General features: G+C 40.7%; 5 protein-coding genes across 11 annotated transcripts in view; 3 read left to right on the forward strand and 2 right to left on the reverse strand.

Annotated features, from left to right (window-relative positions):
* Window positions 1-3137, reverse strand: part of LOC114566013 (dual specificity protein phosphatase CDC14AB-like) — a 14118-nt gene extending 10981 nt beyond the window's left edge. The window contains exon 1 of the mRNA XM_028594353.1: window positions 3060-3137. The gene's annotated coding sequence lies outside the window, so the exon portion shown is untranslated. The remainder of the gene's footprint in view (window positions 1-3059) is intronic.
* Window positions 3138-21958: 18821 nt separating this feature from the next.
* LOC114564928 (xenotropic and polytropic retrovirus receptor 1 homolog) lies at window positions 21959-66074 on the forward strand. The gene is made up of 16 exons (XM_028592613.1): window positions 21959-22437; window positions 43068-43119; window positions 53938-54039; window positions 54204-54427; window positions 55108-55257; window positions 56984-57067; window positions 57884-57965; window positions 58573-58662; window positions 58966-59063; window positions 59295-59474; window positions 60387-60552; window positions 60652-60843; window positions 61672-61838; window positions 61965-62104; window positions 62742-62963; window positions 63063-66074. The coding sequence occupies exons 1-16, from the start codon at window positions 22369-22371 to the stop codon at window positions 63115-63117; spliced, it is 2073 nt and encodes a 690-aa protein (XP_028448414.1). The 5' UTR covers window positions 21959-22368; the 3' UTR covers window positions 63118-66074.
* Window positions 66075-75175: 9101 nt separating this feature from the next.
* On the forward strand, window positions 75176-83112 carry ttpa (tocopherol (alpha) transfer protein). The gene is made up of 5 exons (XM_028593541.1): window positions 75176-75487; window positions 77814-77967; window positions 80502-80695; window positions 82064-82174; window positions 82324-83112. Exons 1-5 carry the CDS (start codon window positions 75308-75310, stop codon window positions 82552-82554), a joined length of 870 nt encoding a protein of 289 aa, XP_028449342.1. The 5' UTR covers window positions 75176-75307; the 3' UTR covers window positions 82555-83112.
* A 14730-nt stretch (window positions 83113-97842) lies between these two features.
* asph (aspartate beta-hydroxylase) lies at window positions 97843-129642 on the forward strand. Of its 5 annotated transcripts, XM_028593241.1 has the most exons (14): window positions 103013-103826; window positions 103918-103983; window positions 108923-109084; window positions 110393-110437; window positions 111845-111913; window positions 123668-123754; window positions 125026-125106; window positions 125404-125483; window positions 125786-125857; window positions 126650-127360; window positions 127495-127687; window positions 128624-128677; window positions 128853-128885; window positions 129093-129642. In XM_028593241.1, the coding sequence occupies exons 2-14, from the start codon at window positions 103959-103961 to the stop codon at window positions 129098-129100; spliced, it is 1620 nt and encodes a 539-aa protein (XP_028449042.1). In that variant the 5' UTR covers window positions 103013-103826; window positions 103918-103958; the 3' UTR covers window positions 129101-129642. The 5 variants fall into 5 exon arrangements, with proteins under 5 accessions (XP_028449040.1, XP_028449042.1, XP_028449038.1 ...); XM_028593239.1 differs by lacking the exons at window positions 103013-103826; window positions 103918-103983 and adding an exon at window positions 97843-98011; XM_028593237.1 differs by lacking the exons at window positions 103013-103826; window positions 103918-103983 and adding an exon at window positions 106154-106452.
* Window positions 129643-134247: 4605 nt separating this feature from the next.
* LOC114565469 (WD repeat-containing protein 78) overlaps window positions 134248-144179 on the reverse strand; it is a 14384-nt gene continuing 4452 nt past the window's right edge. For 2 of the 3 annotated variants that reach the window (XM_028593533.1, XM_028593534.1), the window contains exons 7-17: window positions 143930-144094; window positions 143664-143849; window positions 142515-142669; window positions 141388-141474; window positions 140333-140487; window positions 140041-140201; window positions 139438-139562; window positions 139146-139244; window positions 137025-137251; window positions 136297-136450; window positions 134248-134492 (exon numbers count right to left, since the gene is read on the reverse strand). In XM_028593533.1, the coding sequence (XP_028449334.1) occupies window positions 134448-134492; window positions 136297-136450; window positions 137025-137251; window positions 139146-139244; window positions 139438-139562; window positions 140041-140201; window positions 140333-140487; window positions 141388-141474; window positions 142515-142669; window positions 143664-143849; window positions 143930-144094 (1559 nt within the window). In that variant the 3' untranslated portion in view covers window positions 134248-134447. The remainder of the gene's footprint in view (window positions 134493-136296; window positions 136451-137024; window positions 137252-139145; window positions 139245-139437; window positions 139563-140040; window positions 140202-140332; window positions 140488-141387; window positions 141475-142514; window positions 142670-143663; window positions 143850-143929; window positions 144095-144179) is intronic. The other variant, XM_028593535.1, reaches the window with a different exon arrangement.

Consider the following 144179-nt stretch of genomic DNA (forward strand, 5'->3'; position numbering starts at 1 on the left):
AATATTTGCTTTTTTAAGGATAGACCCTATCCCAAATTCCCTAATGTCCATATGTGTAAAGAAACGTTTATCAGACGTGGCTCCTTGGTTATGTGTGTTTGATTAAATTTCACAAAATAAAACTTTAGACAGATGCTTTCTAAGAGGATGGAGGAAGGAAGGAAGGGGGGCCTTCAATCCAAGAGTAGGCTTGTGAGATAGCTAGAGCGGCAGCGTTGGAAAAAATCTCATATCTACTTGTGCTTTCTGAAGGGCTCCTAAAAAACCATGTACTGTGGAGAGGCCTATTTTATGTGCTTATTGTTTTGTCATTTATATACTGTAATATGTTATTCCGTTAACAGGTGTCCATTTTGTTATTATTTTATTGTATTGTATTGAATATGATGGTTATTATTTCATCTTGTCTTAATTTTCATGAAAAGTGGTGATTACGAGTGGGGGTTTCATGGAGATGTATGCTTTGTGTTTTATTAAAAGCAAAATAAAAACTGTAAATATATAACATATATTTAAAATAAAATAAAAACTCTGGAGCTATTAATGCCCTCAGACATAATAATCTCTTTTTAACATAGGAAGTTGAGTAATATGTAATATGCACCATGTTGCCTATTCTTTTCATGAATGGCAAATAAATTTTGTTTTTCTGCGTTTTAATGTCACTCCAAGAACAGAGAAAGGGTCGCCAACAAAAGCAATCAGGCTTACACTGAGTTCACCTCTGTAATATTTTGGGGAACGTGGAGTGTCAAACACTATCTCCTGTGTTCATTACATGTAAAAAATAAATAAATAAAAATGGTAGATTGGAATGATTGCAAATCCAGTTTGAATAGTGTCATCCAGTGTTTGTCCTAAATCTCTTTCCATCACGAGGGCACAGCTGTTCGCTGATCTCATCTTGACCTATATCTTACACTATTATCAAAACCACTGGCTGAACATGTAAGGGAATGCACGGGCCGCAGTTACAGCCTGGAATTCAAACGACTAACAAACTGAGTATTTCCTCATCAGTCTCCTTCAATATAATTTACACATATTACTGCACCATACAGGCAGGGGCGATTCCAGGATTTGTTAAGTGGGGTGACACAGGGGGGGACCATTAATTAGTCGTGTGTGTGGGGGGTGGGGATTTTATCAGAATACAGCATAGAAAATCTGCTTAGAAATAGAGGAAATATTGGATTGGATAGAACAACATAATTATGCTAACTAAAACATCACATTCATTATTAGTTTAACTTGTTTTCATTCTAAACCAATAGTATATCCGAATACAATACACATTTTTTAGGCTAATTGGTCATGTGAGGACTGGGGAAATTGGCAGAACATGCAGTCAGTTGACAGCACTCTAGCCCAATGGATTGGTGGGGCACCATAGGAGAGGAAGCAGTCATATTTCAGAGGGGGGTGGTGCGGTGCCATCCTGTCCCTTCTAACCCTGGCCCTGCATACAGGATTTTTTTAACTGAAAAGGCTTTCCTATTAAATGCATTATTTTGGCCAATCATAAAGGAAGGCAAGAAGGGAGGAGGGAAAGGATGACAGGGGTGTGATTAAGTAAATTAAATTAAATTAATTAAGACTTCCAACTTGGCCCACTGTACTTGAATGTGTCAGGAGTGAGGGAGAGTTTTTTAAATCTTTTTGCAAGCAAGGCAATTCTAACCGACTTTTGGATACGGCAGAGACGCTAATTAGCAATGGTCTGTTAAATATCACGTCTAGGACACTAAAGAGACTGACAGCCTGAATCATCATCGAGGAGTTATGATTATCATCATTGCCAGATTAGATTATTGCAACAACCTGCTTTGCAGATGGTCAACCCCTCTGAATAACAAATAACCTCTAAGCTCTTCATCCGGTCATTTCACAACTTGTTGGCAGGATATTTTCAGGATAAAGCCTGACATCACCTTCCACTCTGTGTGTTGTCATAATCCCTTAACTACGGGAAACAACAGCCTTCGAGCTAGCGAGCTACACGCTGAAAATAGCAAGTTTTGGAAAAAATGTGGATCGTGCAACAAGGCAGGCCTGCTTGGTTCTTTCAGGGAATGATTGTAAAGATTTACAAAGAACATGTTTACAGCATTTACTCTCTAACTGGGACTTTTTGGGAGCAATTGGTGGGATTGCTGTGGATGAAGTACACACAGCGATACACTGGTAAGCGCTAATGAGGTTTAACCATGTATCAGCTAATTTATTTAATTTACTTTATTAACTTTAATTTCTTATACTGCACTGTAACTTTTATTCTTATACTGCACTATCAATTTTATTCTTGTCTTTTAATGTTTTTAATTAGTTTATTAATGTTTTTAAATTGTTTTTAATTGTTTTCTTACTGCTCTTTAATGTTTTATGTAAAGCACTTTGAATTGCCCTGTTGCTGAAATGTGCTATACGAATAAAGCTGCCTTGCCTTGCCTTGCCTAATTTAAATAGCTCACGTTACTGTATTGTTTGAACAATTAGCTTCATTTAATTTTGGATGTGGCGTTTTCTTTTGCGGGGTGCAAATTTTCCACCAAACAAGTTCCTTCCCGAGACTATTTAGCAGAGCCACCGTCGCTGCGTCCGGAGCTTAGCCCCGCCAAAGACGATTGTGATTGGTTTAAAGAAATGAAAACAACCCAGAGCGTTTTTTTTTTCTCCTATCCCAGAATGTATGTGTGGTGCAGTCAGACCTTACTCCACAGCGCTGTGGAGATAGGTCTGGCAATGCAAGACTAATTTACATGAACTCAACATCATTCACAGTAATAACAACACTGCTCACACCCTAATGACAGCTTATATGAATTTGCACACGACACAGTGAATACAGACCACACAACCTGATTTGATTTCCAAAATACTTCGTTATCAGAATCTTCTAGAGTGCTTGGATGATACCTGCTGATCCTCTATCAGGCATCTTTAAATAAAGTGATGATTTATCATAAACCTTTCACTGTTTTGGTGCACTGCTGTGTCACCAGACCTGATTAAGAGCACCTGCCAAAAGCAAAAAATATATTTCTGTATCACTGCCTTACCTCTCATATATGAATTCCTCATCCACGCTGAAGTAGTGTGTGTTGGCTGTATTCTTTGGTTTGACACGCAGAGTGGTAAAGTACAGCCGATCTGTTGTGTACAGCACACAGACAGACAGACAGACAGACAGACAGACAGAGTTAGTCCTACAGTGGGGGGCATTCGGCAGCTCATTGCTGTCCGTCATGGCGCACTGACAGTTTAGGAACCTTTAAACGGGTGCATTGAACACCCTGTTGTGTGTGCAAGCACTTTGCCCTTTTGATTACCACGAGTTTACAGACATGTCTCTGCTGATTGGGTACCACCTGCGAGGACACAGCCAATAAACGACAGAAAAACATATGTCAAAGCAGACGCACACCATTTCCCACCGTTCCGAGGAACCAGGTCCGTCAACCAGGAAACCATAGCTAAACGGTGCACACCAGATTGAGATTGAACGCATGTTCCCGGGCGTTTCCTGTGTTTTGCCTAGAGGGGGGTCAAAGGTCACATGTCGCCACTGACAGGCGACCAAAATGACACGCTCCGTGTCGTTGATTAACATGACCTAACACTAACAAAATAATATAACATAGGTATAGCTGATTTTAACATTTGAATGCTGAATATTACATATCATATCATCAACCGAAAGTGGGAATGTTTTAATTCAACTGAGGTGATGAATAGCAACTTGTGAAACCTCCATATTTGAGAGGCTAAAAACAGGATGTCCTGCCGTTTTGGCTGTGAGAAATTACTTTAACGATTAATCGATTATCAAAATAGTTGGCGATGATTTTTCTGTCGAGCTTCCCCCCCCCCCCCCCCCCCCCACCTCCCCTGCTGCTACAACAGTGTGAATTTCCCCATTGGAATCTTGAACCTTGAATCAGTGCAGCTCTATTCATTATAGCTACCCAAATACACTTAACCTCATCCTAACCTCACAGGATTGATGTAGGTATATCATTGATATTTGTGAACAACAAGGTTTACAGTTAATTACATATGACTATTACTTATTATAAAATGCCATCAAATCATGTGTAACTTACCTTTAATGAATTCTGACGCACCAGACTGTTCATATTCCTCTGCCATCTGACTCTGTGATTCCTAATCTCCGTTTTTGGATGACTGTCAAATATAAAAAGTCTTCTCTTCCAGTCTATAATGTGTTTTTTTCTGGGTTATCTGTTGTAAGGTTGCTTGAGATGTGTCCAGAAAATCACAAGTTCTGTAAATATCACAATAGCAGGTCCCTTGTTCAGCTTCAATGAGCCTGTCATTACTTCATCCGCACGTGTAAAAAAGCCTCCAAAGTTGAATAAAACCCCGACCATTCGTCTCCTCCTGCTCGTCAGATGCCTTTTGACTCTGTTTGAACTGAACAGTTTCCCCCGAATGAATTGGTAAGCCCCTCCATGTCTTAATTTCAATGTTTCCGGGAATATTCGAGCAAACGGTCAGAAAAGCTGAGGACACGCACCAAGCTGTCCAGAGTCAGAGTGAGTGCTAATCTCCCTGCTGCTCTGAACATGCTCGGTCACACACACACACACACACACACACACACACACACACACACACACATAAGCATAAGTCATAAGCGTGTTGTGAAAGCCTGGGAAAGGCTGACTCATCCATGGATGAGGCTATATTGTTGTAATTCCTGATTAATTGCAATGCCAATTTACATAAACAGTATTTTATTTCCATATTGTTATTATGTTTATTCCTTCCAATTTGCCTGTTGAAGTCACATCATATTTTAGGATGTTTTACATTTTCAATTTAGATTTAGGCCTACTATACTGTAATAAGACGTGTACTACAGTGTATATAAAGTCACATTATAACAACTTATTTCTAACAGCAAACACTGCAGACTGACTCGCCTGGCCTGAGGAATGTTGTTTGCTCCTGTCACCCAAGGGTGCGGAGCCAAAGCCCAGGTGCCAAATGTCTGAGCTCCCTGATTTCCCGGCTGAGCTGTGAGTGTTACATGGGGCCAGCTAAATGTGTACTTACATCACACAGTTGGACAAGTCTTGGTGGCAATGGTACAGTATGTGTTGAATAAAAGTCACTTGTTTGTAGAATAGCTTATCCTCTTACAACTTCCCTGTAGGGACGTGAAGTAATGTGATGATGTGCTCCACCAGCAGGTTGACATTTTTGCTTTTTAGTGAAATATCTCAACAACTATTACATGGATTACCATGACGTTCGGAAAAGTACCGGTCAGTTCAATTTATTCACAAAAGTTAAAAGACAAGTACAATCATAAGACATAATGCAGATATGTGCAATGGGACACCCTGGTAATAGATGTATAGCTTGTGTAAAGAAGCCCAGACACTAGCAAATAATACATATTATAGATATTATCATACAGTATAAAGAAACATGTATTATACAATATAATTAACAACCTACAAGAACATTACATCTTTTTACATTTATAGTCAGTTTTACTTGTATTGGACTAAACTTCTATGTACTTTTATAATCCTTTTATCTTTTTAGGAGTGACATTGTACGATCTGTCCAGGGACAGCAGATGTAAAATAGCCTTTTGGTTAATTCTGGCACACTGTACATTTTCTTTATGTATTATTAGTGTGCATTGTCCCTGTTAAATAAACCTGAAATAAATAAATAATTACATTTGGTACAGGCATTCATGGTGCACAGAAGATGAATTCTAAAGAGATGAAGATCCCCTGATATTTTCTGTAGCAGCACCATCAGGTTAACGTTCCACTTATTCTATGAATTATAAAAAAAAATAACATTTACAGATTGAATTGGCACAACATTTGGTACAGGCATTCTTGGTCCTCAGAGGATGAATCCTAATGACTTTGGGGATCCCCTGGCTTTTTCTCTCACCATGAGGTTGACATTTGTGTCTTTAAGTGAACTATCTCAACCAGGAGTCTTCAACGTTTTTTAAGCCAAGGACCCCTTACCTGAAAGACAGATGGAGCAGGGTCCTCCTACTACATACAGTATATTGTATAAAATTATGTTGCATACTAAACTGGTACTGCAATAACATGCAGGGCGGCCTGAAGCCTTTATACATACGCTTTTTGCATAGAATACTGACCTATTAAAATAGCTTACTAATTGTTGGCATGATTTTAATAATCATGTTTTAATGTTAAACATACATGTGGCACAGTGAATCCTTAGGATGAACTGTATCTGCGGATGGCTACTTTAGTGACTACCTTAATAGGCCAGTAAGCAGTGGGGATATTATATGTGCTAATAATACATTAGAATTATGTTAAGACATTTTAATTTATGAAAATACTTTGAAAAGAATTGACAACAATTTGACTCTGAGGACCCCCTAGGGGTCCCGGTCCCCCTGTTGAAGATCTCTGATCTAAACTATTTGATGAATTGCAATTAAATTAAGAACAGACATTCATGTTCCCCTCAGGAAATAATGTACCGGTAATCACTTTGGTAATCTCAGACTTGTCATCTAATGCCATCATCAGGTCAAAATTCACTTTGGTGTACTGCTACACATTTTTCAGCATGTTAACACAATAATGATGACGGACTTTGTGAACATTATACCTGCTCAATAACAACAACATGTTAGTATGTGAGAATGTTAGCATTCTGGTGTTAGCATTTAGCTCAAAGCATCACTGTGCATCAGTACAGCCTCACAGAGGTGATATCATGGCTGGTTCTTAGTATTCTTAGATTTGTTCAATTACAACACCTCATTTGGTCGATCACTGTAACATTTAAATGGCAGAACAAAGGGCCAATAGACATTTAGAGAGCTTCTATAGAACAGAAACCCACCCCCATACAGCTTTCCCCCAATTCATACATTTAATTTTAGCTCTTAAGATATAATTTCTCTCTCAGTGTCACCTGTGAGATTCCTATGGTTGATAAGTTGAGCTACACATCAAATTTAGACTGTAAGGCAATACAAGTTAAGATGAGATGTATGTTTCGTAGGTACTTGTAAGTCTCTTTCTCACAAAAATAAAAGTTGCCAGTGTACTGGAAATAATTTTATTGTCATTTCAATTGATACTGACTGTCTAAAAAGTTTATGTAAAACTGGGACTGTCAAATGAGCAAAATGTGAATACAATGTGAGTTCTTGGATGGATAAAGCTATTAGGCTATACCAATGTGGACATGTGCTGCGTGCGTGTATTATGTGTATAGTGTGTGTGTGTGTGTGTGTGTGTGTGTGAGTGTGTGGTATGTTTGTGGGAATGGTTTGTTCGCTATATCACCTGCGCACCTGTGTGTATGTGTGCTAATCAGAGGTTAGAAAGGGAATCACAGGTGAGAAGGGGATTGAGGAATTAGGATCTGGGAAGCCACACAGTTTTTCAACCTCAGCTGTGTGCCAGTGATGTTTTTAGATCTCGTCCGCTCGTCATTAATCTTTCACAGTCAGTCTTTTTGTAGGTGTTTTGAAATGCATTTACAAAATAAAGGATTACCCTTAAGACAATGGCAGACCTCATTATTGGCATCAGCAAGCGTTGGAAATGGTTTCAAATTCCCTCCAGTGGCATTTCTTTTGTGGTCAGATCGCCACTAAAGGCTAATGTAATATTTCCATAACTTGGTCATGTTGTACTAACCTTACACTTTGTCAAACCTTTAACTTGGACACACGTGTGTGGGGGGTGTATTCCTATTCCTGGTCTTAGCTTCATCTGCTCTATTTAGCCAATTAGACATCAGATTAACAGAAGGTAGGGCGCGAGCAGGGTCATAACCGAGGACACCTGCACCATGAACACAAACTGAAGTTCAAGATGAAACAGTGAGCACCTGATGATTCTGATATTATATATATTATTATTATTATTATTATTATTATTATTAATTATTATTATTTTTATTATTATAATCAACACCACCAAAACTGAGAGCCAAACTGCTTTACAGAGAGTGAAACAATATATGGACAATGTAATGTCTCAAAACGTATTTCTTTCACCTGGGTGATATTTAGCCTATCATTTATTTATTTTAAAATGTATATGTGAAATGTAACACTGTTGATAGTCACTCTTCTGTTGGTATTAGCATCACTAGAAGAGACATTGTGATGATATGAAGTTTGGTGCTTCTCATGTTTTGTCATTCAACGAATGAAAGACTGCCCTCTAATGCTAATGTACATAATTACATCTGCTGTAGCTGCTAGATGCTGTTTGCAAATTAGACATGAAGTACAGCACTATAAACATGTTAATTATTTTTTTTCTTAGTATTTCATGGTCTAATAATGTTATCACAAATATTCTCTCCAAGGCAACAGTTCTGGGAGCCCTGAGTGTCTAGGGGCCCATACTTACTGTGTGTCAGTCGTGGTAATTTGATTCATCGCACATTTATCTTGTAGTGGAGCTGTTATGTCGAAAAATACATGGTGTAAATAAATGTGTGCTTTACCAAATAACCTCAAACAGGGGCCCAAAAGGGGGCCCACAGCTCATTCTTGCACTGGGGCCCACTCGCAGGTTAATGTGGACATGGACATGTTTTTAACCTGTGACACAACTTGCTTTTCTGACAAGGGGTGAAGAAAAAGGGTTATTTACACAAAGACAGCAATGAAAAAGTCTATCTGGAGAGTCAACGAAGTTTGGGAACTTCTAAAGGAGCGCGACACTGACACAGACTATCTCCTGCTGTCGGCTACATGTGTGAAGGGGAAACTCGGGATTCTCCTGACGTTGTCCAGAGTTCATATGGGAAAACAGAGAGAGAGAGAGAGAGAGAGAGAGAGAGAGAGAGAGAGAGATAGTAGTTAGTGGTAGTAGTGGTGGTTAAGCAAGCCAGAGAGTGAATGAAAAGAGAGAGCAGCGTTAGCAAGAACAAAGCAATGAATCAGAGGGATACAACTTTATTTTCTGATTGTTTCACAGCAGCTACATTCTAAAGCACAAAAATATCATCAGACGCCGAGGGGCGTGACCAAGGGGGTGGTTGGGAAAGAGAACAGGCCGCACCACCCTGCATGCTGTTATTGGCAGGGGGTGACACACCCACTTGGTGCTCAAAGGCTCTTTGTACACCCCCATAAACGTCCCGACTCAGGAAAATAAGAAGAAAAGACAAAATCCAGGCAGAGAGGAGGGTATCTGCAGATTCAGACACCATGGCACATTTCAAGTGGGTCATAAGTGATGACTGTGAGGGATTATTTTTGTATCAGTCTATACATTGTTTTTATTGTAAGTAAAAATCCTGCATATTATACTTTTAAGAAAAAGTACCAATTTCAATAATGCTAAAATGCTCCGTTACAAGTAAAGTCACGTATTTAAAATCTTAATTACTGTACGTAAAAGTAAAGGAGTATTAAATAAAAAAAGGCCAGTGTATTCTTTCTTATAGCGAGAAGGAATGAGAGAGAAAATGCATGTGGTCGGAATTGCTGCTCCAGTCTTCCATCTGATGGATGTGTTTGGTGACACATCAGAGAAGTGATGGGACATTGAAGTGCCATTGCACTTTCCAATCTGCTCCTCTCCGGCCCTGCTCCCAAAACACAACTTATTTTTTACTTCATTTGGGAAGCAATGACGTAAAACAAGTTCAGCTTGAACAGAAATGTACCCATATACCTGACTCTGTCGGTTGAAATGACAGGATGTGACAGGAAGCACATCATGTTTAAATGATGGCTTTATCTGTGTTGCAAACATCTTGCAAAAATACATTAATTTTTGAAATTTTGGCAAAATTTCACCCGATGAACTAAGAAAAACGAAACGTCGCAAATAAGTGTATTTTTGCAAGAATGAATGGTGCGGGAGTTTGTTTGCAACTTTTGACCCAAAGCACTGTCCTCTCTGATGCACCTGTCTCATGCAATAGATAGTGTGAACTAAGTATTCTTCTGTTCTGGGTTTCTAATTGGGACACAGTCCTGCAGTCGAAGAAACCACTCCATCATTTCCGTGCTGGATTGACTCCCAGTCCTAGCGCAGTTCAATCATTTCATGAAGCATCACAGCTCTCAAAGACTGCTTTCACCCTCAAAAGGTCTGAATAGATCCGTTCCCGAAGCAATTTCTGCTGAAATGTCCTCTTACAGGAAATGTGTTACATTCACAAGATCTGGCAGAACTCCTAAAAGAGTGGAACGACAGCAGCAGAGTGTCCGTGTAGAAAAAAAGAAGTGTGGAAGCAATTAAGGCGTCATCAAATACTGTTGGTGGGGAGGTGCTGCCATGTTACAGTCTGTCAGACAGAAAACTGGGATGGAGTTTTGCCTTTGGTTGTAAATGTGACTTAGTCTACATCCTTGACGTTCCACTTCCACGATTGCTCCGGTGTCGCAGGAAATTCCACCGGATGCATGTATTTCCGTTTCCTTCCACTTTCTTTGTGTTGGAATTTCAACTCCGGTAGATTTATGAGGACTATGGTTAACTGCTCCTCTGATTTCTGCGTGGTAAATTGAGACAGCTAGCTAGACTATCTGTCCAATCTGAGTTTTCTGTCGCAGGACTCTGTGCGGAGCTTAGCGCCGCCCATGACAATTGTGATTGGTTTAAAGAAATGCCAATAAACCAGAGCACGTTTTTCTCCCATCCCGGAATGCTGTGTGGACTAGCCAGACCCTCCTCCGCTCCGCAGTGTATGGATGGTCTGGCAAAGCGAGACCAATGTGACTAGCGGTGAAAATCACAAATCACTTTTCGGATTCAAATCATTTTGTCCAGTTAAGTTGAAAGACTTGTTGTCACTGACTATGTAGTTCGTTCAGTTCTCTTAAAAGCTAAGTGGTTGTATCTCCGTTTGAAGAGTCCATCGTGATTTTTTAATCCTCCGTGTCCTCCTTGGCTACTAGCTATTGCGTGGAGGAGGAGGGATGGGGAATCACGGAAGGCTTGTATCAACATCAGTGTTGTTGTCATTACTTAGAATTCCTCATGCGGGCGACAGAAACTACACACTATAGCTTTAAGTTGTGCACATAATGCAAATGAATTTGAGACATCGCTCAAAAATAAATTTCACATGGTTGTGGTTACCAGGTAACAATGGTTGTCCTCAGGCATGCTGCACAGCAGAGCAGGTAGAAAGTGTGTGTGTGTGTGTGTGTGGGGGGGGCTAAGAGCCCTTCCCTACTTCCTACATCCGTACTTCCGGCGCCCTTGCTCGCACCCATCTTCGAGCTCGGCATTTATTTTAATCTCGACTACACAGCTGTAAAGTTTGGCGACTGCATCTCGCTATCGCCGTGACAAAATATGTGCACAGACAGACAGACAGACAAATAAAAAGACAGACGGATTCCAGATTTACAGTTCCCGTTAGTTGTCTCCAGTATCACATTTTGCCCTGATGACACACACACACACACACACACACAAGGTAAAAACATTATACAATCACCACCGTGGCTGTGAGAAATGTAATATTTTCTTATCATATTCTGTTATATAATAAATACATTTTCTTTCTAACAAGTGATAATTGTGCTGTTTTCAAATCGAACAGCTGAATACTGGGGAACAGAGCAAAGTGACAGAGCCAAATGGCAGCATCCTCCCCGCAGGAGGCCTATCCCGGTCTCAAGGGCAAAGAGGGGGAGGGGTGGTGGTGGTGGTGGCGATGAGAGAGAGAGAGAGAGAGAGAGAGAGAGAGAGAGAGAGAGAGAGAGAGAGAGAGAGAGCATCTGTCTGCATGGTGACGTCAGCACGCCCCAGCCTTCTCCCGTGCGTAATCCTCCGCCCGCTCCTCCGCACTGTCCGGGAGGATGAATCCCAACACTTTGATTTCATTTTGACAAATTCGTCTCGAACATTAAACCAATTAACCAAGATCATTTTTATCACCCTCCAGGGAGTGGGGAAGATAACACTGAAAAGAAACTGCGCCTCATCGACAAGTTTATTTATTTATTTTTAATTTGAAATCATTTTTTTTTTTGTTGGTGTCCCGCATGAAAAGGATCTGGAGAGAAGAGGAGAGACGAGCCGGAGAGGGAGGATGTAAAGGCTTCGGGATGATGGATCCTGCTGGAGGAGATAATGCGACAAGGAGACTATAGCAGCTCCGTGTTCCTCTGCAGAGGTCGACGCTCTTCACATTTAGGCAATTGATTCTTGTTATTTTTAAACGATATATCTCTTAATAAGCGGCTGCCTTTGTGCGTAAAATAATAATAATAATAATAATAATAATAATAATAATAAAGTGCATATTGTGTAGGCTATTCTTATTGTCTGACAGAATGTGGAATGTGGTTGTCAGGCTTTGGTGGATCATATAGGCTAATGCTGCACGGCACGGCCTAGATACTGTAATAATCTGCTCCATATAATGTCGGGAGGGGTAACGTAAAAAAAAAAAAAAAACACTCTTATATAACACTCCTAAAGGGACATTTCGAGTGTCTGCGCTTGTCAAAATTGAGTTTATTGTGACCTTATTGTTAGTTTATGATATATATGTATATATACATATATATTTGATCATCTGTAAAATATTCCAGCAGGGACAATGTGTAGCCTATACTCAGTGGTGTGTTTACATTACTGCGTCTGCGTGCCTCTAGGATGAATATAAATAGATTTTTTTTTTTTTACACTACCTCTAGCCTATGTCATTTTCACTGTTTAATTATACCATAATAAGATTTTAATATCATCATTGTGAATAGATAATACCATTTCAGTTGCATTTTTCATGAGGGAAATTACAGTGTGTCACCATTTGGCACAAGAAAAGACAAGAAAAAAAAAAAAAAAGCCCTTTAATTTTGCACACTTTAGTCGTATTTCTCCCCATGATGACGCCATTCAGATGCTCAGCTTTCCATCTGTTTACGTTCTGATGAGACTCCATCAAAATCTGGTCTTAGCCTCATTTAGATCCCTGCAGCCTGCATTGGCTCCACTCTGTAATGGCTGCCTGCTTCATGTGTCCTTGACTTGTCACGGAAAAAGAGAGATTGAATATTATCTGCGTTTGTGCATTGTTGTTTTTTTTAAACATCTGAATACTGTCTAACAGGACAGGCTGTTGTAAACAGTCGATGGCTGCCATAAAGTATAGAGCGGAAGAAAGCTGATCAGCAGGTATGTGTGTGACCTTTAAATATTGTCAGTAAGGAAGTGTGTTTTGAAATAATTAAATTAAACAACAAAGCATAGACATTTTATTTTCCATTTGTTCACCATTTCTTTTAATATGTGTATGTAATATGTAAATTAAAAGGCATTTCCTTTAAAGATGACAGTGAGGCGGCCGTGACAGTACTCCAGAATTGCAGAAATGCAGACAAGAGACAAATTGACAGTTAATGCTGTACACTATATTTGCAATTCAGTTAAAAGTGTAACTCGGGGCTGTATTCACAGTCTGCAGGAATACAAAACATCTATAGTAGGTTTAACCGCAGCACTTTCTACCTCAAGGTTATTGTCTCTGTCTTCCTCTGAGACTCTGGGCGTCCTCTCTCAGTGTTCACAGTGGACCTTGATTTCAAATCAGTCAATTAAGGCACGCGGTGAATGCCAAGAGAGAAGCCTCGCTGCTCCAGAATGGCTTGAATTTGGTAGGGAATGTATGCTGTATATGCAATATTATCCCTAGTTGTGTGGAAGACTTGGGTGCATGTGTTTGGGAGAAGGGTTTAGGGGTACTCCCTCAAGAAAATGTGATTATTTTTTTTTGAAATAAAAGAAATATGCAATTTCACATAATTTTGGACCATTGTTATTACTATATCTGTGTCTAAAACGTTGGAAAAGCTCGACAAGATATTAAATAAATAACACAAAAAAAGCTTGAAGACTAAACTTGCTAAAGAAGTCCACTGGGGACCAACTACAATCAATTAGATCTGAGAAAAGGCATTTAGTTAGTTTTGATGCTTAGTTTTGATGATTTTACATTTATTCGGCTTGGGTTGTGGCCAAAACGGCTTGGGTGCTGCGCCCAGGCCTTATCATTGTAGGAGGAAATGAAAAATGGTAGGGTGTATGTGAGTGTGTGCTGCATTTAGTTTATGTACAGTAGAATGCCTCTCTCTGGAATGTATATCATACATGCTCGGTAATTGTCTGAATTCATTTATTTTCTGTTACTGGTTATTGTTCGGAAAAGCAGTTTATTTTCCATTTGTAATGCCTTCCACAGGGATGAATGTCATCAAGAGGGAAACTGGCTTTGCATCCTCATACTGACCTCACTGCTGTGTGTGTACAAATAATGATAGTGATTGCAAAATCCACCATTTTTTTCTCCCATTTTTGTTGTGACCTTCTCAAAACCCAATATCTATTAAAGTTCTGAAGTGGTATCTCTTCCCTTTGCCTCAGCGTGCACATTTGATGACAAAACTCAAATGAGCATAATGCACTGTTACACCAAATAAGAAATACACGGGGGTGGAAGATGTATTCAAATAATGTACCTTAAGTAAAAATACAACACAATAAAAATTCTCTGTTATATAAAAGCTCTGCGTTCAAAATATAGACCTTAGTAAAAGTGCGGAAGGACTAGCAACAAAATCTACTCAAAGTAATAAAACAAGTACTTATTGTGTAGAGTAGCCACTGTCATTGTTATATTATCATATTATATATGATATGTAGGCTATTTGGGTTGTGCATTATGTCATTTGTGCAATACGTAGACTATTGGGGTTGTGCAATATGCTAGTTGTGCAATTCATAGGCTATTGGGGTTTTGCAATATGTTAGTTGTGCAATTTGTAGGCTATTGGGGTTGTGCAATATGTTAGTTGTGCAATACTTAGGCTATTTGGGTTGCACATTATGTCAGTGCATTGGGTCATTTGTGTAATACGTAGGCTATTGGGGTTGGGCAATACGTTCGTTGTGCAATATCTCAGTAGGCTGTGCTACAGTTATTGCGGAGAATGCAGCCGACAGGGTTGTTCAATTAAAAATGCCAATGAAAGGAGTAGTTAATGTGCTTACTATATTTGTACCTGTCTAGTGTATATAAAAGCATGTTTTGTGTCATATGAGAGTATGTGTTGAGAGATGCTTATTTTCTGTATTTTGTGTTGTCTTTGTAAAGCTGTCCAAAATAAATTTTCCTTCGGGGACCATAAAGTATATCTTATCTATATCTTATTGGATTATTGATGTATTGATATATAAGCAGTAAATGAATGTTGTAGTTGGTGAAGGTGGGTAATGCATCCTATTTTATAAATTTATGTGTGACACCAGCTTGTTTACATCCAAACAGCCTTGTTAAAAGACTAGCCAGCCTAATCTGACCCGGGTTGGCTGTTAATCCTCTGAATGTGTCCACAGGCCGTGTGGTTTGCGTCAGCCACGGTAATTATTTCATAGACGTTTCAGGTTGCATTACAAAATCCTGTTTAAAGTTGTCTTTTATGCATACCGTATAACGCATACACACACCCACTCAGCTCCATTCACACACTCATGCACACACACTGATTATGTAATCCAACATTGTTTCTCTCTATTGATCTAGTTACATGCTTAAATGTATTTCAGGTCTGTCATATTAGTCCTTCAGAAATAGGCAGAAAACATGTTGAATTACATATTATATAACCAATCAGTGAAGCAACTGCAGCCTTCACGGTATATTTGTGTGAAATGTGACTGCAGTTGCGTACTCAGGGACCCTGTCAGTGGTGGCGGTCTGTTTACAGAAACAAAGTCTAAATCTCTTTCAATATAGCAACAAAGACACATACTGTACGTGGCCTTGTACTCTACCATTAGGCAGGGATAGTCAATAATAATTAACAACAGCACCAGGAATAGGACATTCAAATTGTCTTCTGATGATTAAAGAAATGAATGATAACATTAAAATTAAATAAAAATGTGGTTTTGTGATGGTTAAATTTAGAGCTGTAAACCACTACAGTGTAAGTAGTTATAGGTTTTCATGATATGTAGGCTGACTCATTGTCGTGGATCAAGCAGTCAAGGAACACAGGAACACAGGTTTAAAGGTCCACTGTGTGGGAATTTCTCCCATCTAGCGTTGCGATCATATATCGCAATCAACTCTCTGGCACAACGCAGTTCAAAGTAGGTATTACAGCTACGGTAGCCTTCACGCTTCAAAAAGCCGGTCTCTTGCTCTTTTCAATATCCTTTTTCTTTTTCTGGGCGAAGAAGAAGAAGACTCCTATTCCTGAAATTTGGATTTTGAATACGTGTGGTCCTCCACGTTTCCTTCTTCAAACTCGCCGGGGGCCGGGAAGCTACGATACCCGTTAGCAGCATTAGCAGCAGCTGTGAGTTTATCATCTGACAGGGAAAATGTGAAAGGCGGAGCAGTATGTCCTGTATGTCCCTTACCGGCTAAAGTATTTCAAGATGGCGCATGAATATGGAGCGTCTACCCCAGGTCATGCGAATGCAAATGTAAAATTTCAAGCCAAAAGGAATACTTGGAATTGATGGTGGTGGTAAATATTCATGACAAAGGACAAGTTTGTGAACGGGCAACACCGATTTTCATAGTGAACAACTAAACACGTTACACACTGGACCTTTAAAGTTGAAAAGGTTGGCTTTATTTCCTCCAAAACAAGGATTCACAAGTAAATAAGGCAAAGAGTAATATGGCCCTTAAAAAAGGTCAACAAAACATAACTCTACTGAAAAATAAGGCTAACAAAATCAAAATGTTAACTCAATTAACAGACCTCTCAAATGAGGTGTGAGAGACACTTATATACCAACTGTCCAAACCAATAAACACACGGAGGGGAAGACAACATGAACACTAACTACAACTTGCAGGAAGAAACTATGATTTACCCCCCGCCCCCTACAGATCTTTTGGAAAGGTCCAAGACTGGGGCCTCTGCATAAAATCAGGCTCCACCCTCTGCCCCATCTTTGGTTCACCAGGAAGAGAACTGCAGCCAGGTAACTCAAAGAGAAAGAGAAATTAAAGAATCTAAAATGAAACTAAATTGCATCAGGACAAACAATGTCAACTGTGTGGTAAACCGGTGGATTATCTAGGTGCTAATGAAGTCATTTCAAACCAAACAAACAGTCTTTTATGTACTGTAATGTGACTGCAACTTTAAACAACTGAACATGTGGTGATGTTGGAGTGTGTACCTTAAACCTTCAGTTGTGTGTCTGTGACCACCACACTCATAAACATAATTTGGAGATACTGAAAGTATCAACTTCTCCCTCGTGGGACAATTATATCAATCTATGCCAACTGAGATCGTGATTTGAAATGGTACATATTCAGAGAACAAACTGGACTGGTGGCACTTCAATTCCAAACTTTTTCAGGCTTTTTAGTTCTGTGTGTAAGAACAAATTGGTTCAGTCCTCCAACAACTCAATGGGTAGACATGGGCAGTAACGTCCTAGCACCAGTTCCTCTCAAGGAGATGGAGTACACACATCACCGTGTTCAGCCACTGGGAGGAGAACTAGGGCGACCGACCGAGGAGAGTTGGGCGGATCGGTCTTCTCTGTTAGAGCCACAAAGTATTGGGACTCGGTACCAAGCGCGATCAGATGATGTCATAATTTTGATGGGTTATATCCCTTGTGTTGTCCTCGGGTCAAATTTGACCCCGTTTTTAACATCAGAAATAAGGGTTTCTTTCAAACAAATTGCCCAAAAATAACATTGATGCATGGATATACAGTTCTCATACAGTTGTAAGTGCTCATAAGTTTACATACCCAACATTTGACTAAAAAGAGGAGTACAAAACCATCTTTTGGAAATCTTAATGCCTTAATTAAAAGAATTAGGAAAAATGCAACCTTTTAAGGACACCAATTTTCTTTGTGAATGAATAATGTATCGTAAATAAATAAATGTTCTTCCTTAAAATAAAGGGGGCATAAGTAACTTGAAAGTGGCTTGTGTTAAAAAGCATTTGGCCTAATGTGAAGTTGTGTGACTAATACCTTTTGTCGCGAAGCTGTAGCACTGAATGGACAAAGTCAACAGAGCTGCAAAACGCGCAAATTCACATTTGAGCAATTGTTTTGGTAATTGGTCAGTAGAGACATACACCCTTCCCTTAGAGGGAAACTAAGGGATTTACTTAAAGCTTTGTGTTTTTAATTCTTAAGTCTGTACAGAAGTCAAATCATTATTCATCCATGAGTAACCGTACACATTTTCCCCTTTTCAATTGAACGTACCTTCTACAATGGTTAAATAGTTATATACAACAGTGTAAAAAGTTCTGTGAAAAAACAAATGTCTTCCAATTTTTTTTTTTTAAATGGCTCTGATGTAAATGTACTGTATTTATAAAGTGCTTTTCTAGTCTTAACGACTACTTTACATAGTACAGGAACCATTCATACACTGTGGCCGAGGCTGCCGTACAAGGTGCCACCTGCTCATCAGATAAACATTCACGCACATTTACACTCTGATGGCGCAGCATCGGGGGCAACTCGGGGTTGCCCAAGGACACTTCGACATGGGGCTGCAGGGCCAGGGATTGAACCTTCCGATTGGCTCTACCACTGAGCCACAGCCAACTGATGTTACCACTACTAGTGTTGGGCTGCTTCTACTTCTACTAACCCTTTGAATACTGCTTCTGCTGTAACTAACAGTACTATTAGCACCTTTTTTTGCTTCAACTCTGCTGAAAAAAATTTTTTCAATATAAACAATGAAAGAAATATGACAGCAAAGAGTGGCTTAAAAGACAAGATTTTTGTTTCAAATAAATCTTTATTTGAAATAAACAAAAAAAAAAATGTTGGGCTGCAATGTCTTGTCTCGAACACTAGATGGTGTAGATAGATTTTTATTCATCCCAAAAATGGGAAATTACAGTATTACAGCAGCAAAATATCAGACACACGGCACACATACAGAATATACATGAAATAATAAATAGGATAGAATACAAGAACAAGTATTCAAAAAAATGAAGTGGAGAATGTAAAACATATCTACAAGTTAGGAATAAAAATGATTACTACTTAAATAGTATTAATAAAGATGTAAGTAAACCTATGTTTGTGCAAGTTGCACTTAGTTATCTAATACTTAGTGAAGTGTTAAAAAGTTGTATTGCCTGTGGTACGAATGATTTCTTGTAGCTTCTCTTGTAGAGAAGATGCTCCTCTGTTGGACCTGTGTGTGGGGGGGGGGTATCCAGTTTGTTCAGTGACCTCCTCTCCACCAAAGCTTCAAATGTGTCCTGTTTGCAGCCAATAACAGAGCCAGCCTTTGTTAGTTATTAGTTATTATTCTAACTCACTGTACCTGGGTGTTGGCCAGTCCTTATTGTCTCACCTACAGCTGGTGCAAAATGCTGCAGCGAGACTTCTGACTGGCACAAGGAAAACAGATCGCTGGCCACAACAGACTGGTAGGACATCTCCAACATTTCTGCTGCACACGTTGAAGTATCTCAGCTTCCTCAGGAGATAAAGTCTGCTCATCCCCTCCTTGTAAACAGCTGTGCTGTTGATTTTCCAGTTCGGCCTGCTGTCGATGTTAACTCCCAGGTGTCTGTACTCCTCAGCCATGTCCACATCTCCACCAGCAGGGGGGTGATTCTTACCAGCCCACTCCACAAAGTTGTCCACCAGCGCTCTGTACTGTAATCTCATTATCAGCAAACCACCTTAAAATAAATCTTAATTAATAAGCTATTGCACTGTTCAATCCCTGCACTACCACCATTGTTCAATACACACTCTACCATAGCACCTTACCATGGTCATTGCGGGCCTTGGTAATCACTTCACAAATTGTTAAATTTCTGTGAGTGATTTCTTTTTTTTTTTATGTATGTGAGATATATGTGTGTATGTGTGTTTGTTGTGTTATGGTTGTCTAAGCTACTGGATGCCTACAATTTCCCTTGGGATGAATAAAGTATCCATCTATCTCTATCTAATTGACAACTTGTATTTCATGACGATACTTGAAATGGTCAAAACAAGCTACAACAGGCCCAGCATCAGCATTATTAACAGAAATAGGTTACATCCTTCATTCTTTTTGCTTGGGACCAAAATTTGCACGTGCACCTGCACCTGCAAAAAATGTGGATGTTCCATTAACAAGTTGAAGTGCTCTCCACTTTAACAGAAAGTTCCCCTGATGAGTTGTTGATGTCATTCTTCTTCTTCTTATTATTATTATCATCTAATTGTTGCGTAAAGACATCCCCGATCTGTTTTATGATGGCCATTTCCGTTTATCTCTGTTTATTGTGTGACATTTTATGACTGGTGTTACAGTGTGACAGATAAGTGTCAGTGGGATTTAAAAAACCAAAACAATCAAGAGACAGAAAGGGAAACTAATGTCAAACTAATGACTAGCCTACTTCCAATAGGTTTTAGACCCTGTAATTTGATTACTTCACAAAGTAGCAAGAGTACATTTATTCATAGCTTGTTGAAGACAAGTATTTTAAGAGAACAATAACATGATATAGATGTATTGATAATATAATTGGTTATAGATCATGTGTAGATATGCAGCCAGGACACAAACATCATCACTTTATTAAAGGTGTTTTAACACAACTTATTAAGGCCCTCCTGTAGAGACAGAAGCCTATATTCCTCCATGATATACAAAACATTTAATGTTAGAAATGGGAAGACCAGCGCATCTAGCCGCAGTTTTGTAAGATAGGTACAATGTTGGTTAGTGATATGCCAGTGATATCAGGGACAAACACAGTTATAAGATTGTTTCACGGTTGGGGACTTAAAATCAGCAAGTTCATCTTCAGGACACAAATGCAATCTATGTAGGCAAAAAAAATAAAAATAGGCTAACAAATGTGTTGATTTGTAGTGGCTGGTTCGCCATGGTTCATTTTTCATTTCTCTAGTAATTTCCTTTATACTGTGCAGGTTTTTATTTATTTATTTATTTTTTTTACCTTTCTTTTATATGGCTAAACCTTTACAACTGATGGTTTCACAGTCATTCCCTATGAATATTTCCATTGTTTCTTGCTGTTGTATTTCCATACTTCCCACCACAAAATATCATAAGGTGACTGTTATTCTATGTTTTCTATTTTTTTTACATGGCTCTTGTGACTGCATTTTCACCAAGTCGGACACAAACACACGCAGAGGATATATGTCATGGTAACTTTCCGTCTGAATTTCCTCCCCCCCTTACTAAAAAAGACAATCTACATCTACGTCACCTTCTCCCAAAGGTGGCTGGCGACGTCACACGTGTGACATTCATGTGTCATCGGAATATATAGGAAAAACATGTCACTGTTCACTGAGATGAATGGTAAACAGATCGAGTTGAGAAGAGATACAATTAAAAAGATCTGCAGAGATACAGGACTGGGCAGCATATTATAAATGTGAAGGCCCGCTATCCGGAGCAAGAATTAATCATTGTTATTATGGTTCAAATTAAAATGTTAGGAGTCTGTCTCAGGGCATATATCTAGTTAAATTTAGATATGTTGGTGATGAGAAGTTCAACAACATCATGGACAAAATGATTGTTGTTAAGCACGCAGAAAATCCAGCAAAGCATAGTGGATTATGAAGACACTAACGTTATCTGTTGACGTACAAAAACAACAGTAGCCTAATGTCTAAGTAAAACAGGGCATACAATGACAGCTCCTATCCTGAACATAGACAGTGGTTCTGAACATAAGTTGACTGTGTATCACTTTTTATCCCTCCACTTGATGGTCAGCGCATTGCCCCACCATTAAGTTTAAAAACGACCAGTTTACCCGTGCTGGTTGGATGACGTCATCTAAAGGAGGGTTGGGCCACACATTGTTACACCCTGGTTACACCCATCAACAACATATTCATGTGTTCAAGATTGGGTTATTTTAATATTCCCAGCTGCACCTGAATGCAGCGGGAGACTGGAGGTGGAGAGAGAGAGAGAGGTGGAGGAGAACAACAGGGGAAAGAGATAGCAAGACCCAGCTAGCGCCAGCACAGTGAGCCTAACCGTTATTTTGCGATATTGGCTCTACAGATAAAACTACATTTAAGCATCATGTCCTTTAGCTAAGATGTGACTCCAGTCACCTTTTCGTCGAATGTGTCCAAGACGGCAGAAAAAATGTGCGCCGGTAGCTAACGTTAGCTAGTTTAACGTGAAGACAAAAAGGCATCTCTCTCTGTCTTCTGACCGTGCAGCCCGATCGAAATCTTCGGATGACTGTCTGTGTAAACGCTTGTAACGTTAAAGCAGCTCGGCAAAACATCCCGCTCCTCAACTGACCCACCGGGTCCGTGTTACAATTACGAGCAGGGGAGGGAAAGCCACCACACTGTCAAAATGAAATTCACGGAGCATCTCTCCGCTCACATCACCCCGGAGTGGAGAAAGCAGTACATCCAGTATGAGGTACGTTTGCTTCATTATTAAAACCTGCACTCTTCTAGCCACCATCTAGCTAACTCGGCAGCTCATTGGTGGTTAATGATGGCTAAATGTCTGTCCAGTCTCATACCTGTTATTTTTATACAGAGCCATTTGAGTATAGCTTCCTTGTCTTTCACTCTCCTTTGGTTATACAACAGGAAGAGAGAGGACCTGCTTCAATTGTTACACCCGCAAGTCGAGCTAAACGGCAGCCTACTAGTGTAAGCTAGCTAGCAAACTACCGTTAGACAAGCTAGGTTAGTCGTTTGTTTGCTCCGCAGCTTTCCATCTCTCGGTCACATCGAGCTGTATTGAGCTGCTATGTACAGTACACCGGTCAGCAGAGGCGCGAGTCTCGTCCTCTCTAAGCTGCTTGGAATGTGTTTTGGAGACAAAAGGCATTCGACTGACTCATCACTTATTGAGCTAACGTAAGTTAATCTTTGCGCCCGTTAACCACCCTGCCTGTCCCCAAACGCTTACCCAGCTCAGCAGTCCTGCTGCTGGTGTTTTTTATCATGTGGTTGAACGGGGTCACTCGGTGACAGAGAGGCGCTGATAGCTCAATCTGCAAGCAGCAACCTTTGACCCATTAATGCTACTCAAATTTGCAATTCAACTATTATCTTTATGGTGACTACATTTGTATAAATGGCTAACAGTACAAATATAATATAATAATATAATAATTAAGATTTTTTTTTATTTTTGTGCCAGTATATTTTACATTGGTATTCCAAACATACTTGTCAAGGTTGTACATTTTGTTTGCAGTAGAGTGAATGTTTATACAGCAGGAACATGCTGATCCTGAGAGAATGGCAGTTCTTATGTAAGTCTTAATAAAGCCATATCTAGCCTATAAGTGCCATTCAAAGCTGTAATCCAGCTGGTCTGTGTGCTGGACAAATTTCATTACCAGGAATCAATGTGTAATCAATTTGTAATCAGGTCCAGTGCTTTGGGTAAACGTAAAAAGGTTCACAATGTTACACACAGTCCGTTGGCACAGAGGGCTAAATACACCAGCGGCAGTTTTTGTTTCCTTTAGGGATTTTTTTTTTTTTTAGCAGTGGGGGCAGGTCCGAACACCCCCCTCATACACACATGAAAATGGAACTGACACTGATTTATTCACCTCTATTCACACACAAAATGAGGCATACTTTCAGTTGTGATTGAACTGTATTTTTTGAGTTACTGACAACTTTGATCTTGACATCTAGGCTGAGCATTCTGTAGCAAATAACAATAAACCCACTATTAATGACATTATCTTAATGCAGTGTAACTACTTCAGCATGTAAATAATGCACCTACAATACAAATGTGAGCGAGGGCGTTGAGCAATCGCTATTATATCGAATCAACAGCCACGTGCGATTTTAGCTAGCAGGTGAAGAACATAAACAACGAAAATCACCAGCTAACTTAACTTAAATTTGACCAGGTTTAAATGAACTGACAATGTAAGTTATACGACTTACAGTTCTCAAGGACGTACACACACCATCTCAACTGGCTTATCATCCGGACAACGTCTCTTTTTCCTTTCTCCCTTTTTCTGCGGGGCGCCACGGTCAAATCAACATAGAAGGAACACTGGAACGGTGTTAACTGTATTTGAGTATGCATGCATGAATTAAGTTGAACCTAGAGTTGGGGTTTGCTAGTTTGTCTTTTCCCAATCTGATGTCATCTTGATCAAATCCACTTATTGAATCTGAATCCAGCTTTCAACATTTGTTTTTCAGCTTCAAACATTTTGTTATGTACCTAAAAAGTAGCTAACTAAAACTTCAGACTGAAACTCTACAGGTTTTAGTGACCGCATAATGTCTGCCGTTTGTAGTTAAAACCTGAAAATGAATAATTGAATATGCATCTGACACACTGAAGTAACCTTTTAACTGCACACAAGCTATGCTCTAAAACAGGGCTGTCGAACTCCTTTTAGTTCATGGGCCACATTATCCTAATTTGATCTCAAGTGGGCCAGACCAGTAAACCACTCCAGAAAGATCAGATCAGTCTGCCACAGACTTTCCTGTCAGCTTGATAACAAGTTACTTCTGCTACGACAGCGTTCTAAAGCCATTGTAGAATTTCTAAGATTAAAGTCGTAAATTTACGTGAAAAAGAACTTTGATTTTCTCTGAGATTAAAGTGCTAAATTTGGAATTGGAATTCTTTTACTTCTCTGCAGTTTTCACACTTTGCACAGTCATCCAGTGGGCCTGATTGGATCCTTTTTGGCGAGCCACGGGCCGTATGTTTGACACCACTGCTCTAAACACAGGAAGTCCCAATTCAAGGCAGTTTAGGTTGATGAGCCTAAATTGTTTGTATGCTTAAGGTTTGAGAAGTTGATCTTCAGGATTGTGTCACTAGAGAAGACTCCCCACTATGTTGGGCTTGTTGAACATCAAAACCACACAGTTCAGTTGTGATTTTTAGAGTGTTGTGCATCGCAAACTACGCTGTCGTGTTCTGCATATAGATGCACGGGTCCGTGTGAAGTCAGTGTCGTCTTCTGCCCATGTCCCAGAGGGACCACGCGGAATGTTCCCTTGCAGCCCCAAAATTCACGACTGCGCAGACCGTACGCTCTAATCGCACAAACGTGTGAACACATCCATGCGTGTAGACGCCAAGTGTAGTATAAACAGCACCACATGCACTTCCGTGTCGGTTTTGGCTCTCCAGGACTATACACACGGCAGTAAGCATTACTGGTCCGCATTAAGGTTGCAAAATTCCGGGAATTTTCAAAGTTGGAAACTTTCCATGGGAATTAACCGGCATAAATGGGAATTAATGGGAATAAACTGGATATTTTTAATATTACTTGTTGTTATAATACTGTTAGTCTGTAACAGGGAACTTAAATGTAGTTGGAAAAAAACCCATCTTGCAGCATAATCTTGGTTAAAACAACCTGATTAATGCAACTTCAGTTGAATGTCCTCCCTATATTCGTCAATGACATAATCAGCATAGGCTACTACATACTGGCCAACATTTAGTTTTTAAAATACAGGAGTTTTTTTTTTTTTTTTTTGGGGGGGGGATAAATAACCCATTGCTATTAACCTATGTGTGTTAATTGTATAGCCCACTTATTCTTGATAGGCTGGAAACAATAGACAGCGCTGATGGTTAGCTTAGCACGCATATAACCATAAACGTCAACAGTAACTTTACCTAAGTGAGAACAGCGTTTAGATCCTTTATCAAACAGTGCGCCGTCATTGCCTGTCATTTCTGACAATTTGATAAACAAACATGTATATTATGCTTGAGTTAATAAACCGCAGTTAACAAAACTGGTTAAAACATTGTATCAATATTTAAATAAATAACCGTGAGAGTCCGGTACGGCCAGACTCTCATATTTAAGTTTGTGTTCTGCTTGTTCAACGGTTGTTTGATAAATTGCTCTTAAACACATTTAGAGAGGATTTAAATTGCTATTTTTATTTTCAGTTCGTACCATTTTGGTGCTGGTGATTTACCTTTTGGGGCTGGCTAAAACCTCTTCGGGGCGGGCCGAAAAATTCTCCATGCAGGAAAAACCCTGCGTTTGTCATTTCAGCTGGTGAAAACGACCGTCAACACAGTAGATCTGAAGCCTTTTTACCAAAATACTTTATGCGTTGCTGTTTGCTAATACAAAAAGACTGCAGTTAACAATTAGTTTCCTTATCGATTAATCTGATTTATTGTTTTATATAAAGACTGGTCTATAAAATGTAAGAGAATAGGGGAAAAATGACCAATATGATGTCATCGTTTGCCTTGTTTGTCCGACCAACCATCACATAAGAAACAAAGCAGTACATCTTCACAACTGAGATGGTGCAACAATGGAAAGTTTGGCATTTTTGCTGAAAAAAATTAAAATCTGCTTCCAGGGTATCCCCCCCCCCACACACACACACAGACACCTCTCTGTACCTGTAGCAGCACTATCTGCATTGTTTGGAGGTTGCAGTATTCTCACAAGTCATCGCCGGTGCTCTGCATTGTCACATATTGCTACAGCTCGGTGGGACTGCAGCAATCTTTCAGTCAGTGCCACGGAGTTCACCACCATACCAGAACATGACATGTTATGGCAGAAAGATGATCTGGAATTTCTGTTTAGTGACTTAGAAATACCTAATGACTGTCTCTTATATATTTAGGTTATTTATTTACTGGTTCATTTGTGCGTGCGTCTGTTTTTTCCAGTCAGTATGAAGCAGGGCTAAGCTTTCTGGCTCAAAGTCGGAAGTAATCAGTCATCTCCTCTGGACTCCTGTCCTGACACATTGTTTTAGTTCTGTGTTCCTTTTGCAGCACACTCAGTCACATTAAGCTCTGAGCCAAAGGTCTCTTTCTGCAGTTAGAAATGCAGTCTGTGGAGCAGCTTCGCCAGTGCTGTTCAGTGTTCTATCAGCCTACCACCTTGTTAAAATTCACCACAGCTTAGCTCAGCTCCAGAGATCCAAACCACGACCAAATCAGCTTCTGTACTAATTACCAAACCAAATACCCTCGGGTGAAATTCAAAGCTCCTGAAATGCAGACCAACCTGTAGGGTCTGTTGCATATTCTCTGTGTTGTCTATTGCAATGACCTTGGTCTTTGTTAGAATAAAATATGGCTTTGTTAGAGCGCTGGTTAATAAACTATGGTACACAAGCGCCCAGTCTAGCAGTACGCGGATCAATATCCGCAATATTTAGAAATTTCTGTATTGGCCTATCTGTCAACCTGTGCTGCGCTGCTTGACACTCGTCTGCGCAAGTCATCGAAACTAGAGATGGCCCGATACCATTTTTTGCTTACCGTTTCCGATACCTGAACTTGCATTTCGGCCTATACCGAGTACCGATCCGATACCGTAAACTCCAGCACTTCCCGATACCTACACCAGCGTTTTAGGCAGTATCTGAGCCGATAGCGATACTGGTATCGGTATCGGAACATCTCTAATCGAAACTGAATTTATAAACTGAAATCATATGGGCACAAAATCCATATCCACCTCCATTAAGAATAAAAGGATGTCTGTCATCTTATCAACTGTAAATTAATGTGCATTGGTAATTGTACCAGTAGCTCTCTGTCTCCCCTTTATCCCTCCTCTCTCTCTCTCTCTCTCTCTCTCTCTCCCTCCCCCCCTCTCTCTTTCGTGTGTGTGCTGTCCAGAGGCAATACGCAATCACAACTGTCCAAACGGCTGAGAGCTTCCACCTGCAGTTGCACCTGCCTCTGTGTGCACCTGTGTCGGTGTTTTGCTGCGGTTATACTGACTCAGTGATGCATTTTACAAAGTCTACAGACTACCACGTTGTTGTTGGCATTAAGAGTGAAATACTCCTACACTTTAGAAGACTGCGTGCGAGCCTTTTTCTCAATGTGTTGTGGAACTTGCGAGGAATCGATACTTGCGCTGTTGCTGGAGGCAGCTGTGTTTATTTTAATTTTTTTTTTACCTCTACGTGTGACGCGTCGACGCATTTACGTAATAGATTATGTCGGCGAATCGTCCCAGCCCTAACTGTAGAATGAGAGTAGAATGGACTTTCCTATTCAAATCAACATAGCAGGATAGTATGAGTGTCGGCCATTTTTTCAGTACCGTTGCAAAGAACCGCTGGAAGGGGTTAACTCATTCTATTTCTATGGTCCATGGCCATTTCTTTTTTTTTTGAGCAGGGCAAAACAGCAGACGGTTCAATGTCCGTTCTATTCTAATTCTATTCCTATGAGATTAACTCAAATGACCTGGGCTGGACAAATTTATTGTTATGTTACTGTATATTGTTATGCAGGGGATACCCAGCCTATTATAGTATCTTTGTTGCACTGAGAGGGACACGTATTATTCTTCAAGTACATTTTTCTGTTGCTTATTTGATCAACAGTTTCACATGGACTCTGGTTTCTTACTGCTTATGCGGGGATTGGATGCAGACCAGATGTAGCTTGTTGTTCCACCCAGCTGTAAATCTGGCCCCGGGCCCAGTTAGTTTTAGTCCTGTGAAGATGTGGGACCCAGGCCTGTGAGGTTTGCAGAGCCATGCTGACCAGGGCTGTTGCATGCATGTCATGTTTTCCCATGGCAGCGGCGTTTGGGTCAGACACTTAGCAGGACAGTTAGATAAACAGAGTAAATGGACTGTATTTATACAGCACTTTTCTAGTCTCAACAACTACTCAAAGCGCTTTTACATAGTACAGAAACCATCCACCATTCACACACATTCGTACACTGTGGCAGAGGCTGCCGTACAAGGTGCCACCTGCTCATCAGATAAACTTTCACAGACCTTTACACTCCGATGGCGCAGCATCGGGGAGCAATTCGGGGTTCAGCGTCTTGCCCAAGGACACTTCGATATAGGACTGCAGGGCGAGGAATTGAACCACGAACCTTCTGATTGGTAGGCCACGGCTGCCCCAAGAGGTGTATCCTAAGCAGTTGTGATCTGATGTCAGGGTTTTTCCCTGGGGTGCTGTGCAGCCGCTGGGGTTGGTCACCAACTGAGCCCAGGGTTTCCTCTATGTTGATTTTGTAGTGGCGGCGCACCATGGCAAAAATTTAGTCGCGGTGGCCTTTTAAATGATACTGCCAACATAATCCACCCCCCCGTTGGCTGCCACTCACACTGCAATTTAACAACAAGTTAACAAGTTCGGACAGACCTGCCCCCACTGGTAAAAAAAATCCTAAAGGAAACACTGGAGCCGTAATGGTCCCATCCTTCGGCTCGTCCAGATGATCTCCACATTGTTTTTACGCTGCACCTAAGCCATATAATAGCAGAGAAAACCCTGGATGTGATGGGAACCAAAGACCGTCAGCTCTTTTGTTTTCATGCTGGCATGGGCTGTTATTATATCTCATGTCTTTAGCTCAGATTATTGACATTTTAACAGTGTGCAACTTTTCTTTTCTTTTTTGTCTACTGACTAACCGACTGGCTGCATTTTCCAATAAAAGTCTATGATGGAAGCTGCTTTATTTAACCTGACAGTTTCCTAGCGTGACTACAATTATAACAATATAAATGCCTGATGGTCATCTGAATGACTCAACAGACTCATTGACTGGCTAAGAGATTCTGCTGCATGACTGCATGTCTGTTGCACTCAGTCAGGCTTTGGGATATTTTAGTAAAAATCCAGATGTTTGTGTGTTAGGGGAGTTTTAGCAGGAAGGACAGAACTGGTCAAGAGGTGTGAGAAAGGGGAAGTGGCGAGAACAGAAGGGCTGCAACTAACTAGGCTATTTTTTATGAATTCATTTTCTTATTATTTTCTTCATTTAAACAATTGATAAAATGAATCGATAAAATTCCTATTACAATTTCCCGGCAGGCATAGCGTAAGACGAGCATGGTCGCGACAGTTTCACGGTATTGGGCCTGCTTGGGGATCCGCCTGTTAGATTGCTTGTGCCTCCCAACCTCCCCGCTCGCCTTGCATTGAAAATGAATCACTAGGCATGTCAATAAGCTTCCCGTGTGAAAAGATCTTTACTCAAGTTTCTCTGGGAATCGTTTCAGCCCTAGTTCACAGTCACATACATCTGTTTTTAGTTGCAAATGCGGGTAAAACGCTCGCACTGTCGAGCCTTGCAATGGACAGACTTTTCTACTAAAACCTTTTTATTTTTTATTTAACCAAGTCAGCCATAAATGTCAAATGCATCACTTTATAATGTACCTTTAACACACAGCCTAAAATAAAGCCTAAAAATACAACACTCCATGCCGCAGCAGCCTTAGTTCATGGGAAGTTAGTTTGCTGATGGTAGCTGGTTTCAGTTGCAGCGATGAATAGAGCAGCTGACAGAAACAATTCTCTGTTTTTACTTGCAGCCACAGCCGAGTGTGCAGATATTTAGAGAGGGGTCTCCGAAAGAACACTGACCGGCTTAATTAAACAATTGCTGCCTATTTAGTCCATTTTCATATAAAGTTGTGTGGGATTATTGTTAGAGGAAATGAGAATCGATTTAGAGAATTTCCACCTCAGCCAAGGGATGTAGCTAGCTGGGCTTCCCGCGGGTCTGACACATCGAAATCACAGAAGACGCAGTAAACTCACCATTGACGCATCCAGGCGACGCACCCTAATTATTTCCCTGATAATACTACATTGTGAGCAACAAATCCGTGTTGATATCGGCAGAAGGAGAGCTAGACAACTGTTAGCCGCAGCTGGGCAGCGGAGCCCTGCGGTATGTTTGGCTACGGAGCCAGCGCCACGCGCTTCCCCTGGGCACGGGTGTGAAGCCACTCTAGACCAGTGGTTCCCAACCTGGGGTCCGGGCACCCCTTAGGGGGGCGGCAAAGATCACAAGGGGTGCGCAAGTCTTTATCTTGTTTAAGGTTGAGGTATATTTGCTTAATGTTAAGGTCAAAATATATTTGCACATGTTAACAAATTATGATAATACACTAGAATATATAATGTATACAAAAGTCTGTATGAAAACCATATATTTTTGTTCTCGCTTAAAATTGTAGGCAGGCTACTTAGTAGGCCAAACCTCGGGGACCTCTTAACCTGTGGCCCTTGCTGTCATCAGGTCAGCTGCTAGCTGCTAGCATCCTCGTCTTTCCTGCCGCCACGGCATCACTATTTTATGAATGAAACATGGCGGAGAAACATAGTGCTGATAACTCCTTTGTATCAAAAAAGAAAGTAAGGCTCGATCTTTGAGAGTTACCTCAACTTTGTTTTTTTTTTTTTTTTTGGGGGCCTCAGCTTTTCTTAGACATAAGTAGGGGGGGCGCCAAGGAAAAAAGGTTGGCTACCACTGCTCTAGACAACGCTAACTTTAACGTGACTGTTAGGTGACGCTATGCTGGTATTGGAAATGCGTTTGATGAATCCAAACAATAGCGTGACCAATCTCATTTAAAAATAATGCTCTAATGCTTTAATTGCGGTTATACAAAATAACCGCGATTATGTTAAAAAAAAAAATTGCAGTTAGACAATTATTTAATAATTGTCACAGGCCTAGCTAACAGCTACAGTAACGGAGCTAAACACACAGCAGGACTGTTCAGAGGAACATGACGTGTTAAACAGCGCAGTTTAATGTGACAACACCAGCAGTCACTTGGACAGAATAGCCAAGTGAAACTCATCGACACTTCCTGGTCTGAGAAATCATTTATGCCTACTTGGTAGAGCTGGGCAATATATCGATATTATATCAATATCGTGATATGAGACTAGATATCGTCTTAGATTTTGGATATCGTGATATGACATAAGTGGTGTCTTTTCCTGGTTTTAAAGGCTGCATTACAGTAAAGTGATGTACTTTTCTGAACTTACCAGACTGTCCTTTACCCACTTAGTCATTATATCCACATTACTGATGATTATTCATAAAAAATCTCATTGTGTAAATATTTTGTGAAAGCACCAATAGTCAACACTACAATATCGTTGCGGTATCGATATCGAGGTATTTGGTCAAGAATATCGTGATATTTCATTTTCTCCATGTCGCCCAGCCCTACTACTTGGGGATTTTTCTGGTCTTGCTTTGGTGTTTCTAATATTTTAGAAGAAGGCGAACGATATAAGCAGCCGACAAGACCGCGAGTAAAGGAGAGGGTAGGGTTGGGTACCGAAACCCGGTTCCACTATGGAACCGGTTCCTACGCAACTGGTAGGAATCGGACCGGATTAGAACGCAAATTTCGGTTCCTCATTTCGGTTCCACTTAATGTGTCGACTGAAATATTTTCCCTCAGTCGCTCCGAAACGGACGTAAAAATATCCCCCTTTCTCTGTAGTCTACCGTCAGCTAGCTACCGTAAATGTAGGCTACTTTTAAAATGCCATATTTTCCCCTCTGGGCTCACCAAAACAGATGTAAAAGCCTTTTCTTTTCAGTTTTTTTCAAGTACCGGTTCTGCATTGGAATCGTAAAAATCCAAACGATACCCAACCCTAGGAGAGGGCGGACCCAAATGAGAGAGAGAGAGAGAGAGAGAGAGATTGTGTTGTACTTGTTACTAAGACGACGAGCCACGTATGCTCCTACTAAGTACTGAGAACTGTAGTGCACTTGGAAGCGAATCGAGACCCACATTTTCAGGCGGACCAGAGTTTAGTTGGTTGGTCGGCACAAAAGTTCAAATGAGCTTGGACTTCACCCCGTGCTCTGTATTCTCAACTCAAAATGTGACATTTGTATAATGTTTTCTAACTAAAGTGTTCAGATTTGGGATTTTATTTGTTTAATTTTCAGATACAACATACATGAATAAAACCATAATTACAACCATAAAACATCAGCTGCGAGTTGAACGCTACAATTTGTCAAGATTGTTGTATATATTTATTTTTTTATTGGGGACTTGCTCAATTTACTTGTGGGTCCCGGGGACTTACTACATGGGAAACCTACCAAGTCAACGTTATTGTCAATTCTGCAACATGTGCCAGACCTACAGAGCAAACCTGTCAACATGTTTACGCTGTTAGTCCTTGGTAATGCTGCCTTCAGCAGGATATAGATATAGATATAGACAGCTGCTGGTTCCGCTGGTCTTATCTGACGAGGGTGGAAAGCAAAAACTCAAAGATAAAAGAGAAGGAGGAGTGGGAAAGGAAAGGGGGGGGGGTCGGAGAGGGGAGGACGAGGGAGTAACATGTAGGGGAATATAGATGGCCAGGTGTAGACAGACACACAGAGGTCAGTGTAGACAGAATGGTGTGACTTGCATATTGATTCAAGAAAATATCCACAATGTCCAGAAGGAAAAATGAGAATAGCTGTGGAGACAGAAGGGAGGGATTATAAAGGCTTTATTGTCATTATCCCCATACGAGCTCTGATTAAAACCTCTTTCTAGGACCAAAGGGAAACCTATGGAGAAAGAGGGGGAAAAAAAGGCTACATTGAGAAAGAGAGAAAAGGGGTAAAAAGGTCAGAGGGATGTGAGAAGCTAGGGTTGAATGCTGATGGCACTGGCTACCACATGACTGGTGTAAGAGGATCACACACTTGCTCACTGTTCATGCACACACATGCGGATAGGTCACATGCATAGATCTCTTCTGAGTTCCTATAGCTGCCCCCTGTTTTGTGAGCCCGTTTCCCAGCATTCCCTTCAGCAGCCCCCAGTGCATATATATGAGTTATTACATATTGCTAGGCCTGTAACAATTATTACATAATTGTCTAATCGCAATTGTTACTTTGTTTAACCGCAATTAATAGCTGACATTAGCTAAGGTCGGGAAAACTATATAATAATGTACTATTGTCAATTTTATGTTCATTTAAGGAAAAATTACAATGTTTTTTTTTATTATAAAGAGGCATGGTTTACTTTATAGGCCGTGTATATGTTTTATTTATTTATTATCTGGGTCAAATAACAGCAATATTACCAGTTGGTAAAGTGTTTTTTGTCAAAGTCTTTTTGTCATAGACTGTATAGCATCACATGCAATGGGGGCTACTGTCTGGATGAACTGGTATTTCAAAATCTTTGTTATATATTTATAGTGCAGTGCCCCTTTCAAAACATTCCTTTTTGGAACGGACTGATTGCTTGGCAATAGATTGCAGCTTTTTTTTTTCTTTTTTTTAAAAGAACGGCCAAACAATTGCACACTTCCTGTGGTCTTGAGCAATACACCTGCCACGACGTAGTTGCGTGCCTTAGCAAGTGTCATCACAATTTGATATTATATCAATTCATAGGACAACGACACGATATTTGCCGAAGTAAAATCTATCTTTGACAATTAAAAAAAAAATCACAAGTAGCATCCATATGCAGAAACCCTTCTAAAATTTCACTTAAACAGAACTCATATCTCAGAAGTCAAATTCAGAACTTGGTGGGACTGAGAAAGGAATCCTCTGCATTTCACCCATTTTGACTTAGGAGCAGTGTCAGGAGTATTCGAAATTGCTAACATGCATGTGTTTGGTGTGTGTGGCACACACACACACACACACACACACACACACACACACACACACACACACACACACACACACACACACAGACCGACAGACGCTGGGAGAGCATGCACAGTGCACACAGAAAAGAGCAGGACTTAAAGCAACACCGCTAACCACTGATCCATCCACTCAAAAGAACAATAATAAAAGAACCATAGATGAAAGGAATCAAGAAAAAGATTAAATATTTCATACGTAGTATGTGCAACAAGCACCGAAATGACATTCATTTTTGCATAACATGAAATTAACACCTGTCTGTATGTTTAAGATATATTTCTCACCTATAAGAAAATGTAACCGTTAATCCCCAAAATAGTGTAAATAATTGCTCGGTCAGATGCTAAGACCAACCACTGGCTTAGCTTTTAGTTTGCGTCATTTGTGCGTCACAAAGTGTGACGTCAACAACATGTTTCCAAATCCCGCATCTTGTCAGGATTTTGGGGGAAGTCTGTAACGCCTTTTGTAGCCTTGACATTTGAAAACACAGCTTCCTTCATATCTTCTTCGCACCACCTTCATATGAGGCACTTTATATACGAGCTGTTTGAGTCGTTCCCAAAAGGAAGGAGAAACCTAGGGATCCGAGGTTTCTACAGGACACAAATGCGAGCATAATCCAGTTGTGACTCATAAAATCCTGCTGACAGTTTGGTGTCAAGATATGAAGTGTTTGTCTCCTCGTGGGTGGGGGCTAGGGGAAAGAGAGAGGGGCTGAGATGGAGGGAAAGGAATTTATAAAAGAGATTAGGCAAAAGGGAAGCCGTGAGAGAGTAGGAGAAGAGGGCGGGCGGGGAGGGAGATGGTTGCGGGTAATATTTTATAATGCAAATAAATGAACAAAATGAGGACAAGAAAAGACAGCAAAGGGGAAGACAAACAACAGAGGTATGAGGTATTGAGGAAAAGAGAGAAAGAGATGATAAAGTAAACAAAGGGAAGGGTGGCATAGACGCCTTCAAAAACACACACACACACACACACACACACACACACACACACTGTCTGTCCCACAGATTTGTGGTCAAAAGTTGTGGTGCAACGGTCTGCCTGAGGTTATTATTTGCCACAAGCCATGAGTCTGGATCAAGGCAGAGGTGTGTGAGAGAGAAGAGAAAATGCCATAAACTGAGTTACAAGGCCGGCAAGAGGCTAAGACAACAGGGGAGAGAGTGTGAGAGTGTGAGAGGTGGAGAAGGGGAAAAGGGACGTAAGTAGGGTAATCTTCTGTGAGGATAAGCAGAGCTGCCCTTCTCCTTGTTGAGCTGCATGTGTTTTTGTTTTGGAAACTTGCGCCTTAGCACCTGCTGAGCCTGCCTACTGACCACACACACACATATACATAGACAACCATTCACACATGGGCCTCAGGAGAAAGTGTGGGGAAAGTTTTGTCCCAGATGTGTCTGCGGGCGTGTTTGCTGCTGATGATAGCATGACATCAGATTGGTAAACAAAGCACTCTGTCACCACAAATTACCGTCTCATTAAAAGAGACCATGTTCTGTCTTGCTCTGTGTTTAGTCGTTAGGGCCAATATGACACACAGCCAAATCCATCCAGTCATTTTACATTACTCACAGATCAACAAAACATGCTTTGAGGCTTAAATCAGTCCCTCCAGCCAAAGTCTGCAAATTTTTGCAGGGGGGGACACATTTTTTTTCAAATACGCTGCACTTTCGCTGCATAAATTGCTGATTTTCGTGCAAAATATGCGTGGCTTGCATGATTTATAATAATAATAATCATCGCGATGAAATTGCTGGAATGAAAAATTGAAAAATGAAAATTGAAAAGAATGAAAAATTGCAGTTTGATGAAAAAGAGAAAAAGAAAGTGATTCCCCCCAACACCCTGCTTTTCGATGATGTTCACATCGCTTCACAACGTTCCCATGGCAACAGGGGAAAATGGCCGCTCTTGTGTGAAGTAAACGCAACATTTTTCAACTTTCTGCTAAGATATAAGTGACTTTTTTTGCAACGAAAATGCGGGGATTATGAAATCATGCAAGTTCCCGCAATTTATATATATATATATATATATCTTTGCTAGATCTATATATATATATATATATATATATATATATATATATATATCTTTGCTAGATCTCGATAGGTGGTGCTTCTGAAAAAGGAGAGACTGGCGCGTTTTTTTCCGACTCGCTTAATGACATCTTCACTATCAACAATCTCCACCAGCATTGGAAAACATATAGGAAAGCTCCAGCTAACCAGCCACAGTTCTCTCAGCCTCCACGCTGTATCCACTAGGGCTGGATATTGTTCAAAAATATTCGATACGATACCAATACCAATACTGTGACTTCGATACCGGTTCCTAAACGATACTTTTTTCAATACCAGTTTTATAAAACATAAATACATTACAACATTACACATTACGGCACAAATCTTATTATTTTTTTTTCAGTAACGTGAGCCCTGCCCCTGTGCGTAATTTTCCTGCCCGGCTCTGCGAAGTGTAACAGCCAATCACAGACATTATTAGATGCTTAGATGCTTATTGGCTCACTGAAGCTGATGAGATTTACTCCGTAGGAATTGACATTTGGTATTGAATGACGAGGCATCTTTGTATACTCGATACACTAGATGCAGTTCACTCGGTGCCTAAAAAGTATTGAGTTTGGTACCTAGCCCTAGTATCCATACAGCTATGTGATAATAAAACCGTTGCATTGATGCTGAAAACTTTGTGTAGGCCTACTTTTTTTTTCTACAAAGAAAATGTATCAGGAATCAATAAAGAATCGGACCAATGAGAATCGATAATGTCATTGGTATCAACAATCACTTCCCATGGCTATGCCCATTTATGTAATTCCCTGTCTGAAGGGTTGTCTGTTTCCCACACAGCATGTTGGGAAATGTGGGGGGAACATGGGTCCCTTGTGGAAAAGTGGTATTTCGAAGAAACGGGGTACCTAACTAGGGAATTAAAGTCGACTCATGCTCATGCTTACATTTGTGTGAAAAGAAGCTGTTTTTCTTGGTGATGCAGGAAAAATACAGTGACAGCAGAGGAGCTGATGGGAATGTTGGATAAAATAAACAAGGGTTCTCAGCGGTAGATTACTATACTATTCCTTGTAGTATTTAAAAACTCTCCTCCATCTGCTGCGTGCTTAATCGCTCGCGTTACAGTCGCAAAAGTCTTTAATTGATCCTGAATACTTTCCTTAAATTGTCCTTCATTATAGTCAGTCAATGAAAACAATGATTTGTTGTTACTACGCCATCATGAATTACATTATAGTATGTGTATCTGAAGGTTTCTCTCTGTGTCTGGGTAAAAAAAAGGTTTCTGCAGGATCCCCATTTGTCACAGCAATATCAGAACAACACTAATACGGCCCTATGCTCTTATATTCACAGCTGATTGTAGTTTTGGGTGATCTGGAATTTATGCAAACTCAACTAACGGGCCCATACTCTAAATGTAAATCTGGACTGGCAGAAACACTCGAGAATGGGAGTCCTCTTACTGCCTTCTTATTGATTTCTTTGTACATCTTGCTGTGCAAGAGTGCTCCAAATTAACTAACAGTCCAGCTTGTGTCGGAGTGCGCTCTGCTGCTCAAAGTGACTATTTACGAATGCACCCAATGTGTTTGTGTGAGAGAGCGAGAGTGGGGCACGCATCTCCTAAAATAGAAAATCAATATGTGGTGTTAAATGTTCAGGCTGGTGGCGGGCAGTCTGGAATAAATGAATGCCATTGGAAACACCAGCGTTGGCATACTGAAACATTTGATACAACCTACTATTTAACCACGGACCTGCTGATGCACATTCAGCCCGCCCTGGACCCATAAATATGAGTCAGCCGTCAACTCTGATAGTGGAGATTTTTTTTCAAACATGTTCTGAGTGCTTGTTTTCTCAGGTTACAGTGGCAGCAGTTTTGTATTGATCTTGAATCCATTCCTTAAATTGTACCCCTCTTTACTTGTTTGTATAGTCAATCAGTAAAAGACCTTCCTCCACACCGCTGTGGAGGAGGGTCTGGCTACTCCACACAGCATTCCAGGATGGGGGAGAAAAAAAATAAAAAATACGTGCTCTGGTTTATTGGATTTCTTTAAACCAATTTTTTGGGCGGTTTACTGACACAAGCCCAAGGTAACTGATATCTGGCCTAAACGGAGCAATCCCGGAAGTGGAACGTTGTGGATATAGACTAGTAAAACCCCAATTTTCTTTTCTCTGTTCTTAAAAAAAAAAAAAAAAAGGTTTTCTGCAGGACCCCCCCCTTTCTCAAAGGAATATCAGAACAACATTTCTAACGCCCTTTTCTAAAAACATTTACATCACATTGTAGTCAGTCAGTCAGTCTGACATTTATTTCTTTTGTTAAAGAAGTACATAACATGGATTTTCTACAATTTGAAGATCTGGCCCATTGGTTGTCCTCGCTGTGTGGCGTTGTATAGGTCAGCAGGTTATGAAGTTTGCATCTGTATCGGGGTTTTCCGTGGGTTTTAGAGGGCTTAGGCGCAAATGACTTCATATGCTCACATAACGCTTATTAGTGACGTCATTGCGCAATTCACTTTCATAAAGCTCAGTGGTTGTGTCGGTCGCAACAAGGGAGAGATCATCTAAAGCCATGTATCAAAATAATAAGCCAGTGATGACCTAAACGTTTTTTCAATTGTGTACATGTGCGTATACTGTATAGTATCTAATAGGAGTGGGGGATATGGATAAAATGTGACGTCAGTGTGATTTGTATATGGTATATATTGTGATATATTATATTTTCTGGAAAATCAATTAAGAAACTGTCTGCAGATAAAACAACCAGGTAGAAATGTCTAGTTAGAATTTCAGACAAGATTTTCTTTGGTTGAATACAGCCCTAGAATGTAAGTTTTCGGCTTATCCAGCGTATTTGATTGATACAAAACCTGTTAAGAATGAATATTCTGATAAAGCAGTCCTGTTTGGTGATTTGCAACAGTGACTACAACAATCCAATCATACCAGAGATATTAAAAACGTAAACAACATAGCAAAATCTCAGACAGCTGACTTGTTGAAAGTTGACATGGTCTCATCGGTCCTGTCACCCAACACTTAGCATAAGCGTAAGTGGACTCTACAGTACAACAGACATTTAATTTAGCAAGCTATGCATTTTTCTGCCACTGAATCTCACACCTTTTGGTGATGGTTGGCTACCAGTTAAACTTTTTGGATGGCAGGGTGCTGTACTTTTTAATGATAAGGCTGGCTAACTGGTTAAGCCAGGCTGTGTGGCTACACTGCTCCGCCCTGTTTAACTGTCCGTGAACAAGGCGCTTCTTGTCTATCAGCCCGCGGGCCACAAGCACCCAAAAAACAATCCCTGAGTGGCCCAGCTATCATCTCAACAGTCCCCATCAGAAAAGCTAAAACGAAAACGAGTAAAACATCTTTAACGAGCCTACAGATACTCCTACAGAAATTCCCAAAGTAGTACAGACCGTGAATGTAACACTCAGCCGATTTATGGTTCTGCGTTAAATCACGTCGCATTTCTTCCTACTCATTTCTTAATGCTCCCTTTCCGTAAACAACATGAAATCATAAAGAGGGTTTACTTTTCCTGCTACAGCGCTTCGACGGTGGTCAGAAAGCACAGGGGAGAAGTTTTGCTTCTACGTCTCCACCGCGAGTCTGTACTCTCTCTTCCACACTCTCCCCACGCACACACACCTACATCACTGCTCTATAATTCTCTTAAAGAGATACGCTAGAACTACGTACTACTGTAAATAAGCTTTAAAGCTTTAGTGCGTAACTTTTTGATATTAATGAATGTCCGTTACATTCAAGTAATTGCCAAATGAGTTGATACAAAGCTAATTAAGACTTTCAGTTCCATAAATCTCTCCCTGTATTTCTCAGTATGGCTATGTTTAGAAAATTGTGTCATCCGGCGACTTTTGCGCGCAGAAAATCAAGCGAAGATAAATGACCCCTTACCTCTTCTGAAGAGTCCATGTTTTTTTTTTTTTTAATCCTCCTTGTCCTCCTTGGTTTCAAGCAATTGCACGGAAGAGGGGTGGGGGTGGTGCGCGATCACCGAAGGCTTGTATCATGTGGATGCGCCGACTGTTGTGTTGTCATTACTTTGAATTTCTCATGGGGGCGACAGAAACTACGCACTATAGCTTTAACGGTGTGATGCATTATACTAGACGTCACACTCTTTGTAGGTGTAAACTCGTAAGGACCTAAGAAGTATGGTATCACTGTAAGTGTACTGTAACTGTATGTGTTAATCACGTTTGAACAATTTATTGAATTTTGGGACTAATAAAAGAAATTGTGATTCAATACTTTTTTGGAATTCATCTTTAATAATTCTTATATTGATACTGCCACTGCTACAATAACCATTTATTTTTTTTACTTTTTTATAACTTTTATTTATCAAGTGCAAGAGACAGACATAAAGTGCATACAAAAATACAATGTCTTTTCTTTTTTATGAACTTAAATGAACAACATCCCGCCCCCCTCCCTCCCGTCCTCCCCCCTCCCCTGACCCATGGTCCTCTTATACGTTTAAGATATATCATAAATAAGTAAAACAATAAAACAAAATTTAAATAAAAACAAATATATTACATACAAGTGAAATAAAAAATAAATTTAAAAAAACTATATATGTACTCATACAGTAATAATTAAAAATACCAATGTAAGGTGCTAGTGCTGATCATTAACTGTACAGTATTGTTTAAGTATTAATCAGTGGCTGGTTACTCCTCAGACATCAAAGCAAGTTATCTGTTATCTGTTATTTTGGAGTGTCTTAGGGTGAACAGATCATGGGGGCTGGCTATCTGACGCTGGCGGACCGGGACAGAGGGAATAATGCATATATAACCATACAGTGGGACTCAACAAAGAGACTTCCCGAGCTGGCAGCCTATCTAGATAGTTAAGTAGTGGTCTCCACTGAGTATAGAACCTGTCAGATGACCCTCTAAGTGAGAATTTGATCTTCTCCAGTTTCAGAAGGCCTAAAATGTTGTGAAGCCAGACTTTGATTGATGGTGGTTGAGGAGACTTCCACAATAACAGAATTCTCTTGCAAGCAATAAGAGAGGCGAAGGCAATTACGTTATTTTGAATGGCTGTGGCACGGAGGTCGTCTAGGGGCTTGCCGAAAATAGAGATATGTGGAGTTGGAGTTAAAGTTATGCCTAATACATCTGAAATTGTTGTAAAGAATAGTTGCCAGAATTCACACAACTTGGGGCATGCCCAAAACATGTGGGTAAGATTGCATGGAGTCTGGGAGCATCTACTACAGTTCTCATCAAATTTGTCTGGATAGAGCTTTGAAAGTTTGTCCTTACTATAGTGTAACCTGTGGAAGACTTTAAATTGTATTAGTGACAGTCTAGCGCAACAACCCCCATGGCTCCCTCCCAGAAGATCTCCGAGAGATTCAATTGGAGTTCTCACTCCCAGTTCATCTTGATCTTATGTGATTCACTGGCTGAGAACAATAAATTATAAAAATAAGAGATATGGCCCTTTGACAGGGTTTTAGCCATGAGAGCCAGGTCCATCCCGCTGGGTGTTGGTATCTGTGGGAATGACGTGACGTGTGTTTTCGCAGAGTCCCGCAACTGGAAGTACCGGGTAAAAGTCTGATTTATGTAGATTGAAGGTAGAGATTAATTGGTTGGAGCTCGCAAATATACCATCAATGTACAGGTCTCCCAAACTACGTAGCCCTTTTCTAAAATTGAGAATTGTGGGTCAATCTTTGCTGGAATGAACAGGTGATTATTGCAAATAGGAGTTGCTAGAGGGAGGGTGAGCCATCCGAAGTGGTGTCTTATTTGCATCAAAATTTTTAGTGTTCCAACAACAACCGGATTAGAGGTAAAGCTTGACGGGGAGAAGGGCAAGGTGCTACATGTTAAAGCTAACAGCGACGAGGAGCAGGAGGCTGACTCACTCTGGCACCAACTGGATTGAGGGGAAGTAAACCAAGATATTATCTTATGCACGTTGGCTGCCCAGTAGTAGCCGATTAGATTGGGTAGACCCAGTCCCCCAGCCGATCTATCCCTACAAAGCAGTGTACCACTTGCCCTTGGCCGTTTACCAGCCCAGATGAATGATGAAATAATGTCATTTATAGCTGTGAAAAAGGATTTGGGAAAATGGAGGGAGACATTTTTCAAAAAAGTTATTTAGTTGGTTTTCATCTGTGAGGGACTCTGATGCATATAGTTGGGAGAAGGATGATCTAAAAATGTCATTTATTCTGTCCGGAGTAAACGATAACCATTTCGGTCATTACTTTAACTTTCATTGACTGAGTATGATAACAAAAAAACTATTGAGCTGGACAGTTCATGGTTTGTTTTGACAAAACAACATGTATCCAATGGGATCTAAGGGTATATGTATGGGGGCAACTGACATTATGTAATAGGGCTCATATTGATGGTACGTAAAATAGCACTCGCCCTTTCAACGTCGTGGAGACGTTTCACAAGATGAATATTTCATGTAATTGTTTAATAATTAATTATTTGATCTTTTCTCTCTCATTGTGTCTGCAGGCTTTCAAAGAGATGCTGTATGCTGCTCAGGACCAGGCGCCGTCTATTGAAGGTATTCATTTTACACACCATCTCAGTTTCCCTCCAACAATGCTTATTAAATACAGAAAAAAAGAAAAGAAAATCACGCATCTTAAAAATTAGAGAAACTAAGACATAATAGTGCAAAGTTAAAAGAGAGATAACAGAGCTCAGCCCATAGCTTCATTCACTCAAAGCAGATAGTGTGCGTGAAATAAAAACAGGACACATAATTTCACTGCGTGTAGTGTTTAACTACGCTAACTAACCGTAATAGCGTGTAATGATGAAAAAAAAAACACAACAGCTGTGTATCAAAGACTGGGCAACAGCCGGGACGTAGAGAATCCACGCGTGAGAGGTGATGGATAGTTCCAGTCACTTCGTCATGTATTCACTTTGTTGAAACAAGAGAAGAAAGCCTCACTGATGTGAAGAACAGGACAGAGATACAGTACATATATAAATGCTCTCTGCCTGCCATATGCCAACGCTCCGGTAAGTCCTCTTTGCCCGGGCATTGCCAGCTTCCCGCACATTTGTTGACAAACTCCCACAAACAACAACGATGCACGCAACGGTGAAATGGTGATTTCAGCCGGAGCGGCTGTGGGTTGACTCTCCTGGTTCTCATGGGCTTTTTAAGTCCAAACGTGAAAAAACTTAACATGGTTTAATGTACCTAAACAATGATCACCAAATTTCTCTCTCATATTGCTCCTCATAACCACTGAAAACCCAAAGTCCAATTATTATGGACGTTATCTGACATTAAGCGTTTCTGCTTCATCAGATTTAGATCATTCACTTATTTTTATTTATTTATTTTACGACGTAGTTAAGGCGGCAGGCTTGTGTTGTTTAGGCAGCCGCCTTAACTGCAAAGTGCTGCACAAAACCCTGCACACACACACACACACACACACACACACACACACACACACACACACACACACACACACACACACACACAGATCAATAAGGTCTGCTTGATTAGTAAGTGGCTGATGACCTTTGAGCACCTACTAATAACAAGGAATGTGGAGCTGCTATTGGGGTTGTTAACAGGAAGTTGCAATGGTAAAGCAAATTAGCAGGAACCTTATTCATGTGAAACAAATTTATTTATTTATTTTCATTCTTTTAATGAGTTAAAGCTATAGTGTGTAGTTTCTGTCTCCCCCATGAGGAATTCCAAGTAATGACAACAATTCTGTCCGTCTATCCACATGATGCAAGCCTTCTGTGATCACGCACCACCCCCAGCCCTCCTCCACACAGTTGCTAGTAACCATGGAGGACACGGAGGATTAGAAAAAATATGAACTCTTCAGAAGAGGTAATTATCTTTACTCGAGTTTCTGCGTGGATAGTCGCCGGATGACACAAACACCAAAAATTACGCCCTAAAGCTTTAAATCCTTAAGAATCCCAGCAGTGCTTTCTGCACAACCAGTCCAGTAAATCCTGATGTGCTTAACAACTTACTGACAAGCATTTCTCAGGTCGTGCTAGTGGAGCTGTCATTTTTAAATGTGATTCTCCCACCTAATTTCAGTGCATCAAAATCAGTTCGCAAAACCAGGAAATCTGCTCAACAAAGCATCATAATCAAAAGGTGGATTGGATGAACTGCTTTTAGTTACAACATTTTAAGGCAAGGCAAGGCAGCTTTATTTGTATAGCACATTTCAGCAACAGGGCAATTCAAAGTGCTTTACATAAAACATTAAAGAGCAGTTAGAAAACGATTTAAAAAACAAATTAAAACATTAAAGAGCAGGTAAAAATGAAAAAAACAAAACTTCTCCGACCACAGGTCCTTTTGGCTCCGGTTACTTGGTGTTTTCGTTACCCATTACAAGATTGCAGTAGTTCTACTTTTCACTACGATGTAGCCGTCGCTACAAAGCTTAGTTTAATCTCGGTAAACCTTGCTAAATCCTGGACAGAATGTCTGTATGTATGTGTTTTCTTGATAAGTTCACAGAAATATCTGACAAGTTCACAGACGTCTTTCTTATTGACCTAGTTCACAGACTAAGTCTGACCAGTTCACAGACGTGGTCCTTGTATGGATAATCTATTGTCACACCCGTGTTTTTTGAGTTCTAATCTATGTGACACCCGCGTTGGAGAAATTCTCAGAAATATGTCCGTTATCTGTTCAAAAATACCAATAGATAAAAGACAAGAACAAAATTGACAGTGCAGTATAAGAAATTAAAGAACCGAGATATAAAATACACAAAATAGTGTAGTGTTCAGAAATGTGGAGTGAACTGTGAATCCTACGCTCACATGCTGAAGTGATTAGCTGTGATGTTTGGATCAGAGAAAGCAAAACAGTCTATTGTGAACATTATTTCATTTTGAAAATTGAAATGATTCAGCTATATTAAAGCGAAGATAAAAATAGAAATGTGGCTGCATGCTTTGGGAAATGACAAATACAACAGATGGTGCAGGTAAATGTAAACGTATGCATGTATTTTTTTTTTTTTAAACTACATGCACCAGTGCATGTACACAATAAAAAAGTATTTTGAGCCCTGCTTTAGTAATCAAAATATAACCATCTTCTTATTTGTATTGTTAAGTTTACAGTTTGCTCGGAAACATCGGAAAATACACAGCTTAGGGAACAGAAACTTCTCTTTTCGTGGCAGTGGATAAAGTTATTATCTTCTTCCAATAAATACTCTTGTGACAACAATACTAACGCTTCATGGTATAAGCGTTATACTGCACTCTGTGGAGTTCCACTATAGAAAACAATGGACTTGGCAGAGAAAATGCCTCTCCTCTTCGTTTCAAATTCTTTATTTTCATGTGCACAACAATTGCACAGAAGCAGTAGTTGGCAATCAAAATCTTAGTTCTCAGTTTCCCTCCAACAATGCTTATTAAATACATAAAAAAAGAAAAGAAAATCACGTATCTTAAAAAATAGAGAAACTAAGACATCAGAGTGCAAAGTTAAAAGAGAGATAAAATATACACATTTGAAATGTAAAATAAAATAACACATTTGTGGTAGACAGGTGTACACTGCAGTAATTCCAAAATTAATAAACTGAATGTTAACAGGAATGTATAGGTGAAGTGTATATTCTACTTTGCTATCAAGATTGGTATGTGCAGTTTTTTTTTTTTTTTTACTTCCAGCTACTCAATTACTTTTTATATGGGGCTACCTCATCCTGCATTATTGCTTAATTATGTGTCTTTTTAAAAATACACGAACAAAACAGCCGCAGTATGACCAAAATGTAAGGCCTCAAAGAGTCTTAAAACCAGTTATCAGAGGCTTTATTTTTCATCATGTAATGACAGGCCTCTTTGTGCCCCTGAACTGCACCCCTGAACACAAAACAGCGTGACTAGCACCATTTTGTCTTTCCGTGTATCTTTCCTTTCATCTTATTTTGACAAAAGTTAGCTACAGTCACCACTTAAGGGGCCTATTTTCAGTCCGAAATTTGACGTGACAGAACGTAACCCATAGAGCAGATCATGATCAGCCTCAAAACAAGGTAATTTGTAGTTTTTACCAGACCATCAGAAAAGACCCAAGCCTACCACACATGCCAAAACCCAAACCCATGAATATACAGTAGCTCTCATATAACTTCTTATACAGTTCACTTGCTGTAATTGGCATCACTTGTAGATCTGCCAGCTGCTTATCGATCTGATGGCATGGTGGTTTGCTGTGTGTGTGTGTGTGTGTGTGTGTGTGTTATTAGTTTTCATGAGTTGGTCATCATACTCTAAAAGAAGAGAGAGATCTGAACTGAGAGAGCTGAATTGGTAAGCAGGGAAAAAACTATAAAAAAAAACCCTCAAACACTCGGACTATTCCATGGTACCAGACAAAATCAGACTAGTAGAAAATAAGAAAGAGGAAGGTCAGCATTATATATGTCTGGTGTATAAAATGGCTGTACCCTCGCTGCGCTTCATATTCATAAAATTACCAGTGGAAACAATGGTGCTGTGTCTCAATCCGTGCCAATTGCCATTTTGAGTTCCCCGGTGCGTTCACACCGTCGAAAGCATACCAAAATGCAGTGCACTAGGAGTACCCGGATGGTGCTCTCACGCAGTCAATAAGATGAGTGTGGAACGCTGCAACATTCTCACCCGCAACGGTCGCCATCTTTGTTGCGTACTACGTACACTACGGGATCACCAACGTGTTTTCAAACTTGTGGGAATGGCGTGCCAGGAAGCTGCAGCAGTTGCGATTGAAACGGCAGACACGGAAGTATTTTCCATGGTATCCAACAATGGCTCTGACACTATGCCTATATATGGCTCTATGATATCTACAGAAGTCTCTAGTCACATGTTGTTATCTACTGTGATTCACAGGCTCTTCCATTCTCATCTTCTGGCTAATGAATAAATCCTCCCCTTTGTTCTCACACTAATGTCATCAATAACAAACACCTATCACTAGTGAAAATGATTGGGGATTAATAAGTCCTGCAAAGATCTGAAGAAATTAGGTTTTTTTGTGTAAGGAAAAATGATTGACTTCCTCTTAAATTCTGGTGTATTGGTGTAACCTTTTCAGTGTATTCTCAGCTGTATGGCTTGATCCCAAAATTATAAAACTAGTTCTGCACTTGGAAGACCCGTGCCAATAGACAGCAAGAGCATTGCTGGACCTATCTTCACAGTGCCGTGGAGTCATTTCTGTTTGCTTTTCTTTAAACCGATCACAATCGTCTTGGGCGGCACTAAGCTCCGGACGAAGCGCCGGTGGCTCTCCAAACGGGTCTCAGGAACCAAGTTGTTATGGTCGAACACATAAAATATTAAATGTATTCCTAAATGTAATATTGAAAACTTCACACAATACACTGATTCACTGAACGAACCAAGCAGTCCCGTCTTATCGCACAATCCAAATTTTCTTCAAAACGTGGCTTGTTCAGTATGTAGCTTGCTAGCTCGAAGGTTGGCGTTGTTTCCCGTGAGCCTCGTGCCGAATGTTGGGCTTTATCCTCGAAATGTGCTTCCGTTGATCCAGACGAACCGTCTAATAACACCGTGTAGTTGAAACCTTTTTTTTTAGCAAGCACACTTTAACTAATCATAAGTATTCGCTTACTGCTCTAACATCTTTAAATAGTAGAAATGTACACAAACAATCAGGCTGATTTAGGAGACAACAGAATATGAGAGAAGCGGGGAGATTGTAGAGCTGTTATTATGTCAATCCCACAAACCATCTATCACTTCACTTATCCCTCCAGCTTGTTCCATGGCCTCCCTGCCTTTTTCTTTTGGTCACTCTCTTTCCATTACTGTCTCTCCATGTTTGTCTCTCCTTCTCCATGTGACTGACTTCATCAGCTGCTCTGTTCGGCAGAATTATGTAACTTCAGTTTTTAGCAACGGTATCAGTGAGTGCTTGAAAAACAATGGAAGACAGATTGATTTAAAAAAAAAAAAAAAAAAAAAAAAAAGTCAATTGAAAATTCCTGCAGTTGTAGTAATACAACTTATAAAGAAGCTGAGGAGTAGTCTGAAGAGAGATGACAGCTTTGGATAAAACCTGAGGCAATGATCATTTAATGTGGATGCCCCTCCCCCCCCTTCTGTCTTCAGCTGTCCTATCGAATAAAGGCCAAAAAAGCCCCAAAAATACACACACCCCTCCAAAATAAAGTTCTACCAATTTCTAGGGGTGGGAATCACCAGAGGTCTCACGATACGATATCATCACGATACTTATGTCACGTTACAATATTATTGCGATTTTAAACATATTGCAATATTCTACTGTTTATTGCAATTTATTACCCTTTTTCCAACTTCATATTTTTCCCATTTTCAAATGATGTCCCCAAAAGGAGATTTTGTCAACATTTGTTTTATCTAAAAAGATAAATTTCTCTGTTTGTTTATCTCACTTCAATTTTGTTGCTGCAAAATGGGGATTGTCAAGCAGACAAACTGACCAACACAGATATAATACCAGATCGATACTTGGCGTCTGTGTATTGATACAATATTGCCACGGAAAATATCGCAATACTATGCTGTATCGATTTTTTCCCCTACCAATTTCTCATTTACCTCCGATTCCATCTAGCCACTCAGACGGTTTGGGTTTGATGTGGCCACATTATGAACTTTCATTCTCCACTCCACGATGGAGCTGAAAGTTTGTCATGTTCAAAGCGTTCCAGCAGCTACTTGTCATTCCACAAGTGTGGACACTGTGAACAGGATTAACAGGAACAGGGAATAGTTCCCGATACTAATGTTGACAGCATGTGTTATCCAACAGTAATGGGGACACTGGAAGAGAGGAAACGTAATGTAAAGATTCCATGTGTGTCCATTGTATTAAGGTGGACGCAGAAAATCTCAGAGAAAGATATCTCAAAACATAGACAAATGAAGTAAAGAAAAATCTATCTGCATGGCCACTAGAGGTAAGAGAGAAAATGTGTTTAAACATGTTTTGGCCTCGTCTGATGGTTGTTAGCACACCTCTGCTGCACTGGCTGGCTTCCAAGTGTGAATGCGTGTAACTGTGTGAGAGTAAAGCAGGGTGTTGCTGAAAAATAAGAGCTAAAAAACATCAATTGTCAAATGGAAAGTGTAGCCTATTACCGACAGAGAGACATGTCATAATGATAATAATTATAATAATCATGATGACATGAGTCGGGACACAGGGAAAAGAGCAGAATAAGGCCAAAAAAGGATAAGGAGATTACTGTAGTCTGACTGTGGCTATTTGTGTGGTTGTGCACTAGTAAGAGAGAGAGAGAGAGAGAGGGGGGGAGAGGGTTTTAGTGGTTCGGACACTCCAATTTAGTTAATTTGGTGTCTTGTCTAAAAGCAGCCAGTCTGAAACACAGTGAATCACTGAGTCTGCAAAGTCTGACTCAAAACCACCTGCCCGGTCTGTTGTTGACGTGACAGTGGGTACAAGTTAGCGGTTGGACACACACATACAGTTCTCTGTGACCATTTTTGATGGAAATTACAGGACTCTGTTCTGGTAAAAGGAATTCAACTTTTTTAAGCCCGGTATTTGGGATACAAGTAAATATAACATTGATATCAACACAATTCTCCAAAACAACTTAAAAAGAGCACAAACCAGAGGCTGTCACGACACTTTGAAAACTAAACCAACCAAACTAAACTTTGATGGGAAACTTGATTCCGTGCATATTCCAAATGATTGGTTTTCTAAACTTTGTTTGGCTCATCTGTCTAATATGTCTTCCTATTGCAGTTCCTGTTCAAAACACGCCTGTTTAGAATGGACCACTTGCTTGGCTTCCTCTATTGCTGCTTGCAGCTTTCTTCAGAACCACTGTACCCCAAAATAACTCGCAGAAGGCCCCCAAAGCACTTAATATGCAACCCAACTGTATACTACTGACTTACTTTGTACTTCTACTTCAAAGGAAAAAAGCTTCCTCAGCTAACAGAGACATGTTACTGGTTACGTTTACTCACAAAATATCCCAATTAAATTATGAGGCATTTTATTCATTAAACTATCCAGCATTACATCCGAGTTGAAAGCTCCACCATGAACAGACATGAAGTAATGTTAAGTACATTATGCGGATATAATGCCTCTCTTTTCACGTGAAGTAAACATTTGAATTCAGGACTTGTATCGTGTGTTATCAATGGTTTTACTGTTCATTATAGTTTAAAGTTTTACTAAGGAAAAACACATTTTGAATACTTTCCCAGTTAGAGAAAGGGTGAAAAGTAAAGCAATATGCTGTTTGCCTGGCACCCCTAAATCATTATATCATGCTATTATTATATCTTGCCAAAATTAATAATTTTGTCATTTTAGTCTGATTTCACAGAAGATTTTATCTGATATATGTTATTGCCTACTGACGTTATCTTCACTTGTCACTCAGCTGTCTTGCCGTTATTACAGACGTGTGAAGTAATCACGTCACCTTAAATAAATCAGTGGCTACATTATCTTGAGCATTATCCCCTATGAAATTGTTTACTTTTTCCTATAGAAAAGTTTGATCCATTTGGTCCGATAAAATGTCGAAAGTCTAGAAGAGCTGCACGATTTTAAAACCATTTAATCCCCATTCAAGTTAGCGGCGCCCTTAACTGGGAGCAGCTGGAGGTCTCTAGTGCGCCTGCTGTACGGGCTGCACAGTGCAGAAACAGTGCCGATCATCCGGGTCATTTTTTGGCTCCACGATGGCACCAAGATCTTGGTTGCATCTGTTGCTGTGGTCCTGCTACACCCTGCTACCCTCTGCGGTGCCCACCCTGCTATGCTCTGCTGGGCCACGCTACATCCTGTAGCGCCCTGCAGTGCCCTGCTATGACATGAACTACTAAGACTACCATTTGTAGTCGCTGTTCCTTTATCTTTATTGTGACTATTATTTTCACTGTTCATCACACCCCCAACCGGCCCCGTCAGACACCGTCTACCAAGAGCCCGGGTCTGCCGAGGTTTCTTCCTAAAAGGGAGTTTTTCCTCACCACTAAATGCTTGCTCTTGGGGGGAATTACTGGAATTGTTGGGGCTTTGTAAACTATAGAGAGTCTATACCTAATCTATCTGTAAAGTGTCTCAAGATAACTCTTGTTATGATTTGATACTATAAATAAAATTGAATTAAATTGAATGATGACTCCATGCGCCACTGAGCAACTCCGCCTCGGGTGCTGTATCCAGTTCTTTTTATACATCCATGGGTGCGACATTTCGTTTCAGAACAACAACAAAAAACTCAAAACAAAATGACATGAAAGAAAAAAGAACATCATGGCCCAGGCTTGTTTATTGTTTTGCTGTTTTTTCAAAAGTACGAGAGCGTTATTAAAGTTTAGGTAGGGACAGATCCAAAAAACATAGATAAGCTTAAACAGTCATCTGATGTACCGGTATATGTATCATAGTGTTTTTAGCTGATGCTAATTCACAACGCTTTTGGTTAAAAATCAAAAATACAGATTAGCATTATTTAAAAAATAAGAGAGATGAAATAAAATGGAATGAAATGAAAAAGGAAAGAAAGTATACACAGAGAGAGCACAGTGTAAAAACTAAACATGAGAGCAATATTGTTCCTGAATTAGCCACCATTTGTTATTGTTTTTTTTTAAGGTGGCTAATGTTGGGATACATTTCAAGTTGTCTTGCAGAGAGTTCAATAATTTTGCCCCTTTTACTGAAAAGGCAGTTTGGGCAAATGATGCTCTACGGAAAGGGATGCTACGATTGCCTTTTAACGCTGCTCGGGTGGTGGATCTGGTACCACTTTGCTGTCTTGTTATTATTTTGCAAAGGGGTGGGGTAGCAGCGTTATTTAGGCATTTGAAGACCAATTTAACAAACTGCAGGGAGATAAAATTAGCAAAACTTAAAATCGTATGTTTGCTTAGAATTTGGCAGTGGCTGTACCTTTTATTCTCTTCTTGTCCAGGACTTTCAAGGCTCGGTTATAAAGACAATCTGTGGTCTTAATTGATGACAGGTGAGCTTGGGACCATGTGGTTAAGCCATACGATATACGTGTGAGAGAATCGTAGAATTCATCGCAGATGGATGATCCGAGCTGATGTAGCAACACTGTAGCAATTCAATTCACCACGCATTTATCGTGCAATCTGATGACCATTTCAAACTGCCATACAGTCTGACATAGTTTGCCATAGATTGTATTAGACCTTGCACAGTGTGACGTACACGATCGTTGTTGTTACACAGTTTAAAGACTACTCTAAAGTGTCTGGAAAAAACACTCCGCCTTCCTTAAACACAGAACCATATTTTCAAAATAGAATGAAGATGACATTTTCATGAATCAGCATCTCCACACTGTATTTATGTTGCCTTAGTCAAGGAGACCCCTACGTTGTATTAGTGTTGGATACAATTATTTATGAAAGGGAGTATGCAAACGGCATTAAAGTTGTAATTCAGATGCATTATATACATCAAAAGTGTTGAAGGGTTAAGAAATAAGTGTTCACAGAAAAACAACAAGAGAATCCACCTTTTGGCAAGTGTTGTCAGAGCTGGATGCCCTGCTGCTGTCTCACTGCTCCACCTGCTGGCCAGAGCAGGACAGTACGGGGGTTTGCTGCAAAAAGACCTGATGGAGATTTACATTCTCACACTCGGATCCTCCGTCCCCACTTGTCCTTGTTTTGCCTTTGCTGTCCTCTCCTCACCATCCCCTTCTGTCCTCCTGTTTATTTTCCATCTACATTCAGGTCCAATAAAGTGGTTTAATTAGTAGGGCTGGGACGATATGCTTTTGTCCCAATTTGATTCTTTCACCATACATGGGCACCGGTTGGATTTGTAGTGCGATTTTTGTTTATCGCGATTCTAGAAGTATTGCGATTCAATAGTATTGAGTGTTGCCATTTTCTTTTCCTTCTTTAACAAAAACAAAAGTTGAATGATACACTTCTAGAGACAATACATCATGAGACATTTCTAAAAACGAATTGTTTTCTAAACAGGAAGTCAGTCAGTCAGTCAGTCTGACCTTTATTTCATTTGTAAAGAAGTACATAAGGATTTTCTGCATTTTCTACTTTTGGTCTGTTTTGCTGGAAACGGATATGATGTAGTCGGCAGTACGGTATAAACAGAAAATATTTAGCTCAATCATTGGTAAAGAAATAAAAAATATTGATTCTGGGGGAAATTATTGATTTTAGAAATTGTCGCCAAAAAATAACTAAATCACGATGCATGCATGAATGGATTTTGATTCCCCCACCCCTACTAATTAGTGCTGCGTCTCCACTCTGGTCTGGAAGGCTCACTAATCTGACAACTCTTATCTCCCTGCAGTCACAGACGAGGATACGGTTAAGAGGTACTATGCCAAGTTTGAGGAGAAGTTCTTCCAGACATGTGAAAAAGAACTGGCCAAGATCAACACCTTCTACTCTGGTAATGACTTCCTACTCTGTACACACACACACACACACAAACACTCATATACCCAAGAGCTAGAAATCACTCATTCAGATACAGCTCTGACAGTCTGCTGTGCTCATTATCCTGCAGAGGCTTTCTATCTTTAAATCTCTTTTGTTCTCCTCCTCCCCATTCAGAAAAGCTGGCTGAGGCTCAGCGGCGATTCGCCACGCTGCAGAACGAGCTGCAGTCCTCATTGGACGCCCAGAGGGAGAGCTGGGCTAACGGGCGGGGCCTGCGGAAGAGGAAGACGGTGTTCGCCCTGTCGCAGCAGGAGCGATGCAAACACCGAAACATAAAGGACCTGCAGCTGGCCTTCTCTGAGTTCTACCTCAGCCTCATACTGCTGCAGAACTACCAGGTGCTCAAACTACATCTCAGCCCGCACACACGCCAAGCAAATTCACCCAACAGACAATTTTCCAGTCTCTGTATAAAGATTGTATTAGTTTATTTGACGCAGGGCAATGCTGATCGTTCAAAAGAAACAACAACTGCAAATGAAAGGTCTATACATTTGTTGTCCCTGGCAAGATGTTAAAAATGCACCCTAAAAAAAGTAACAAAAGTAATACATGTATTATGCCTAGTTGCTAAAGCTTTAGGTAATAGGGTGCGGTAATGATTAAATGAAGGAGCTGGTAGATTTGCTTCACTTACCAACCCAAAAAATCTTAGGTAATCTTTTGAATGGTTGTTAGAATTTGGCCATTTGGCTGGTGGATGAAAAAGTTCATTTTGAACCCTGATAATATGTGTAGAATAAGCCACTATAATATGTACAGTATATAATCATTATTTCAGTCAGTGCAGATAGGGGGTATACTGCACATTCAGTCTGCTTGGCTAAACACAGCTGTACCACATGCAGAGCCTTGTCACTTTTAGGTAACTTCTAGTTTCACATCTTTCATGAGCAGTGGTTAACTAGTTTGTTTTGACAGGTTTGATTCTTTTCATTAAACATCCCCCTCTCTCTCTCTCTCTCTCTCTCTCTCTCTCTCTCTCTCTCTCCCTCTCTCTCTCTGTGTGTCTCTGTAGAACCTGAACTTCACAGGTTTCAGGAAGATCCTGAAGAAGCATGATAAGATTTTGGAGACGTCGAGGGGGGCTGACTGGAGGGTGGTCCACGTTGAAGTGGCTCCATTTTACACATGCAAGAAAATCACCCAGCTCATCTCTGAGACCGAGGTACACACACATGTGTAGATATTCATGTAAACGTGCTGAAATTCACACACATTATATTAGCATCGCTGTAGTTAAAGTCAACGTTTAAGTAAAAGTCAACCAGACACAGGCCTGCGGCTCTTATACATCCACGACACCGACAGAGAGCAGAGGAGAGAGACAGCGATTTAACTTGGGCCGCGTTCAGCCCCGAGAAAACATAGCAAAGCATTTATTTCGAGGGAAGCGCTGGTGTGTTCAACACCCTGTTGTGTTGGCACACTGCCTTTGCAATATAGCAGGATTTGTACACGTCACTGCTGATTGAGTAGCACCTCTGACATAGCAACTGGGGCTGCACGATATGATGGAAATATGCGATAATATTGTCGAATATCCCGATAACAATATTACTTGCGATAAATAAACCGATATTAAAGTGTACTCAGTTCTGCATTTCATGCTGCTTTCAGTATTCTGCTTATATACAACACATTGCTTGTTGAATTTATAACAAATGAAAGATAACCATTTCCAACATTCTTTTATTGAACAAATTGAACATTGAATTGAATATAAAAAGCAGCACTAAAGAAAGCATGAACTTCAACTTACACAACAAACTCTGAGGGCCCTATCTTCACCCGGTGCAGCGCAAAGCCCGACACAAGTGTCTTTGCTAGTTTGACACAGTTGTCAATTTCCTGTCCAGCGCCCGCCGTTTGTTTAAATAGAAAATGCACCTGCGCCCATCTGTGCGTCCATGGGCGTGATGGTCTTACAGGGAGGTGTGTTCAAGTGCATTCTGGGCATATTGCTATCTCAAGGCAGCGGGAAGTGATCACGTCATTGACCAACAAAAACCTGGTCTAAAGTCAACAACGCAGCATTTCATGGTTATTTTAACAGAGCATTAGTAAAATACGCCTAGGCTCGTGCACAGTGCACACACTATGCTTGTTACACACACACACACACAGGGAAGTGCAGCAGCACACAAACATGCAAAAGATTACAAATAAAAATATTACGGTGCAACTCTGCCATCATAATAGCAATGCGCCAAGGTCCAATTCTGGCTTTTAAAGGGAATGGGAGATGACACTCTGATTGTTTTATTGCATGTTACGCCCAAAACACACCTATGAATTAATGAAGACACTAAGTACAACCCTTTTGAATTTGAATTTGAATTTGAACCATGTGCCTGGTGCACGGACCCTTTTTTCCGCCGTTAAACTTGCAAAAGTGGATTTGGACACGCCCTAAACGCACCTGCGCCAGGCGCTTCACGCCATGCGCTAAGATCATTAAAATAGGGCCCTGAGTGTCTTTTGCATTATGTCGCAGCCTTTCACAATGTGTTTATTGGGCCAACTGATATTTCAAGACGATAAAAAATATATATATATATATTGTGCAGCCCTAATACCAACCAAACAAGAGAAGACGTACCGCAAAGCCGTTTTGAGGAAACATTTTCTTAATCCCGGAAACCGGTCCTCACCGTTTTCAGATTGAACCCTCTTTTTATCTTTTTATTTTTATTGCTCTTCATTCTTGTTTTTATTTCTCCAAATGTTGTCTTGCTGAAATTTGGCTTTTTGCATTGCTTTGTCTGTCAAAGCACTTTGAAAACTCTTTAAAGGCGGTCTATAAATAAAGTCATTATTATTGGGAACATTATCAATATAATATTAGTTAGGAAGAGAGCAAACCCCACAAATTCTCTCTCTGTGTCTCTCAGGCATTGGTTACAACGGAGCTGGAAGGTGGCGACAGGCAGAGGGCCATGAAGAGGCTGAGGGTTCCTCCCCTGGGAGCTGCACAGGTCAGACACACACACACACACACACACACACACACACACACACACACACACACACACACACACACACACACACACACACACACACACACACACACACACACACACACACTAGGGATCGACCGATGCAGGTATTTCAAGGCCGATACAGATATGCATATGCAGTGAAAATGATGATATTTTAGTCAAAATTAAGATTTTAGAATGTTACAAACTCCAACACAATAATAAATTAGAAACTTTCAACACAATCCCCAGTAACAGAGAGTCAGATAGTTTTGTGGGCGGGACATGAAGACAGACTCAGTGGTGAGGGAAACCGAAGAAAAGGGACAGACACAGAGCTGTAGTGGAGCCAAAGTCGCACACTTTTTTCAGATGCAGATCCTTAACACATGCACACACACACACACACACACACACACACACACACACACACACACACATGCTCCTGTTGTCCTTTTATTGCACAAAATCAAACTTTCAGCCACAGAAAGTTTCCTTTGGTAACAGATATATAATAGAACAAAGTGCATGACCAAGATGCCCTATTTAACTTGTCTTGTGATTGTGGCCGGGTTGGCTCAGTCGGTAGAGCGGGCGCACGTATGTAGAGGTTTACTCCTCGACGCAGCGGGCCCGGGTTTGACTCCGACCTGCGGCCCTTTGCTGCATGTCATTCCCCCCTCTCTCTCCCCTTTCATGTCTCCATCTTTCCTGTAAAAATAAAGGCCTAAAAATGACCCAAAAAATATACAGTGTGTATATATATATTGTCATGCTCTGAGGGGTTGACTGTGTCTGTCTGTCTGCCTACAGCCTGCTCCTGCTTGGACCACCTTTAGAGTCGGCCTTTACTGTGGAGTATTCCTCGTCTTAATAGTCACTGTGGTCATTACAGGTAACACATACAGTACATACACATATGTACGTACAATTCATGCAATATAACTATTGTTACATAAATTCTATATGTAAGAGGATAGAATATTTTAAGATTTGAAGGTATGACACTGTGAGTCTTCTAGTGATTCAATTTCACTTCCTGGAAAAAATAACTGTCACGGTGTCCAGGCCAGAAAATATACATCACTTGCCATATTTTGGCTTGCATCAATCACAACAGAACACACTGTAGTTTCAGGGTCATAACCTATGTATGTCTTTTGCCGTGTGGATACTGTTTTATAATCCTTAAGAAGAATGAAGGAATAAGTAAGCTTTATTTTTTTTTTCTCCCTCTGCCTATTAATTTCCATTTGTTTGATTTGAGCAAATAAATAAAGTCAAACTATCCTCTCCAGTTGGCAACAGCACAATCATTATCAATATTCAGTGACCAATTTAAAAAAAAAAAAAAAAAAAAAAAAAAGTAGCAATACAAGACTGGGCAAAATCATGTTGTGTCATGTTAAGTTGTTACTGAATGATCTTGTGTAAGTGTTCTCACTCTCCTTCTCTGGTTTTGCACTTCTATCATTTTCCATTTTCCCTCTAACTGCCACTAGGAGCTGTGGTGACAGAAGAAGTTGATGTTTGGCCTATGGTCAGGATCTACAGAGGAGGCTTCCTGTTAATAGAATTCCTCTTCCTGTTAGGTATACACACAAACACACACACACACACACACACACACACACACACACACAGGATGGTTTCCGTACATTCAGTTCAAGACCTGGAAGGGAGAAAGGAAAACGAGCCTTGTTGTACCCCAAGAATACATGAAAAACATATACTATCTGCAATGGTAATGTTACGTAAATTACAGTTACCAATTTATATTGCACGCACAAACACACGCATGTTTCCCTACCACCTAAGTTTGAATGGTTTTCCCGTTCGAAGTAAGAGCACAAACAACGTGAAGTCGATGTCAGTCCTTTTTTTCTCTCTTCCAGGCATCAACACCTACGGCTGGAGGCAGGCGGGGGTTAACCACGTACTCATATTTGAACTCAACCCCAGAAACAACCTGTCACATCAGCATCTGTTTGAGGTTTAAGCACACACATGCAAACATTCTGTCTAACAAAATGAGATGGAAAATAATAACTTTGTAACCAGGAGCATGTCAATCAATCCGTTGTTCTCTACATGAGTCAATATGCTGGATATTCATTTGTCTTTATGGATTTCAGACATTTCTCCATGCTGATGGATATTGTGACTGAATTAGTGTGTGTGTGTGTGTGTGTGTGTGTGTGTGTGTGTGTGTGTGTGTGTGCAGATTGCAGGTCTGTTGGGGGTGCTGTGGTGCGTCAGCCTGCTGTGCTGTCTCTTCAGTAGTAGCATCCTGGTACCAATGCAGGCTAACCCTCTTGCTCTCTACGGCCTCTTCCTCCTCTTCCTCATCAACCCCTTCAAGACCTGCTACTACAAGTCCCGCTTCTGGCTGCTCAAACTCTTGGTAGCGTCACTCGGTTACACACCATACAGTTGTCCTGTTTGCTTCTGTCACCACTGTTCACCTTTTTGCGCGACCGCACAGTATATTTGATGCAGTAAATTATCTTCATTGTAGTCGACAGAGATGTTTGAAGTGTTTGACCGTTTTGAAAGATCCACTATTTGACATTTCTAGGGAAAAAAAGTTGCTCTATTTTGCATCTAAGTTGAGTGAGAAATAGAGCTCCAGACTTACTTTTTTCATAGGTTGCACTGGTGCGCCTACATTTTTTTCATTTAGGTGCACCAGCACATTATTTAAAGATTATTTTTTGGCTTTTCACTTTATTAGATAGTGACAGTGGATAGACCAGAAAGGGACGACATAAAGCTCTGCCTGCCACACACCGGATTTTAAGATTCAAGATTTTTTTATTTGCCATTTGTACATACAAAAAACAGTCAGCAATTCTTGTGCATGGTCTTTGAGTCAAGTAAAAAAGAGTTAAGGGCAAAGAAAAACACACCGACTAAGATAGAAAAATATTATACAAGGTAAATAAAATAAAATAAGACAAAAAAAACATAGATACTCTTTTATACTAATACAAAAGAGTGCAAAAAATATAATACATCTTGAGACATTGTGCTTTTTTTAACATTTCAGTAGTGGGACAGCAGGTCTTCAGGCACTACCAATGTGCAGAACTACAAAGCGTGATTTAAGAAATCTATTTTGGTCATCTATGAGAACGGTTCAGATGCCAGTTTAGTCCATCACAACACCCGAAATAAAGAGCAAAAACACAAACACAAAAAAGAAATGGATGTAGTCCACTTTGTCAGAGCATACTAATGATCGCTTCAGGTCAGGATTCTGCAGCGAAACTGCTAATAACTCTGACACTGTCCTCTCTGGCCCTTTCTTTCACAGTTTCGAGTGGTGACAGCTCCGTTTCATCGGGTTGGCTTTGCAGACTTCTGGCTGGCGGACCAGTTGAACTCTCTGGGTGTGGTTCTGATGGATCTGGAGTACATGATCTGCTTCTACAGTTTTGAACTGGACTGGAAACAACACAATGGACTCATCAGCAGTAAAAGTGAGACTGAACAATTAAATGCCGTAAAGACCCTGATCCAATGACGATGGACCCACCCCTCATCGTGACCACGCTGTTTCTGTGTGCCGCTCTCTGCAGGTGACGTGTGTAATTCCTACTCCTATGGGGTCCGTGCGGTGATCCAGTGTCTTCCGGCTTGGTTCCGATTCGTCCAGTGTCTGCGACGTTACCGTGACTCCAAACGGGCCTTCCCTCACCTGGTTAACGCTGGGAAATACTCCACTTCCTTCTTTGTTGTCACCTTTGCTGCCCTGTACAGCACACATAAAGGTAGAATGGAGACTCAAATACACTACTCATCTTTGTTGTATTCCATGCACAGATCGCACCAGGTTTTTATAGGAAACTGACCTTTTATTAGAGACAGACCTTTTTATATTTTTCCATAACTTAGTAAAATGTCTCCCTGTTTTCTGATCTTCTCCTGTTTTACTGTTTTTATTGCATCCCTGTTTCCCTGTTGTCTTTATAACTTATCAGTCATGTCATACATGTCATCGCATGCAATGCGTGGGAATGACTTACTTAATAGAAATATATTTTAAATATATCTATAAGTCACTAAGAGTGTCTGAAAAGTTGCCAAATCTAGCGAGAAAGTTGGCAGGTTGGCAACAGTGTCCACAGCGTTACTGCTGAAGCTTCACAATTTGCCAAACTAAGGAGCGAAAGCACAAAACGTGCGTGCGTTAATCACACGTTAAAAAAACAAAAAGTGAATTTGCATTAACTCATTATTAACGCATTTATCTTGACAGCCCTGGTTCTTTCCTTAAAGAAAAAGGATATTTTCCAGGTTTCCAGGCCATTGTATATTTAGTAGAGAGCAGCTGTTCCTGTTGTGTATCAGAAGCCAAAGTAACAGCAGGTTAAGATTTGATTAAATAATTCATCACTTGTATGTAGAAGTTAAGGCTGCTTGGAATACATTTTTCGGATGGTCGTGCACATGCAGTATTTTGCTTCTCTCCTCTAAGGGAAAAATACAGCTGTCTGGGTTATTAGAAAACGCGTTTCCATTTTTGAACCTATTGAACTGATGCTCTCTCTCTCTCTCTCTCTCTCTCTCTCTCTCTCTCTCTCTCTCTCTCTCCTCAGCTGCAAAGCACGCTGACACCCAGATCTTCCTCTACTTGTATATCGGCTGTTTAGTGGTCAGCTCGTGTTACACACTGATCTGGGATCTGAAGATGGACTGGGGCCTGTTTGACCGCAATGCAGGAGAGAATACCTTTCTGAGAGAGGAGATAGTCTACCCACATAAGGTATTTCTCCACACAGGGAACTTGTGTTGGGGGAGAATGGCTGATACAGTGGCTTGATCCTTTTCAAAAGGAGTCCCTGAGAATATAAACTGTCATAACTGTCTTGTTTTCCGTCTCTCCCTCCAGGCATATTACTACAGTGCCATAGTGGAGGACGTGCTGTTGCGTTTTTCATGGACTTTAACGCTCTCCCTCAGCACAGTCCCCGGGTGGCACAACATCTCTGACATACTGGCGACTGTACTGGCCCCAATGGAGGTCTTTAGGTACACACAATCTTTCTTTATCTTTTCTATGACGATGAAGGTTGGTGTGGACCATTGTTATTCACTATTGTTAGAATTTTTAATATGTAAAGTACAGCATTAGCCTAGAAATCTAGACGCACCCTAGTTGCAGCAAATTTAATTTGCAGCCGGGAGGGGTCTAGGCACTTTCCGTTGACTTGTGAGCTGGAAAAACCAAACTCTAGTCGGGCCAATCACATCGTGTATAGAGTCGGTGGGCGGGCTTATGGCTGCTGCTGCTGGGAACAGCGGTCTTCTTGAAGACTTGGAGTTCAGCTTTTCTTTGACAAAAGAACAAAGAACGGCACTGAAATCATTCTTAAAAAAGGAAGATGTTTTGCCGACCGGATACAGCAAAAGTTTAATCTATCAACTAGCTTCTATACCTTCTTCGTCGCTCTGGCTTCTTCGTCGCTCTGGTAGGTTGTAGCGCTATCCTATTACGTGAAGAGGGAATTTGAAAGACAACCGTTTATCCCGCCCCTCGCATTGAGCCCTGTCCTGAGCCCAGCCCTGAGTTCCCAGACCCAACATCTTGATGTGGGTCTGGCTTGTCAGGCTAGTACAGCATATGAGTAAAACTGGCTGACTGACAGTCGATGTTTCTTCCTCGCAGACGTTTTGTGTGGAACTTCTTTCGATTGGAGAACGAACACCTGAATAACTGTGGTGAGTTCAGGGCCGTCCGGGACATCAGCGTGGCTCCGCTCAATGCTGACGACCAGACACTGCTGGAGCAGATGATGGACCAGGAGGACGGAGTCAGGAACCGCCAGGGCAAGAAGAGCTGGAAGAGGAGCTACAGCATGAGTCTACGCAGGCCGCGACTGGCCTCACAGTGAGTCTCATTAGCATTAGCATGCTAACCTGTTCTGTAACGCTACATAGCGCAAGTCAATACTGTAAACACTTTTTTTTTTTTTTTTTCTCGTTTCAGGTCCAAGACCCGCGACACCAAGGTTTTGATAGAGGACACCGATGACGACTCCTGACATCAGGCCACGCCCCTCGCCTGGGTCCAGAATTTATTCAAAGGAGGAACCTCCACCTCCTAATCGAGGAATCACCCAGCGAGTCGGGCGTTGAACTCTCAGCTAAGGAAGGGTTTTAAAACTCATGCCTACGTAATCCTTTCTCCGATGCATGAGCCGCTGCACGGGTTCAGAACTATTTCAAGGGAGGAGCTTTCACCTCTTGAAGAAACAACCCAGCAACATGGCCATCAAACTCCTGCCCCTACCTTCAATAATAACCAGGGGTAGGCGTATCACTTAAACTCTACCTTACCCAAGCAGTGGGTGAAAAACTTCTCTCCCTGTCATCCACAGCCACCCAGAGGTGGACTATTTAACTAAACCCACTCCTCAGCCATTGCTTGGGCTCTTTCCTAAAAGCCTCAGCCTAGCATGAACAACGCAGCTAAACGGAACGCAAGCCGATCGCCCTGACAGGAAGTGTCCCTGCTCCCTCTCGGTGCCACGCCGCTCCCACACAGGGAGAAGCCGACTTCAAGCCTACTGCTGTTGAGGACCAAAAGGTTTTTTTGTTTTTTTTTCCTCACCTTTTAGCTATTAGTCTCCACCTACACCACACCTTCAAACATCTCGCATCAACTTGTGATTTAGACTTAGAAAAGAAAGGCTTGAAAAGTGTCCTCCTTTCAGCGACTTTTTAGGCCTTCGAACGGACTATGCTGACAAACATTTGGTAACGCCAATCGGTCAGTGGCTTGACTCCCTCACTCTTCAGCTTGCCCTTTCAAATCATCACAGAGCTGCCTACCTGCACCTTACATGCTTTAGAAACACACACAGAAACATGCACTTTGTAGAAGTGGAATGCCTATTGTGTGTTCACACGACACTTGAACATTAATCTTTTTTGAGACCCTGGGAAGAAACAACACACGCTAAAAACAGACTAGCGATCATTTATAACCATGGTTGTAAATATGAGACGGACCAAAGTGGGAGGTGGTGTGAAAATATTCCGAAAATATCAAATACTCCATAATAAAATAAAAAAAGTGCTGAGTTCAGACTGCATCGAGCAGCGCTGGAATGACTGTTCAGCCTTGAAGCTGAGATGGAAACTTTGCTTTTGTTTCCGGAAAAATATGAAGATCACCTTAATCATCCTGCGGTAACTCCAACAGTCACCCCACGTGGAAAAAATAATATTCTTCCATTTGGAAATGGTTTTACTGAATGTATGCCAACGTATTTATGTATGTATGAGTGGGAGAGATGCCTGAATACCACCTGTCAACCCATCTAGGCCAAATCTGTTTTTGGAAACTTACAATATGAAATGAGTTCCTAGAAATTTTTATTTTGTCCCCTGAAAGACTGATTGAACTTTTGGTTTATGAAAAAGTAAAACTGGTTCATTGAAACGTGATGATGAAAAGGGGGGAGGTCACCTGTCTGTCACATACTGCTCAACCTGTCACAATCAAAAGATAAATCGATGTAGTTAAACTTGAATCTGAATGAAGTGGCTCTTCCAGCTGGTTTGGTGGTGAAGGACCCATGTGGGAGTGAATCTGATTGGCTGTGTTTTACAATGAGGAGATACATGCTGGCGTAACTCAGGTTCCATAAACATTCCTGTTGGGTTTTAACACTTTAACGGACAAGGTTGGTTGAAATAATTAACATGCTTGTCTCGAGACAAAGTGATTTCAATATATCTGTATGTACAGTGTGTAATTGTACTAATCAACCCCTTTTTTGTGAGTCTACCGTAAATTTACAAATTATCGCCTACGGCATTTATTACCTCAATCGCAGAGAGATCCAGGCCTTTGTTCCTAAATTCCCCTATTTCACAGTTAATGCTAACTCAAAACTTCCCTCTTTACCGGTCATCTAGATACATTTCCACAGCACCAATTCCAACAGTTATCCAACAATCATGTCGCGCTCACCGATCTGTTTCTCCTTTCTAACAGATATAATGTTTTCATTCACCAATTGCCTGAATATTAGTTCCAGTCCTTTTCCATTTTTGCTGACTACTGTTACTCTACCACCAATGAAACTCGACGTCCTGCAGAATAACACATTACATTGAAAGTAATCCAGCCTTCCACTTTATTGATGGGCTTTTAATTTGAAAACATCTACAGAAAGTTGTACGTGTCATTGATGGCAGCTTGACATCGTTTGGAGCAGCAGAGGGGAATTAGTTCTGTATAAATGCGCATTATGCTTACTTTACCATGTAAAGCCATTGTAGTTTTTTTCCCCAGCTTCTTTTTTTGTTCACACTGGCCATTATTTGATTTTGTTTGAGAAATTACGGTAACCATCTTTAACGGCTGGACGTTAAGGGGCTTGCTGGGGTTTTGGTGTGGTTTTGTCTCTAAAGTTTGACAAAGTCTCGGTCAGTAATAGGTTACACAGAATTACATCACATCATCTGCGTATTGGCAAACTCATTTCAGAGCGCAAAGCCCGACGCAGGTGTCTTTGCTAGTTTACGAGTAAGACTGATGCAGTTGTCAATTTCCCATCCAGTGCTCCGTTGTTTAAATAGCTAATGCACCTGCGCCCATCTGTGCGCCCATGGGCGTGCTGGTCTTACAGGGAGTTGTGTTCAGGTGCATTCTTGGCGTATTGCTATCTCGAGACAGCGGAAAGTGATTGCGTCATTGACCAACAAAAACCTGGTCTAAAGTCAATAACGCAGCATTTCATGGTTATTTTAACGCTTGCTTCACCTCGTGGAGTTTTGGTGGAATAGTGCTCGTGCCATATATGATCTGCTCGCTCGCTTTCAATTCACGCACGAGGCAGATCAGTTTCTTCTCCTGAAAATCTCTCCTTCCTGCTTAGCAAATTCACCATCATAATAGCAATGTGCCAAGGTCCAAACGCACCTGGCTTTTAAAGGGAATGGGAGATGATACTCTGATTGGTTTATTGCATGTTATGCCCAAATCACACCTATGATTAATTAAGACATTAAGTACAACCCTTCTGAACCATGCGCCTGGTGCACAGACCCTGATAAACTAGCAAAAGTGGATTTGTACACGCCCTAAACACACCTGCGCCATGCGCTTAGATCGTTAAAATAGGGCCCATTATGTCATTATGGCCACACTGGGGCACTAGTGTCAACCTTTGCTACCTAAACATGAGAGCTACAAATTAAAACCATCTTCTATTGTTTAATAAGACAGGTAGTTGTGATTACACTGGAGAAAATGTTTTTTTCTTAAAGAGCGAAGATATTCATTTTGTTGCTCTTTTTTTCTTTACATTCCCAAAGTGTTGGACACTTACGCAATGTGTCACTAGTTGGGCCAACGTCAGCTTATGCTGTTGTCTTAAACAAACTAGAATGTGGTTAAGTTGAGGAGGTTCTGTTAATGTTTTATATTCTTCTACTCTTGTTTTTTATTAATCAGCCATTTAACACAAACCATTCTGCTTTGTCCTTTTTCATGGAGTTTGTGAATAGCTTCTGGATGCTATTTGGAGTGGATCAGAGTGACTGACTTCTAAAATACTTCAGGAAGCTCTGATTGAAGTCACGTGCCAGTGAGCAACAAGTCCCTCAATGATTATGTGCACTTTAATGCCAAACAAATTTTCCTTCTCCTTTTCTTTTTCTTTGTCTTTTTGAAAGCAGTCTCTGTCGCTCAGACTTGAGGAAGCTGCATGGCATTTTAGTTCTAGTAGAGTTTTAGTTTTCATCATCTTCTTTTAGTGACTCTTTCTGGAGCTCGCTAAGATATACTGTAGAACGGACATTTGAGGACTGAGATATGCGATGCTGAAACACTGGAGCCCGTTTCATTTGGGTCTCTCCAACATGACATTATGCACTATTTTCAACTCAGTCAGCGCTCTAGCTAGCAAGGATAGCAGAGCTGAGTGAACTGAACTCTCACTATTGTGAAGGTTTTCAATCTTCAATGTCAGTTCATTTGAGAAATAACCTATTTTTTTGTAGTGACCACTGTCGTCTCTTACTGTGTGCTTACATTTCTTTAACGTCATTCTTTCTTATTGTTACATGTATTGGATGTTTGACAAATATATGACATTTGACATGATTTAAAACTTTGTAAGCCATTATATATATATATATATATATATATATATATATATATATATATATATAATGTCTCATAGAATAGAATATTTAATAGCTCTAGAAGTTACTTCTTAATTGCAAAAATATAAAACAAGCAATAATGAGGTTTTAAGCGGTACCTATCTGCTCAGTGGTAACACTGAGTTGTTAGGAACTTAGTTTGGCTGACAGGAAGCTGGTTGGCTGAGGCAGCACGTCTTGCACTGCTTGCATTTCCAATATGAAATTTTTACAGTAGGAATAATCACACTTCCTAGTACACACCCAGGGTGGATCCTTCACTTAAGAATGTGGAACTCTTAGCCATATCATCTGTGTTGGTTGCAGAAGTCTACAAAGATTCAAACACAGCAGTCAATTATTATTATTTATTTTTTTTAAATATGTTTTGGTTCCTTTCCTTATTTTGCAGCCCGTCTTGGGTTTTTGTTACTATCATTTTTTTTTTTTAAACCTTGTTATCTTGATAATCTTCTCCACCATTCTTGAAAGCCTCTTGTATATCCTATACTGTACTGTAGTTGCATACAGCTTACCCCCTTTTGTTCTCTCCCCCCCCACCCTAACACATCATGGGTGCCCTAGTTCAAACAGACACAGTTTGCTGCGATTCCTATTCATTAGAATGGAATTGACCTGGTCAGTGAAGTTCAAGTTGTGTAAACTTTCGTGCCCGATATTTGCTTACCCTAACCCAACCTGTAAGCTTGGAGAGCTTTTACTGTCTCTCTCCAATAACTTTTTTTATTTAAATAAATGTACTATGGTGAGCACGATGCAGAGAGGTGTAAGCTAGGGATCGACCAATACTGATTTTTCAAGGCCGATACAGATTATTAATAGTTAATGAAACCGATAGGCGATATTTGGAACAGATATGCATATACAGTGAAAATGAAAATCCTTAAGTAAAAATGAAGGTCTCTGCAGCGGTCTGATTTCAGTTTGTCTTGCGTTTGGCAGTAAAATAAGCAGCTGAGTTTTCTACTTTGCCTTTTTCTTCTGCACACTCAGGGTTTGTCTCTCTTTTACACACCCACATGGGTATATATGGGTATATCTTTTTAATCTGTTAACATTTCTACACAAGCTTTGAAATGAGGGTGTGTTTTCTGAAAGGTCCATGCAGCAGACACAATCATTCCATCCGCAATAAAAAAGCCCAGTGTAGTTTTGTGATCTTAAATGCGGTGCTTTTGTTCAGGGCTTTTATTATTTTGTTTTCACGTTGACCCGTTACTTTAAAGCCATTCCTGTGTTAAAAAACCGCACGTTCCACAGTGACAGAAGATTTGAACTCAGGACATGTGAGCGCATTTGCACATTAGCCCTCCAATTCACAAGCAACACGAAAGCCTCCTGACTTCAGCCCCATCTTGTTTATCAGCCCTCATTTGTAGAAAAGCACCAGTTGAAACCCCCCACCCCCGCTCCACGAATGTATTTGTTTCTGACATGAATGACACCAAAGCTTAGCAAAGGAACCTCTAGAAAATTATTGATTTCAGTTCTTTTTATTTATTTATTTATTTTTTGTTAAAATTGGTACAATGCCAACGCACATGCCCAGTGTACCAGAACGTTGATGAGATATGAGGTTTTGGGCATGTTAGTTTAAACAGAGATTAGTTCTTCTACTGGAGCTAAAATAACACGTGTGTGCAGAGAGATTGCTTTTGGCGCAAAACTCTGCTTAAAAAACCAAAACGTAGCAATGTAAATGTAGCCTCCCACTCCCATTAGACACGAACACCACACTGCTTTAATGTTGACTTGTTTGAGACTGTGACAGACAGGTGAATCCCCATTTATTTATTTTCTTCCCCAGAAGTCAATCAAAGGAAATCCCCATGTCGAGGGGTAGGGCTGGGTACTCATCCTCAATGCTGTTTTGGTATCCTTCGCACGGAGTACCAAAAGTTAGCATAAATAATCTGGTTAGATCTGTGATTTGTTCCCATTCATATTCCAACCAAAGTTTTCTTAGTTTTAGACCTTTTAAGTAAGCCACGATTATAGAACGTGTGCTTGTGTTCAGACAACCGTCAACACTTCAAAAAAAATCTGTCTTCTTTTGTCAAATGACGGAAGAAGAAGAAAAAACAATTTCGTTGAAAACCATGTTTGTATTTCTCAGAGTAATGTACCGAAACCCCTGGTATCACGTCGGCACTTTTGTCGGGGACCAAATTCAAGCAAGAACCCAGCCCTAGTCTAGAGCGGCGAGGATATTCTGGACCAAACAGTTCAAGTTCTTTGAAAATGTCTTAGAAATGTTTTCAATATAACTGTCAACAAGCTGATGTTCTAGCATTTCACGTTGTACCAGTTGATTTTGACTAAAGTCTCATCAGTCGCTTCACCACAAAGCTACTCATTGGGCCTCATGCAATAATGTTTTCTTATTCTTATCCTAAACTTCTCTGGCTTTTTTTTTTTTTTTTTCCTGTAAGGTTTTGTCATGCAAAGTGTTCAAAGTCATTTTCACTAAACACAAGCTTGTTGTAAAATCGCTGGTTTTTAACGGGATGAATGTCACCTGAGATGCGCTTTTGTGAGATGGGATCATTAATGTAATCGACGGCCCTAAAATTGCCATCGAAGTCTGCCTGTTCCACAAGTCCTGCTGTCGGAAATCAGCAGACAAAAACCTGTCTGATTGAGCAGTGTCAGCAGTTGTGTTAAACGACCCGAAACAATAAAAGTCTTAATAGCGCTGCCGACAGAAGTGCCATCAGAGCAGCGCCATATTGTCACAAAAGTAAAGATGGAATGGTTTGACAATGTTTTTTTTTTTTAAAGACCAGGACCTGTATAAAGACCCTGATTGAGAGATGAAATATGCCAATATGTTTGTTTGTTTTAACCATAATTTGGCAAGCCATGAGGATGATATGATGAACAGGATATTCATTTTCAGGTATATTTTAATTGTGTTTTTATTTGAGTTGATTTTGGGGTCGTCTTTAAACTCCAAATGCATTCAGGTTAAAGCATTATGACTCTTACTTCAAATTTGTGTTTTCCCCCCCCTCTGTGGAGTAGGGTTGGGTACCGAAACCCGGTTCCAACGTCATTGGTAGGAATCGGACCGGATTACGCAAATTTTGGTTCCTCATTTCGGTTCCACTTAATGTGTCCTGACTGAAATATTTTCCCTCTGTTGCTCCGAAACTGACGTAAAAATATCACACTTTCTCTGCATTCTACCGTTAGCTAGCTACCGTAAATCTAGGCTACTTTTAAAATGCCATATTTTCCCTTGGGGCTCACCAAAAGCTTATTAACCATTCAACTGCACATGATTGCTAGTAAACATGTTACGTTTTTTAAAAGTACCGGTTCGGCATCGGAATCGTAAAATCCAAACGATACCCAACCCTAGTGTGGAGAGGGACGCAGCATATGTTCCATGACTAGTAAGACCAGTCTGGAGCCCAATGAATTTTGTTTCAAACCTAAATCGGTGAATTCAACAAGTTCTCTTAAATCACTTGTGCGTGCCACTTAAAAACAAATCGGTTCATACGGGTGGTTCCTGCGTGAGGCCCGGTGTGTTACTTTCCTCTAGAGTCTCCTCTAGAGTTACTGGATGCACCATTAACCACAGAGACTTGCTTGGTTTTTCATAAGTCCATTGGCGAGCATTGGACCCAGTTACGGAAGACCTGGAGTTCTGTAGTGAAGCAGTCTCAAGATTTGGATCAACAGTTGAGCAGTGCGATTGGACGCCAAGTGCTAATGTTGACATCAGACAGTTATGCAGATTATTCCAGAGAAAGCAACACAGCTGGCAGCTTTGAGGGTTTTTTTTGTCCTCAGATCTGTGCTTGTCAATAGGAAAAACAGGCTTGTTACTGGAGCTTGAGCTTGTTTCCCATGGCAACGCCGTCTACTCTTCAGATCCAGGACGTCCCAGCTGCTGGTGTTGTTGCAAACACAGACACTTACTCCCACTGTACGAAAGTGAAGCCAAAATATCCCGGATGCAGGTGACGCCATCTTGTAATTTTGAAGCCCAAGTCTGCGCAGTAGTGGTGCGGCGGCATCAAAGTCCCGCCCTTACACCCGCCTGCCTGACCAACCGCGAGTCAATTTCAGCTGTCAATCATGACATTTTACCCCATTTTTATAGCATCAAATATGATAAAAACCAAACTTATCAGAAAAATGAAGCCACCAGGGGGCGATCCAGATGTTTTGGCTTCACTTATACGGTCTATGCATCAACATCCTGGCTGCAAACCTCTCCAAGGCTTTTTCTCAAGTGAAGGGTTGTGAATTGTGACCCCCCCCCTCCGCCCTGTGAGGATGTTGTGTGTCCTCCAATCTGTTTGGACCACCTGTTGGCCGCCAGTTCTGTCGTATACGCACCAGTCATCATCTTTAAGGACTCACTAAAACCTCTGGGCCTGGAGCATGAAGCCTCTCAGAGGATGAGAGAGTCCAGGAACAGGATTTCATTTAGACACAAAGCCATGCTGTAAAGTTGATTTGTCTTTTTACGCCACAAGCTTTTAAAAAAAAAAAAAAAAGAAGAAAAAAAAAGTAATTTGGTTTAATAAACAGCTGAGACTCTTGATAATCTAAGATGCTTCATGCTTGCTGGCCCAAAGCTTTCTCTGTGTGGAACAAAGAGCACGTTGTGAGAAACAAACCTGGGTCCAAATTCTCTGACAACCATGTAGTTTAAGACGAGTTAAAATGGAGCCAAAAAAACAACAAAATGTGACAGACATTTTCTGGTTATAGTCTCCATGGACCGGAACCAGTAGGATTTTATGACTGAGAGACGGAGCGAGAGCATTTTGTTCCATGTTCTGACCCCACTACGGTGTGACCCAGAGCTGTTGATTATACAATACATTATATATTGATGAATATGTTGACTAGAAACATTGTATAATTGTGACTGTGCTGTGGGTGTTGTCTTGTATGTACAGTAGCAGCGTGATGCTACAGAGGTGCCTGGCTCACCGACCCCTGTTACAGTTTTCCAGTAAAAAACGGAGCTCAAAGAGGTTTTTGTGACTGGGAGTCTTATTTCTCTTCTCCAAATAACACTGGCGTTTCGGTCCGTTTACAGGAACTTCATCATTCAGATGCATTTTATTTAGATTACTTTAAAGTAACAAATACACGAGATTACATGGTGTTAGGATTTAGAGAAACCTTCGGGGATTTGAGATGCTAATCGGCATATTATCAGCATTGTAAAAATTTGACCAGTCTTGTGCAAAAAGTGACAGGTCATCAGTGTTCAACCTAATCTTTTTGTCGAGACAGAAAAAGCCTCTCAGATGAAACTGTAATGACTATATAACATTAATGCATAGTATTTGTGTAAAATACAAACCGTTACCGGCAGCCGCGAACCGGGCAAATGTGCACCGTCAATTTACGTCCACTAAAAATGTTTTTTTTTGCCACTTAACAGGCTCAGATTATTATTCTAAGTGTCTGACAACATCATGGAAAGGATCCTTACAGAGATGGACCTTTTTTTGTTAGAGTAAAAATCCTTTTTGTTTAACTAAATACAGCCCGAAATCACCATCGCCTAACTCACCAGACACCATTTAAATAATCAGTACTTTTAGCATGTACTGTATAGAGCCAGCACATTTCCACATGTAAATGGGAGAATCAAGGGTTTATTTTAACCAAGCCTGAGTGGTTGATTGTTGGAGCAGTGGATAACGAACCAAGACGGCTTTTGATAGTTTTATTTTATTTCTGTCGACTTTGATTTGAAGCGTTTTTTACGTTGATAAAATTACTTTTTATTGAAATGGAGTCTGGTGGGTTTGGTGGTAGCGATGTTGGTGATGTTTTCTTTTTAAACAAAAAGGATCTTACTCTTTAACAAAAAGGTCGTGGCCGGGTTTGCTCGGTAGAGTGGGTGCACATATAGAGGAGCAGCGGCCGTGGGTTTGACTCCGACCTGCGGCCCTTTGCTGCATATCATTCCCCTTCTTTCTTTCCCCTTTCATGTCTTCATCTGTCCTGTTGAATTGAAGGCCTGAAATGCCCCAAAAAAGAATCTTTAAAAAAAAAGAATAAAGGTCTCTCTGTAGGGATCTTTTCCATAATGTTGTCAGACGAACACTTTCAGTGGACATAAATTGAAAGGTTCATAATTGCCCATTTACGTTATATTTCAGCTGGTTTCGTTGTCTTTCTATATACTCGACCAATTTCAAAAAATTGCTGTTCCCATCAGTCAATTAGACACAAACAGGAAAATATAGGGTCCATGTTGACAAAAAAGTTTATTTGATATAGCACCTTTTGACAGACAAAGTCACAAAGTGCATCACATGATAAAAAAAAAAATTAAATTGGATTTGGCCTGCTGATTAAGCCGTAGACAGCATAGGTATGTTTCATGACAGCCTCACAAGAAAAGTTTAATTCACCTCCATTTATATTTGGGTGGAGGCAGAACTCTCAGAGAAATGCATCTTAGAACCTGTAAATTAGACCCAAACTATCCTAATGGCATAGTGTTTTCTATAGTGGCTGAACTGGCCCTTTAACTTTCCAACAAAACAAGGACCCAAAGGCTTTGCTCCACATTGTTTAGCTTAATTTAGGGGCACTGCCAAAGCCAGGACTTTTGCCTCATTTAAAAAAAAAAACAAGTTGAATAGATGGAAAGAATGAATGAATAGAAACAGTGTTGGAAAGTAGCAAAGAACATTTACTCAAGTACTGTTAAGTACAATTTTGATCCATATTACTTTATATATACTCCACCACATTAGTTACAGTTGTGTCTAACTGCGTGTCCATCACTGCTTGTGGGGGGAGGGGCTTAGGAGACTGCAGAAAGGGGGGGAGGGACTGAGGTTGTCTGGTTTGGCTAAATCCTGGATCTTCCCAATCCTACCTATACGGCACCTTTAAATACTTGGTACTGCACCCCAGTTATCGGACAATTCACAAAAAGACTCGACTTAGAGAAAAGCCCGTGAAGTTGCTGCTGCTGACCAGCAGGGGGAGATGTTGGAGCAGTTTCTGCATGTTGCTGCAGAACAAGGGTGAGTTTACCCTCCAGAAATGTCTGTCTGGATATCACTCTTAGAATATAAATATGTTGATTACATTTTATTTAGTACATCGGCCTATATGAAGAGTAACCGTGATGGGAAAGATATGCCAACAACTGGAGTTCAGAGTGCTTCTGGGGTCACAGGTCTGTTTGCAGTGCCACTGAGCAAGGCAATGCAACTGTGGTTATTGTCTCTCTCTCTCTCTCTCTCTCTCTCTCTCTCTCTCTCTCTCTCTCTCTCTCTCTCTCTCTCTCTCTCTCTTAGTCAAGTCAATTCAACTTTATTGGCATGAAAGTTTCAATAACAATGTTGCCTAGGCATTAAAATAAAATGTTTCCAAATATTCGGTAGGGCTGCAGGATATGGGGAAAATAAATAATTTTTGCGATAATATGCGATAACGTTGTAGAATATCGCGATAACGATGTTACTTGCGATAAATAAACCGATATTAAAGCTCAGTTCTGCATTTCATGCTGCTTTCAATTATTCTGCTGAAATACAACACGTTGCTTGTTGAATTTAAAACAAATAAAATAATTTCTAACATTCTTTTATTGAACAAACTGAACATTGAATTGAGTATATAAAAGGCAGCACTGAAAAAGAACGACCGTTACATTTCAATGTGCAGTTTTCTACTGATATTTTCTTTCACCTAAAACTAAAAATCTGTTTTGTGTCTATATGGCCATATGTCGCAGCCAGAGCCATAGAGATATATATACTCTGGTCAGAGTGATAGAGAAAGACATATATCTAATAGACATATACATATATCTCTATGGCTCTGGTCGCAGCCTTTCGCTTTCGACACAGCCCGCTCTCTATTTTTTTTATCTGTCACTTTACACTCACGGGCACGCCGGCCCACCGTCCAATCCCAGCACCTCTCTCTCTCTCTGCCTGTCTCTCTCTCTCTCTCTCTCCCTCCCTCTCTCCCCCAGCTCCAGTAGCAGCCCGCGGGCACAGGCAGTGATATGTAGCCGGGGGCCTGCCATACTAACGCGGGTGCGACATGAACGGGGCTCAGCTCAGTGAGTTCCCGGACGACTCGGAGCAGCTCGGGCCGTATGTGAGCGGCCTGCGGCGCAGAGCCCTGCAGGCCGGCGAGCTGTCCGCCGTCAGGACCTTCTCCGACCAGTTTCTCCTCAAGTTTCTGCGGGCCAGAGACTTGAACGTGGACCTCTCTCTGAAGGTAGGCTACGCCTCGCTGCCCTGTCAGGGGAAAACCAACAACATAGCCTCCTGGAAGGAAGTACACAAGGGTAGCCTTAAGGAGCAGTGAGTTTAAGAGACTGAAATGAACGTTGACTTCCTGAAAGTTTGTCGAAGCCGTTGATTGACTGACGGAAGTCTGGCAGTTATCGGGAAAACAATAGCCTACGTGTATTAGTCGGTTTACTTCAGATGCGTTTTACGTCTTTATAGCACCATATTGCCAAATTGTTATTGACAGACATCATGTTTATTGGATTTATTAAAATAGGTTAGGCTTAAATGTGTAGGCTACCGTGGCCTATTATTGTTTACACAAGTAGCCTATGAACTTTACAGCATGTCCCTAAACAAGATTAGTTATTGTGAACTTTATTATTTATTATTAGTAGTAGTAGTAGTAGTAGTAGTAGTAGTAGTAGTAGTATGGCAGTGTCACATAGTAAGGCTCATGTCCACATGCAGCTGGTTTAAATTTAGTGCTAGAGGAATTCAAATACTGATATAATAGAATAAGCAGTAGGCTACTGTAGTCAAGGCCACTGTATCCAAGTATCCTACAATGTAAAATTAATATTTTCTGATCTACTTTCCCACCAACTGACCGATACCAGCAGGGCACAAAATTAACTTTTTTGTCCACCAGCCAAATGGCTAGTGAATGTTCAAATTTGACCTGCCACTTAATAGATTAACAATACTTTTTTTTGGCTGGTGAAATCTACCATCCATTTATATATTTCTGGTATATCACTTGATACCAGTGATACCAGCGTAACAAGTTTGGCTGCTGTACTTGTTTCCTGGTTGGCCAAAAGTTGATTGAGTTTCCTTGTACATATCCTGTGTTAAAAAAAAAAATACAAAGTGTGACTATGAAAAGCAAATTCCTCTTTAATATCACATCAACACAACAATACTCTTATGTAAGATAAAGTAAACTCAGTACAGCCCAGTGGTGGAATGTAACTAAGTACATTTACTCAAGTACTGTACTTAATTTCAAATTTGAGGCATTTGCATTTGTCTTTTCTTCTCACGCCACTTTCTACTTCTACTCCGCTACATTTCAGAGAGAAATATTGTAGTTTTTACTCCACTACATTAATTGGACAGCTTTAGTTACTTCACAAATTAAGATTTTAGCACAGAAAACATGTGTAGTTTATAAAATACAATGTTTTAAATAAACTACCCAACAATATACAGGCCTACAAGTAGCCTACAGCTGAAATAATTAGCCAATTAAACACTGGAACTTTACTTTTTAAAGTACATTTCCCAATGATAACTTTTACTTAAGTAGGATTTTCAACGCAGGACTTTTACTAGTAACAGAGTATATATTTGTATATATTTACAGTGTGGTGTTAGTACTTTTACTTAAGTAAAGGATCAGAGTACTTCTTCCACCACTGCAACAGACTCTGTACACATCTGAGCTTGTCCAGTCAGTGTGGGGGAACACAGTTGTTGGTTCAACAGGAAGGCTTGGTTGCTTATTTTCATTTGAAAACAGCTGGAGCTCCCCCAACTGGGCCGAAGCTCAGCAGTCTGTACTGGTGACTTGAATCACTGATACACGTGCACATACTGACTCTGACTTTTACCACACAAATCTCCGAATCAGAGTGAATCAGCTTTATTGGCCAGGTTTTGCGTAAACAAACAAGGAATTTGACTCTGGTTAATCTTTGCTCTCAAAGTACAACACTCACTTAACATATAAAGAATAAAAACAGAAAGGACAGTAAGAAATATAAAGCTACTGTTAAGTATACAGTCTAACAATACAAAACAATTTACAAGAAATATACAATAACAATTGAAGTGAGGAAAGGAATATAGTGCAATATCAGTATAGTCTGAGATTTAAGATTTAAATATAAATATAGTACAAGGCAAATAGTCCTTAGAATTAGCTTTTATTACAACCTATCACAGCCCAAGCTTGTATTTTTATTTGTTCTGTTTGATCTCCAGCAGCAGGAGCATTTACTATGAGGGTTTGGCACAGATTACAGAGTAGATTACATTGGATAGGTGTCAACTCCTGGAACGTATATATCTTCTCTGGGGCTGCAACTAACGACTATTTTCATTGTCGATTTAATCGATTTAATAAATTATGGAAACCTATAAATTGATTATCAAAATAGTTGGCGATTAATTTAATCGATACATTTTTGCAGTTCATATCTTCCTTAATGCACCGGTGTTTCAACTGCAGTCACCGGTGCTGATATAATCCTATGAATTCCTCTCGATTCCCTGATGTCCCTGAATGTTGCATTTGTCCTGTGCAGCTCTTACTGAACTACCAGCGGTGGCGGAGGGAGAGTCCTGAGATTAGCACCTGTCTGTCTCCCTCCTCGGTGCTTGGCCTCCTCAACACAACATACCACACCGTCCTCCCCCAGCGGGACCGCACCGGCAGCAGGGTGCTCATCTACAGGATTGGTGTGTGTGTGTGTGTGTGTGTGTGTGTGTGTGTGTGTGTGTGTGTGTGTGTGTGTGTGTGTGTGTGTGTGTGTGTGTGTGTGTGTGTGTGTGTGTGTGTGTGTGTGTGTGTGTGTGTGTGTGTGTGTGTGTGTGTGTGTGTGTGTTTTTTTTTTTAAGCCTTAGGGGACATTCAGATTAACAAATGCAAAAATAACGGCGTTTCCAACCGCATTTAAAGGCAGCTTCATTTCACGGAAAAGAGAGAAAGAACAGGGCCGAGCGAGACATAGCAAGTGCTCTGTTGTCGCAGGACACAAGCACGTAACTGCCCGGGAGTTTGTGTAATAGCTGGATTACACAAACTCCCGGGCAGTTACGTGCTTGTGTTTCCTTTTTTACCCTCATAGTGTTGTAAAACTTTCTTGTGGCCGCGATAATACGGTGGCCGACAGGTGTAAAACGCACTGCAACTCAAAAAAACAAAGATATGAAAAAACACATGCAAATAGACAAAACCCAAGCAAATTAAGAAAACATCGTCATTAATTTGACAACACATGCGCAGCATTCAGCAAACGCGCTGCAAATACACGCAACACAACCAAATACACAAACGCGCTGCAAATCCAGAAATGATGCAACATGAAAAGCACACAAATGCAACAGAAAAACGCTGCATCCAGTTTACACAACGGAAGTTGTCCAAGCCCCTAGGGGGAGCGCTAGACCCCACACACACACAGAGACAGAGAGAGAGAGAGAGAGAGAGAGAGAATATCATTGACATAAATATATATATATATATATATATATATATATATATATATATATATATATATATATATATATATATATATATATATATATAATGGTGGTCCATTATAGACCCTGTTGCTCTGGACGGAGACCAGTGAAGGCTATTAAAAGCACTTTTCCGGTGATCGCCAGCTCTACTGCGCAGCCTCCAACTGAGAGAGACAACGTAAATGTGACGTGAGCAACGTGTCTGAAAGTTGTAAGTCTTCTGGTAGCTGTGACAAGAGAAATCTCAATCATTCCCAATCTTACAGGGACAGAGAGCGTAGGTATATGTAAGGAGATAACATAAGCACAGGCTAATTATTGCTAACTAACATGCTAGTTAACATTCGTAATTAAACCTAAACAGCTAACGTAAGTCGAAACTGCCTGCGAGCTTCTCCTGTACTATACGGTAATTTCTCTACTGTGCGACAGTAAGTCACTTGGTTATGACACAATTGTTAGCCTATTTTTAAAAAAACGTCTGCTACGGAGCCATAACGTGAGGTACAAGGTAACGGAGCCTTTTATACATTGTCGTGTTTCTTTAGAATTAAACAACGGACAAATAGTCTTTAAACGCTTCAGATGTAAAGTTATTCGTTGTCAAGTGACGTAAAAAAAAAAATGGCGGTCAGTGGAATGCTAACAGGAGGCGATACCTTTGTAGCAACAAAATGGCGCCATCGGAGGTTCGAGTTCTGAAGCGAAGCTTACCCCCTTGGAGAATATTAATTTTTAGGTTTGGCCCTAGTCTTTTACAGTATTATAAAAGAGCAACAGGTTTACGTAGCTAGCGTGTTAGACACTGACTAGCTAACACTGGTTAGCCCATATATGTTACTGAAAAGCAGCACACCTATTAAAAAAATTAGGAAAAAAAATGTCCACTCGCTTTGACATGAACCCATTTTTTTTGTTGCATTTGTTTTGTGCTTTACATTTTGCATCGTTTCCGTATTTGCAGCGCAATTGTGTATTTGGTTGTGTTTTGTGTATTTGCAGCGCGTGTGCTAAATGCTGCGCGTGTGTTGTCAAATTAATGAAGGTGTTTTCTTAAGTTGCTTGTGTTTTGTCTACTTGCATGTGTTTTCTTAAGTTACCGTGCGTTTGCCCCTGTTGGCCACCGTACAATAAAGGCAGTGCTGTTTTCATGTTTCCTGTACGGGACTCTCACACCGCCTCAAACCTCAGCTCAAAACATGGCGACAAGTCTGAGCGCCGGTTACACGATCGGCCACCGCAGCGTGACGTGGGGTTGCGTTTCTCCAAAACATTTTTTGATAGTCCGTCTTGAATATGAGCAATGAAAAAAGTTTTAAACCAGTTAACAGCGAGGCTGTGGATTACATGCATGCATCGTTTCCTGTCCATGTGTGAATAGGCAATTGTTTGCTAAGACATTTCCCATAACCACTTTATGAGGTCATAATATGTCAATGTTGTGTTATCAGCTTCTTCTGCTTCCCCCAAGTGGCCAAAAAACCATTCAACCACACCGCTTTATGGCTTAATGGTAGGGTTTACAGTTGATGCAAGAGGTTACCGGCAGTCCCACTGTAGATACCTACAACATAGGTTTTGCTTTATAGTTTACTGGCCAATTTTTCTGTCGGAAACCTAAGATAAAGGCTAAAACCTACGTAGAGCAACAGACTGATTCAGTGTTGGTTAAAAAATATTTCTTAATGCAGCTTAAAGACTGATTGTATTCCGTGAAAGTTTAGCAACACGTCTGTCTCTGTCTGCAGGGCAGTGGATCCCGAAAGACTGGTCGGCCTTCCAGGTGTTCAGGGTCAGCCTGATGACATCAGAGATCATCTCCATGGAGACGGAGACGCAGAGAAAGGGTCTGAAGGCCATATTTGACTTGCAGGGGTGGAGTTTGGGCCACGCCCTGCAGATTAACCCTTCACTCGCCAGAAAGATATCCTCTGTGCTTTCGGTAGGCCTAAAATCACAAAATTCAGGTTGGATTCACTGCAGATACAACCATGAACCAGTTCTACCGTGTGCCGTGAAGGTGGACACTTAACTCTGTATATGCTGTGGTGCTGTGCTTCATTTGAGTCTTCATCATGGACTGTAAAAATAAGGGACGTAGCAGAAGTGACGTCACCCATTGGTTTGTGGATTCTTTGGGACATGGTTTCATGTTAATCAAATGCGTTTGTTGCTTAGAACATGCTAGCGCGGACCGCTGATTAGCTTACAACGCTAGTATATGAGGCACAGGGCACTGGCACTGACTAGCCAGCTTGGTTGGCAAGGTTATACCGATCGCTGTACGAGATATTTTTAGGCGACCAAAATGTTCCAATTAACTTTGAAGTGAAAACCAGCAGTGAGAGGGCCAACGTTTAAGATGAAATCATGGACAACACTCAAAACGAGTTAACAGCTAGTTTAATGTCCACAGTGCCATTGTTAGCATTGCTAAGCCTCTGTCCTGATTGACAGGTCGCTGGGTAGCCACGCCCTAAAGCATCCCCTGGTTTATCGTCTATTTTAAAATAACTAGGACCATAATTTACTAAATGAACACCATGCTGTATTGAGGAAAGACTTGAAAGTAGCGATTAAGACAATAAACGTGTTCACGGAGTTAATAAATTAAGTGAGAAGTAGGGTAATTTTCTCTTCTGTAGAACCAGATTTCTTTGGAGTCGCCCCCGGCTGGAAATTAGATAGAATGCAGGTTTAAGGCACTTCCACATTGGCTTCACTATTCAGACCCAGAGGCTTCGTCTGTTATTTTTACGGTCTACATCCACAATTACATTTTATTGCTAGGCAGATGACACCCAACACTTTAATACATGTTCTATCAAAAAGGGAGAACTTGAAGTCTCAACTAACCACATTATGACAGCATGTTACACCACAGCGAAGACATGTGAATGGCATCAACGTAACCTTCCGGTCACGTATGGCGTCAGTGTAACCTTCCAGTCACGTATAAGGAACACGGCAAAAACAATACACCGTTAAAGTCAAACTATTTCTTTCTTTAAGACATGCAGTAGTTGTGCATGCATTTGTTGAACAGTGACCCGATTATTGTAATGTACATTGTGCATTGTAATTTGCGTCATTCGCACCAAAAATTTGCATCTGTTCGCATCTTTGCATTGATGACTTTATATGTAATTGTGCCGCCGAATTAGGGGAAAACGCGAGTGTTTGATATGACCATTATTTGCTGTTACATACTGTTTTATAGACCGGATTGGCTGACCTAGTAATCTGCTTAATTTGTTTCTACACCCGTCCTTGTGCGTGTGTGTGTGTGTGTGTGTGTGTGCATGTTTAGGACTCTTTTCCACTGAAAGTGAGAGGAATCCACCTGGTTAACGAGCCAATGTTCTTCCGGCCAGTCTTCGCCATGATTCGCCCGTTCCTGCCAGAAAAGATCAGACAGAGGGTCTGCAGCCTTTCCATCACACTGATCACACTACACTGCAAAGATACCCATCTCTGTTCTTAGACTCTCTTCATATACAATGAGTGGAAATTGCTTTAAAGTCAAGTTCTCTCTCTCCATATCTCTCTCTCTCTCTCCCCCCACTGTAGATCCATATGCACGGCGCTGATTTCCACAACACTTTGAGCGACTTCTTCTCCCCGTCCGTCCTGCCACCAGAATACGGAGGGGAGGGGCCCGGCATAGAGATGGCCTGTCAGGACTGGACCAATAAGCTGCTTCAATCAGAGACGCTCCTGCAGCAGATTGCCTCTCACCCAACAGGCGACATCGCCGTTACTCCTGAGGACTCCTTGATCTCCGAGGAAAGGGGAGAATGAGAGACTATTAGAGGGATGATGTTTGGAATTCTGGGCCCCTCGGATCACACCTACACGCTGCTGTTTTTGTCCTTCCTCGGCTGGGGGCCCCTGGTGCTGCCAGCCAGCCCGGCTCCTTGCCCTTGTCACTCGGTGGAAACTTCAGCGTTGTCACTTAAATGACAATTTGACAATGATTATTTAGTATACGTTGAAAGACGTCGACAGTAGAGGGAAGAGGAGCGGAGACAGCAACTCATTAAGGATACGCTGGACTTGCTTTGCTGTCTGTTTTCCTCCAAACGTGTCCCCACGCAACTCTCCAAACTCCCTTGTTTGCGTTCTGCTTCAAGCCCTATGACGCAGCCGCACCGACACCCACCCCGCAGTCAGGCGGCCAATCAGCTAACACTTGTGTTATGACGCGACAAATAGCTCTGGTCCATCTGATTGATTTACTGTATGTGCGCCTGTGAGCCGTCTTCCTGGCTACGTTGCTCATTGAAATCTGACCAAAGCGAGAAGTTGCATCTTCTAATTGAAATACACATATTTGCTTCTGGAAGAGGCCGATGTCAATCTCACGTCCGTGTTTATTACTAAGTGCTGAGTTTGAGTCCGGATGTAGTTAGCCTAGCTTAGGATGCAGACTGGGAAATGGAGGAAACTCTATCTGGTCTCTGCATGTGTATGTAAAAAGGAAAAACTGTCAACACCTCCCAAAGCTTAGACGCTGACGATTATTTTCATAGTCGATTAATCTGTCGATTATTGTCTGGATTCATTGATTAGCCGTTTGGTCTATAAAATGGCTTAAAAACATATTTACAGTTAAGATGCTGGAATCAGACAATATTTCCACAACAATATCCACAATATTTCCTTTTTTTCTCTCAAAGAAAATGACTCAAATTGATGAAATCAAAATAGTTAGCAATTTATTGATAGTCGACAACTAATCAATAAATTGATTAATCTTTGCGGCTCTAAAACATACAAGATACAACAATGTGTAAATAAAACCACTTCAGATGTCGTTCCCCCCCGTGTTTACACTAAGCTAGTCTGATCCAGCTCTGTACTTTAAGCACAAACATAGAAGCAGCATCAATGTTTTTATTAGGGCCGTGCTCGATTAAACAAATTCTTAGTTGACTAACACTCATTCAATTGTACTGACTAACCGATTAGTTGATTTAATCGACAGATCTGTAAATCTGAGTTTCTCCACAAAGAGTCATGCAAAAGCACCACTTTAATTCTTGTGTTTACCAGAGATGTGCTCGTACGTTTCTTGGAAATAAGTCATTCAGCGGGAAAAAAAGCATAAAACAGGACTAATCGACTAAAGAAATCTAAGTTGACTAATACCAAAACGACCGATTAGTCGACTAATCGACTAAGAGGGAGCAGCCCTAGTTTTTATCTTGCTCTTTAAAAAGAAGAAAGCATACGAGCGCATATTTCCCACAGCGTTGACCTTTTTTATGTAATAAATAGACTTTGTATTCTTGTATTTAGATTATTTTTTCAGTGTTACCTGAGCAGACTCTTCTCTCCTCAGTGTTTTGAGGTAGAGACTGGATCTAAAGACTTGGAAACAAAGCTACCTTATCAGGTCTTTTACTTTTTACAGGAATGTTGCTGGATGTCACACCAAGTTTTGGTTACACTTTACTTGAAGGTATCTACAAAAGAGTGTCATGTGTTCATGACCGTGTCATGTCACTCTTATGTAGATACCTCCAGGTAAAGTGTTAACCTTCTTTTTCAGGGCTGGCTCTAGTGTAGTTGTTCTGTAGTTAGACATTAATAACCAGTGGACCTCAGGGATGGATTGCAAGGAGGAGATTTGTGTAGCAGCTGCAGGGCACAACCTTCACTCAGAGGAGCAAGGAGACAAGAAACCAAGACAAACCAAACCGTCCTCTCGGCTGTAAAGTCCTGTCAACTCAATCTAAGCACCGCTGTGGCTTCCCAGGCATCAAACTCTCAAACCGTTTCCACAACAAGTGTGTGTTTTAAGTTCCCCATGGACAGCAATGCTGCAGGTGAGAATGGACCCTGACCTCCCCTCCAACTCATCACTCCATCCATCCATCCATCCATCCAGACAATCATCTTATCTAGCCAGCCAAAAACCCAATCCATCCAGTGCTGCTGTCTGCAGGATAGGCCAGATTACTGGGAAATGTGGTCAGTTACTGAATACAAATGACATGGCAGTTTTTTGTAATTAGTAACGTAATCCATTGGATTACAAAGAAAACGTGATCTAATCTGAATTCTTTTGGATGACTTCAAAATGAAACATTGTAAATCTTAAAAAAAAAAAATGCTTTTTTGAGTTGCACAAATTCCATTTCTTTTTCTCTTTAAACATCTCAAACATTTTCAGAGCATATAAAATGCCTTTTGCATACTTAGTTTTTACACTCTGTCAAATCAACAGACATTTACAAACAGTACTGGCACATACTACAGGTGTACGGTGTGTATGTAGGGCTGCAACCAACGATTATTTTCACTGTCAATTCATCGATTAGTGGTTTGGGCTGAAAAATCGGCCCAAGACGACGTCCTCAAATGTCTCGTTTTGTCCACAACTCAAAAGATATTCAGTTTACTGTCACGGAGGAGAGAAGAAACTAGAGTAAGAGTATTTGAGTCTTTTTTTCTTTTTTTTATGGAAAAAAGTAACTCAAACCGATGAGTCGATTATCAAAATAGTTAGCGATTTATTTAATTTAATACTTGACAACTAATTGTTTCATCTTTGCAGCTCTACTCTACAGTTGTACTGTGAGTTTTCTACAACTTGTGGGATGTTGGTTTATTTTGTGTAAGTTTCTGTTGCTGCTGTTTTTTTAACCAAAGGCCACATGGAGGACTTTGCTCTTGTCACGCAAGGGGAGCACTTACTCATTAACTCAGCCCCCATTTTCAGTGTAAAAAAAGAATAAAAACTCCATTATTCATAAATCATCAATAAAAAACAGAAACAAAGGCGCCCGGATAGCTCAGTTGGTAGAGCGGGCGCCCATATGTAGAGGTTTACTACTAGAAGCAGCGGGCCCGGGTTCGACTCCGACCTGCGGCCCTTTGCTGCAGGTCATTCCCCCCTCTCTGTCTCTCTTTCTCTCCCCTTTCATGTCTTCATTCCTGTCAAATAAAGGCCTAAAAATGCCCAAAAGATTATCTTAAAAAAATAATAATAAACTGAAACAAATATAGTAACAGATAAGTCGCCATTAACCAAACTGGCAACCTGAAGGTAGTAACTTATTTGGCTATATACAGCAGAACATATTCAGCATTAATTGGTCAAATCTAATCAGACTCGTAAAAACATGCTGGTATAAACTTTACGTTGTACTGTAAGGTTTTATTATTTTAAAATTGCCATGTTTTAAAGAGGTTATTAAAAAATGTAATCAAGCGAGCCTTGACAATGTAAATATCTAATTGCACATTTCTCTAATGTAATCTGGGCTGTTTACGGTTTCTTATTTTGTTGTAATCGGATGGCATGTAATCCCGATTGCATGTAATCCATTACTTCCCCACCATGTTTATTTGTTCGCGGTTGAGGATTTTAACTTTGGTCTTTAAAAGTGTACTTTTTTTTGCTTTTCATTTATGACAAGAAACCTTTGACTGTCAGGACCAATATTATGCAATTATGCACATGAATTTGTGGTTCACACTGAGTTTATAATTATTTTTCATTAATGGTTTCAAAATCTAAAATAGGTTTAGTGTTATATTGCAGTAATTGCACAGTTTTGTAATGTTATATTACTAATAAATGAATAGAAAAACAACCTATCATAGGTCAATAATAACAGAATGTTTATTTATTTACATTGCCCTTTAACAAAGAGAACAAATGTATTTCTTACAGTAGGCGCTCGGGTCTCTCTGAGCACATTCAGTGGTATTGAAGGAAAAGCAAACCCAAAAGCTCAAGTTATGTTCTTGTGTTTACACTAATGTGATGTATACAATATGATTGAAGCTGTTTCTGAAACTGGAAAGGTATTTTGTGTGTACGTCTGGTAATGAGCAGACAGGCAGGATTTGTGCACATGAATATGGCTCAATGAAATCAAGTGTTGTAAATAAATGGTGTGTAGCAACGTGTCTGGGATTCAGTTCCTTGTGGTTTTTTTTATAAAAATATAAAATAATGTGTATAATGTACATTTCAGTGCAAGCTAGAAAACCAACAAAAACGAAATACTCCACAAACACATTTCAAAATCGTAATTGTAACAAAAACTTGTAAATGATTCAAATAAGGATTTCTATGTTCAAAAGGGAGTAGGAAGAAGTTAAAAAAAAAAAACTTTTCTGACAGCAGGGCTGGGGAGGAATCAGAGTTTATTCAGTTAGTGTTCATGTTGTCCTCCCTTCTGTGTGTTTATTGCCTTGGACAGTTGGTATATATAAGCGTCCCTCACGTCTCATTTGAGAGGTCTGTTAACCCTCCTGTTTGTCCTCGGGTCAAATTTAACCCATTTTCAAAAAGTTTCTATATCAGAAATTTTGGTTTCTTTTAACCAAATTTTTTTTTTAAAAGTAACGTGGATGGTTCGGTACGACGCTCTTCACAAGTAAAATAAATGATCAGTTCACTACTTTCATTGAATTTGGGTGTTTTATACAATTTAATAGCATTTGGAGAGAAAAAATCATAAAAGAATGTTGAAAAAAGTGTCACAAATGTCGGAAAAATATTCACTAAACGTGGGAACACAAAAAAACATCAAAAGGCGCAGAAAAAATCGACAAAGACGTCGGGAAAAGTGACAAAAACCTTGGTGTTAAAAAAGATAACCAAAACACAACAAAAAGTTGCATGATCGACGGGAAGACAACGCAAGGGTTAATTGAGTTAACATTTTGAATTGCTTAGCCTTATTTTTCAGTAGAGTTATGTTTTGTTGACTTTTTTTTTAAGGGCCCTATAACTCTGCCTTATTTACTTATGAATATTTGTTTTGGGGGATATAAAGCCAACCTTTTGAACTTTAATCCTGTGTTCTTTGACTGCTTGGTCCACGAAAAGTTGGGGAAAAAAGGTAATAAATTGCAATATGTTTAAAATTGCAATAATATGGTATCGTTACATAAGTATCTTGATGCTATCATATCGTGAGTCCCACCCCTAGTAGATATACAGTAGATACGTATTTCTTATCAGATATCCACTGGCAAACATGTTAAGGTACCAGCTGATTCTGTTGAAGTACTGATCAACATGTCAATGCTAAAGAGGTCAGGAAGCTGAGTGGGATTGTCAAGTGGCTGAGATTAGGTTTGAATCTCAGAAAGCAGTTGATATGGTGTAAAAGTGATCAGTACTTCATTTGCTTCCGAAAAGTTCAAAAATTTGAGGGATAACTCCCCCTTACCAAAAATCATACCATATGTATTAACACAGCCCAAATTGTGACATAAATGAAAAAGACAAAAATGTCCCTTGTAATGCATAGCATTAAATAATAACTTTTATTTATATAGTGCCTTTCATGAAACCCAAGGACACTTGACAGAATTACTGTGACTAAGCTAAGGGAGGTTGTAGGCAGTGGTGAACAGGTGGTGTTTTAGGAGTTTTTTTTATATGTCCAGGGATGTAGCATTTCGGATATCTGCAGGGAGGGTGTTGCAACACTAAAGGCTCTGTCTCCAAAGGTACAGAGTCTGGTGTGGGGAATGGAGAGCAGGCCAGGGTCTGAGGACGGCAGCTTTCGGGGTGGGGTGTATGGATGGAGGAGGTCGGAGAGGTACTGTGGGGCCAGGGCATGGAGGGATTTGTAGGTGAGAAGAAGGATTTTATATGTGATGGGGAGCCAGTGAAGGTGGAGGAGGGTTGGGGTGGGTGAGGACCCTGGCGGCAGAGTTTTGGACATACTGGAGCCTGTCTAGGGTTTTGCTTGGGACCCCAGACAGGACTCCATTGCAGTAGTCCAAACGGGAGGTTTGCAGGGTAAACTCCGATCAGAGTTCACTTCAGACGAGATCTTGGTGGACAAGCTCTGATTTAATGTTTGTTGCCAGGGAAACTTAGATGCTGTTCTGAACCCACAATTGTGTCATAACTCTTATGCTGGACTCAGTGAACTTTGCTGAGCTCTTCGTCTCAGATTGATCCTTGTGTTCTGGTAAACTTACGTCCGGTGTAAGAAGGCAAAGGAATTCATAAATTGGAGTCAGATTTGACCGGCCTTAGGGCCTTATTTTAGACTTAATTCCCTCTACAAGGTAATGAAAGCATGTACTGGGTTTCTGCCACGGAGTCAGAGAGTGATGGCCGGAGTCTGTTTTTAAGATGAAAAAAACGGATTTGGTGATATATTTGATTAAGCCATTAGACCCTCTGTAATGCAGCTTCATAAAGCCATACGGTTTACTTTCATGACCTGTCTTTCAGTCTTCCTGTTCTCCCTCCTCTTGCTCTGTTTCTCTCTTTGTGCACTGTCGCTGTGCAGACCTTTGGTCAGCGTTAGCAGCTCAGTAAACATGTTTATCTGCCCACTCAGTCTAGAGAACATTATCTACTCTACAACACTGCAAAGCCCAAATGTGCCTGGGACCAATCTACAGTGCAAGTTCTATAACCATAGTTCACTGTTGACAAGATAAATATGAAGGTTTTTTTGTGTCTCATGATTCGAGTCATCAGCATGCTTAAGGCCAAATCTTGACACGTGATTGTTCTGGCAGTGGCACTCATAGACAAATAAAAGTGATAAAAACAGACGAGGGGGGGCCCAGTGGAAGGTGAGAGTTTACTGGACAGGGTTACATTAACCTGGACTCTGAGATCTGTCCGTTAGATAGTCAGTTAGCCATCATGCTTTACTTAAATCCATAGATATAGTCCAATTATCATTATCATCATTATTATTTATGTTTCACATGTGAACAGCCATCTCAGTCTTTGAGCATCTTCCATATTTACCAAATCAATCTCTGCTTTTATCTTGCTAAACAAAAAATCACGCTGTTCACAATAAAATGGACAGTAGAAAACAAAATGGAACTCATTTTCTATATCATTCAAACAACACATGGGGCAGATCCATTTTTCCTCTTCTACATTAACATATCGTCCTGTTTCAACAGCCAAAGGTAAAACCACAGATCTCACTTGAGCACATAAAGATCTATGCCTTTTTGACTAATTGTATATAACATAATTCTCTGTGCCATATTCTGGTTTTATCATCAGATAAATACGCAACAAAGAGTGTAGCTCAAAGTGCTTTCCAACAAAGTGAGAAACCACAAAATAAAATGACACAAATTAAAACAAGTGCAGACACTTGTGTGATTAAGCCAAACAATCTAATGAGCATCAAGAACAGGTATGCCAAGAACAATAAAATATGTAAAAGATCGAAATCAACCAAGGCCAAGCATTGGAGCAATGAAAGATGTAAACTATGATAATAAAGCGAACCAGTGACAGTTAGTCAAAAGCAGTGCTGAATAAATACGTTTTCGGAGTTTGCATCTCTAATAGCCTTGGGTAGAGTTCCACAGTTTAAGTGCACAGTTCAAAAAAGGCTGAGCTGCTGAATTTTTTTTACATAAATGGACTGAGAAACTCTCCCCCCCACCAAGTCATTTAGACTTTTGTGAAAATCTTCTGATTCATACTTTCCAGACTTTTCCAGACTTTTCAAACCTAGACAGTCTCTATGGGCCCCTCCCCACATCCACAGCTATTCATTCTAGCATCTTTTTGGGCCCGTCCTCAGATGAGGGCCCCCAGTCCGACACCCCTGTAAAAACCTGTGTGTTGTTGACTACCTGTTGACGGACTGAAAATCATGTGTCCCTATCAGGTGTCAACAGTACTGTAGAAATATATCTTCCATCATCTCTCCAACCATAACTTCCCCTTAAGGCGACGTTGCAATAGTGTTGCACCACCTACCATACACACACAACTCCCTGAAAGAGTTCTAATGCAAATGTTCTGTGTTTGGTGACCAACAACCGTTAGAAGCAGTTAGAAACCACGCTGTGACCCTTTGGTTCTTTACAGATACTGTCCTATGCAGACTTATTGGTTGCATATAATATCTTTAAAACAATAAATACTTACTATATTAATTTACAAAGCTTTATTATAGATAAAGTTTATTCACATGCTTTTATTTCATCTAAAAAAGTCAAGCATCTTTTACATGTCTCATATAGCCTTCTCACTTACAGTTTGGTCTACATAAAGCCCCTAAAAAGTAACTTAGCCATCAATGAAAAAAGCGAAAAATGTCGGAAAAGTGCCAAAATGTTGGAAAAAGTGACAAAACCTTCAGAAAAAGCGACAAAACATTGAAAAAGCTACAAAAACAAGGTAGGCCAAAATGTATTGTGAACCTAAAATGACATGCGGGCCGGATCAAAATGTGAGTTTGACGTCTTGTGCAGGGGCGATTCTAGGATCAGACCTTTAGAGGGGCTCAGGCCCTAATGAGATTGTGACACTGATACAGTGCCTTGCAATAGTGTTAACCCCCCTGCTAAATCAGTACTTTCACTGAATAACAATGAATACATGTATTTATTATTATAACAGAGTATAAATGCAAAATTTTGAACAAAAAAATTACAAAAGTCCCTTTATGGACTACCAGAATCAAATAAATTGATAATGAGGTGTAAACAATAAATAAATAAAAAATATACTTTCCTTGACTGGGTTACAGGTGCAAAGCATCAGCGACAGACACACAGGATATTAAACCTGTTTATTTGGACCTGTAATTGTTTGTCCTCTGTCACTAACAGACAAGTTCGCAAACTAACTTGAAGCACTAAAAAAAAATATATATATATATATATATATATATATATATATATATATATATATATAGTTTTTGTTATTATAATTTTTAGGGGGGCTGAGATGAAATTTTATTTTATCTAAAAAGGGTCTAAAATCGCCACTGGTCTTGTGTTAGACATTGCTTGCCTGGCGGGCTGCCTCATTTTTAAATTAATTGTTCATTTCTTTTCATTACACTGCACTCACTGTAACTTTTCTTCTTGTATTTCATACCTGTCTTTTTGTCTATTTCAGCTGCTATCATATATTCTCTTTAATAACGTTTTGAATTGTTTTTAACTGCCCTTTAATGTTTTATGTAAAGCACTTTGAAATGCCTTGTTGCTGAAATGTACTGTACAAATGAAGCTGCCTTGCCATACACTGCATCACATCACATTTAAAGAGTAAATACCCCCTCATTGTAAAAGTATCACATATACTGTAGGTAGATGTGACTATCGCAAGTGAAAACAACAATTTCACAAACATGAATTTCACGTGTGCATTTTTTTAATAACCTGTTTGTTTGTGTGTTTACACTTTCCTTTCTAAAGGTGTGTATGTGCAAGATCAAGATTTCATTTGAGCGGAGTGCTTTAACAGACTGGGAGACATTTGATTGGTCTATCATCTATTGATGGGATGTGATGCAAATTGACTTGATGAAATCTACAAGTGGATCAACAGCTTCCTGTGTCCACACAGGCAACTGAAGCCATGAGAAAGCCCGTCTCTGTTGCCCTGATGTCTACACCCTGAATCTAAATCTGACGCTGGACTGACATTTTGACTTGTCAAACACAAGGTGCAGCAAATAAGCTTACTAATTGCTGCATTGCATTGCAATCGTTAGTGAAGCAGATCCATCGTTATTGTTACTTTTCTGCTATGACAAGCCAACTTTCCTACTGTGAAAAAGGTCAATGAAGCTCATTTATTTTTTTCAGCTTCCAAAAGGGGGGGACACTGCTCTAGGTCTACTCATCCATTGATTCTACCGTGGAGTACTATAGGATTAAATTGGGTGGCAGTAGCTCAGTCCAAGGGCGTTGGGTTGGAACTTGAGGGTCGCTGGTTCAAGTCCCCATATGGACCAAAGTACGCAGTGTGTTCACCTCCTGGGCACTGCCAAGGTGCTCTTGAGTAAGTCACTGAACCCCCCATGTGTTTGGCCTGTGTGTAATTCAATGACTGTAAATTGTAATTTCCCCACTCAGGATCAATAAAGAGTATATATTATTATAAATAAAAATAAACTATGTTGCTTTTTTGTTACTTTCTTCCCAGTATGTGTATTATCAGCATCAGCATCAGCAACAACAACAACAACAGATGTGTCTTGTGAGATTATAAATAATAAATTTTTCTGCAAATTTGGATAGTTTGATCATGATTACTTAACAAACACAAGCCCATTTTTATTATTTCCATGGCTACTAGGCCATTCATTACATAAAATAAAAATCAACAATAGCCATATATTACATAGCAGCTCTGCCACGAAGTAGTGGGGCATCTTTTCAGACTGACAGGGCTCCTCTAGCATCTCCTCGGTGTAGAGATCCATCCAGCCAACTGATCTGGCATTGAGCAACTTAACTTCTCTTTAAACGGATGGAGACATCTGCGAGGAGATCTAGAGAGATCACACACACAGTCGGATGGCTAGAGAACAGCCATAGGTTACAGTTACATCAGTGCTGGTACTGTGTGTATGGATAAAGTGGGTCAGAGAAATCCAGCCAATCCAGAAAGAGCGCATGTCTTATATGCTCTGTCAGCAAGGGGGTGCAAGAGAGCTGTTGGACAAAGTGAGAGATGTGCATCAGGAGGCCTGTTGCACACCTGTCACCACATACAGTAGAACCCCAGAAAACACACTCGCACAACCCAACAAATAATTTCTTACAAATTAAATAAACTAAAATGGGCATTTCTCAATTTCAGTTGTTTTTGTTTATTTTTTATTGATAATAAAATTGGCTGCTTGGACTAAAACTTTGGAGCAACAGCTATTTGAGTCCATGCCGTACACAACAGAAATGAGAAACGGTATGAAAAACACAACAATTCTGATAGTAAACAACCTGTTGAGCAAAATGCTCCACAGTTCAATTTGACAGAAACAATGCACCTCTCTGTGATGTACGAAAGAGGATAAGAAGCTCGCGTGGAAAATGTAAGAAAAAAAAAGCTCTGAGTTTAAAGTCAGAATTCTGCGAATAAAGTCAGAATACTAAGAACGTTTAACGTCAGAATCCTAATTGTTTTCTCAGAATTCTGACTTTAAACTCGTAGCTCAAATACATTTTTCACATTGGCCTCAATTACCTTCTGTAGTGTTGGAAAGGGTGCAGAAGTTAAGTGTTTCTTAGAATGTGTATCTGCAAGCACAAAAAGTCCATTGGAACCATGTTAACAGTTGGTTGTTAATACAGTTGGTTGTTAATAACAGTGTAATACTTTCAAACCTCTGGTTGCATCTACATCTTGTAACATGCTTCCCCTTCGTTGCTGCCTTTTCTGTAAAGGAAACTCCAGGGCAGGAAACAGGAGAGGCTGATGCATTTCCTGTCAAAGCCTTGTGAAGATAAAAAAAAAACATAAATCTATGGACTTTTAATTTGACAATAGTGTGCAGGACCCTCATCTGAAATTCAGACAGGAGAGACCATTCCGCTCAACAACCCAGGCCCAGATGCTTTTTCCAGCTAATTTCCCTTTGCACAACACCTTTCTCCATTTCACTGTGGAAGTCTCTTTGCCCTTTGCCCCTACAAATACTGCACTCCACCCTTATCCATCACCCAGCAGATAGTGAGCGCACAAGGCGATTGGCCTGTGCTGCTTTAAGGGCTCATAACGCAACAGGTGGCTTACCTGCAAACAACAGTAGGAATGTGTGCACTCTGTGGTCTCTTTAGTTTCTGTGTTACATCACAGTTCATAGGATCCTTGTGAATCTCTATTTGTCTGCAGCCTGAGGTGCAAATATAAATGCTGTGGTGGACCCTTACCCTATTTCAGCCTTTTTTGAAATTTTATAAACTGGTCAATTATTTGATTAATGGAGAAAATCACTGGCAGAATAATTGTAAAAAAAAGACACACGGACCCACTTTAAATGCATAATAAACCCCAAAAGTAATTTTCTTAATGCATGGGTAGCTTACTCTAATTGTCACTGTATGATAAAGTGTGCATTCTATCAAAAAGAATAAACACCTTATCTTTCCCAAAACCAAATTGGGACGTGCGTCAGCTCTTTCTGTATCTCCAAGGCCCTCCTTTCAGAACTTAGTTTTGGCACAAACTGATATATCACCTTCAGTCATGTGACTTTTCCAGCATGTTTTGTATAAACAAAACGAGATTGTTATTTCCCTCTTTTTTGGCTAGCAGAGCATTACACACAAACAATACTCCTAACCAAAACAGAAATGGTCCATTTTACTTCTCCACCTTTGTCGCTCTCCCCACCCCTCCATACCCTCCTCTGTCATGCCTGTATCCAAAATCATCATCATATACACACAATCCATATGCACACATGGTTCGGTCCGCTGAACATACAATAGACGGTGCCCTACCCTGCCTAAAGGATATTTACACCAAACGCTGCAAGACAAAGGCTATAGATAATGTCTCCCAAGGAGACATTACATTTCCTCTGTGCAAATTGAACATAGGATACAGGATCGCTATACTAATCGTATTTGTTATTCCCCCAAATCAACCTGTACAGGGAGCCAGTAGGAGTTTTAAACATTTACAGTTTACTTGTAGGTGAAAGCGCATATCTACCCACCACAAACACCCACACACAACCATCATGCAAATTCCATTCCATTCACGTGATTAAATCACCTCTCACACCCAAAAAACACTAATCCACACAGTGATCAGGTCCATTTCAAAGCTCTCCTCAATCACTCAACCATACATAGGCTACAATATGTGAGAACAGCACACACACACACACACTGGGGGCTGGGTTGTCTGTGAGCTGACCATATGTGAGATAGATAACCAAATGGTCAGTGCTCTGCTGGAGGGTGTGCGTGTGGATAGTTTTGCAGCTGGTTGTGAATATTGCAATAGTGCAAACACATACAATTCATGTTAATGAAACACGTCAGTTTCTAAGGCCCAAGGGCGTAGGTTTTGTTTTTAACGTTGGGGGTGGGGAGGGACACACACACACACACACACACACACATTATAACCAAAGTGTTCAGCGTCAAACACTTAATTTCCTGCCTTCTGGTGAATTTGTCTGCATCGATTTATGGTGTAAATGGATTTATTTATGTAAAACCTTTTGCATATTCAAAACATCCCGTGTTTTGGGATGAGATTTTTTGTCTTTTTGAATCATGTTCATCGCAACATCAAATCTTTTAGAGAATGAGACCTTGTCAAAGCCAGAACCGGCAAAGTTTAAATCTACATAAATGTATCTTTATTTTTCTCGTTCCTGTTGTGTTCTTTAACCCCCCTCTATGTAGCAAGCAAAGTAGACACAGTATAGTGTATAAATATACACTATATAGTATACACTGTATAGTGTATAAATATACACTATACTGTTGGGGGGGGGGGACATATCCCCTGTATCTCCCCCTGAAACGCCTACGCTAAGGCCTATGCTACAATGGTGTCATCTGCATAATGTTTGTATTGTCTGGTTGAGTGAAAAGATGCCTGAAAGTTCTGTAGGTTACTTCAATGGACCAAATATAATAACCATACACTGTAAATAGTGGACGTAGCATCCATGACGTCAACCATTGGTTTGTGGACTGACATTTTTGGAGTCTCAAGTTTGGCGATACGTGCATCTCCATCTTGGTTTTTTGCAACTGGACGATGTGACGATTTTTTTACGAGAGAAGGTGGAGCTGGGGAAGATGACACGGCCAAGCCAGTGTTGTTTATGGTTGCTTGTAATTGGCGCTGCGCTAAGCTAAACGCTAAAGAGGGAAAGTTAAACGCGGACCTCCGGATACTGCTGCCATTCATCTTTCTCTGAAGTTAACAGCTAGCGCTAGCAGTAGCTAGCTAGCTTGGTTGAACATTTTTAGGCCACTAAATGTTATAATTGACTTTTTTAAAAGAAAACACTGAGAACACACAAAAACAAGTTCAGCTCTATTTTAATGTACACAAAGCCATGGTTAGCAACGTTAAAGCTCTGACTCTGACTGATATGGCGGTGTGTAGCCACGCCCCTAAAGTATCGCCTGCTTTATTGTCTAATTTAAAATTAATGGGACCATAATTTACTAAATGAAAATCATGCTGTGTTTAAGAAGACTTGAAAGTAGCAATTGAGACCATAAACTCATTATGAAAATGTTTATTGAGATAATAAATCATGTGAGAAGTGGGGTCATCACTTGGTGTTAGCTCATGTGAACCAGCGGACCAGATATTCAGGGATAGGCTGACATCACATCACCATTCAAACATCCACTGAAGCAAAATCATATCCTTTTTTTTTTGGCAGCATTATGCCAACTTCAAAGAAAAGAAATCAAAGAAAATGGCTGCAGGCCTACTTCAATAATAGTTCATTGGGTGAATTAGCATGAACAACAGCCGATTATGGTCGTGAGATGCCTTTCTCATGGAAGATATTTTGACAGGTCACAGTGGAGTGGAGGTTTAAATCATAAAATGAATTAGGCCTATGGCTAAATGTTCATTTTGCTGCTCCTGTTTCAAGGTCCTGTTATTGTGCATGGACCTTTGAATACTACTCAAAGTGTGTGCAGTTGAATGGCCTACTGGCTTCCTTTGTTGTTGGTCTGGCAGTCCTCTGTTTGTTTTTAAAACTTTTTTTTTAAGATTAGCCTATTTTTTGGGGGCATTTTAGGATTATTTTATAGGACAGTTTAAGGGAAAGGGGAGAGAGAGAGAGAGAGGGGGGAATGAGACGCAGGAAAGGGCCACAGGTCGAAACCGAACACACAGCTGCTGTCTCGAGGAGTAAACACCCATGGGCGCGAGCTCTATCAGGTGAGCTATACCCAGGGGCCCCAGTCCTCTGTTTTTTTAATATTGTAAAATGGCCCATGGATTTAAAATCCCTGGCAAGTTGCAATACTAGTCAGAAACACTTTTGACATGCAATTCTGACTATGGCCACATGTCATTGTCTTTTAATGTAATGCACTTTAAGTTTACGTGTAGCCTACTTAAAGATGCTTTATAAATAAAATTGCCATTGTGAATTATGTGGCCTATTATATAGCCGATGCCAGGGGATCTACCATCTTGCCACGTTCCAGAGGAGCGGAGAGGGCGGGCCAAAGATAAAACTACACACGGTTGAATCTGAATGCGCGACGCCTCTCGAAGTGAATTGGTCTGACAATCCCCCCCTGTCCCGCCTACCTTTGTATGGCAAGTCATGTCATTGGTTTAGAGAGCTGTCAGTCTTAATGTTGAACGGAGGGGTTCTGGGTTTTATCAGACGGGAGAAGCAATTTTGATTTCTTTTCACTGCTAGAAGTACAGCCTCCCGGCCGCTCTTCTACTAGCTACGCTCAGAGGTCCACCAGCACTGCTGCCACAGATTCGCCATGGCTTCAAAGAAAAACGCTAAAGTGCACGTAAAACCCAAAGGTGCGTTGCTGCTTTTCTTTCTGTCCCATTCTATCGTGCGTTGCAGTGGTGGGATGTTGCGTTGCAGCCTTCAGCTTTCACTGGCAGGCCTTTCAAAGTTAATCGGGTGACGAGCTGTTATTTCATTCAGGGCCCTAGTCCTGGCTAGCTAGCTTAAATGTTGTCGACGTGTTAGCTTCTCCATGCAAATGAGTTGGTTTAACCGTACTTAAGCTAGGGGTTAGAGCATGTAAACACTCGAGCAGTCTTCCTCCTATTAATGCACTAACACGGCAACACTGTAACGTTACCATTTGTCTCTACACACAGGGCTTCCGACGTCGCTACACATTAACGTTATAGTTCCTAACGCTCGACTCTGCCTTAAATTGGCAAATATAATTCTGACTCAACAGCTCTCAGTGTAACTGCTCATTGCTCGTAACACCACGTAATGTTTTAAAAAGCATTGTTGCACTAAAATATGGCCTTTTAGGTATACGCCAGCTGTGTATCCATTGCCTAGGCTGGTTGGCCATGGCGACTCAAACCCGTGGGATTACAGTGGAGCGCCCACTCGCACGGGAGAGCTAACGTTAGCGTGTCTCGTGTGCGGGTTTACAGCTTTTTCCAGAGTCCGGCCTGAAGGGCTCTTAGCTTAGCGAGAAATACAGGCCTGTCCGTGGCCAGCTTCTTTGGTTAGAGACTATGAGTTGGACCAGCATTGCGAGTATGTGTGCACCCCGGGGCGCAAAGCACCCCGCCCCCAACTTAGTCGAGTCACTCTTCCAAATGCTCACGTGTCAATAAGCGAAGCCGGGGTGGGGGTTATACGTGGCTCTTGAGGGTCTCTGTTAGTACCCGGACCCCATAGAGAATTCATATCCATAACTCTGTTGTTGTATTGGCTCTCGAAGAGAGCGTCGCGCGGCTCCGCTCAAATATCGTGTAGTGCCACTTGAACGTTTAATTGCATGGCACGCATCCAACGTCCCGCACGTTACTCTTAAATAAATAAACCAAACTCAGCATGTTGGCGGTTTATTCCAAAATAGTCTACTGCTTATAGTTGACAAAGATACGTTAGATAAAAGATCAAATCTACCGTTTATGTAGTATACGCCAACTTCACTTATACTTTCTCACCAGGCAGCGGTAGCGTTAACCTTCAGCCCCATGCTGACATGTGGCTGTATGGGTAGATGAGCATGCGCCTATGTTCTGTGTCGATACAAACTATAATGTGCGAGTGTGGCAAAACTTTGCGTACACTTTGTCCTCTACCGACTGCACAGGAAGTCTCTCAAGTCTCCCTATAGTATATTTGTATAGTCTGATGCTATCCTGATTCCACAAAAAGCCTATTTGGGATAGGAGAGTTGGCACAGAAATCAAATAAACCTTAAAATATTTATATTTTGTATAAACGGTTGCCTAAGTTTGTTGCTACGGTAATGCAGCGCTACACACCGATTTACAGATGAATAAGAGCTGAAAATGATGGAAAGAAAAAAAAAATGTAAATGTAGCTTCAAAAATATGTGCCGTTTTGCTTTTTGACTGATTTGTAGCTTGATCTGCAGAGTTCATAATGTCTTATGTTGTAGCAGATCAAAGTGCACTGCTATGGTTAAAAAGGTCCAGGGAACAAAATGTTCAGTTCTTTTTCAGTTTTTTCCCCTTACCCCGCCCACCACAGCCCCTATGCATGCTGTATGGTTAAACGGTCTATAGTGGTGATTACTATGAAACCAGCAGCAGTACAAAGGCTTTGCTATATGAAGGAAGACTGGTCTTAGAATGAACACTCATTTTGCAGCAGTAGATGAGATGCATTAAAGTAAAAACTTAGATATATGTTTTAATTAAAAAGCCCAGACATTCAATTGATGGACATATATGGCCTAATGTTTTATTTTCAAAGGGGAAAAAAATGCTACTACAGCACTTTTTCAGATGCAGTATTATATACTGTGTACACAAGGATACATAATGACAAGTAATTGCATACTGTATCAGTGACAGTTGACAAGTGTATCCATGTAGGTTTATACAGTTTCTTATTACAGAGTGCAGCTTTAAATGATGCAGACTGGCTTGTGTGACACATTGGAATGAGAGGATGTTTAACAGAAGTATGTGAGAGCCATGCCAAATTTACGATGCTTCAACACCGACGTGGGCGAAGTGTCCTTTTAACTTTGGTCCATCACTGGTCAGGAACTTGTCTTCCTTAAGGACGTTTTCAGCAAGTGATTCCTTGCTATAGGTAAAAATCTAAGTGAGGTGTTCTGGAGCAATAGTGGGTTAACTCTAGAGGTTCTCAAAAAAAAGAATTTCAGCCAAGGACGCCTCACAAGAGAGAATATACCGGGGAGGAGGGTAACCCTTATCTTTGTCACTTGGAATAATTTAGCATGGCCTATTTTTTACACTTCTTAGTTATGTGACACAACAACACAAGGCAAATGTATTAGAAATAAATTATAAATGTATTTAACATATTTGCAGATTCTAAGAGTTATAGATTTGATTAACCCACAACTGAACGAGCGAGGCCGGTTCACTTTGCCTGTATTTAGTTGAGTTACATCATATGATCAAACGCTGTAAAGTGGCATATCAAATATTGACTTTGGCTCTCGGTCAAGCTTTATATGAGAGTGCAAACAGGTATGCTGTGTGTTTTGCACATCCCACTAAACGGTTTAGAGGCATTCAGTCTGAAATATCTCCAGTTGTGCTGCTCTTATTGTTGTTTCTGTGAGAATACACAAGGCAGGGGGCAACTTTTAGTCATGATTAGTCAATTTATCTTGATATGTTTGCCCTTTCCTGTCTTATATTTCATAGTTCACCTCGCCATTTACCTTTTTTATAATTGTTATTTTTCTACATTATGCATAATTTCAATCCCTCAGGCCGCCTCCTCCCCTCTCCAAAGGGCTGGGAGTTGCTGACATATGCAGCTGAAAGGGTAAAAGCCTGTTCCCCTGGAACTGATGTGTGATGCAGTGTTGTGTTCTTTGCATGTGCAGAGTGTGTTCTTAACTAAATCCTTTTTAGATGGAAATATCACCATGTTTTGGTTTGGTGCTGCATCATGCTGTCTGCAGGTGAATTAAACCTTACAACACAAGTTTGAATATATTTAACAGTAACCTCATAACAGATTCTAGTGATTAGACAGGTCTTTACGATTTATTGGTGCTAGAATTCTTGGACAACGTGACATACTGGATAAACTTGTTGTCGAGCTTTACGGGGAAAACCCATTTCCCAGCTGTCATCTCTTACTTGTTTGCTATGCAGAGCTTACAGAAAAGGCCACAGTATTTGGAAAACAGACAGGGGATCTCTGATGCATCCCAGGAATATATTTTTTTTCCCTGTATTTTTAAATGCTTAACTTTAGGGGTGTGATTCTCCACAACCACGATTCAATTACATTTTTATATTTAAACTTTTTAAATTTCAACAGGGACAACAATGCCACAATAAGAAGGGTGAAGGGTACTTTGCAACAACAGTTTGAGTTTCTCAAATTTAATGAAGTGCAGTCGAATGCACTTTTATTTTAAGGAGCCGATGTAAATGCCCCATGAAGTCTCGTCGGAGCCCACATGCTTTACCTTCATGGTTTGTTTACATAACTAACGGGGAGGCAAAATGTTGCCACCCTGGTGATTTCAGGGAGGCAGGAGGATTTTTCAGTTCTGTTGTTGCTCTGTTATCTCAGACTCTGGCAGTGGTATCTTGAAAGGTGCAGCTGCAGGCTACCGGTAAGCTAACAATACCCTGTGTCTTTAGCTGCATGCTACCAGCCGGTAAGCTACACTGTGTTGTTTTTCATTGGAGTGCGCAAGTAGGCAGGGTTGGAGAGAGAAAATTGCCCATCCTGCTCTTTATTTTAATTTAGTGACCTCCCTATTTAGCATTTCAACGGTCTGTTGCAAGATAGAAGTCCTGTGTATGTGGTGATAGGATTGAGATTAATTTTTAAATAAAAGAAAACCTGCTGGCAATAATTTCTTCTGGTCATCTGCACAGAAGTATGGCATTTCCTAAGTGTCTCATTCAGCATTGTAGCAAAATATGTTCGACGTGTCCACGTCGATTTTCTTTGCTTTAGTGAAATTCTTAAAGAAAACACACTCAGTCCTTATTTAGGCTACAATACCTGCCAGCATATCAGAAACCAGTGTTTTCCGTTGCTATGTTACAGTATAATCTTATATCAGAAATGGCACATATTTGCAAGTTTAGTCTACAGAGTTTGTGATAAATAAAAATGTCTGTCGTTGGAAAAGGGTTTGAATTTGTGAACTTTCAAAAAGCTGAAGCTACTGTGCTATGTTTCACCAGCATGTTTGTTTAATAACCTTGCCCCTAGCTCATACAAACAGCTCTAGCTAATACAAGTGACTTTCTGGGGATTTGTCACAACAAAGCCAGGCACAGGATTTGTTTCCTGCCTTTTTTGTTGTGCCTAGATCACAGCCTCAATCATTGGAATGTACTGTGCACTGTTACAGATTCTGGCGCCATGAAATTGAATCGGTAAAGTGCCGCACTAAAGGAGTGAATGTAGTTGGCTGCTAGGTTGAGGGTTTTTGCTGATCTTTTCCTCACAATCAGAAATGTACCTGCTTGGTGTCAGGAGTAGGGCTGGGCGATAGGGAGAAAATCAAATATCGCGATATTTTTGACCAAATACCTCTATCGATACCGCAACAATATTGTAGTGTTGACTATTGGTGCTGTCACAAAACATTTACACAGAGATTTTTGATAAATAATCATCAGTAATGTGGATATAATGACTAAGTGGGTAAAGGCAAATAATAGAACAGCTACAACAGTCTGGTAAGTTCAGAAAATGACATCACTTTACTGTAATGCAGCCTTTAAAACCAGGAAAAGACACCACTTATGTCATATCATGATATTACAATATCCAAAATCTAAGACGATATCTAGTCTTGTATCACGATATCGATATAATATTGATATATTGCCCAGCTCTAGTCAGGAGACCCTAAACATATTGATTACGTCAACATGGCCTTAAAGGCCCTTAAAGTGTGTGTTCAAATAGAGAACTTCTCCTGGTCCTCACTTCTCCAAAGCAGCTGTTTTTAAAGTTGGTTAAGCTTCAGAGGTGGGCATTAATGGACCAGTGTGCAGGATTTAGGAGGCTCTATTAACAGAAACGGAATTTAATATTTATAATTGGGATGCTAATTTGGAGTTATTTTCTGAAAGTTGGCCGACCTTTTGTTTGTCGATTGCACAGCCACGATGTTCTGCGCATGCGAGGTTGTCAGCTGTGTGTCTGCCTGGCATGCTCTTGTGTGTGTAGGACATCTGATTCAACCTGCTAGCCCTCATTGAAACCAGTGGCATTTGTCACGTAGCTCTCCGCTGTGAGTGCCGTCCAGCAGAGAGCCACGGGCAGAAAAAAAAGAGCAGCTTCAAAACACAACTTGCTAAGTAAACTAGCAGTTAATAGATTGTGTAGCCATGTTTCTACAGTACAGACAAAACAAACACTGGCTTTTAAAATTTTGACGTTCCCTGAAGGCCACCGTAGGTTTTTCTACACACTTGGAAAAGGAGGGGTAAGGGGTTTTCAGTTTGTTGCCATCTGCAACCTCATTGCTATGCACTAAATTCTGCACCCTGAAACTCTGTCCATTGTCAAAGCTCACTGAATGTGAGTGAGATGTCATCCAAGGCATACAAACCTGTATCTGTGTGTACACACATGAAACTGCACGCCCATCAAAAGCCAGAGGGAAGAGGAGGTTCGAAGGCGGTACACAGCAGCCCTTACGTAAGACTTGAAACAAGCTACTCAGTCAGAATAATGTGTACTGATCTTCACAGAGAATAGACTGAGCAGAGAGAATTTTTGATTTGTTTAGAAAAGAAGACTGTGTGAATTAGCTGCTGTGGTCCTATAAGAATGAAGTGCATAGAGGAAGAGAGGGGTATGTTTTTGCATGGTTTTTATGTTGCTGCGCAACAGTTTGGTTTTTGTGTGTGTGTGTGCGCGCATGTGTGTGACACTTTTTTTGCCTTGTCTTGTGTGTGAGATATGTCCATATGAGATTGTGCCAGTATCGGTTTGTAACGGTACTCTGTTGGGCTGCAACTGACAATTGTTTTTATTGTCCGTTACTTTATCGATTTTAATTGTTTAGTTGTTTGGTCTATAAAATGTCCAACATGACGTCCTCAACCTGTTTTGTCCACAATTTAAAGCTATTCAGTTTACTGTCATAGAGGAGTGAAGGAACTAGAGATTCACATTTAAGAAGCTGGAATCAGTAAGTAAATGACTCAAACCAATTAATCTATTAAAATAGTTGGCGATTCATTTAATAGTTGACAACTAATTGATTAATCTTTGCAGCTCTAGTACTCTCATTAACACAGTGTGGGGGGGATATACATGAGTTATGTGTGTAATTTCTTTTATTAAAGCAGTAGGCTTGTTTTGCAACCTTGATAACAAGCCGTATATAGCTTGCCGTGTATAAAAATCACTTTGGTTATATTTGGTTTTCGGTATTTATCAGTGGATTGCTGTAGGACTGACTGGAGAACTTTAAATGGGTTGGGAGGAGAATAACCTTAGCTTAACCCTATTGTATTCTTTGTTCTGAGTGTTGCTTCTTCAGATAACCATTACCTAAATATGTAAACCTGAATTTCTTGCTGTCTAAAAAGTCACCATACAGGTACTATCTTGAGGTAACCGTATCAGTCGTGTTTCTATTCACCTATTTTGTGCTAATTACAAAAGCTGAGAGTAAACTACAATATTTGATAAAACTTCCTCAATTGTACAAAATGTCTTTTTACGCTCACTTGAGGAGGTTTTTGCCCTTGTCAAATAGTAGATTTTCAAAATGGGATATGGAAACGTCTTTGCTGAATAAACCGATGTAAAAACAAAAATATTAAACATTAAAAAAGGTGTGACAAGTTATCATCTCGCGAGATTAAAACATTACAATATTTCTCTTCAAGGTTAAAAGTTAAAGTTTAAAATGGTGTTAAAATCTTCGTCTCGTCTCATGAGCGGAGTTTCTCGTCACACCCCTACTAATCGGCTGTTTTCTGCTGGCAGCGTCTTTTCGGATATTTCCATAACGTGCGTTTGTCTCCGTACAGCATATAACGTGGCCAATACTTGACATAACAATTCAAACTTGCTCAATTGAATTAAATTCCTGAAGACCTGTTCATTTTTCTCTTGTAGATCCGGCCAGGGCATTTATGTCCAGTTCGCAACCTCTACTACTTCTACTCTTGTTTACTGCAGCCGTGTTGCTAGCCATCACATGGCCAAGCTTTCAGTTTCAGCGCCGCAGCTCGGGCCTACACACCATAGACTGTATATAAAGATGGACGACCCATCTCTGATTCCTCCCACTGTACAAAAGCAAAGCCAAAGTAGCCCAGATACGAGGGCCGTTATATTGTAATATTGGAGCCAATCTCTGCGCTGTAGTGATAGGGCGGGGGAGCTGCGGTATCAAAGTCCTGTCCAGACACCAACCCGACCAATCGCGAGTCAATCACAGCTGTCAATCATGACTTTTCGCCTGGTTTTTATAGCATCAAATGACCAATAAAAACAAACTTGTCATAAAAATTAACACATCAAATCAGTGTGATAAGAACTACCAAAACTGACAGAAACCATTTTTGGGAAAACTGTATTTGGAATTATGACCTATACTGCATCCAGCCACCAGGGGGCAATCCAGATGTTTTGGCTTCACTTATACAGTCTATGCATCAACCCCTGTCAAATATTTTTTTTCCCCAAAAAGATGGGTTTTTATTGTCATTTTAGGTAATTCTTATCATTCTGATATTTGTTCAAATGCAAAATGAAGGTGGAACCCTGTTTTTGTTGTCTCAGTTGGTGACACAGAGGGTAGTAAAGTGGACTTTTGATTTAGTTTTATTTTTTTATGTAAATGTAAATAAATCTGACTGTAAAATCTTTCAGATCAGGAAGATGAAAGAGGGTGGTCCTGTCAAGCTGGCAGTGCAGTCAGCCTGTTGTTCCCTCTTTCTGTGTGTCAGGCCCAGCTGGTCTAACAGCACTATATATAGCTGCGTTTGACCTCCAGAGCCATATCAGGCTCAGAAAAAAATGACAGAGAGCAAGGAGATCTGACATATGAGCAAGAGTAGAAGCCAGTAGAGAAAGAGGGGAGGGACAGAAAGAGACTAAGAGGAGGCAAGACCAGGAGGCAGAGATACCCTTCCCCCTTAGCTCGGACTGTAGGTTGTCTTTGCGGCCAGTTAACCTGTAATTCGGTTAGTTGGCAAGCCAGGCAGTCACTTTGCAGGGATGGGTGATCCAGCGACCCTGGTCGAGTCCGTCACAACTCCTGTTGTCACGGCAATCCCCACGGTGATAGCTGGGGAAATGCAAGGTGAGGAAAGCCTACGTTCAATGGCTACTGACGAGATCGCTGAGAAGGACAAAGGAGGGAGTGTGGAGGTCATGGTTTGGGCCTGCTTGTTTGGTTGCTGGGTAAAGGAGTAAGTGAGGAATTGAGCAAAAAAGTTGACCTCTTGCTGCAGGACTGAAAGCAGGTTTAGTATCTTGAGATTTTTTCTTGTCCTGGAGCCACGATCTGGTGTATTTGTTTTCGGTCTCGTTAGCTCGGTGGGTGTTTCAGTAGTGCAAAAACTAACTCTAAACTGTGAACCCACAATATTAGGGATGCACCGATCTGACTGGGCTCTGCCGATACGGAGTACTGATCCAATACCAAGGCTTTAATTAATAAGCTATATGACCCACTGTGTTGAAGTGACTGGATTATTTGATGTGAAAGGCAACATCAGGCTTGGCTTTAACATTGCTTTCCTAACTTTGTAAAACAACATGTAAGAAAAGTATAGATATAAATTGACTGAATTGTTTATTAAAATAAAACCTTGGCACCAGCAACTTAAAATATCTTCAAAGTTAACAAGAAATTAAATTCTTCAAGTGTAAACATTTGCAATGCAGCAACAAATTGGCCAAAAGTTAAATAGGAATTCAAATCGGCCCTATTGGCACCGATGCCAGATCCAGCTATTTAAGTCAGTATTGGCCTGATAGTGTCAGATTGATGCACAATCTTGTGCTACGTGTTATTTTGATGGAATATGTAACAAAGATGGTGGTTTTAAAAGATTCCTAAATTTGGTGAGCCAGGTCATTTAAGTATTTTAACTTAAAATAATACCTAATTATACATTCCTCATGCTTACAGCTGGTCATAGTATCTTTGACCTCATGTCCACTTTTAGATTAATCTAGAACGGTTAATCTAGAAAGGTTTAATGCTACATACCTTCCACATGCTTCAGTATTTGTGCTAAACTATGCTGACCACTGAACAGACAAATCTCTGCAATAGAGGTGCAGAATCAAAGCTGATGTTATCCTCAACTGACTCGGCAAACGGGGGTTCTTATAAATATTGGAGACTTTTAGAGGCGTGGGGGTAATTACTTTTCTTCATTGGATTCTGAGCTGTACAATTGATCTAGAAAAGTCTGTCACTCAAGCTTTGATCTCAATGTATTGACTTTAAAGCTCAAGCTAGGGTGTCAATGGATTTTGCAATGATAAATGTTTGTTCAGAGGTAACACTGTCTCTGTCTGTGCAGATTGAGTGACTGTATATTTTAATATACAGCTTGCTATGTGAGTACTTTGAACTATGCTCTTTTGAGTGTGTGTCTGAGTTTGACCTAGCACCATGTAACATACTTCAACACCTGTTCATTCTCTCTGCCACTATTTTATCCCATCATGCATTGTGGGTTGTTACCACCCATGGATTAGCTTCTTGGATAATTTATTCTGTTTCCATCACCTGGCTTCTTTCCACTGAGCCAATTCTGAGGGATGAGTGCAGATACTGCAGATGACGCATGATTCCTAGCAGATTTGCTCAGATTGAAGTGTACAAATATAACTTTTCATACTATCATAAAGGGAACATATCATGAAAAAAAAAAACACACTCTCATATATCTGTAACAGATGCATTCAGGTGATGCCGTGCCAAATAGTTTAACGTGTGATTGTGTTTCTTAAGATATACATTACTTCAAGTCCATAATGTCAGTTTTTGTTTATTCCACTCTTTGTCTAGTGTCGCAACTTGCTGGGAATAAAAAACGACGCATGCTAATGACTTGGTAGACTCTTGAGCTCTGGTTTTTAATTTGCATTCGCAATACTGACAACATTAACTGTAATAGGTCTACATCTGGCGGTTAACCAGACTAACAGGGTTAGATTTAAAGACAACTGTTCCATAAAAGCTGTCCGGATGAAACTCACACCTTCGTATATGTTCCACCAGGGTTAATTACAGTTGAGTTAACCTAATGCATGTCTACGTCTTATTTATTCCCAGGGGTGTACCTAACATTCCTCACTGAATGCTTCAGGATTAATTAATTTACCATTATACTCCCAGAACAAAGTCACTACTAAGTTCAATTGTGCAGTCAGTGTATGTACTGTTGTCAAAAGGTGGACTTAATATCCTACGATTGAAGAGGTTTATTAGGTTTAAAGTGTGCAGGAGTTGGGATAATTGGTATTACTTTGTTCCTTACTAAGGTATGTGATCAAACTGTAACATTGGCTGCCACCTTCTCAAAGTCCAACCACCGACAAAATTGCTGGTTATGCAACAAACCTACCAGCACGGCAATGTGTGTGAGTGATGCATTACTTTTGCTGTGATTGGTCTTGGCTGTTCTTTTATAGACTTTACATCATTACTTAAATGTACAGCATGACTTCAGAATGTGAAAAAGATGCCTCCAAGAAAACCTGTGAAGTGTGAACAAGTGAACCTGACATCATATACTGTCTTTGGGTTGCAGATGTTAATAAAGCCCAGTCAGCCAATAAGAATGGGAAGAAGGCAGACTCTGGGTCTAGCAGCGGCAGCTTCTTCAACTGGTTCATTGTCCTGGCCCTGCTGGGTGTCTGGACATCTGTAGCTGTGGTTTACTTTGACCTGGTCGACTATCAGGGAGTCGTTGGTAAGTACTTGTTGCAACACAAATGCATTTTAAATTTAATCAAAATGGTTGCAGATTATTCAGTCAAATTAAGTGAACATCACTTAATTTCAATTAATTGAGCATATAAACTGCAGAGTTTATAGAACATCATCACTTTTGTCAAATTTTTTATTGTAAAGTGTTAAGATGGTTACTAGGGCTTTGTTAAAACAATCAATTCTTTGATTAAAGTTGGTCTTTGTTTAAATGTGATCAGACATTGATTCATAAAATTCAGAAATGTGCCTTTTTCATGCTTTTTTTTTTTTTTTTTTTTTTTTTTTTTTCATTTCAATGCTCTTATCAACATTGAAAAGTGGATCGGCTTGCTTTGTGCTTTTGTCGCCTGGCTTTGAAGAGAGGGCGGAGAATTCGCATCAGCTGTGTGCTTGGCCATCAAGTGGTATTTCAGACTAGACGTGCTGCGATGATAGCTCAGTTCACAACGACAAAAACACACATAACTTTGGTCTTGTCAATGGAACCATTTGGCAACTTTTTAAAAGTAAACTTTCCATTCAGAATCTCATTGGCGTCCATTTCGGCATCTCGGGCTCCACTCAAAACGTAACGTTAGCCTACTACTCTTTGGCCGGCTCGCGACCCCAAACAAGTGTGCAGCGTGCCTGTTTTGTTTCCGGTCTAGCTAGATCCGGTGTGTTGTAGTTTTTCTAACGTTACAAGTTTGCTAGGCAAAAAAGAACGTTAATCTCGCGATTTAAAAAATGTATGCCGTTAAAATTGGTTTAACGCCATTAATAACACATTTAACTGACAGCACTTCTTCAAAGACATTGTGATATTCTGCGATTTATATTTATTACCTTTTTTTTCCCAACATCAAATTATGTCCCCAAAGGACTGTTATCTAAAAAGATACATTTCTCACTAGAAGAAAAAACTCAACTGTACAATCTAGTGGACTTAAACAGCAGTTCTCATGTGCAATTCATATAATGAAGGATTGATACTTGGCATCCATGTATCGATACAGTATTGCTACGGAAAATATTGCGATACTATGCTGTATTGATTTTTGTTTTTTATTTTTTTTACCCCCGTGGACCAATTTATACTGCTACCCCCTTAAATCTATCTTTTAATGATTTTTACTGTCAGATGCATGTCTGTGTTATCTTTGACCACAGTAAACTGCACCCTTAATGATTATTGTTGAACATTCTTGTCTGTATTACTCAATTATTATTATTGCTTGAACTATGAATCTCTTCTGTCTTTCTTAATCTACCTTTTGCTCCGATATGTATGTTTTGTGTTTGCATGCAGACAAGGCTAAGGGCTTACAAATTAACCTGTCTGAGGCCTTGCAAGGTAAAAATTATAAGGCATATTTCGCTTACATCTTGTATTAACACTAATGACTGTGTTGTGTTAATTGTTGTGCACTCAATATATTTTCGTCACACCCTTACTCACTTTTCTCAGAGCCCTGAATCTAAAACAATCAACTACCATGAATGGGTTTGTAGTAAAGTATGCTGCACGCAGGTCATTCAGTGTGAAAATACCCAATGAAGAGAGAACATTTTGGCCACTTTTTTGGTACATACGTCTAACCTTTGTTATGACAACGTTTTAATAGAGCCATTAACTACAGGTAGAAAAAAAGTAAATACAAAGATTCTTACACTCAAAATGAGATATTAACAACATGCTTACTGAATACATTTTTAGCATTTAAACAAAATCAATGTTTTGTATCATAAAGCTTAGATGAATCTCATAAATTCAATCCCAAATTGAAAATAGATTGAAATAGAATACCTGTTGTCTTAAACAGTCTTCATCTTCTTTTTGTAATATATCAGACAGAAAAAGACATTTTTAAAGATATCGATGCTGGAACGTGTGACGACTCTACTGCATTGTAACAAACCGTTCCTCCATTGTCTCAGCTGGTTTTGGATTCAGGGATTCTGTCTGACCTCGTGGCCATCCCATTCTCTGTGGTTATGTTATGGCGCTTACCCACTGCTAGTACCAGCTCCACTCGGCTGGGCTCAACTCGACCACGGTGCCCTATCCATTTTCCATTGCCGCAGGAAACTGCCGTGACTTAGCCACACACACACACACACACACACACACACACACACACACACACACACACACACACACACACACACACACACACACACACACACACACAGAACATCAAAGGTGTGTTGTTTTTGGCAGGTACCAGGGACTGTTTTTCATAATGGAAAACCAAAATAAAAGGCAAGAGCGAGTGGAGCAGGTACCATGTAATGAAAAAATGCCATTACTCTGTAGCTGGCAGACCCAAACCCAGCAGCTTTGATACTACCTAAACCTAGAACACAAGTTGTAGGTTCCTCAAAGTGTTCGTTATTGTATATAAAACAAACCGATTGGCCAAATATCCAACACTGCCATATTGTTTTTCTGTTTAGTAATAGACATCCTAGCTAAAACTGTTGCCATTCCCGTTACCCACCGCCTCCCATATTCCCTTACATTTAAAGGAATTCACCAAGCTTTTAGCCGATGGTAACCTTTGCAAAGAGAAACAAAATGTGTTTTTATGAAGAATCCTTTTGCTCATGCTAACTGCTATGATTATAGACATAAGCTTGGTGCATGTCTTTAAGTGTCTGTCTGTGGCTAATGATGCATGTAAATGTACAATTGTCAATGTGTCCGTGTAGTTCCTGTGATCAAACAATAAGTCTAAATGTGTGTTTGTTACTGCTCTAGGTAAACTGGTGGCATATGATACAGATGGAGATGGTGATTTTGATGTCGAGGATGCTAAAGTTCTGCTAGGCAAGTTGATTTATCTCTAATTTACATCTAATTTTAGTGTTTTACTATCTGTGTCTTGCAAAAAGGAAAACAAAGGGAATCTATATGTCTATTGTGGCAAACATCTGAAAATCTTCACTGCATTATCTGTGACTAGGTACATACATCTACATTTCCCAGTCAGGATGCCGTCAGAACTGATTTTTGTTTTGAGTTTGAGCATTTCTGCAGGCCACTGACAGTGTTGTGTGTTTAATTACATTAAATGGCAATTTGGGTTTATTTTGCATGACTGACAATTGTACAGCTGACTGTTAACATAGACAATTCAATAATGAAAACGGCAGAAAAGCTGAGCTCCCCAAACACTTATGACCTTATGTGTATGTCTGTTTTCTTACAAAATAAACTACTTTAGTGTCCCAAAATTGCTACTTTTAAAACCTAGCATTGTTGTAAGGATCCATAATTAAAATAATAAATTAATTTACTAACATTCTTATTAATACAATGGTAGTAAGAAATGTGTCAACTGGAAGTGACAACTGGTGACATTTGCCAACAAAAAAGAAACTAAAGTGCAGTGTTTCCTCCAGGATATCTTCCAGCAGTGCTACTGTGGAGCGGTGTGGAAGTTTTTTTTTTTTATTTTGCACTGCTGGGAGATATTTAGCGTGTCTGCTGACACAGAAGGGCCTTAGACACATTTGTTGGGGAGACCGGCAGTGCCACCACTGTTGCAGCAAACTGCGCTATCGAAAGACCAATAACGAATAACTCACTGCTAAATGGTGTCAATGTCTGGGGGGGAGGGGTTGATCGATTATCCTCGCTTGTTCCCGACTTTGGCTGCTCAAAGTAGAGACAGTTGATTGTGATTGTGGAGATTTTTATATAGCGGCGGCAACGCTGATCATTTAGCTCTGCCGCTGTATGCATATAAGGAAACGCCAAAAGTGGGCCTATAGCAGCATCTTTGTAGTCAATTAACACAAACTTCAGCATGCTCTGAATAACTAGATAACCCAAAAAGCTGCCCTTATTCACAAATAATAAATTGGTTGTCATCCTCACCAAAACTGAAGTAGCCTAGCTTAGAACATAAGCATGACGCACATGTTTACGTCCGTTAAGTTTCACCATCCAATTAGTTCAGCTTTAAATAACATACACGTGACTCACATGTTTACGTCTGTTACGCTTCAATGTAAATGGACTGTATTTATATAGCGCTTTTCTAGTCTTAACGACCACTCAAAGGGCTTTAACAGGAACCATTCACACACATTCGTACACTGTGGCTGAGGCTGCTGTACAAGGTGCCAGCAGCTCATCAGATTAACACTCGCACGCATTTAGACTCCGATGGCGCAGCATCGGGAGCAATTCGGGGTTCGGTGTCTTGCCCAAGGACACTTTGACGTGGAACTGCAGGGCCAGGGATCGAACCACCGACCACCAACCTTCTGATTGATAGGCAACTGCTCTACCACCTAAGCCACAGCTGCCCACCATCCAATTGGTTCAGCTGCAGTTACAGGCAATCATAATGTCGAAATATTGGGAATAACCTCTCCAAGTGATTTTTCAGCATTGAGACATAAGAGAGAATCGCGATGCATCTTAGAATCTATCTTTCCACCAACCTCGAGTGCTTCACAGTAGGTTTATAACGAACCGATGGTGTGTTATGACCAGTTATTAAAGGATGAAATTAATCAGGATCAGGGGTTGGTGTAATTTACACTTTTTTTTAATTTTATTATTAAAATAATATTTAAGTACATTTTAATCAACTTAAATGCAACAGTTCTCTCTCTACTGTGCCACTCTTGATCTATAGAAATGTTGTGTATTTTTTCTGTTTTTGATATGGTTAAGATGATACCCATATCTATGTTGTAGTGGTATCGTTTTTGGAACATTTCTCCTATGTGAAGCTCAAAGCGTTCAAGACAGCTGGGAGCTTGATGGGAAAGTGTAGTTGTCATTGCTGGTATTCCCCATGTGATGTCTGCTGCATGTTGCATGGTATTTGCAGGATCAGCTTCAATTATTTTATTCCATCTTGTTTATTTAACTCCCAAACCTACTGAATGGTGTTACACTAGTTTGGACATGTTGGACCACAGCTGTATGCAAGTGGCTTAATTGCAACAGAAGAGTCAACATTTTGAACTTGGCATGACAATTTGCCCGGCATAGAATCTCAAAGAACCTGAATGTTGTTTTTGTACCTCTTAATGTTAAAATGGTTGCCTTTCTCTGGCTCTGAAATTAGACAGATGGGGATGAGAATCACAAGTTGCAGTTTGTCCTTGTTAACATGTTTTTACATGGAGGCTAGTGAGGATCAAAAGCAGAATATTTGTTCTTGTCTGAATCTTTAGAGAGCACACTTGTAATAAATGTGATTCTACAGGAAACTCAATGCTTTTTTGCAGTATTGAAAATGCTTAGCATTTTCCTCTTCAAGTTGGGAGTGTGCAATTCCGTTAGCCTTTTAAAACCCAGCCGCTTCACTACATTTGTTAGATAATGTTATATTACAGGGCTCTCTGTTGATTTGTTTGTCGCTCTGTGCTGGTGGTTGATAATGAGTGTACCTGCAATGCACCAGTTGCCCCTTTTTAGGCTAATAGTGTACAACACGTCTAACAACCACATGCTTGAGTAGTGGAGTAAATATTAGAAAGGGACTGAATTTGAGGGTTTAAATACTCAAATATAATTTGAATATAAATAAGAACAAATGCAATTTGTGTGGTATTATAGAGGAAGATTGACAGCTTTAGAGCCGGTCTGTCTTTTTAACTCTGTACTTTATTTTTTTTTTAATAGAACCCCAGGAGCTATGCATATTAAAACACACTTTAATGGCTGAAAAAAATGTAATTGTGCAAAGTAATTTATCATTGAAACATTTTCAACACACTTACTAGTTTACAATAACACCTTTTTTTTTTTTTTTCTGAAAGTATTATCAGAATACTCTTTGTCGCACTGGCTTTCTGTCTGCTCACAAATTCTTGTCCCCTACCATAATAAATCCAGCTTCAGTTCTCCTTTTTCTGTATTTAACTCTTGTCTATGATTCTAAGGCTGTCTCCACATGATAATGATTGTGAGCTGAACAGTCTGATTTTTAGGCACAGAGTCAGTGCACAGAGCTCAGCTCAAAACTGATTAGTTATTATATGATTTTATAAACTAGAAATTTAAAATCATGGCTCAAGCTGGCACAAGGTGATTTTTGTTGATCCTGTGTAGACAGCAAGACTCCAGCTGCTTATGATAAAGCCTTAGTAGTTCCCTTGCTGCTTAAAGGTACAATATGTAACATTTCTGCTTTAAAATGTCTAAAAATGACCATACCTATGTTATAGATTTTTATGAGTTGTGTTCTTACACTATCCCAAATGTCAAACCCAGAGAAATCTGTTATTTTATTTTCACATAACATACATTTTCAGACATACACAGTGGCGTCATATTGTGTGTGTGTGTGTGTGTGTGTGTGTGTGTGTGTGTGTGTGTGTGTGTGTGTGTGTGTGTGTGTGTGTGTGTGTGTGTGTGTGTGTGTGTGTGTGTGTGTGTGTGTGTGTGTGAATAACTCACCCTCCAGTTACTCTAACTTCTGTCAAAACACTGGCACCAAGATGATATGTTCAGGAGTAATTGTAAATCATACAATGTCACAGAAAAAAAATACTTGTAACTGTAATACTGCTTTTTTTTTTTTTTTTTTTTGCCATACAGCATCATTTTGTGATTAATTACATCCCACTTTTTAATCACCGTAATACAACAGAGACCTTATCTATTTTAAAAGTTCAATATCGATACCGGCTTGACGTTACTACAATGTGCTAATGTTGATGCTAAAGCTTTGTGGGTAACATTATGAGGTTACATCGTTCAACACGCTAATAGTTATTTTTATATGACCGTTTCAACCACAGCTAACAGGACTGAGCTAACCCACGAATAACTTCACTAGTAACGTCAACGTTAGCTGTATAGATAGACGATTAATCGAATGCTAATTTAGCCAAAGTAGCACACCCCGGTCTGTCTGCCTCACTCCCCCGGCGCAGAGAGACTCAGTCGGGATGACAGCTGACAACAGCCCCGGGACATATAGCTAGCTAGTTACCGTTAGCCCCCAGTCAGCTATCAGCCAGCTAATTCTATTACAGCAACCCCCGGCCAGAACTTATCTCCAGTGCCTGGTGCTTACGACGCTAACGGCAGTTTAATTAAACGTCGGGAAACAGACTAGCTATATCAGACCCAGCAACACCCCCAACAGCTGTAGCTATGTGCCAAATTTCTCCCCCCTTCGCGTTTAGCTGTCTTTACGGTTAGCTAAATTAACCCGACAAAAGGTGGGTTAAGCACCAAAACTTTTTTTTACAATTTTTTTATTACAATAACATGAATAAACGTTACTAAACTTAACGTGAATAAACTTGAATGGGTTAACTCGTCCGTAAACTGATGCATTTTAACCGGCAGCGAAGGTGTTTAACACTAAAAACTCCCATAATTCTACGCAACTTCACAACGTCATCATAAGTCCAGTTTTACCGTCCATTGTTTTGGTTGAGAGACCCCTAGCGGCAGAAAGTTGCATATTGTACGTTTAACATACGCTTACAACTTCTCTTACCTTCTCCTCTTGTTTCTTCCCTCCTCATTCCGCCTCTGCTCTTAATCCTCTTTAATTCTTTCATTACATCGCTTCTCTCCATTTGATTCCACCTTTCTGTCTTCCTGCCTTTTTTATTAGTTTTTTTTTTTCCACCTCCTTCCCTTCTCACTTCCACATGCGCTCCCCAAACTTTTATCTTCCATCCACCCATGCCCCCCCCACCACCTCCCCTCTTGTTTGCGTAGGCCTGACCAGTGAGGGCGGTGGTCAGGGTGAATCCGAGATTCTGGATTGGTTAGAAGAAGTGGAGGGCGGCAGCTCTGATTGGTTAAACGGTTTCTTCACTTTCCTGTACGGTCTGATAAATCCCCTGGAGCCCCTGGAGGAGGACGAGCGCAGTGCCTCAGGAGGACTCGTGGAGGCACAGGAGGAGGACGAGGAGGAGGACGAGGATGAGGGAAGGTTCAGAAAAAGAGGAGCCGATGATGATGGAAATCGGGGGCAAAAGATCGTCATAGTTGGCCTCCATAACCAATAGCCTCTGGCCAACTTCAGCAGCCCAATTATCCTCTAATGCACTTGTTTTCGACCGAAGGGCCTCAACATCCAACAGCCCAAGCTACAGTGTGGTGCAAAAGTTTGCGTGTTTTGGCAACTTAACCTAACTAGTAGCTTTGGATATGAATCTCTCCAGTCTAAACTTGTGGTCTAGGACCCCACCCACTCAAGGTTTCACCAACTGGAATCCCAAAAATTGTCAAACTTGAAAAACAAGCTCCATTATTGTATCAGCGCAATCTTGAGAGGGTGAAAGTTTTCTATGATGTTGATTCTGTGCTGGGATATGGACATAATACTCAGGAACACTTTTTAGAAGTCCTCTGAAACATTTATTTTTAGAATCCATTAGCATTAGGTTCTGCACAAACCTGTTTGCAACGCTAAATAACACAAAATACAAGGATAATTTGCACTTGGGACAGCTGCTCGGTTGACTCTTTCATTGACATTGACATTGTCATTGACTGACATTTCTTCTTATTCCTGCATGCCATAAAACGTTATCTTCAACATTTACTCTGGGACTTTAGGCATACATTTGTACTCTTTTTAAACCATAAGTTTAAGGATCTTGGTTTTGTCTTTGGGTACATCTTAGTCTCTAATTTGATATTTTCTCGATCCTTGCATGAACTAAAAGTCGTTCTGGTCCGCCAGCTTGAAGGCTCAAAGCTCTTATTTTAGCTCTGAGGAGCAAGGATCGACGAGGGATCTTTGCGCGAGGATGCACAAGAGGAGCCATCACGGAAGTCTTAGTGGTCGACAAGCCCCCTTTTTGGATATCCGTTATTGATTGGATGCTGCAGCTGATTGGACTGATCTGATACATAACCTCACTGGACTGGGGTGAAGGCGGATTTCAGATTTAACTCAAGTGTATCACTCCCAAGTTTTATGGTTTGTTTTCTGATCACAGTCTAGATACAAATCTGTTTATTTTAGGTGTGAATAACAAAAGGACCTCAAACTACTTTTATTAGAAAGATTTTTGTTTGAGCGGTTATTTCCCCCATTATTTTTATTATGGATAAAATTAAAGTCCGAAACAAGGAGTCTTTTAGCAAGAAACACTTTTTTCATATTAACGTAATTTCCATTCAGTCACATCTAGCCTACAAATGTCTTCAGCTGTCTTAGTCTGTGATGTGGGCCTCACCTTGCAGACCTTGGCAACAAACTGCAGCGCCATGTTTGACAAGTCCACCTGCCTAATTTGCATGTTGAGATCAAATAACAATGCAGGCAAACTCAAGATAAAAGTAACACTTTTTATACCAGGTGAAAAAGCAAACCCCATGATTAGATGTCAATATCCAGATACTGTAACAGATTGCACGTTAATACCAGGTGAAAATGGGGTCTTGAATGGTTTGTTGGCAGCGTATATAACTGTATAGCTCTTTTTATGTCACACATTTTGATATGCCATAGAAGTACTGGTGTCCAAATTTACCATTGTTCCATTACGTTGTTATATTAGGGAAGGCAAAGGTGAACTTGATAACATTTAATGAGTCAAAATGTATGCTTTTAAAATGGTCTCACACCTACAGTAATTGTCAGCCATGAAGCCAACTTCTTTTTAAATCTGAGGTTCAGGTTTGGGACTATGCACAAGTAGAATCCATTCATGTCCAAATTGTTGGCAGTTTGTTTGGGTAAAAGTTGAGAGAGGAGTGCACTGCAGTAGGAAGGTGTGATGTGTTAAGAGTTTCAGAGGGCTGAGTCAGAGAAAAGACATGTTTGATTCATTACGCTTGAATCTACCGATCGTTGCTACAGGCTTAAACGGCCGATGCCAGCGGCAGGTGTATTGTCTAGTGCATGTGACAGAGGGTGTGTGGGTTTCTGTGTCGACAGGTTTGCACTGAACTTAATGGCTGTGACGAATGTGTGGATGCACCAGATTTTTTTTTTTTTTTTTTTTTTTTTTGTTTTGGGGTGGAGTGACTCCAGCTCTGGCTTTTTAGAAGAGTGAGTGTACATTGTGCTATTGAAGCTAGGGTTGGGCCAGTGTAAAGCTATTCCAACGAGTTTGATTTTTAAGGCAAACACCGGAACGGAATACCGAATTTTACCACTTGACACAGCAGCCGAGTGAAACCTAATGATACTGACAGAGCCCGTGAATGAGAGCTCATTGAGAATCACAATCTGCTGTATTGGTTAAGTGTGTGTACACTTCCAAGACTTATTTTTATTTATTTTTTTCATTAGTTGCTTTTTACTGAGCTGGTGCATATAAGATAAGCTCATTGTATGGTTATTTTTCCTTTTTGTCATTCTATATGTTTGTGTTCATATTAATCAGATTGGAGAATGATGCTGAGCTCACTGCCTATTACTTTATTGGGACCGAAAAGAACATTAACTCCTCCTGCCTCAGTTTCCAGCCACTATGGATTCTGACAATTATCCTTCCACCCAGTTATTGGACACGTCAGGTTAAGAAGCAGCTCACATATGAATACTATTTACTACTGAGCTGTTAGTGGCAATATTCATCTTTTTTTATGTTTATTTCTATTTTCTGCTATGGTGTCATTGTAAAATTTCTTAGGTCTATCCTCAGCCATTGCAATAGTAGTACAAATAGTTTTTAAGGATGAAAGGTCTCGAACAGCATTTCCTACATATGGAGCTAGTTAACAGTGAAGACATCTTTTGGACTATTTATTTATATTTACTCTGGCTAAGACATGTCAGGGATAATTATCCCTCATTGAAGTTTCACTTTTTAAGCAACCGTGCCCTTCTGCTGCAAAAAGTTAATGTGGTTTGCTTCAGCTTGCTTGAGGCGGAGATTAGCTTCATGCAGCATTTTTAGCGGACTAGATAGCATGGAGCTGTGTACATGGCTTGTGCATAAAGTACTGATAATCTAATATTAGACAGTAGGAATGAAAAACTGCTGTGTTAACGGCCGGATCACTTTATGGTGCGTTACAACAACAACAAAGGTAGAACTGTGAAAGAGCCCAGTGTTGTAACTCTTGTCTTGTTTGTGTGCGACATCAGATGAAAAACCTGGAGATGCAGCCAGGAGAGGAGCTAAGAAAGGTATCGTTATGCAGGCTCTTGCATGAAGCTGTGATGTGTTACAGTGTGAGCTAGACTAATGGATGAAGTTTCAACTACTCAGAACTCGTTGTGATCTCGGATCCAACTGAGCGTTGGATCGCCGCTAGACTTGTTAACCCGTTTCAGTGTTTCTTCTAGATTGACTGCTTTGAGGGGGATGCTAACCCAATTATTTGCAATATTACAGAATATTTTGAGCTGAACAAACCGTTTAAAGGAGTCATGTTTTATTTCCCAGTGATGGTTATTTTGCACCTAACCTTACTTACCAATATCGGGCTTGTAGAGCCAGGAGTATATCCTCTCTGGTAGTCGAGATGGATCAAAGCCTTACTGTCTTACTGTGCTTGTCGGCAGTTGTAGATGTATCAGCAGGAGAGCTGCTGTTGCTCTGCCCAGCACAGAAGAATTTAAAAGGGTTTATTTTCAGTCATTTAAAGTGTTTAAAAAAAAAAAAAAAAAAAAGTTTGGCTTAATTCTGCGATTGATTAGTACCCTACTCAGGCTTAACATGGGTTTTAATTCATTTAGAGTATACTTTTACTTTGGTAATCTTTTAAAGAAACCGGTAGAAGTCCTGTTTACTGCTGTTTTCCATAACCCAGTATAACATACCGATGTGGTCTACAAAGTCTACACACTGCTTGTGAAGTGTGAGTGTGGCATGGAACTGGTCTGTGGTTCTAATTTATCCTCCGACATGCACACGCCCGCCTGATGTGTGGTGATGTCCAATAACCGAGTGAATTTGAGCATGGTCTTCGTCTTATAACGAGTGGTGAAACCCAAACCGTGTTGTTGCTCATCCATCTCAGAAACCTCTCCAAACAGAGATGTGGGCTCGAAGCTCCGGGAAGCTCTAAAGCAGCAGCTGGCCATCATCCACGAACGTGTGGAGGCCAAGAAGCTGGCCAAGCTGGCTCTGGCTGAGGTCAGACAGCTCCTGGTCAAAGAGGAGGAGGACAAGGAGCTGGAGCTAGGGAGGAAGGAAATAACTGCCAGAGTGAAGGAAAGAGTGGCCACCAGGCTGCGAGAGGAAGAGGAGAAGATAGAAAAAGAAGAGATGGAAAAGGCTCTGGAAAAACTAAGGAAGGAAAAGGCAAAACCACTGGATAAGGAAGAGAAAGAAGAGAGCAAGGAGGAGAAAGAAGGGGAGAAGAAATCTAAGAAAGGAATGGAGAAAGAAGAGAAGTCGGAGAGAAAGGTGGAGGGCATGGGAAAGAAGGCACAGGAGGAAGACAAGGGGAGAGGGAAAGAGTCTGCCAAAGAAAAAAAGCGAAACAAAGCTGAGAAATCTGACAGAGGCAGGAAATGAAGTAAGATGTTTTAGAGGAATGTTTTGATCCAGCCAGTGTTAGCCATTTCAACATCCACAATTAACGTTTTCAAATCAAGGAAGGGCCAAGGTGGCTGGTAGATGAAATGATTAAAAATGTCAGCTATGCTTTTAACTATTGCATTGCCATTATTACTATTGGTCTCGTATGTGATTCTCAATCAATATTATAGAAGTGTGCAGTATTTACTCTAGTTACACTCAACATTATGCAGAAATATTAATTCAGTTGTTTTCAACACTAAAGTGTAACACATTTTAATTGATGCACTCAGTGGTATTCATCTTAAGTGCAAGAAGGATCACTTAGAAGTTTGAGAATATAAACATTTATAGAATAATTAACAGTAATAAGTTCAGAGTAATACTCTTTGGCCTGAGGTTCACAGCGTTCAGGGAATCACTCGCGCAATAAAGCTCCACATAACAAGCAGGTTTTGTTTCAACTGGCCATATGGAAGAGACAAGTCTGCCTACCTCGTATACTGTAACAAAAAATGCCCTACGTTCTACGCACGACAAACAGCCCGGCAGAATTTTTTTTTTTTCTACTACTGGCCAGAGTGGCGGGTTGTCTCCATAATTAACTCCCCAAAGAGTAAATTTACTCATTTGGCGATTGGGTGACTGTTAATTTTGGACCCTAAGGGCGGGGATGCAATCAAATGTTGAGTCGGATTCATAATCTTGTTGTTGTTCTACTTTTTTTTCAATTCCTGATTTTTGATCACACTTTTGCCAACTTTAAGCTGTTTTAGCTTGTGTTTAGACATCATTCAACACAACAGAATAGATGTTTGGCATCTTGTCAAATGAAGGGAAAAAGAAATTTGTTGAAAATGTTGTTTCGGTATCTGTACCAATCAAAACAGCGCTATAATTCAAAGTATTAAAATGCAGTTGGGGCTTTTAACCCAACGCAGTTAAAAGGTATTCTAGCACAGAACAGTTGCTTTGCTAAAGAAAAAGTAATTAATTTTCTAGCTAGACAGGCTTTTTAGGTTTAGTACATTTTATATATTATGTCTTGTAGTACTTTTGATCCTGGTCTGAAGCTAACCAGCTAGCTCAGGGCTCTACAGTGATGGTTGCCTGTTTTCCATTGGCAACCAATTAAAAGCCAAGGTTGCGTATTGAGCAGATACCACCCAGCACTTTGTGCTGTGCTGACAATTTGCAACACTTTGGATTGTGAACTGCCAGTTTGGAATCTCTACTTTTGGTTAAAGGGTGAGGAAAAACTGGCATGAATGGGGAAGATGGGGGTAATGGAAAAGAATAGGATTAAAATCACAGGATTCGGAACAAGCACTGAAAGATTCTCTAAACGTGTTGATGTAGTGTTTGTGATCGTGTTTAGGTTTGACTAGAAAACAGGATATCTGTTCCACCAATTTCTCCACTACTAGAAATTTATGATAATGTGACTTTTTTTCAAAATATTTTGGGAGATTTGTGTTCCACTATCATAAATGTTGATTTATTTTGTCAATAAAGTTTCTGGGTCCCTGAAAGTGCCTCTTTTCTTAAGTGAAAGCCAATCTTCTGTGGTTCTACCAGAATGCATGTTGGGAAGGAACTCTAAATCTTTGACCTCAGCTCAATATCCAGTTAAGACATACATTTTTCTTTTTTATGTCCCTTGTTTTAGGATAACTCATTACTTTTCAGCACATTACATTTCTGGCAATTCATTTGAAAACAAAATTGTCAAATATTTGTCGAAATGCAGCATATTTGTCAGCTTAAGACAAATCATAAAATGTCAGTCAGCAAAAGAAACCCCATGCCATTTTTGAGATGGTTTGATAGGACATTTTCATTCATGTGAATATTACCAATGTTTCATAACCTGTTTTGCTGCAGACATGTTTTACTTACAAAGTCCCGTACCCGTTCGTGGACAATACATAACCTACATGCCCCACTGTCAGCAATACCAGCTGAACTATTATGTATTAGATCTTCATACAGTACGTGTGTATGACCTCCACAAATCTGGCATATTTAAAACCCCAGTCATTAAACATGATATGAAATCATTTTTAATATTAAGGACCTGGTACACACACGAACATAGTTTGTCTATAATGTACACATACATATGTTTCCTGCAAGCAACATGTGCATTCATCTCATGTAGGACTGAAAGAGAAGGCTGTTGTCGTCACTTCCCGTAAAGAAGCCGCTGCCCCAGTGGAGACTCCTGTCGCTGAACCTACACCAGAAGGTACCACATGTTTATTATACATTATACATGTTTTCAGTTCTACATGTCGGACAAGTCATAGGTCATTTTGATTAAGGTTGGACAATTTGACAATACATTTTGTTTTAAACCAAATTACAACTAACACCAAATTAAATTGCACAAATCTGAAGCCACAGCTTATTGTGCTCCTGTGTGATGTAGCTGCAACGAATGAATGTAGGATATTATTCACATTATTTATTGAATGATTATGCTAGTGGATCATGTTTGGCAGTGGACACGGTGTCCGCAACCCTATTTAAATGTCTGAAAATGTACATTATATGAAACGGGTTGCCTTCCACATGTACTATGTTTAACAATAACGCATGATGTATAAATATCCATTCACCCAGTTTAATATGCAGCTCAGTCTTTTACTGTATGGATGGATGAATGATGGATGGATGGATGGATGGATGGATAGATGGATGGATGTTGGTTAGTTAGTAGGGGGACCCAGCTCCGTCTCTCTTTTAACGAAGGCCCGGACACAGAGTCCGAGGAGCCGCCGGCCTTCATTTTGCCCGATTTTTAAATGTATAATCGGTGGGGCGGGCACTGCCGGCAGTCATACTAAAATGACCCATCTGATTGGTAGAGTGCTAACCCGGAAACAGGGAGCGGAATGAACGTGACTAGAGTCTCTCAAAATCTGAAATCTTTTAAACTGACCTTTTGTTGATCTGAAATAAAGACTGATTCTGCAACTTCACCGCCTATTTCTCGCTTAAAATGTGCTCCGAAACCGGTTTCGGTGAACTATTTTAGTACAATATGAGATCGTATTCTGAACAAGCCGCCATGACAGTCTTGGCTTTGAATTTCCGGAGAGAACGGACCCACGTGACACGTTCGTCCAATCAGCTGCTTTTTTGGGCAACGATACAGATTAGCGCCGCCTGCTGTTACGGAGACGTATTGCATCTCTTCTCTTCGGTGTGTTCTGAGGCACTTTTTGGACCAACTCGGGGAGACTGATCAGTCAAACTGCCTTTTCTGCCGACGGTTGGCCGTCTGGTTGGTGTATGAGCAGCTTTAAAGGGTCCTTGGCCTAAAAAGGTTGAAGACCCCTGGACTGTGTAGCATACGGAGGAGTCCTCAAAGTTGACCTGCTTATTTTAATAATCTGCTTGGCCAGAAGAAAGTACTTTTTGAGTTTTAAAATGGAAACCTTTTGCATTCCCAACATGTCACTGGCCATTCATTCTTGCAAATATTCATATAACCTTATCCCCCCTCTTCCTCAGCTGTTATTGAGCCTGAGCCTGAACCTTTGGAAGATGTGATTGAAGCTGCTGTAGCAGAGGACACTTTTGCACCTCCGCCAGGTACGTGAGTGTCTGTGTACATGTCCTGAGCATTGTAATTTGCTTCTTCACACATTTGACTTATTTAGATGGCCTTGATGTTAGCATAAGTATAATGCTGGTTTTTGGCCAATTTGACTCACACATTAAAGATGTCACAAACTGACACCAGCAGGACTTCTGCAGTACAAGGCTTGGCGTGAACTGCCTCCTGCAGGATGGACCCTGCACAACATACTGTGACATTGCCAAGCTGTGGTGTATGTGTGTGTTTGAGAAAGGGAGAGAATCTGTACAACTGTCTGCTCCTCCCTCTAGAGGTAGCAGCTGAGCCTGAGGCGGAGCCAGAACCAGAGCCTGAGCCAGAGCCTGAACCCGAGCTCGTGGAGACTCCTGAGGTTGGTACAGGCCAGGTTGATGATTATAAAACCATCAGTGAAACTGGGTCCAGTTGCAGACTTTTGAATGCTCCTTCAATATCGATCCTTTTCATGAAAACATCTCTGCTGAAATTTGAACTTGTAAAGTCAAATGTACTCAAGAAGCTCAATAGTTAATTAAATAGTGAAACAAGTATTCCTTCAGGGAATCATGACTGCTATACTATCATGTAGTAGGTTAACTGTATACTTTATTCCCTTGCACAAATACAAGTTTGAACCTGTTTATTTTTTATTTTTTTTTTTTTTTTTCTTTTTAGGTGATTGAGGAGGATCCAGAGGTGCTGGAGGAGGAGCCTCCTGCTGTGGAAGAGGATGCCCCTGTGGAGGAGGTATTTGTTTGTGTTATTAAAAGAAGCCATGTCCTTGCTACTGCCACCCCCTGCATCGTAACTGCATACCGGTTTCAAACTGAATTCTCTTTGTCTTCGTGGGGGCTGGGATGGAGGTGGTAGAAAGGTCTCGTATCTTCCCGGCAGGATACAAAAAAAGATTAGCACAACCTCAGATTCATGAGCGTATGCGCTTAAGTATAACAAACACCAGTCAACAATCTTTCCTTTCCAATTTCCTTATCGGTCTACAGGTTTTTCCATACAGGCTGCTTAAATTCCTCCATTTGTTTTGAGTGTAAAGCCCCTTCTAAACTGTTCTCCAGTTCTAATGCCTACCTGTGCCACCCATAAGAAAGGAAAGTATAGCAGCAGTAATGTAGACCTGCAGATGTAAACACTGCTTCTTACACTCAAATAATAGCTGCTGAAATGTCAAACGTACACCCCCTGCTGGTAGTGAGATAGAGATAGATCGAGAGAGAGAGAGATAGATAGGAACCACGTATCGATCGATCTCTCTCTGCTGTTTTTTTTGTTTCTGAGGAGTTCCATGCTACTTGACCACATAGTTAGAAAGTAAAAATTAAACTGTCTCGCAACTACTGCTGGTATATTTATTAATTTCAAACTTTTCTGACAGACCTTCATAATTAATAGTGTATGTGGGCAACTTTCTGACCACATAACTTCAGGAAAACTCTTATCCATACGTGTTTTTTTTAATAGCTAGTAAAAAATGCGAATAGCTGTATCTTTATCTAACCTTTTTGACGATGTTTCTTGATTCAGGCTGTTCCAGTCGAGGAGGTTGCAGAGATGATGGCAGACCAGTCTGGAGAGGAGGCAGCGGCTGAAGAGGAAACGGCAACAGAGCAGGCTGTGGAGGAGGAGGAGGAGGAGGAGGAGGCTGCTGCTGCAGATGAGCCCGCGGAGGAATTTGTAGCGGAGGTGGAGGCTGCAGTGGAGGAAGACGAGGAGACGGCGGAGGACATTTTAGCAGAGGTGGAGGATGCATTGGAGGAAGTCGAGGAGGCTGCCGACGAGGCTGTGGAAGAACCTGCTGCAGTGGAGGAGACGGAGGAGGCTGCTGACAAGGTAGCGGAGGACATTTTAGCAGAGGTGGAGGCTGCATTGGAGGAAGTCGAGGAGGCTGTGGAAGAGCCTGCTGCAGTGGAGGAGATGGAGGAGGCTGCTGCTGAAGAGGTGGCATCGGATGCTTATACTGTAGAGGAAGAGGAAGCTGCTCCTACAGAAGAAGCTGTTGAGGAGCCCGCTGAAGAGGAGGCAGCACCTTCAGAAGAAACGGTCGAAGAGGTAGCGCAAGAAGAGGAGGCAGCACCTTCAGAGGAACCGGCTGAAGAGGAGGCAGCTCCAACAGAAGAATCTGTGGAAGAGGAGGAGGCAGCACCTTCAGAAGAAGCTGTTGAGGAGTTAGCGCAAGGGGAGGAAGCAGCTACCTCAGAAGAGGCAGTGGAGGAGGCTGTAGAAGAGGAAGCCGCACCTTCAGAAGAAGCTGCTCCCTCAGAAGGCAGTGGAGGAGGCTGTAGAAGAGGGCAGCACCTTCAGAAGAAGCTGAGGAGGAGGAGGCTCCCTCAGAAGAGGCAGTGGAGGAGGCTGTAGAAGAGGAAGCAGCACCTTCAGAAGAAGCTGAGGAGGAGGAGGCAGCTCCCTCAGAAGAGGCAGTGGAGGAGGCTGTAGAAGAGGAAGCAGCACCTTCAGAAGAAGCTGAGGAGGAGGAGGCAGCTCCCTCAGAAGAGGCAGTGGAGGAGGTTGCAGAGACGGAGGCCACTCCAGAAGAAGTTGTAGTGGAGGAGCAAACGGTACCAGGTAAAGAGGAAAGCCTAAAAGTAAAAAGACGAGCTAATCCAGTTGTATTTGGTGCTTTCAAGATGGTGGATACCTTTCTTCAGGTACAACTCGTTAAACTAAAACTCGATTGCGCCTCTAAAAAACCTTAGGAGAAACTTAAACTGTTGCGCAATACCCTTCTGCCATTTATTTATTTATTTTTTTAATTTAAATTGAAAGTCAAATCGTGAAGTACTGGAACTGATGATCCAAGGCTGACTTCTTTTTTTTCTTTTTCTTTTTTTGTCAGTGTTGTACCTGTGCTGAACGGATGTTTGTTTTTAAAGTGCTCATATTATGCTCATCTTCAGGTTCATAATTGTATTTAGAGGTTGTACCAGAATAGGTTTATGTGGTTTAGTTTTCAGAAAACACCAGATATTGTACTGCACATTGCTGCAGCTCCTCTTTTCACCCTGTGTGTTGAGATCTCTGTTTTAGCTACAGAGTGAGACATCTCAAGTCTGTTCCATCTTAGTTGGGAGTCACACATGCGCAGTAGCTACGTAAGGACTACTAGCCAGTCAGAAGCAGAGTATGACGGCGTGCCCTGACAGTACCTAGGTAAGGACTACTAGCCAGTCAGAAGCAGAGTATGAGGGCGTGCTATGCTAGCAGCTAGGCGAGCATTATAACGTGTGTTCCAAAGTGACCACATTTGTCTCTGAAGTAAAGGCTGGACTACAACAGAGCTGTTTGGAGCAGTTTGTGAACAGTGTTTTCTGTTGCAGACGGTGAGTCCCTTTAGGGGGGACTTTGGGCTTTTCCACTTTGTAAACCTATAACATGCCCAAAAAGGAAATGTATAACTCAATACAGGAAAGGGGAAAAGCAAAAAAGCATAATATGAGCACTTCAACTGATTCTGTTTTTGGGAGCGTACAGTTGGTTCATGGTATCGTTTTTAATCAACAGTAACCGAGACGGAAGAAGTAGCACACGAAGCAGAGGACGCAGCAGCAGAAGAAGGTACGCACAAGCGCGCACACACACACACACACACACACACACACACACACACACACACACACACACACACACTGATGGATGAAATGTAAAGGGGGCAAAGCTTTGTGAGGGGACAGCATTACAGGATTTTTAAGATCTTGTGATTTTACTTGTGTGTTTGTGCTTCTCTTTGCAGCAGCTGAGGAACCGATTCAGGATGAGCCCACAGGTAAACCTTGTTTCCATTTAACGTCACGCTCCTAATGAGGAGTTGTAGGAAATATGAGCGCAGGATACTTCCACAAGTAGCCGTCTAAAACCGTCTTTCTCCAATTCTGAGATAATGTAGTTTGAGGACATATCCAGATAATATAATTCCATCCATGGGTCAAATGAAGGCGTGTAGACTCAACTTCCCGTCTGTGCCTTTCCATAGAAACGTAAAGGCTGCGGCGGTTGTCGTGGTGACGGAGCAGGGACCCAACTGACCTTGCATCAGCACCATCTGAGTGTGCTCAGAGCGATGATGCACCCCTCCACCTCCAGAGAAACAGTCGACAACACTCTCTCTCCCCATCTGCCCCCCCGCCCTTTCCCCTCTCTGTTTTCCCATCTTCCTTTTTCAAATTTTTTTCTTTTGGTGTAAACGTGAGATGATGGATAACTTGTTTACTAATATGGTACTCCCTGTTTTTACCCTTCTGTTTTTTTTTTCTTTCAATCACTGTTCTCAAAGCGCCCGTTTCCAGTTTAGTTCAGGGTGCTGTAGTTCCGTGTGAAAGCCGTGAGTTCCCCTTAGAGCCGGTCTGCCGGAGTCTGGACCGTTAAACTGCTCTGGAACTTAGATTTTGAAGTCTCGTGATGGTCTGGCTTCCTGGAGCTCAATTCTGTTAAGTAAACGGAGACCAAAGTTGACAGCCGAGTTGAAATTGATCTGCGTGCGACTTTCTCCACTCTGGGCTTTTCCCTCCTGATTTAAAAAAAAATATATATATATGTATCAGCTGAGAGTTACACAATATATTTTAAATCCAAACGAAATGTTATTTTCTGCCCCTCTCAGTTCAGAATTTCGAAGCCCATCTCCGTTCAGCTTGTTAGTTCTGCTCGGTGTTGTGGATTCTATGCAAAGCTGTCATGATGTCCAGAACCTACCCCCCACCTCCTCCTCACCCAGCAAGTTAATTTACCACTCAGTATATGTGTCAACTCCATGATGAGCCGTATGATAGCATGTGAATTCAGAGTGTGTGTGTGTGTGTGGGGATGGATGGATGGATGGATGGATGGATGGATGGATGGATGGATGGATGGATGGATGGATGTACTCCGATGTATCCAATGATGAGCATGTTCTTGTGTGTTGACAAATCTTTTACTCACCAATACTTTCTGTGAGCAGTAGAAGTCATGTGGTTTCAATAGTTTGTTTTTTTTTTTTTTTTTTTTTCTTCTTCTCGTTTGTTCTCTAGCTAACTTTACCTCCGTGTGTTTGTGTTCTGTAGATTCCTAGCTGTTTTTTTGGGGTTGTTTTTTTTTCTTCTCCATTTTCAGATATGATTCCCTAGATCATCTGACTAGACTATCTTAAAGGTTAATATGAAGTTCTAACTTTAAACTTCAGCTCTTTAAGTTTTAAACTGTGATGTGAATGAGGACATCATGGACTGTGCAAAGCTGTCACACTGTGGTGTAAAGATTATTTTTTTTTTTTTATAATCCATCAGCTATCCATGGATCTGTCTGTCAGGCTGATTCCACTTTAGCTTCAGTGTAAAAGAGGAGTTATCTGTGGCTGCCGGAGGGTTGAACAGATCCTGTGGAAGTCGGCCGTAACTAGCTGACTGCCAACCAGTTCAGTGAACGAGATCTGTGGTTTCTATCATCAGTGGCGTGTGTTTTATTCCAAAAGGGAGACTTTCTTTAGTCAATGTTCCTTTTTTTCCTTTTGTGAAATCAGAATCTGTCTTGGTGTGTGTATTTTTTTTTTTTTTTTTTTTTTTTTTAAATCATTGATCCATGGTAGCAGGGCCCCTGCAAGGCCAAACATCATTTTACAAACCATTCCATCACATAACTCAAGTTTAAGGATTGAGAAGGCCCATTGAGTGCTTCATGGATTTAGTTTAGAGCCTGCAGGTGAACATCCTTTGGTGTCCCTGTTGTATGACGAGAGAGAGAACTGACACTAAGGGCGTTCTCACACCTATAGTTGGTTTGGCTCTGGTCCCAATCAGTTGATGAGTTTGTAAACTTGGAGCGTTTCCCCTTTTTTGGTTAGAGTTCATTTCGCACAGAGAAAACCTGTGCGACATCGTTTCACTCAGCCGATGTGTCTGGGGGGGGGGGCGGGAGCAAGAAAATAAATGCAGGAAGAAGGTCCTGTGTTCTAGACTAGGGCTCATCTCTATGTATTCATTAAAATACATTATTTCACTAGCGACGTTACTGCGTCTGCTCTGGTCACTGAGACTTCGTTCTGCTCCACCGGCGTCTGTCTCCAACTTTAGCGCCATTTAGTTTGACCACTGAGATGCGAGTGACATGACGGCAAGCTTTTAGCCTGGTCCTACCAGACTCTGGTCCACTAGCCTGGTCCTACCAGACTCTGGTCCACTAGCCTGGTCCTACCAGACTCTGGTCCACTAGCCTGGTCCTAACAGACCCTGGTTCACTAGCCTGGTCCTACCAGACTCTGGTCCTACCAGACCCTGGTCCACTAGCCTGGTCCTACCAGACTCTGGTCCTACCAGACTCTGGTCCACTAGCCTGGTCCTTCCAGACTCTGGTCCATTTCACTTGTACAGAGAGTCTGGCCTCTCTCCAAGTGTTAACTTCCTTGAAGTTTAAAACTATTGGATCTGCCCAGAGCCACTCTGGATCTGCCATAACTAATCGCTGACGTTTGGTAGTGACGTCAGCTTAGCATCGCTAGCGTTAGCCTTAGCCAACTCCTTCACCACTAACGGAGCGAGCTGGAAAACCAAACCTTTTCCCGAACCCCGGTGGGGAGGAGGGCCACGACATCATGGCCACCAACCAAAACTCAGCAAAGATTGGTCTTGCTTGGGCTTTAACTTCTGGATATTCGGCAGCGTTGCAACAACGGACCGGATGGCTTCGCTCGTATCTTTCTAGCACACGTCCTCAACGGCATCGTTCTCAGCCCTTCCCTCCATTCACTGATTGGACCGGTAAAGATTTGGCTGGAGAAAACCCACAAACATACCGCAAACCCAGACGACGTACTGAAGGGAAATTAAAATAGAGCTGAAGTACGTAGGAGGGCGGAGCCAGGCTAGGAGAGTCTATTTCTCCGAGAGAAACATTTTCAGCTTCTACAGTTTGCTCGCTCTGCCGCATCGCAGGGTGCAAAGCAGTGTTTGTAACTGAACCAAGACCAGTTCACACCTGCCCAAAGGAACCACACCGAGGGGGGGTTAAACGCTCCAGGGTTCGATTCAACCAAACTAAAAAGGTGTGAAAATGCCCTACAGTAGTTTTAGGACAATGGGTGCAGCACTGTGGAGAACTCATTTCTGTTGTGATACTGACAATAAACAATATGTCTATCTGATAATTTATGATGAATTACATCACTACTCTCAGTGGAAGAAGAGAGACCAAGTAAAACATACCGTTACTTTTTTTTTTTTTTTTTTTTTTTTTTTTATTCTATCTTTTGGTGTCCTAGTCCCACTTTGTGTTTCTAGTCCTGGCATATTGTTTTTTTATGGTGTGCAGTAGTCGTTTTTGTAGGATGTCTTGTCCACTAGCTGGTCTTTTCTACTCCCTCACATTTTGTAAATCAGTGTGAACTCTAAAACCTTTTTACCATTTGAAGATTACAGTCTTTACCAAGAGAGAGCTTCTAGATTTTTAAAAGGAACATTTTTAAAAAGGACTTGGAGAAATGATACAAAAAAATATATAATTTTCTGAAAATGCTTTAAAAGGTTTTTACAAAGCCATAAGCGGTTTGTGACAGGCATGTTTTAAGGGACTGTGCTACTTCAGGACAACTTTTTATTCTCCAACGAAACAATAGGAAAGGGCAGTAAAATAAAAGTGCAGAGCCACCCGGTGAAACAGATTTTTCGTTACCGATCATTGATCAGAAATCGTAGTCACGCTGGAAAGGCTTGTGCTCACCCGGACAGCTTTGCTCCCAGACACTGGGGGTGTCAGTTGCTGGAAACGGTTTAATTACTGTGCAGGGGAAATAAAGCTGCTGGTTAAAGACCGGCCATCTCTTTGCCTCGGTGTTGTCTGCAGATCTATTACTGTCCTGTAGATGCGGATGATGATGATGATGACGACGATGTAAATTATTGTGAAGTAACTATGGATTGTGGAGATTTGAAGTGTCACGATTTTCTGTAAATGATCTGTTGCTGCAATAAAAGGTTTGGGACAACAGTGATGACTTATCTTTTATGATTCATGTATTTTGTGTATGTGGTTCCCATTAAAGGTGGAAGCCACAAAGGTGCAAAATCCTTGTAAAACTGTAAAGCGTATTCATTTTTCAAAGACATTTGTCTCTGAAATGGACAATAACTTATAAACACTTTTTTCTTAAAAGGCAATGCCACAATGTAAAAACACTGTTTTCACCTGGGTAGCTCACTCGGTAGAGCGTGCACCCAAAAACGGAGGCTCAGTACTCGCGCAGCGGCCGCATCTCACTCTCCCCAGCTTCCTTTCAACGTTGAAAAGGGCTATTTTGTACTTAATCTTCCCCCTCTTTCTGCTACACCTGTAGTTAAATGTACAATATGTTCCCTCTGAACTTTAGTTGAGTAGAAGTATAAAGTAGCATCCAATTAAAATGAAATGCACAAAGTACAAATATCTCAAATTTGTAGTTTAGTAAATGTTTTTAGTTACTTTCCACTACTAAATATTTAGGCTATGTAAAGGCAGTATTACTCAATTTTCTGTTGTATCAAATCTGGCCACAAGGGGTCCCTGTATCTCTGAGTTCTAAAGCCTTCCTCATCAGGAAGGTAAAGTGGAGCACTTCATCATGCACAGGAATCTGTCAACAGCTCTGTATACACAAGGATGATAGGATGATTAAACTGGCAATCTGTAAGATTTCCGGTTGATTTTAGAAGCTTAGTTTGAGTGAAAATAGACCTGTGCTGAGAGTTTAACAATCTGGAGCATAGAAATCCAATGAATCATTTTATTTCTATGGTCTGGAGTCCTGCTGTTGATACACAAGCTTCAAGTTTTCAGAATTGTGTGCATAGATCCATTTAAAAGGTAAAAAACTGTAATGCAGCATCACCACAGATCCCCAGTTTATACTACTGCAAATGTAAATATTGCGATCATGCATTTATTTAAATGAAAATCTTCCAGGTCCCAGCTTTAAGACTGAAATATTATCAGTATTTTATTTATTTTTTTATGTAAAATGTATTTCCGCAGTGGTAACGTGCGTGGTCTTCTGTAGTTCCCCGGACACGGAGGTAAATCCTTGGCATTATCCTGGTGAATCTGAGGATTTTATGTTCTACTGTAACTGTGTGTGTGTGCACGCTTCTGTGCTTCTTTGGACGAACAATTAAGTTGAATTCAAATAAAATGACATGATTTATTATTTCCCTTGCCTTAAAGCTTGAACTCTTGACAAACTCAGTTACCATGATGTTAAGTCTCATGCTATCTCAAATGTACAGTAATGACCGTTGCCAAAATGCACTGTAGGTCTACTGATTTACATCTTTCTTTCAGACAGAAACCCAAATGGCTTGGGTATACATCCGTCGGTTTCTTAAAGCTATCCAGGAGCCGCAGAGCGGAGGATGCCCTCCAGAATATCCACCTGAAAGACAAGATCCAGAGAGAGACGCTTTGAGTTGTCATGTGAGCCGAGCATCTGCGTATCCCTGACTGACTTCCAAACTGCATCAAATGCCTCCCAGCTGATGCACATTAGCACAGACAGCCAAGGATTACATGGGGTGATAATACAGTCAGATCAGGGGCGGATCTACCAGGGTGGCAAATGCCACCCTAAAAGAAAGCCTTGCCACCCCAACGAATTAAAAGTAATGGCCAATTTGACAATTAACGAGCGCAAATCTCTAATGTCCGACTGCAGTCAGTTTGCTTCCCCTCTCACACATCTGCCACTCATCACCTGTGTCTTACCTTAATGCCTTTCCTGTGATAATGCGTCTTACTTCTATCCTACTTCTATCTCCTATTAAGTGAGATCACATTGTATGGTCTCCTCAAATGCAAGACATTGATTACATGAGATTAAGTTTGTCTGTATGAGTTTGTAAATGGCAGCCTGTGCCCTTTTGTAGTGTGTACATACTATTTCTCATCAAACTGTGATTAAATTCAATATATATAAGTCTGCCATAGGTTGCCACCCCTCAAAAATTCCTGCCCCCCCTCTCACCACCCCATAAATATTTTTCTAGAGCTGCCCCTGAGTCAGATCAATTAAAAGCTCATCAATTGCACAAAACCCGTCAAGTCTATTTCCCTGAGCGATACAGCATGTTTTTTCTTCTTTCCCTTCATGTATCCTTGGGCTTGAATGTTTAGCTCAAGGCTACATTCCAGAGGAAAGGTTCACTTAAATTAGGAGTGGACAGTGTTGAATTCCTTCCACTGTCCAACCACGCAGGCCGGTAGGGACGTCTCTGGTGTTGCTCGGGGACAAATCTGTAACGAGGTGTCCATTATCAGGAATGAGTGGACAGCGGCTGGCGAGCGTGAGCAATGTTGTAATGTAAGAAAGTACAAATACTTCACTACTGCACTTAAGTAGAATTTAGTAGCGTACCTTATCTGTACTTCGTTATTTATATTTCCGGACACTTTTACTTTTACTCCACTACATTTCCTAAAATAAAATGTATACTTTTACTCCACTACATGGAGCTTCTTAGTTACTCGTTACTACATAAATAAAATCAGAAGAAATTTGTTACACTGAAAAAAAGGTTTGGCGAATCATTGCGCCTAAATTGCCAAGATAATGCACCCTCCTTTCCAGTTGGTGACGTAATGCCTGTTTGTTGCAAAAGCAAAAAAAAAAAAAAAAAAAACAAAACTAAAGAAGAGGAGGAAGCAGAATGACTGTGTCATGGAAGCACCTGCTGCAGGCTCTGTACGTCTTTTTATATATACTTTAAGACTTTTTCTCAAGTAATCTTCTAAAAGGAGACATAAACTTCTACCAAAGTTATTTTCTGGTAAGATACTTGTACTTTTACTCAAGTATTGCTTTCAAGTACTTTATACAAGACTGAGTGATTACATACAATTAAATCCGTTCACTCAGGGCTACATCTGCAGTTGGTCATAAAACACAAACCAACATATTTCCCCTATAACTGCACATGCAGCTTCCATCTGCTGCAGTAGAACAAGCCGTTGTCTCTGTGCTTAGAACTCGCTCTGAGCCTCTGGACACGCAAGGACACCTAATCAACACATAGGGGGCTTCTGTCTCCAGCATCCTGAGTAGTTTTTTTTTTTTTTTTAATTTTTTAATGTATTTATACAATTTATTTATCTATTCATTTATTTTCCCTGCAGTTGCAGCATTTGTCTCAACTGTCCACGCCAGCAGCAGTGCTGCATAATCCCCTTCCCTTCAGTGTTACCTGGCTGCTGTCTCCCACACAGAGGTTCCTCAGCTGGTAGACGGTCACCTGTCCATCGCTGTCTCCGACCAGGACACAGTCTGTCTGGGGGGCAAACAGCAGGCAGTTCATCTTCACACCAGCGGCAGCAGGCTGCACGATGACCGGGTCCAAGCTGAAGGAGACAAGTGTACAACGTGGGCAGACAGGATTACTCCTGGCACAGGTTTCACTAGGGATGGGTGTCCTTCCAAAAAGGTTGGTACCGTGACTTTGATACCGCTTCCTGAACAATACTTTTTGTTGGATACCAATATCATAAAATCCATTTTAACAAATATAAATTACAACATTACAGCGCACACGTTCCACCAAAGCACCCAAGACGATTGTGATTGGTTTAAAGAAATGGCAATAAAGCAGAGCACGTTTTCCCCCCATCCCGGAACGCTGTGTGGACTAGGCAGACCCTCCTCCGCAGCGCTGTGGAGGAAGGTCTGGCAATGCGAGACTACACAGCCAATCAGAAACATTATTAGATCTTGGTAGAAGCATGCTGCGTGCTTATTGGCTCACTGAGGCGTAGTGAAATTTGGTATTTAATGTAAAGGCATTTTTCAATACTCGATACTAAGGAGGTGATTTGGCTGTACCTAAAGAAAATTATTGAATGTGCTACCCGGCTCTAGTTTTGACATCAGGGAAACAAGCGGACAGACAGACAGATTTCCCCCCTCAGTCTCACTCACACGCTTGAATTCAAGTCCCAGATCTCCAGCTGTCCCTCATTAACGGCTCCGAATACTGTCGCCCACTTCGGGGACCACTTGATGTCGCACACCGTTCTCTGGGTGGAGGTGAAGCCTAACGCGGGCTTATGGTGGTCCTGCTTCCACAGCTGGATGGTCCAGTCAGCCGAGCAGCTCAGGAACACATCTGGACTGAGCGGACTCCATGTGACGCGGTTCACAGGACACTGAGGGGGCAAAGGCGTGACAGTTGCTGAACTTCTCTCTGATTTTCTCAACCCAAATGAAAACCAAAGCAACAAGTGGTCACGGAATTAATTTTAGCCAATTAGATTTTAGCATCTAGCAGGAAACCTTTACAAATATTGCAACAAAAATGTACCGCGGGGACCCGAGAAACATGTAAGATTTGAAATGGTCCGAGACAGAAAGATGAGATGAGAGAAAAGGTCATTTTGTAATCTTAAGAGACATATTATGCTTTTCTGTATTTTCTGTCATTTCTGTAATGTTACAGATATGTCAGATGTTCATGGTAAATGTGGCCAAAGGCTTCAAATAATGAGAAACATATTTTAAAGAAATCCCTGTGAGCCACAAAAGCAGCCATTTTTACCTGTTGCCATGGGAACGTTATGAAGTGACGTAATCACGCAACGTGAACGTCATCGAAAAGCACGGTGTTGGGGGAATCACTTTTTTTTTTTTTTGCAAATTCCCACAATTTCATCGCATAAAATTGCATAAATATCCCGCATATTCCATCGCATTTTTTAAGAAAACGTGCCGCATAATCAAGGATTTTTGCCCGCAACAATCACAAAAAAACTCAGCATTTTTCTGGAAGGACTGTATAGTGAGCTCAGAAAATAAAGAAAATGGTTCATGAAGCTTCATTTGACCATCACTAATAATAACCCTCCCTCTCAACCTCTTCTCTGTGCGCACTAAACTCTGGACACACTCGCTCAAATCGTCACAGCATAACAAGTGTGCCACAAAATCAACCGGAGAATTAAAGGTCAATTCTGATTGGCTGTTTGTCTACGGGGGGAATGGTCAGGAATGAGGCACACATAAATATGACTCCATTTTGTTGTCTTTTTGTGTTTTGCTTCAAAGCAGCAGAGGTGGAAAGTAACGAAATACATTTACTCACATTACTATATTGAGTAGTTTTGTTGTATATTTTGTATTTTTCAAGTAGTTTTTAAAATCGGTCATTTAAAATGTACATGATTACTTTTTGAGTGAAGTATTGTATTTCGCTACATGACAAATCCCATCCGTTACGGAGTAAAATCCGAAAGCCGTGCCCGGAACCACAACAGTGAGGAATGATCAGCATCTAGGCTGCCTACCAGGCGCCAAGTCTTTCTGTAGGAGACGGAGAACGAGGTGGAGGTGGCTCAGGACTGTTAAGAGACAGTTTCAGTAGAAATGTTAGCTGAAACATCGAATTCTGCTGCCCAAAACGACAAAAATCCTTGGCTACATTTGAAAGCCTGTTCATTTAAATTCAAGCGGGCCAATAGTATCATCATGCAATGCCAGATGTGCCTGCCTACGGAGGAGGATTAGGGCCACTGGTGAAAAATGTATTTGAGTTCACAATTCTGAGAATAAAGTCAGACCTCAAATACATTGTTCACCAGTGGCCCTAATCCTCTTCCGTACCTGCCAAAGGTGACTGAACTGGCAGCATTCAATAACTCCACATCTAATCTGCGGAAACATGTTTTGGTAAGTATTTGTGCGTTGGTACTTCAAACAGAGTTTTAATGATTTATAGCAAATTACTTGTTTATACATTTTTATACATACGAGTTTTCTTTAATTAAAAACAAAATAGTTTGGGATTTATGACCCCTTGTCCTATTTTCACTACAAGGGAGAGATCCCCCCCGCCCTGTTTTACAGTTTTAAATGTAACTAAGTCACTTTTACTTAAAGTACATTTTAAATGAACTACTTATTACTTTTACTTGAGTACTTTTTCAGATAGGTAATTTCACTTGTACTTGAGTAATATTTCATCAAAGTATTGGTACTTTTACTGGAGTACAATATTTTAGCAGTCTTATCAGAAGGAGGTGGTGACTTGTATTCTGGTGGACTTACAAAGTGCTTCCTGTACGTCTCCAGAAACTGCTGACTGTTGGAACAGGAGCACTTGTGGATGAGACCTTCCCATGTGCCAACCAAGTAGACGCAGGCATCCTGGTGAAACAATGAAACGCTGGGGTGAGGCATGCTTGCAATCATTTAGAAGTCAAAGTCCAAAAAACAATCTTAGAACTATTGAAATTGTCAATGTCGGCACTAATTGGCAGCCAGAGCATTAGCACAAAAGATAACTGTTCAAATGTATGTAGTTTTCCACAGAAAAAAAGCTTTTAAGCCCCCAACTTACTGTTGGATGGAAGTCAAAGCACAGACCAGGAGTCAGTGTTGACAGAACACTTTCTGTCTTCTTCCCTGTGGTGGTCCCTCCAGCCCTCTTCTTTGTGTTATGACTCTTCTTCAGCTTCATCAGGTCTATAGACAGACAGACAGACAGACTTTTTCATAAAAATAAAATAAAATTTGACATCATTTTGAAAAGCTAGAGCAGGTAACAAAGACATAACACTCAAAAAGCTTAAATATTAGCATATTCAAATTTTTTAAATAATAAATGTTTAGCTGTGATTTAGTCTTGTTAGGTCCCTCTGTCTGGTTCTTGCCTTTGCAGTGCCAATATGACAACAATCGGGTGTATTGACAGAATTGTTATTGACTGCATTGTTGTTTCCCTGTCCTTTAAATTTTCCGAGCATGTTGGAGTTAAAGAATCTAAAAGGTCTTGTGTCCGATAACTTGTAAATGAAATGTTAGAAAGGTGTTTCTCTTTGTGAATGAGTTACATTACAATTCTGGTTACTTCTGGATGAATGTATACTCTTAGAGTCCATCACTATGCACTTTAAGCTGAATTGACAATGGTAAAAGCATCGCCTGGTGCTGAGTACAGTACCTATGCAGTCGAGGCCACTGTTGCTGACAAACCACTTGCTGATCCTGCCATCTGCCGCCACAGAAAACAGAGATTCCACCTTCTCTTCTCCTGTCAGACTCAACTCCTGTTGGGTCCACCTAAGCTGCCACACTGGATCCAAGTGCCTGTTGGGACATCCACTGGGCGCGCGCACACATAAACACACACACACACGCACACAAAGAAAGAAGTAAAGAGCATTAATGTGATTAGTAGCAGCAGTAACCATTAGTTGGATGTAAGAGCTACACTGTCTACACACAATCCTCACCTGCTGCTGATGAAACAGGCCTTGTTGTCTCGACTCTTCACGTTGTAGATAGCGATACTGCCATCTTGCATGCCCACAGCCAGCTGACTGGGGTTACTGGACGAGAAATCCAGGGAAGTCACAGCGCTGTCACAGCGGATGACACGCTCCGGCCACTGCAGAGGTGACACGTAACAACAATTAGAATAGACAGCTGGCACTCCACACACAGGAACTAAATTCTCAGTCGACATTCTGCGTACCGCTAATGTTATTAGCCGATTGGGCTTTTTCGGTTTCTATCACTACCAAAGATATGAGGCATTAGGGCCCTACTCTACCTCCTAGTTGGCTCAGTCAACCGTTAGCATCCATTGGTAAACTGATCACCCATCTGCGTCAATATTCTACGTTTACTGCGGCGCCGGAAAATGACACCGTAAGAGCGAGCAAAACTCTGCGTAAGGGCTAGAGGCAGGTTGGGCTGGTGGGTGAGTCAAACATACACACACACGACTTTCACCCGAGAGACCGGCGGTCCTGTCCTGTGTGGAACCAAATGTCAATGGTAGTATAGTCTCGCATTGTCAGACCTTCCTCCACGGCGCTGCGGAGGAGGGTCTGGCTAGTCCACACAGCATCCCGGGATGGGAGAAAAACGTGCTCTGGTTTACTGGCATTTCTTTAAACCAATCACAATCGTCTTGGGCGGCGCTAAGCTCCGCACGGAGCCACGGTGCGGTGGAACATGATTACGTTCAAAAGTTGTTTTAGTCGTGCAACAGATAACTCAGATTGGACAGATAGTCTAGCTAGCTTTCTGGATTTAACCTGCAGAGATCTGAGGAGCAGGTAACCATAGTCCTCAGAAATCGGCCAGAGTTTAAAATTCTATATGAACCATATGAATTGATGATAACTGCCTTCTGAACCTACTAGTATGTGCAGCAGGCCCCCTCTAACCCATACCTACTGTATGAGGCTCATAACCACTGGTAATGCACAGTGGATGGTGTGATACCATTTAAAACGGGTGAATGGAGGTAAATAAAGGTTAAAACATACATAAGTCATACCGTGTGATTTTTGAGAGACCAGCAGCACACCAGGCCTGGTTTCTGGTTACTGGAGCCAAACTCACCATAGCCCACAGCCAGAAGGTCCTAGCAGAGAAAAGCAGAGCACAAGCAAATCTGTATAAGTGAACAGTTTCTGTCAACTTTGAAACATTTTTAATAGATACAATGTTTTTGGTAGAAAGTAGTTCCAGTGAAAACTACGGACATTATTTTCTGGGGAGTGTCCAGTATAACCGGAACATTGTCTGGTGCTGTTTCCTCCGGTTGAAGAAACAATTGACCGATCAGAGCTTTGTAGGCAGGCTTAAGAATGGGTATGTCCTCTTCCTACATTTCTAGCTAGCTACCTGGCTACTACACTCATGATTAAAAAAACAACAGAAATACTGGTGACGAGTATGGATGCAACTGTACGGGTTATTGTAAGACGATGTAAAGAAACAATTCTTAAATTGACATATTTTGTTTTTAGCAACTTAGCAACATAATTAACACTTCATTTCAATTTCCCCATTTTACATATATAAGTAGTGAACACCATTAAATGGACATCCTACAATAGAACTCAACGGTGACTGCTGACTTTTTGAACAGCTCTGGTTCTGGAAATAAGTTACCCCATTCAATTGCTCTATTGTTATTTCATAAAATGCTTAAATAAAGAGTTTTAAACCTGGAAACAAGCCAACCAGCTGCGAGATGAATCGTGACCATAAAACATTATTGTGAAACAAAAACCTTTGTTTCACAATCTCGTAACTCATGGTAGGTCTACCTTACATTATGGCTAATAATCAAAATCTTTATGCAGAATATAAATAAGGGCTGCACAATATGAGAAAAATATCTAATTGCAATTATTTTGACTGATATTGCGACAATACTTCATTCTGAATGGTTTGACACATTAGATATTACACTAGTGGTCCATATTGCGATGTCAATAAAATTGTGATTAATTGTGCAGCCCTAATGGGAATGGGATTTTCACTGTTGAGCTCCATACTGGCTGACAGAAGCATTTCCAAAACATCATCAAAGGAGATAAAATGACAGTGACTCAGGTGTACAGGAGCAGTAGTTTTTTTTTTTTTTGCCGACCGCAGCAGATGTGTCTGTGTTACCGGGTTCTTCTTGTTCCAGGCCATGCTGCTGACGCTGCTCCCTCGGCTGAGCTCGCAGCTGAAAGCCCAGAGACGCTCCACGGCCGGAGATCTGGGGCTCTCTGCATCCTCCTCCCTCTGCTCCCCCATCCCAGGCTTCACCGGACTGTCTGGATCTGACACAATCATGGCATTTATACCCACCTTTTCATTCAAATGGTTACATTTTTATCCATTAGTATCAGGGTTCAACAATAAGGGTTGCCCAATGGCCCAGGGCAAGGCCACTCTGGGCAAGTAAATATAACATGAACAGAAAAGGGATACAAAAAAAAAGTTTTCAATCATTTTTTAATCACAAGGTTTTTTAATCATAAATTATGTTATCGTTCCATTGCCCTCAACAGAGAATGCTTGTTGAATAATTATATTTAAACGTGCCGTTGGTCAAAATTGAGTTGGTGCTAGCGACACGTGTGACTGGCGGCTGTCTTGTTAGAAGGATAGGAAAATGATGGCTGCGTACGAGCTAAAGCAAATAAGAAATGTTCAAACTCTATGACATAGTAGAGAGAAGGGTACCTAAAAATGCATGCGGTCAAACAAATTACAGACAGGATTCACTGTCTCTCCGGTAAGTTAATTATTGCTATTACATTTCATAGTTGTTTTTTTTTAAATAATTGCCTACACTTTCAGTATGAACATTGTAAATTCAATATAGCAATTTACTTGAGTCTTTGTTGTCATTTTAAACCACAAATAAAAATTTATTTGCATACTGGCCAATAAAAACTGACTTTCGGCAAGCAGAATTGTTTTTCACTTGCAAGTAAAAAAAACAAAAAGAAAACCTTAACCCTGAGTATCCATTAACATTTTATCTGACCTGACCAATAACTGGGCGGCAACACGTGTCCAGGGGCGTCGGACTGGGGGAAAAAAGGACTGAGTACCCAGGGCCCCAAAAAGATGCTAGAATGAATAGCTGTGGATGTGGGGAGGGGTCCATAGAAAATTCCTCTCTACAAGGCCCAGAATGTTGTGCTACGCCCCTGCGTGTGTCCAGGAAGCATCCTGATTCATCTGCATTAGCACTAGTAGTGTATCAGCGCTTTTGAAATGAAAAAAAAAAGAAATGCCTCCCATGTGATAATGAGCTGACTTTACCTTCTATTACGGGCAGCTGTCTGTAAGCAGCCAGCTGGGGTTGGAAAATGTTTCCCAGAATGCTCCTCTCCATCACTAGTAAGCAGTGTTGGAATTTCTCTGACAGCATGATCAGCTGCAAGTCTGACTCAGCGTTTAAACTGTTCCCAAGCGGCTCCACTTCTTTCAATGAGCTGGCAGCGCTGGCTGAGGAGAAACACAACAAAATTATACATGCAAGGAGGGACGTTACAGGCGATAAAACCCCAGGCCTGAAGCATTGTTACCTGTGCTGGCTGTGCTGCCCACTGACACGCTCCTCTCTGCACCTCTGCCACTGTCCACAGCAGCCTCGGGACACTGAGCCCTCCCCAGTTCAGAGCTGCACAGCTTTTCGCCCTGCTCAGGGCTGATCAAAGCATCATACACATCCCAGCTGGTAACAGTCGTGGCTGTGGGCATGGAAGTTATATTCATCACCACATTCCTTGTTAAATTCAGTCTTATTGATCATTGCAGTATATTTCAACATTATTG

Source organism: Perca flavescens, chromosome 12 (assembly GCF_004354835.1).
Source record: "Perca flavescens isolate YP-PL-M2 chromosome 12, PFLA_1.0, whole genome shotgun sequence".
Classification (NCBI taxonomy): Eukaryota; Metazoa; Chordata; class Actinopteri; order Perciformes; family Percidae; genus Perca; species Perca flavescens.

Bases quoted from the DNA above. Each gene is read 5' to 3' on its own strand.
- asph (XM_028593237.1), top strand. From the start codon at position 106,368: ATGGGTGATCCAGCGACCCTGGTCGAGTCCGTCACAACTCCTGTTGTC. The intron at 110,438-111,844 runs GTAAAAATTATA...TTACTGCTCTAG, and splicing joins CCTGTCTGAGGCCTTGCAAG to GTAAACTGGTGGCATATGAT. The intron at 128,678-128,852 runs GTACGCACAAGC...TTCTCTTTGCAG, and splicing joins GGACGCAGCAGCAGAAGAAG to CAGCTGAGGAACCGATTCAG.
- ttpa (XM_028593541.1), top strand. From the start codon at position 75,308: ATGAACGGGGCTCAGCTCAGTGAGTTCCCGGACGACTCGGAGCAGCTC. The intron at 75,488-77,813 runs GTAGGCTACGCC...TGTCCTGTGCAG, and splicing joins ACGTGGACCTCTCTCTGAAG to CTCTTACTGAACTACCAGCG. The intron at 77,968-80,501 runs GTGTGTGTGTGT...CTCTGTCTGCAG, and splicing joins GGTGCTCATCTACAGGATTG to GGCAGTGGATCCCGAAAGAC.
- LOC114564928 (XM_028592613.1), top strand. From the start codon at position 22,369: ATGAAATTCACGGAGCATCTCTCCGCTCACATCACCCCGGAGTGGAGA. The intron at 43,120-53,937 runs GTATTCATTTTA...ATCTCCCTGCAG, and splicing joins CCAGGCGCCGTCTATTGAAG to TCACAGACGAGGATACGGTT. The intron at 55,258-56,983 runs GTACACACACAT...TGTGTCTCTCAG, and splicing joins AGCTCATCTCTGAGACCGAG to GCATTGGTTACAACGGAGCT.